Genomic DNA, 144,179 nt, shown 5'->3' on the forward strand with positions numbered 1-144,179 from the left:
CGGCCAGACTTACCATGGCACAGGCATGGCTTAAACCAGAAATCCCCCAGGTAACCGCAGTAATTCATAAAATAAAAGACATACATATGGGTTATGGACAACCTCACAGCACGAGTGAGAGGCAATATAAAAACCTACGAAAAAATCTGGGAATTGTGGATGGCTGGCGACTGGGGGTCGTAAAGTAGACCATACTAGGGCCACCCCGAAGACCAAAAGCCCCAAGCCGATACCACACTAACCTGACACAAAGGGAGCCACCTCCTACACGGCGCTCCGACCTTCACCATGATTGGTTTGATTAGTGTCCCCCTCGAACGAGTGTGGAAAGCATAAGAAAGAAGAAGCAGACAAATATGAAAGAAACTAATTTACCGGCATTTTCCACCTGCACCGTCAGACAACTGTGTTATTCCAAGCTAAAGCTTTTTAATTATAGACAATTGTCCCACAGTTATATACATCCCTTTAACCCCTTAAGAACCAAACTTCTGGAATAAAAGGGAATCATGACATGCCACACGTGTCATGTGTCCTTAAGGGTTAAAGGCCAGCCCAGCAGGTACAAATAACCACTTCCTGGTTTGTTTAGCTCAGTGGAGTTAAACTCAAGAGGCGGACAATTGCCCAGAGCACCTGCCCTGGAAAGACTTCTCATTGAGCTGCACTGGGAAGTCTGTGATTGGACAGCCACAGAACGTCTGGGATTTAGAAGGAGAGAGCTTGCAAAGGCTGCAGAGAAGAGATCTGCAAAATATGCAGGCTGATTTCAGATATATTAACTCCAATTAAAAAAAATGTATAATTACATGCATGCAAGTTTCCAGTGGGGTATATCTACTAAGCAGTGGTTTCTAATATATGTTATGTGGGCTGCGGAGTGTCCTTTTAACTGAGTGGTTAGAAATGTAGGTGCAGGATGCACGTGTCATGAAGAATATCCCCATTAATGCCATGTCTCCTAGCAATGTGCCCCAGCTATGCTCTCACTATCCATCACTCCAGCTGTGCTCTCAATGTCTAAGCCCACCACTACCCTAAACTCTAGGTTTCGATTGCTGTATGTGCAGTATTCAAAGCTCAGAAAAGGTTTAGTTTTTAAAATGTTTTAAAAATATAAAAAAAATGAAATAAAAAGCATTTAACTTCTACATAAATATCATAGCATATAACACACAGCAGGACTACTTCCGCCACACCTCCCATGATCCCTCGCGCGCCGTCCTGTAACCCCTCCCTCTATTACGCCATGGAATGTCTCGCCCACTCCCTGGGGTACGGCGGTTATCGCTGCAAACGTCTTCCTGAAACAACCAATCAGGAGTCGGTGACGTCAGAAGCGACATGGCGAGCTATCAGTACGGGCAGGTATGGGACTGACTGCTAGTGGGCTTCAGGACCGGTCGGGAGGGGGGGTTACCATGATATCAGGGTATAATGTCAATATATGTGTAGTCTGTATTAAGTAATGTGTTTGCGGGGGGAGCCGTGTTTCCATGGCTGTTGGGCTGTGCCATTCATACAGCATTGCTGGGGGGGGGGGAGGTGTAGAGATCCTGTTGGGATAGAATCACACATTGATTTCACTGTCTCTGGGCTGTCACTTTAAGGAATAGAACATTATAATTCTATTCTATTCTCCAGGTTCACCATGAAGATTTGTGTGAGCCCCAGAATTCCATACAGTGCTCTGTTATTCACTAAAGTGAGACATGTAAGCTAAATTCAAAGGGAATTTCACATTTTAAGGTAAAAATAGCTGAACTGGAATAATCCTCTGTTAGATATTCTGTTAGTTCGGCTACTCTGGGCTTTAAATTTGAAATTCACTTTCAATTCTTACTTTGGTAAAATAACCGTGTAAGTCAGTGGCGGACCCAGAAGCTAATCTAGGGAGGGGCACTGGCAGATCATTTAAAGAAACAATCCAGGCACAATAACCACTACAGCTTGCTGTAGTGGTTTTGGTGCCAGGAGTGCCGTGGCGCCCTCCCAGCATAAGTAGTCAAACTGTTTAAAAAAAAAAAAACTATTTTGATAACTTACCCTGGGTCTGCTGGGATAGGGGCAGTAGTGTGTGTGTCGCAGTATGTGTATGGAGGGGCAGTGTATGTATGTGGTAGCAATGTGTATATTGGGAGCAGTGTGTTCGTGTGTAAAGGGTGCAGTGTGTTTGCGTTTGTATTGGGGGCTATGTTTGTATAAGGGAGGTGTATTGGGGGCTGTGTTATTTATATCTCCTGAAACAGGCAGTGAGTGTAAGGGAGAGGGCTGTATGTTTGTTTGTGGTGTAGGGGGTTATAGTTTGTGTGAGTTAGGGGGGCAGATTAAAGATAATTTTTAAAAAATTAATAAATATTTGCTAAATATAGTTAATATCCCCCCTCCCTTCTTACCTTTGTTGAGGGAGGGGGAGACATTGCTTTCTTTCCATCCCTGGTGGCTCTAGTGGTGAGAGTGAACTCTAGCCTGCAGCTTAGGCTAGAGTACACTCTCACGAGAACGGAGCGTTGCTATGGTAACCGCGTCAACGCTCCGTGTTCGCGAGAGAAGAACTCGGCGGAGCTGCAGGTAAGAGCTCCCCCTTGTTCTCTCTCTTTCTCTCCCCCCTCCCCTGCCAGCTGTCCAGCAATGTGCCTGTGGGCCAGGGAGGGAGATCACTGGTCCGTGAAGGCGAACAACAGGGCTGGCGCTTGGGGCAGGGGAGACCCTCGGCCTCACTATTTTCTCGGGGGAAAGGGGGGCAATTGCCCCGTTGCCCCCCCCCCCCTCCACAGAATCTGCCAGTGGCGTAAGTGTGACTTCATCTCTTCTTTCTATTTTATTTTTCATTCAGGGTTATCACAATCTAATGTAGTAGGGATTTTGTAGAGGAGCACTGTAGGGATATGGATAAAAACATGTATTCCAATTGCTATAGGGTTACACTCCCTATGTAGATGTCGTCTACCTCCATCGTTACACTGGTCTTGCTGGGGCTGCCACTGCTTCCTTAGCTGAGTTAATCAAAGTTGGTGATCTTTGACGATCCAATGCTTTCCTATAGGGGAGAATTGGGAAGCTAGATCGCATTCATGGCAAAATGATGTGCCAAGCAAATGCTGTCTATAAGCAACATTTGATTGAGAACTGAGTCTGACCCGGTTATTCAGCAAATGCACCTCTAGTGACTGTCAGAAAGGCAGCCACTGAAGGCATATTTAAAGGGACACTATAGGTACCCAGACCACTTCACCTCATTGAAGTGGTCTGGGTGCAGGGATCCAGGTCCCTTAACCCTGCAAAAGTAATTAATGCAGTTTTTAATTAACTACAATAATTACCTTTTGTGGGTTAACTCCACCTCCAAGAACACCGTACCCATGCGTTCAGGTCACCAGCCCCCTCTGACAGACACTGATGTTCACTGACACACACATACACTCATAGACCGTCACAGAAACGCACACTCCTTGACAGACATGCACACACTCTCTCACACAGTCACAAAGTATTTATTTGATACTCTAATAAATAAATAAACACACACACACAGACAGACACAGAAATTTAAAAAATACATATTTTAAGACACCCTACTGTTTCCTACCTTTTGAGCTCAGAAGGGTATCTTCCCTGGGGTTCAGTGGGATTGAGCAGCAGCAAGTGACATTAAGTTAATGGGTCTGGCGGCAGCTGATGGGATTAGGTTGCCGCTTGCACCAGACTCCCCCCTCCTCCTGTCTCTCCAGCACCGTGCCTATCTCTGTGCGCCGGGAGGAAGTGAACTGTAATTAGCTCCTCTCTGCGCTGAAGCCACGAAAGTGAATGGGTGGGCAGCCGGCTCTGCAGAATGGTACGGGCTGGAGGCTGGCTCTGAGGAATGCGGACGGGCTGGCTCTCGGAGGTGAAGCAGGCGGCAAGCAAGCAGTCTTTACCTGCCTTCCCTGCCAGCTTGCAATTCCCCTGTGGGATTGTGACAGGAACCCAGGCGACAGAACAAAATTCTTAGTCGCAATGGCGACCTGGTAACTGGGATTTGTCGAGCCCTGCATTAAGCTGTGGTTGTTCTGGCTACTATAGTGTCCTTTAAGGTCCCACTGCATTATCTCACTGACAGTTGTCTTTAACAGGATTATTCACTAAAGAGTGTATTCAAACTGAATTTAAAGTTCAATGCCAAAATGTCCAAATTGGAGAAATTCTCTCATTCAGCTATGCTTACAGTTCTTTTTTTTTTTTTTTATTCTTTATTTTTGGTGTGCATGTTACATATAAAGCAATTTACACTTTTGGAGATAACCATAGTACATTAGATGAAGTGAATAGCATAGCCAGCACATTTTTATATCATAGGACAGTAAAAGGATTAAGTACGGAACATCTCAGGGGATGCATTACTTCAGTATTATGAAGCCATCATCGTTATCTAGACACAAGTAGCAGAGGTTAAAAAATCAGCTTTAGTTAACTAGGCATGTGTGTCTGCACTTGGTTATAGAAAGAGAAACTTACATTCAGATATGGCCTCTCACATGTAAGGGAGAGTAACCTAAATATATGTGTAGTAACACATGCTTATCAACAGTCAAAACAAATGGGATGGGATATTTGTACTGCTGGGTATTTAGCAGATAATAATAATGTAAACACACATTGTCCTGCTCTGTGACCAGGATTGTAGCTGAAATAGAGGCAGCAGCAAGCCTTCACCCGATACCACTAGTATGCTTGAACAGACAGTAGATTCCCTGGCTCAGCATGGTGTCTCCTTGTGCCCATACGCAGACCTGCGGCAGAAACAGGTCCTCATACTGAAGGGATATGGGTTGCGGTTTTTCACCCACCCAGGCTGTTGCTCTCCTTTTGCTAAAGACCCGGGCCCTTAGGCGCTCCAGCTGTCTGGGTACCCTCCGTTTATGCTGGTTGGGAGAGGGACACTCCTTCAGGTAGGCCCCTGGCCTTGAGCGTGGCAGGTAAATTGCCGTCGCTTCCTTGCTCTCCAGTTTGGCAGGTAGGGTGCATAAGGGAGACCTGTGCTCCTATGCGTTTCCAGAATTCTTGACAAATCAAGTCGAATTGAGCCTCAAAGTGCTCCCTCCATTGACGGATTCCTGGGCCCTCTTAAAGGTTGCACAAGCTGGTACATGGCCACAATTTTGGATTTGTTGTGCGGTCGGCTCAGCATGGTAGCTCGGCATGTCAGGTGAGTAGGTTTCCTCAGCAAGGACAGGGATGACCCCCCACCTGTCCAGGGGGAGGAGGGGCTCGTGGATCATAGCTTTTCATATCTGTCCCTGTGCCGGAAGATCGCCCACTAGGTCGTCTCTCAGATTAGACCACATGGTCGGACTTCAGTGCTTCTCCATATATTTGTGTGGGACTGGTATCCAGAAGCTCCAACTCGCTTCAGTGATACGTCACAGGCATACAAGGCTGTTAGTATTCGATCTTGGGCAGTAATGTTTGAAGTTTGTTTCCTTTGTGTCAGAGCACTCAAAAGGCATGTCCAGCCATCTTGCCTGCCAGGCCCGGCCACCTACAGTTCGCTTTTTATGTCCTAAAATGTGAAATTCCCTTTTAATCTGCGCTTTAGTGAATAACCCTGTTGGCAATCTTCAGTTGGGAACATGCATTTACTTGTTTTGCTCAGTTATGACTGCTGATGCAATCACTTAGTAATTGTGCTGTTAGGCAAAGCAGTGTGATCTGTGGTGTGATAGTTTGTGACTATAGTTGAGATGGAGGTTTCCATCCCCACTAGGCCAAAATTGCCAAACTAGAAAATGTCCCTGAAATGTTTACAGTTCACTAATTAAGTGCAACAAACCTCGTGGTCAGTTTTGTTTCCCAATAAGTATATCTGAGGGTTTATTCACTTAAATCTGAATGGAAAACTGTAATAAAAAAAATACCTGATTTGGAAAATTCTTTATCTTTGCTATAGTCACAGCTTGGCTGATTTAGCCTAAAATGTGTCATTTGAATGTCAGTTTGCTGTAATTTGAAGTTTAGTGAATTAACACATTCAAAGATAAATAATAACATAAACTGTGCTCTTTACCTTCTAAAATAATGCAAAAAAATAAATATTCCAGAGATCCTTAACCGCTTAATGTAGTGGTTCTGGTGGAATGGACTGTCCCGATTGTATCCTTAACCCCATCCACAAAGGTTCAGACTTTCCTGGAGAAGGGGCAGGTCCAGTCAAATTTTTGACAGGTCAGCCTAGTATGAATGTACACCAGGCTGCCTGCCTATTATTTAAACCAGTCCATTGAGGGGAGCACTGTTACAGCATGCTCGGCAGGGTCCTAGGGCCCTCAACATAGCGCAAGCGCATCTTATGGTACACTCGCGCTATGCACATTGGGGATGCTAGGGAACTATGGTGGAACAGTGGGGCAGCACCCAAGAATCGTGGCAAAAATTTGGATATTTGGGAGTCCTGAACCAAGATGAGTAGTACTGCTCTATAAAAAGGGGAGAGCTAGACACTGTTTTGTGAACTGGGCTGTGCAATGGGATCTGCATGAGTGTTAATGGAGGAATATGCAGAATTCTCCCTTACCATATATGTCTGTTCCTGTCATCCATGTACAAAAGGCTACTGTATATGTGTAATGCTATGTGTACAAGGTAAATAAAATACAATCCTGTTTGTATCTAAACATTTTTTTCGTGTAGAGTTCCTTTGACATTCCAACAAGCCCGGCACTGGTGCGTGTCGGTTTTGTTTTACATGTATCCTGTAGAAACTAGCAAACAGCAATACTAATTTTGCAGGTCTGAACTTGTTTGCATTTGTATTTTACAATCCATTATCTATTATTAGCTAACTCTGTGTATTGACTCTATTTCTCTTTTTCACAGGGATACCCTGGGTCAGCAGGACAATCCGCAGGAGCACCCCAGGGAGGTTATTATTCTGGACAACAGTATGGGGGAGGGGGCCATCCTGGTTATGGTGCCCAAGCACCTGGTGGACCTTATGCAGCTCCATCACCAGGGGGGTCATATGGACAACCTACCCAGGGGGGTGCTGCACCAGGTGGTCCTTATGCTGCTCCATCACCAGGGGGGTCATATGGACAACCTACCCAGGGGGGTGCTGCACCAGGAGTTCCTGGAGGATCCTATGGTGGGCAGGCACCTGGAGGACCTTATGGGATGCCGGGATCCAGCCCTTATGGTGGCCATCAACCTGGGCATTATGGGCAAGGACCTTCCTCCGGTGAGTTTGGAGTAAAGGGGGATAAGTCTTAAAGCTTTCAAGCTCTTTAATTGTGCAAAAATGCTTAGCCCTGGTTACATTAGCATGTTTTAGTTATTGCATATTGGCATTAAGCTCTCAGAATGTTTTATAATGCTCTGTATTGAAATTAGATCTTGATCTATGATCAAGTAAAGTAAATTGATTTTGCTTGTCTTGTAGAAATCACTTCCTACAGTGCTGGATGCTGTATCGTACATTGTAAAATTTATACAGTTTAAATACTCTATAGTTTTATAGAGAAATACTCATACTGACTGTGTTGGAAATTCACTAAAATTCCAACCCAGTCAAGAGATATACTGAGACAAAGTAGGAACTACTTTGTCTCAGTATATTTCGTACGCCTGACACTTTTAGACACTTGGCGGAATTAGCTTTATCTATGGAGAGCCTCACAGGATCCTCCATAGACCTCAATGCTGTACTCTTGCACATGTGCGAGAGTTCAGCAGCAACATCGGCTCCTGGCACAGAAGCACCAGGAACTGAAGTGGCCCGCCGGGAGAAGATGACCGCGTCTACGAGGGACATGTTCAGGTAGGTAGAGCTCACCTTTGCCTGCCCCCTCTGCCATTGGACCCTTAGTGGTGATATCACCGTCAGGGGTCTGTGCAAAATCTGCAAGGCGGAGAAAGTGCCTCTTTAAAATGTGTTTTATATTTTGGTCTGTGGGGGAGAGGTATCTTTTTTGATCTATAAACACTAGCATGGTTCTTTACATATAACATGTTGATAGGTGCATCCTTACAGCATATGCACTAAACATTAGCATGGTTGTATTTACAAAAAAAACTAATGGTAGTGAATTGAAAACTGAACTGCAAAATTGAGTTAATTTGGATAAAATCTTAAACTCCACTACACTGATCAGCCACACCATTAAAACCACCTGCATAATATCATGTAGGCCCCCGACAAATACAACTCTGATGCTATGAGACATGGACTCAACAAGACCTCTGAACAATAATCCTGCTTCTGCTTCACACACCCAGCCTCCACCTGATATTAAAAGAAAATGTGATCCATCAGCCCAGGCAACTTTCTTCCATTAGTCCAGTTCTGACGCTCACATCCCCATTGCAGGTGCTTTTAGCAGTGGACAAGAATGGTCAGAGTGCTCATGACCAGACTTTGGCAAATCAGCCCATACTCTGCAAACTTTATTGCACTGTGTTTTGCGACATCTTTCTGTCATGGCCAAGTTTTTTTTAGCAATTTGTTCTAGCCTTTCGCTCCCCATGTGCATCATTGAGCTTTGGGTGCAAGTAATCCTCATGCCCGTTCACCGGTTGTCCTTCCTTGCACCACTTGTGACAGGTACTAACCACTGCATAGCGGGAACACCCAACAAGGCTTGCCGATTTGGAGATGCTCTTAACCAGTCGTCTAGCCATCACTGTTTGGCCCTTGTCAAAGTCAGTTAGATCTTTTCAGTTGCCCATTTTTCTTGCTTCCACCAAATAAAATTTAAGAACTGACTGTTCACTTGATGCCTATTATATCCCACACCTTGACAGATGCCACTGTAACCATATAATTAATGTTTTTCACTTTACTATCTGTAGAGTCAGTGTTGTGACTGTTAAATGTAAGATTGGCTATATTAATCTTAAAGGACAACTGTCATAAAATATTCACTTTTTTTTTTTTTTTTATTCAATTTTAATGAAGCATATTGATCTTTCTTAATGATGTATACTTTGTATCTGGGTGAGCATCCATTTGGGGTCAGACTCTACTGTTATTTGACCAACTACTGGCCAACCTAACTTGCCTGCTGTTGCAATCCATAAAGTCTGATCCAACATGACTACTCAGCCAGATAAAAAGTAAGTTTTTCTTTCATAAAAAAAAAATCATTGTTTTATTAGACACTTCAGCTCATTGAAATGGTCGTGGTGCTGTGTCCTAGGTTAATTCCACCTCTAGTGGCTGTCCACCACACAGCCATTAGAGTGACTTACGACTTTTAGTCGCTTAAGTGACGTTGGACGTCCTTATGCTCTGCATTAGGACATCCAGCGTCACCTAAAACCACATAGGAAAACATTATACAGTGTTTTCCTATGGGGGAAGTCCTAATGTGAGTGTGAACGTTTTCCTGGCATTGTGGTTTCCCTTTAAATGTTATAAAAGTAAAACAAAATAAAAATGACGTGAAAATTTCAGTGAATCACTACAGTTTTTTCCTATGCTATATCATTTCAGTTAGTTGTGGATCTGTATCAGCCAGTCCAAATGTACTTCCCAACCAACAGATGGCCCCACTTTTCTTACCATGTGGTACAATGGTTAATATATGAATAATGGCCCCTTGCTTAAAGGGAAACTATAGTGCCAGGAAAAACAAACGTGTTTTCCTGGCACTGTAGCTTCACCTTCTGTCAAGGCCCACCCCCATGGTGTAGAAGGGTTTAATAACCCCTTCTTTCACTTGCCTGGGTCCAGTGCCGGTAGATAGCCACTAGAGGAGGACTTAACCCTATAAGGTACCGTATCTTTCCGTGTATAAGACGCCCCCTATTTTTTGAGCCCAAAATTATGAAATCAAAATTTTAAACATCAAATAGAACAACTTTATTTTTAGAGGTAACCTCTGAGGAGAACACCACATTTCTGATTCTCATGCCTCCCCTGTGCTACGGTACTCTGGAAGGTTAATGGCTCTATAGTGCATGCTGGGAGACTACAGCTCCCACAATACAGCAGGTGGTGTGAGGGCATGCTTGGACATTACACTAGTATTCCATCTGTTCCCTGATCCCCATTTCCTCCCCCTAAATATAAATCAGAAAACAAGATCCTACCTGAGGTGGAGCAAACCTTAATATGGCTACTCCTATTATTGTGTGGCGCCATCTGTAGGCCCTGCGCAAGTGTGTGTTTTTAAACCCCTGCAGTGACATTCCGTGTATAAGACGACCCCTAATTTTAGACAAAAAAAATTAGAAAAAACAGTCTTGTACATGGAAAAATAGGTAATTATCGTAACTTATAAAAACTGCAATAATTACTTGCTCTGGGTTGGGATTTGGCACACCCATGCCCTGTGACTATACTAATATGCATCCCACAGATTGGGATATGGCGGACGGGAGCCAGGTGTTCTCCCACTCTGATATTTAACTTGTTAATTCCAGTGTAGGAGCTTGCATTAAATACGCAAAAAATATAATAAACAAATTGCTTTCACTGTGCAATTTGTTTTACATTTATTTTGACTTGTCATTCATCTCTTTTTGTTTTGAATGAATGAACTATTGGACTATTTAAGACTCCATTGAATGCTCGAGATCTGAACAAGAGCAAGCCAATCAGAATTGACAAGGCAATTGTCAGGATCGGGAACATTTAGGGTGCTACCCCTCCAAAAAAAAACCTTGTTTACATGTAATCAAAGTTTCTTTCCATATCACACAGGTAACATTCCTCCAGGTGTTGACCCAGAGGCATACACTTGGTTCCAGACAGTTGATGCAGATCGCAGTGGCAACATCACCTTTAAGGAGCTGAAACAAGCCCTGGTGAACACCAATTGGTCAGCATTTAATGATGAGACCTGCGTCATGATGATAAGTAAGTATGAGGATTTATTTATTTTAATGGTCTAATTTTTTTGTTTTTTGCCAATCTTTATTTTATTTGTGCATGTAGTACTATACAAGCATGAGGTGCTACAACAACAATATCACATAGAACAATAACAGATATTGTAATCAAAGCACTATCATGCCATGCAGTTGAGCTGCACATTTTTCTTTTGTTCATAACAAAGTGAAAAAAAGAGTAGCTAAGCAGTTTTGGAACACTCGCAGCAGGTTTAGTACTGCACCTACGTTGTAGTAGTTAGAATGCAATAAGAGCAAATTAGACTGTAAGGCCTAAGGCACATGGGTCTGAGAACCAGGGGATTCATAAGTGAGCTGTGTTTTCCCAGGGCCAAGAATAATTAAGACTCACAAGCAAAAAGATTATACATGAGCAGAGGCATATGCGCAATTATCGTAAATTAACTTTGAATGCACAATTTCAAAGAGGGTAACCAAGCCTCATTTTTAGGTATAGAAAACATGCACGTTTGGGGTAAAGCATATTTCGCATAGGTAGGCATTTGGCTCGTAAAAAGTAAGGTGCACAAGTAGGTGCAGTGCAAAGAGTAAGATCTAAACATTCGAGTACCGTAAGTACATAGAATCAGCGTGCTATAACAGAAATAGTATAAGAGTTGCCCCTAAGACTAAACTCCCTGGTTTTAGCTGCATTGCAGATTAAGTATTGAAAGCATCAGTAAAAAACATATAGCTCTGTGAACCGGTATCAGCAGATCGTGGCTGGGGATTTTATAATGTGCATGGAAGTGCAGCGTCAGCCTATCCCCCGGACCGGGAGTTTGTGGAGGTCAGTGTAGTAGGCAGCTAGGCAAGGGCTGGGCCGTTATTAAGGCCTATATCGTGGGGCCACAGACTCGGGGGCTGTGACTTGAGGCCGAGTCTTTCCCTGGTGGGAGAAAACTGGAGATCCCAGTGGTATTATTATTATGATTATTTTACTATTCATATAGCGCCAGCAAATTGCGGCGCTGGGTCCTCAGCCACTGTGGTAGATGCAGGTGGATTGTATCCTCTGAAGCCTTCAGCCCAGGCGGGGCAACTGCAAAGGGGCTTGTGGAAGGTTATTGCCCAGAGAGGGCCCGCTCACTCACCTCCTTGAGGAAGAGACCTTGTTCTCTCTCCTGGTTTAGAGCCAGCGACACTGTGATGCTTGCTGACAGCTTTACAAGGAAGTTTTCAAAGAGCTTGTCCACACTGGTAAACAGGCGTTCAAATGCCTCGTGCATGGATGTCAAGTTACACATGTAGCGTTGGAGCATCTGCCATCTTAAGAGAGCCTGCCACACATTGCTGTGCAATTTCAGCAGCTTGTAGTCTGCAGAAATGCACGGGGGGATCGGGATGAACCCTTCTGGTTGAAAGGGGGAGGGAGGGTGATAGTTTGGTACTTCACTCTGTCCGGTTAAGGACTTAGAAAGCGGCTGTCTCTCCACAGAGAGACTGTCTACCCTGGTTGAGGTAGGCCGCAAGCCTTGATGCGGACGTTCTGGCATTGAAGGGGCCATGTTTGGTATCCCCCGATAAACCGGTTCCCCCTTGTCAAGCTGGTCGCCAGTAGCGGCTCCGAAGAACACTCAGTTTTTCAGGTCCAGACAGAGGAGCACAGACAATGCACGTCTGGTCCTCTCGGCTGACAGGCTCTGCCCCCTAATGGTGTATTTTTTTTGTGTTGGTTGTCTGTGTAATAATTTTGCACCTCTTTTTTTTTATTATTTATTTTTTTATATTACATCACCAAATTGTAGGGTGGCATGTTGGTGACCTCTTATTGTGACACCAGTTTTTGTGAAATTTGCCCTATATTTACAATGTGAGTCAATAACAATATTTCCACAAAATAATGCTTAACTCTAACTCTTTCAACTGTATTCAACTCCACAATTATCAATAACATTAAGAGCATCCATTAGTGTGTTTCTTGCTGTGCTTGATTACAAAGTTCTTGGTCAACATTACATGATGACCCCCTATTTATGGCTTTTTACTAACTAATGAAGACCACTACATTGAATTAGTAAGGCTACATGTTCATTATAATAAAAACTATAAAATCCTGTTGTTTAACATAAGGATGGATGTGTACCTCACATGAAACCTTTTATTTATTAATTTTTTCCTTATTGGAAATTCTTTCAAAAGAGATTTTTATTTTTTTTATTTATTTTTAACTTCTAGTTTTTACTTTTTCTTTAATTCTTTCTTTTTCTTGATGCCTGTTGGAAGGCTTTGCCACAACGTAACTAACTTTGTAAATCTTCCTGCAGATATGTTCGATAAGACTGGAACTGGTAGGATGGATGTGTTTGGTTTTTCCGCGTTGTGGAGATTCATTCAGCAATGGAAGTCAATGTTTCAGCAGTATGACCGAGACCAATCGGGCTCCATCAACCACAACGAACTTTATCAAGGTGGGAAGGGTAACAAAAAATAAAATAAAAAAATATATAATTGTTTTATTATTTTATTTATTTTTATCTCATTGCTAAGTATTCTTCAACTAAACTACTCACACTCTGATTCTGCTACTTCTCTCCCAGAATATCCGTAATAGGAAAGGGGCCTAATTAATGGCAGCAGCTGGTCCCCAGGAATATTAGAGGAACACTTCATCTGTGTGAAGTTGTTATGGTGCCTAGAGGCCCCAGGTATTATTTTACTTTAAGGAGTTATACCATTCTTGAACGTTTTAACACCAGAAGCTATCTCCAGTGCTGGATCTCCAGCTTACCAAGTGGCATCCGGCTTCTGATTGGGTTCAAACTTCAGCTGACCGTTGTAGCCAATCAGTAGCTCCATCATTCATAATAAAAAAAAGTTTTAAAACAGTGTTACATTGCATTTTAATATCTCTCTCTCAAGGTAGAGTCAGAGGAGAGACTGCTTCTAGCAACATTGTTACAATTTATACTTAGTGCAACATTTTATTATTGGTTATTCTGTATTTATTTATAATGACATGATCCTGAATTTTGAATAAAAAAAAAAATCACGATCAAGGTGGGGAGATGTAAGATTTTATTGAGAAATGTAGACTGCATGGATCTAATGCTTGCTTATCATTAACTTAGCAAATATCCATCACTTGCTTTTGTGAATGAATTCCCAATTTATATGTATGTTAAATAAAAGTTGGCAGCATGTTTAGATGTACTGCACAGCTGCCATAAACCCAGATAAACCGCATGTGCTGTGTACTGCTCTCCAATAGACCTTTTAGGAAAACTGCTGCAAGTAAGGTAGGTACAGAGGGAAGCCTTGTTAATTAAAAGGGAAAATGGCAAGTATACTATGGAAGTTTGTCTGGTTTGTTTTAAGGATTTAATACCCTAAGCTACTATGCACAGGACAAATGTAAAGTAGCACCATAACCACTACACCTCATTTTAGTGGTTATTTGGCAAAAACTTTGTTGCTGGAAATAAAAATACCTCACCTTCTTAATATTTAAAGATTCAGAAAAAAAATAATGGAATTGTGTGCTTTTTTGTGTAGAGAAAGCTTTTGCTTACTTTTATATATTTTTGTTACAGCTCTTTCGCAGATGGGGTATAACCTCAGCCCTCAGTTTGTTCAGATGCTGATGTCCCGATATGCACAGAGATCTGCCAACCCAACCCTACAACTTGACCGCTTCATACAGGTCTGCATCCAACTGCAGAGCATGACCGAGGCCTTCAGAGAGAAGGATACCAGTAGGTCAGGCACCGCGAGGCTCAGCTATGAAGACTTCCTCACTATGACTACAACACGGCTTATTTAATGTCTGCTGCCAACACCCCATTAATGGCACCACAATGCCCTTGGCATTCTCTACCTAGGATTTCTTTCCCTGTTATAAATGTAACAAACTGCTCATCAGGGCTGTAATGCTCTGTGATGTTTAAACCCAAATGCACAGCTTGTACGTTTTTTCAGGTACTTTTTATTATGCTATGCCGACTGATTTCCTCTGGGCTTCTTCCAGTAACAATGTACTTTGTTCACTGAGGCTATAGAGCAATGAAAATGTCAGTCCGAAGCAGCTATTATTTTGTAAATTGACTGTAAAATAGCAGTTCAAATGCTGTTCACATTTTGCCCACTAGGGGGGAGTAACACTCCAGGACTACAGATTAGCTCTGCACAAAAAACACTTTATAGAAAAGTGCTCACTTGCTAAATAAACTGTTATAGTTTTTGTACAACTTGGCCAAATGTAAAACGTAATGTGCCAAATACTGTTAAGTCGTACATACAGCATATAGTCAATGTTAGATCAGATGTACTTAGGGGGAAAAACTATTTTGTTTTTTTTAATGAGTCACATTTTGATTTCTGTTAATACCATGTAACTTACCACTTGTGATGAATTTAACTTCTAATTGAAATGTGTCGATAAGCTTTGTACTGATTTTTTTAATGGTTTATACTTCCATTTGGTTACAAAGATGTGTCATTCCTTGCACCATGAACTACTTTTTTTTTTTTTTTTTTTTAATCGAAAATTCTGGTACAGTCTATTTCCATTACAAATCTCAATATATTTGCTTCCTTTAGTCACCCATCCATTGAATCTCAAGAAGCCAGACTTGTATGTGTATATATATATATATATATATATATATATATATATATATATATATATATATATATATATATATAGTGCAGTCACACACCACTCAAGATTAACACTGATCTTTTTGGTTTCATTTTTTTCCTCATTTTCCAAATCACGTCCTTACTTTGCCCTTTCTTTAAAAAATAAAATAAAAAATAAGTTATGAAAATGGAAAAGTTGGTACTACTTTTCCTTATGGAGTACCAGCATGTTGACAAAGGGTGGTGCTTTAGTCTAGCGCCACTGCCTCTGTCAATATTGTTATTGGGCCCGTTATTATTCCAGTACCCGCCTTTCTCAAGAACCGCGTCATGTCCTGTTGCAGAACATCATTGTTCTTCAATGCTGACTCTTATGCACTGCCTGCTACGGGCAATGAATGGCATGGGCAGTGAATCCAGTTGCTGCCATCTTAGAAAATGGAGGAAGCAGCAACCTGAAAGAAGACACGGAGGAAGGACCGGTACTCTATGTAACAGTAAGTAAGATCCCCATGTCTGAAATGTCTGGCAGGCATCAGAGACATAGATGCATGGAAATCAGAGGGATCCTTAGGGTGAAAGAACTGCTTTTAAAAAGATCTAAGCTGTGGTCTACATATTTTAATTATCAGGAACTCCTTATTTAATGATGTGAAAGGGGGAACTGATAGAAACTTTAATTTGATTGATATAACCATTTTAAAACACCAATGTGTTAGCTATGTATGCATATATTCTTTTTGTTCTTTAACAATGTATTTTTTATTTGAACCACAAGTACATGACAGATTGGGATTGCATATTGTCTTTTAGCAAGATATCATGATAGATATGTATTGGAATTCAAACCCTGTTGTCTATTGCCATATTTTGAATGGGTCAAGGCTTTGTAAATTGCATATTCAGCAAAACGTAAATATATATGTACATCACAAAGTAAGTCTGTCATATTTTATTTCCCTGATATAAAACATTTCCAGCAACGCACACGTATTCCTAAATAAATGTTTTTCCTGGTTGGAGGTGGTCTCGTAAGAACCATCTGAACATTTTTATTTTATTTATTTTAAAATGATTTTTGACCGATATAAGGAGAAAACTCTCCCCCTCATTAGATAAAGAATAATACACATTTATTGACAGATTAAAGATTTATTCTAAACGTTTCAGTAAAAGGTTAATTCATAAAAGCAATAGCAACTCCAAGTAAGCAGTGCACATCCAGAACAAATCTTTTCACTCACATTGAGCATGCCATTCTTTGTTTGGCACTTTTATTCTGTGGAGGCTGGTGAATGGACTTCTGTCCAGCTACAGTGTAGAAGATTGTCTACCCCTTATTTATTTCATGTGCTACTTGATTCTGTTTGGTATCTTTCTGGGTTGTGATCTCACCCTCTAATATCTGACCTACCTACCTTTCAGGTCCTCTAGCTCTGGGACTGCTCATGGACAGGACCATGCAGGATGTATATGAAGCTAAATTCTGCTTACCGTACTTCAAATTGAAAAAAAGGGGCTTAGTTAGGAGACCATGAGATGAGCTCTCTGACCAAAGCCTTTAAATTATATACAGGAATAGTCAGTGTGTCATTCTCCATGATGTTTGGTGACCTTGTACCATTCTGCCCTGACATACTTGCATCTATTTCTAAATTTATAGGTTGGTTATGGACCGTTTTCTTACCCAGTGGAGTACGGCACATGGGTATGGAGACTTTCTATCAAAACCTATATCCATTGATGTTCTTGATAAGGCCGTGTAATCCACCACTCTTTTGTACTGGATGCATTGAGCATTTGAAATGTGCAGCAATACTTACCTTTATGGGTTTACTCCACCTCTAGTGGCTGTCTACCAGACATCTGTGCTGCACTAGGGTAAGTAACAGAAGGGGTTTATAACTCCTCCTGCACCATGGAGGGGAGGCGCTATAGTGTGTTCCTTTAATGTATATCTGAAGTATCATTATGTACCTCAGTGTACCTGTAGCTAAGAAACCAACTTAAAGGCCATGAAAGACAGCAGCTAAAGTTCATGTAGATTGTGGCATGCTTTCCCCAATCATTCTAACAAATTGGGCTGATATTCGTTTTGGGGGAAAAAGGTTCTATTTGTTTGTTAACTCATGTACTTCAAGTGTCTGTGCCAAACAAAACATATATCCATGTGCATAATACTCGACTGGCAAAGGCAAGATATAGACATGCACGTTTTCAGTGGGGATGAGCTCTTTGTAAAGTATTGATTTGCACTTGCTTTGAGAACTTTCATGTTAGAGGGTTCTGGGAAGAGCGGCGTACAAAGCTGTAGTATGATTACCTATACCTGGTTACATGCCAAGCTGGCTTCTCTGCAGGCATAATGGATTTTTGGATTGAAACATGCTTAATTTACTATTGAACTCTCCTTGCTACATTTATATTGTGCTATACACCGGAAAGCTTTACAGCTTCTTAAAACACTCAAGGATTTGCTATCCAAGGATATAATTCACCCCATATTTACAAATCTTTTCCCATCTAAGCCCGTACCCAGACCCATGTGCTGTCTCTTTTACAGATGGCTTGGTGCAGAGGTAAATGGGGAAAAAAAGATATAAAATAGTGTTTACTGGTGGGTGAAGGTTTTTCATAGGTATAATGTGTATTAAAAAACAACAACTGGCACATTCAAGTCCATATCTACCTTTTATACCATAAAATACTCCATTTAACTCAAATTCTTATTGCACACTGGGTGAATGAGGACCAAATGCAATATTTAGGGCAATATAAGAGATCTGGAACAAAACCATCTGAATATATAGCTCCTAACATCTGATTTTTTAGAGAATAAACCATGATAAGAACCTAGTGCCTCCTGGATGTTAGAGCTGCCCTCTTTTAACTCTCACTGTGCCAGGATGTATTCATTTGAAAATAGCAGCATTTCATTTATACTGGGTTAAAAATTAATGTACAGGAGGGAGTCATATAAACAGGTTTATTTTCTGAACAATTCAATAAATAAGTTACACTCATTTTCACATTTTATATATTTAGATTTATGTCCGCATAGATTTAATGTTTTAATAAAGATTTGAAACCAAAATGATTTCCTTGTTTATGGAAAAGTCGCTGGATTGGTAGTCATTTCTGCCAGGTATTGGGTTATATAAACGTAGTGCGATACAGCAATATTTGTGGTAAACTCTGGTTTATACAAAAAAAATAGGAAGACCTAACATAAGCCATGGAGAAAAACCATAAAGAATGTGAGTAAAAAAAGAGCGTGATTCTCAAGCCATTTCTTCCTAAATGTCAAATAACTTTTTTTGTCTTAACCCATTGTACATAATGGGGCCATTAGTTCACTTTGGTCCTCTGTAGGGATGTTTTCACCCCTCCCTCCCGTAAGTTCTGGCTGGCGGGGAATGTCTGCTTTTGACTAGTTCGCAGGCCTGTTTGCCTAATGTTCATAGCCCCAAACAATACCCCTTTGATCCATGCAGAGCTTATAGGATTATGTGCACTATTATCCCATCTAAATCCCACACACTGAATCTCCAGTGTCAGCACCATAGTGTAAGCTTAACTACACGCAGGACCCCTGCTGCATCCTGCTCACATTGAGGATTTTAATACTGAGCAGCTCAGCGTATCTCTGTTGTCTATAACCTGGTTATTTCCACAAATTACTGTGGCCATAATGATGCTAATCCATCGCATTGCTAAGGTGTAGTGAAGACACAGAAGAGGAGGAACTGCTGATGGGGAATGTGAGAATAGCTAAGGTGTGTATGTGCTAGTGACAATACACAAATAGAGCAATTATTGTTGCCATCACATTTAATCCCATTATAAATGGGAGCTAGTGCACCAGGATCAGTTTATGAAAGCTTTACTAACCCTAAATTTCAGAACATCAGCATTTAATCAGTATGGGAATTGGGCACTTTCCTTGCTGATGCACGCTCAAAGTTGTCTCCTGTAACAGAGTTCTAGATCCCTCGTGTAGGCTAAAATGGAAAAGGTCCTGTGATTAGATTAACAGGAAGAAATAAATACCTACAGAGGTTCACAGGTTTCCTGTAAAGCCACATTTACCCCTTATGTGAAATTCCCCTAAGTACAAGAGGGATACACCTTTGACATCATGATTCAGCTTGCAGTTTTCAGAAATTAAAGTCTGAGGGTCTGAGCTAGGGTCTACACTATCCCTTTGCCCAAATTAGAAAAACAGTGTCCATGGACCCCTTATTTTTTGCGTGAAACGTCTTCCATATCAACTCTTCCCCATACTCCTACTACAAAGGCTTCGATTTCGCATTCATTTTCACCACGGGCAATGCGGAAATATCCTCTCTCTCCCCATTCCGTGCCCCAGGAGTTAGCAGCCAGCTAAAGAGTGAGCGAGAAAGAAAAGAGAAAACATTTTTTATTTTTAGTTTTACTTACCATGTAAGACAGTTGTACTTAGATCTATAAGGCATAGCTAACGTTTGGTACAACGTAGTTACATTAGTCATTAATAACATGCTGCTATGAAAAATAATTGCATTTAACTGTTAACCAGATGAGCAAACAGAGTTAATGCAATCAAATGGAAAATGAAGAGACGAGACCTATCCTTAATGAAAACCAATAACCAATGACGTTAATGTTCACTCTGACTCACCATACAAGATACAGTATCAGGAGTGAAACTACGACCTTCAGTTATCATACAGAACTCTACAGCTAGTGCTAAACCATCCTCCAGGCTTCAAGTTTTAGAATTTCTGCATATGTATAATATTTCTTATGGTTCACTAAAAGGGTAATAATAACAACATTTGAAAGGTAAAACCAATCATCAAGGTTGCTGAAGCCCTTGTACACTGGGGACATGCATGGCATTTCAGTACCAAATTGCTGTGTGTGGTCAATCCAATATACAAACGGTACAGTGAATTAGAACTTGTTTGAGAGGGAACTGGTCTGAGGGCACCCTTTTAGGTTGCTTTATATGTATCTTTCACAGAGTTTTTGCTTGTGTCCCAGAAAAGACAAAATAATGTCCTTAGTGACAAATATACACATATCACAAAAATTGGTCTTACCCAATATTTCTGTATTTGTCCATCTGCCCTTCTTTCCTCTCCCCATCTAGTAAGACCATGTGAAAATAAAGCAAACGATTACTAACAAATAAAGAAATTAACCTATTACATAATTACGAAGTAGGTATCTTACTCTACTGGTGACTATACTGTCAGGTCCCTTTAATATGTTGCACATGATTTGAATACATTTTCATAATTATTTAATTATAAATAACAGCACTGCTGACATCATAAATCGTGTTCTATGGCATGCAGCTAAGTTGCATATGAGCAAAACAACATTGGCTAATTTATAAATGTGTTACTATGGAGCTGTTGACTGCATACTCTGCTTGCAACTGAACAAGCCAAAGGAAACAAACATGCTTAGGATTGTGTTAGTGTAAGTGTTACGGTATTGTAATGCTTAGTGTCTGTAATAAATTTGTTCTTCTGTGTTTTTTCAAAGGGTGATTGAAATAAGTCTTGTATATATAGCTTCTAGGGCTAAAGCTTCACCAGGTTAATAAAGATCTATATAAACCAAAATTTCTAATACGTAATCTGATTTACAGTTTCTTCTGGTTCATTCTTACAGTTACTGATACATAATAAAACAACAAAGAATGTTACAGGATAATGGATGTTCAACAGCAGATGGTATTTGCTGGACTCCTGAATGGAGAATTAGATTCTACATAGCTACAGAACAGCCCGACAAGAAGAACCTTGTGGTCCTTTCTTCACTATTCTATATAGATATGACCATAATGACGTCAGAATATAACCCTAGCCATATAAGGACAAGATCCCCAATTACCACATTCCAGAGTTCTCACAGTAAAGCATAGCAAAGTACCATCTGTTCTTTTTAACCCATTAGACATACATGCCTACTATGAATATAAATAGAAACATAGTAATATTCTACAGTTTGGGTGCTATATGAGTTTAGGTTTAGTGTTAGTGTAGCAAAAGGTTAATGTTTATTGATAGTGTAAAGTAGGGGTTAAAAGGAAGACGTTGCTGTAAGGCCAACAATTGGGCATACATGTCCCAGTGCTGCCTGAGTCTAATGGAAGTTGCAGTCTCTGGAGGCAGCAATTTCAGCTGCTGCCATTAAAATGGTAGCAAATACTGTTCGTGAGTTTTACTTCCACTATTCTCGGGCAGACAAGGACACATATTCTCCCCAAGATTAGTGCCCCCCCAGCCCCCTCCCCAATCTGCAAAGTGGTCAGCAATGCATTATTTCAGTACAGCATTGGAAACCATAATCTGACTATTACAATTACAGGCAGATCATGTATACAGATTATATATACTACATATGTGTCAGTGTATGCTGTTCTTTAACCCCACGTTCACACACATATCTGTATCTATTATTAAACTCAGTACTGCTTTCTATCCCTGTTATTTTATAACATTCACATATCAGTCTCTGTGCACTGCTCTATACTTTAACTACATTATACCTCAGTTTTTTCTACTGCAGATTGTTCTGTGTAATAGAATATATGTCGCTCTTTATCCTACTTATATTACATGCTGTATCCTGCTCTGCATCCCATTATCTTACACTCCCTCCACATTTTATTAATCACTGCACACTGCTCTGTATCCCACAAATATAGCCATATAAGTTCCATTTCTGTCCCTGTCTTGGACCCGAGAAAACGAACAACAAATTCCTGCAGAGAAAGGGTTATTCCTTAAAGGAAATGTTGAAGTCTCCATGGGTGGAGATAGGTAGTGTTCAGCACATTGCTCTTTGTGCCCCACTATCCTCAGGGACCTCCTTAATGCTTCCTGCCTCTCCCTTCCGCTTATTTCAGGGACCTGTGAAGCAGACTCTGCCTATAACCTCCAAGAGTGCGTCTGATGGCTGAATCACAGAGGAGATGAGCAAATGAACAAAAAAAAGAAAAGAAAATGAGACTAGTACAGAGACTGTAATAATGGGCGCCAAGGAGCAGATTGAGTCAGAGAGAGATGGAAAGCATTCCTTGGGAAGAGGAACAAAAGGATATATGGTTGACAAAGATAAGTCAGATAGAAACCCATATATATATATATATATATAGTCAGGAAATAATATCTGCTTTTGCTGCTTTTCTTATGAGTCACGTTTTCACTGTTTTTAAAGTTAAATAAATAATATTTAATATTTTAAATGAACCCTGTCATGATACGTTCACTTTAGTGGATTACTCCAAGTTCCATCACCACTTCAGTGATTTGAGGTGCTTATGCTGTCTGGAGTCTATATGTGCACATTTTCGCTGTGAAACGTTGCATATACCAAGTTTAAACCCTTTGCCGCTGGAGGTGTAACTCCAGGTCTGGCAGCGTTATGGGACATCATCAGCCAGCCCAGGACAAGAGTTCCAGTTTGGCTAATATCAGTCCACATTTCAATTCACAGATACACATTCGATGGCTGGGAGTGGTCAGCTGATGTTCTCAGCCAATGAATGAGCGTCAGGATCGACATTCAATGTCAGTCACTCTATTCTTATGCTACCTAGTTAGAGCTAGCAGCATCAGCTAGGGTGTTACCATAGCAACCACAGCTCATTTGTGGAGAGCAGATGGACTGCTTCTGGGAGGTCTATGCTCTCTCCCTTTTCTGTCATTTCTTTGGCACAACTCTATGACAGGTGAAAGAAAGACCTATTTGTCTTCCAATCTATACAGCAAATCTACCAGCACATTGTTTAGATGAAATGTTATGCTCTCTCAAAATAGTTGTAGGTATTGGGCTAGTAGTGCGAGACTATTAAATATTTCTGTAATGTCAGAAAGCATTGCAGGTGGATAGAATGGCAATTGAAATGTAAAGACTACCTTGTTGGACTTTTATGTAATATCAAATAAAAACATTTAAAAAGTTGCATTGCTAAAACCTCATGGGAGTTCTGCAGGAAGTTGTGTATGTGTGCACAGATTTTAATTCCCAACACAAACACTAGACATCTGTTTCGTTTTAATTTAGCCAACTGAATTATTATCATCATCATCAAAGTCATACAACTGCTTGGAGTGTTCATTTAACATACATTTTACAGTTTTTATAGTCTTTTGATAAACGCAACATTTTATTTTTAGGTGAACATTTAATTCAAATACAAAACGTGTTTTAATTATAAGCTTAAACTTAATCGCGGACAACTTATTTATTTATAATAAAAATGTAACAACACAGGTTCAAAATAAGAAGGGAGAATAAAGGTAAAGGGAAGAGAACGAGAGATAGAAAAAGGAAAAGTCAAGGTTTTTTTTTTAATTTAAGTATTAAACCCATCCCCAAGCTTTACTTACCCGGTGATCTTTACAGAGTGTGTCCCATGACGACGGTATTTCTCTGGTTCATTTGCCATCACTGGCGTGTGCCTATAGATTCCACTCTTATACATAAAGAAATCTTCATGTACCTCCATAATAGCTGAAAAATAAACAGTTAAGTGAATGAATCATGAGGTAACAATGGATATATTATGGAATGGTACTGGAGTCGCACTATGAAGGGCTTGCCTCCCCCAGCATTCACAGCCAATCACTACCCTTGTACATTAGTCAGACTTGCACAACTAATGCAGGACAGTATTTTATCCAAACAGCTTCAGAAGGCTGTGGCTACGTCCTTCAAGGAGAGCCCTGGTTCTTATCAACAATAAACTTAGGTTCGGAGCCACAAACTCAAAGCACCATAATCACTACAATGATAAGAAAGGGGGTCTAGTGCTATACCATCTTCAACTTGTCAACTGAGCATCAAAAGACCAGTAACAGGCCAGCACATTCATCCAACCCTCTGGTAGAGCCCAGACTGTACTGTGTATATGTTTTTATATATTGTGTTTATATCGATTGTGATATCCTAAGTCCACCTTTCTAATGCAATCAGCGTTTCAGAGGGAGGAGCTCAGAATGCAGTAATTGACTGGAGAAAGTTTAGCGAGGTACAGAACACGAGAAAAACAATGACATGGTCAGGTTCATCAAAATTGGTCACTCCAGGCAGCAAAGGTTCCTGAGCGATAGTATGGCTAGAAAGTCAAATACCATATAGACAATGTAGCAGGAACAGATACAAATATAGCACTTGCACATAAGTTTGGGGCACATTATGTCTGAGCAATGAGTCCCCATTTAAGGTGCTTTCAGCATGGGCACCCTGACCAGTCTGCGGTTGCACAGTCCCATATGCAGCAAACTGAAACACACTGTGTCTTCTGAACATCCCACAAAACGTGTCCATAGTGAGTTAGCCATCCTACACAACTAACCTTGCACAGGCCCATTCTCATACAATTCCTTCATTATTTCTTTCTCCTGAAAAACAAAACCAGGAACAAATCTTTATCACTTTGAAACTGCATCAGATTAGGTGGATATGTGTGTGTCAGGTAATAAATTAATAAAATAGACAAATATCTTCAAAATGCACTGAAAAGGAAAACTAACTTCATTTAATATACATCTGTTTTAGAAAATATTCAAATACAATACTGTTGTGTTTGTGTAAAAATGAGGAGGAGGGTGGGAATCTATGTCAACACAACGTCACCCATATTAATCTTGTTTGTGTACAGTTGTGTGCTGCCAGTATTGATACAGTATGGACAGATTGTTTGTTTCCCAATAGAGGTCTGTGCATGTAGCTTCAGTAAAGTAAAATAACACAGATCAAACGTTGGGTAGCACGAAAGTGATAGCATTATAGGCTGATGTCTTATAGGCTTATTAAATACCAACAATATGAACAGTTTTAAAGCATGATAAGAAAATTATTAGTGATAGATTTAATCACTCTCTTACTAAAAAATGCTAATATTCCATGCAGTTGGGGTAATGGCATTTTGTAGCATAAGCACACAAGTCACATTTAAAGGGTGTCACCAAGGATGCAGGAACAGTGGCTATATGCGTATGGTAGTAGTAATGATGATTGCAAACAGGGTTTAGTGTAGAAAAACAATGGCAAAACGGACAGGCTGATTCTCCAAAGTAAGAATTTAAGGTTAATTTCAAGATCAAAATAGCCGAACTAGAAAAATTATCTGTCAGTTATTCTTTCAGTTTGATTACCTTGTTTTTACATTATAAATTCACTCTGAAGTTTCACTTAAGTGGGTAATCCTTTGAATGATGCATAAAACGCATAGCAAACAGTAGATAGAATGTAGGATAAAGTATCACTGACAGTATGTTTAATATGCAAGAATGTGTCCACACACAGAGCTGCAATTGACTCACACTGGAAGCCAGGCGATAGGCTGGTGTGGACTGGTAGATTTCATTAGAATAGGAATGTGGGTTGGGGCAGTGGGAGGTTGCCTGCCTCTTCCCTCGTCCTGCTGAACGGCTGTGCATCATGCAAGGGTTGTGTTGACCATTTGTTGCTGTAGCCGCGAATGGGTAACAGTCATCAGTCACAACTCTAAAGAAACAACAGAACAGATTAATGTTTCTTAATCAAGTAACACATTGTGTTATCAGAAATGTAGATAAATCTAGTATACAGACCAATATTGGTCTTTACCATTTAGATTCTGACAACGAATAGTTATGATTTATCCAACGCCAATTAATCAAATTAATTTCTAGTTTTATACATTGGCAAATGCTGCGAGAAACCTAGGCACATATCTTAAACAATTCCATCTGTATACTTTGTTTATCAGAAATAACACATAACAGGACTGCCTCCAATGTCATATCCAGTTATCCAGCGTCATTACCCTCTTCTCCTTAAATACCACCAAGCTCCATCCACCCGGCCCCCTCTGCAACCATGCTGGTTCCGAGTGTCACAAGAAAGCAGATTCTGAGGAGACAAAGCTGGAGTCATGTGACCCATTGACTGAATGGAGAGTCTATCCGATGCAACCGCTGGGGACATAAAAAAAAAAAAAAAAAAAAGTACATTTTCAGATGATTCACATACTATTAAAATTACTTAGGCCCTGATTTTATATTTTTTAATATACTTTTCAACTAATTTAATATTTTGTAACCTTAGTTGTTATGGTCAGTGGTACACCTGATGGAAAAACTATTCTGGTCATTACCATTATTATCCTATTTGTGCTTGAATTTGTTTACAGGAAAGTTCACTATTACTGTGATCAGAATAGAAACAAGATGACCATAGGCAAAGTCTAGAAAATATTTAAATCTAAGGCCCCATAGTCACCTATTACTTGTGAAGAGGAGGACATGCTATTTACAGAATCACATTTTAAAATATATTAATTTATACGACACGTCTGCACTCATGCTTTTAACAAGAAGACATCTTGCTATTAATTCTTTAGAAGCTGTAAATATTGGTTTGGTAATACTATTATTTGCTTTTAAACAACAAGCAGAATTTATTTTTCATCTTTAATAGGTAATATGTTTTCTAGATTACATGACGGCCACTCGTATGGACAGACCCCTAAATGATGCAAAATTTCTGGTTTGCGGGGGAGAAAAGGTAAGATAGAATTCAACATTATCTTAATGTTTTCAATGCATATAACTCATGTGAAATTCACATCAGTTCTGCGGCAAGGTCTTAAGAGTCGAGCCAGAACTCAGTGGGGGCTGTTTTACATATACAGTTTTGTTTCAGAATTTTCTTTGTGCTAGTTTTCTTAATCTTAATCTTAATTTTTTTTAATAAACGTGTAGAGAAGTAGGAGTATTGTTTAAAATAAATATTCATGTGGTATGTATTTTGAAATATATGTACTTTTAAAAAATTTCACTAATTTACTCTAATTCATGCATATACATTTTCCAGGTCTATTGCCTACAGCCAGAAGTGTTTGTTTATGCACCACCCTTTAACTGCCTGTAGATGGCAGCCTCCAACCTCTCACACCTAGCAGGTAGCTAACAAAGTCTGTGTCAAGTGTATGGTGTACAATATTTACAATATTGAACTCTATTTATTTTTTCATACTTAGCTCTACACAGTAGAATATAATTTCATGTATCATATTACCAAAATAGTGCCTGGTACAAAGGAAGGAAGTTATTTACTCTATAAGTGCATCACCATTGTTTTGTTAGTATTTCTTCTGATAAGAGAAACATGCCGTCTGCCCTTGACTATATCTTGTAACCTTTTCGGTTTTTGCCCTATACAGGCAAACATTCACAGTTGTGTACTATTTTTGCACTGTGTATATATATCTGCTGTACATACATTAAATCTACACATAATTTGAAACACATGTATAGATCATTTTTTATTAATTTTATGTTCATATTTATTTTTACTATTTACTTTTTTTCTAGGATGAACAGAAAAAAAACCCGGTAATATTCTCTTCTACAGTAACTTTGAAGTTTCTGGGCAAAGTGTAATTTTAGGATAAAGTTCTAAAACAGTTTCCATAATGGCTGTTTGCGATACAGAATCCTCATGTTATAAAAAACATTATGAAAATGTGCTTTCTTAACTCCTAAATTTGACTCCAGATCAGCATTCTTCTTCCACGTATTAATTAAAGTTAATTACTGCAAGCATACATATTGTCCTAACAAACCTAACTATGTAAGGCATAGCGCTTAGTAGCCCCGCACTGTCCCCATGGAATCTTTTTTGCTGCTATATATTGTTTTTGTAATTTATTTTGCGTTCACCATGGGAACACACATTATCTGCTACTTAGCCGTGACCCAGATAACAAGTCCATGTTTACATTCTGACTTATGTACTGCCTTGCCTGGGCATATTTAGTGTAACTGCTAACACTGCAAAAAGTAAGACTATTATATTGGTGGTCTATGATTAAGCTCCACTAATCAGCCATGTCACAATGCACAGTTTACACAGAGACAATTATATTGGTGACATTTAAGGCTTTTCACTACAGTGAGAAATGTCAGGAATTCAAAGTGAATTTCAAATTTAAGGTCGAAACTATTCCAAGTCAGCTAATGCTTCCAGTTCAGCTATTTTGGTCTTGAACTCATTTGGACGTCCCAACAATTCTCACCTTACTGAAAAACAGTGTTGTCTTTAGTACCCGGAGTTCCGCAGCTGCCATTCCAGGAAACTATTATATTTGTAAGTATTAGAAATATAATCTCCGTATTGAAATGTATATTGATATTGAGTGTGGGCAACTAAAACTCCCATAATTCTTTGCCAGCAAAACACATAGCAAGTTGACTGGCAATGTTTCATAGTAGCTGTAGATCATTAATAGCTGGAGTCCTGGTGTTTGAATATCTCTGCAGTAGATTGCATGCTGAGCACAATTACATTACTTCTCACTTGTCAGCATGGCTGAATTCCTATGGAAACTTACAGGGACTGCATTCTTATCCTCTTCAGGCAGGACTAGTCACTGATGACATAAGCAGGATGTTTTAAATACACTCTGCCTGTCTATATGTGTGAAATTCATGCACTGAAGGAGTTTATAAAGCAACAAAGGGAAGTGAAATCCCACAGTCTCTTAGAGGCTAACATATATTATATATCCTTATATAGATATTATATATATATGGCACTCAAAGAAAATTGCATTACTTTAGTTAACATGTGTCTCTGTGGGGGTAAATTCTAGCAGAGTTTCTTACTGGGAGTGGCAATCCACGGTGAACCCTAAACTGATTTATGCCATTATCTGTGCTTGATTCATGGAATTCATTGGTGCAGTTCTATCATACGTGTCTTCATTCATGATACTTAGTGATCTAAAGAGCGAAATATGTACCTTCTTTCAATATATACACACACTATATATATATTGAACTATTTGTGCTATGTTGTATCTGGATTCTGATTTGCAGCTTCATAAATGGCAGACAGTGACTTTCTATAATTGGAATGCTTACCTGCGGTGGAGAAAGCCCACGAACCGGCACAGTTGCCTTGATCCAGTGGCTCATGGATCATTCCCGGCCACTTATCTGCAGCATTGAAAAAGACGGGCATGACCTCATTGTTCATGTTTACCTGAAGATGGCAAAGTCCAGGTGTTAAGAATAATAGGAATGGTAGATAGAAGAGAGTTTACGTGAGGTGAACCATAAAACTAGTATTTCAGGATAGCTCAGCTCGGAAGTCGTAATGTACAATTGGCAAAAAGGAAGAAACCAAAAGCCATAAAATATGAAAAAGGTTTTTGCACATTTAACTTGCTAAGGTCTCCTGTCTGAAACATCATTTTATACTACTGACATGTACAGACAGATAGATCGATCGAGGGGGGGGGCGGAGCCTAGCAGCCAAGCAGCCCAGACGTGTTTAGCACAAGCTCCCACGTCTGTAGACTAAAATCGGGGTGCCTTACTTGCCAACCCGCACACACAGATCGCTGTTCCCACAGCTAATAACTAGGAGAGGTAGCTGCACCCAACCGTACCTTTCTTGGGAGTCTGGGATGCTGGATTGCGTCACTGGATGCTTGAGGCCTACACACGGCTGAGCCACGAGGAAGCGGCCGATCCTCGGGCTCATAAGCTGATGCAGAAACCCCAGCAAATCACTCCCACTCCCCCTTTGGACCGGTGGGGGTTATCCCGGTCCCCACAGGAATATGCTAATCGACTGCCACAGCACCTAACTACTAAGCAGAACCGGGGCCTAGCCGCACTCAACAAAATGGCGACGGCACCCTGGCCTACAGAGACCGCAAGCGAGCAAACCGCAACGATCCACAACTCAGTGGACCACCTTATGCAGCGGATAGACAGGCACTTCCAGCGATTCTTGGAAGCCCTGATGAAACGCCGCGCAAACTTACCGGTACGAGCTCGGGTAGAAGAGCGGAGAGGCGGAAGGCGGAAGACCCCCTCGGGCCAAGCTGAACTAAAAACGCCCAAGCCTCCTACTACTGGCCTACCTGGGCCGTAGGCCAATTTGGGAGCGACCCTGAGACATCGCCCACACAGACGAAGGGCCCATCGCCGCAGCCAGCGGTTGACCAGCAAGACCCCCCGTCACTCCCACAGGGAGAGAGACCCGGCCCCTAGAGAAAACCAGGTCCGTGGAATGAAGATGTCGGCCTTCAAACCGGCCTGGGGCTGGAGGGTGGACTCACCTCGCTCCTACCGAGCCGCATACGTTGATCCAAGCCCTGCTTCATTCGACACCGGACGCCAGCGGAGGAACATTGCACAACTGAGCCGCAACTGTGAGAAACCCAGTAAATCCCCTACCTCCATCAGGAACTTTCTGCACGTGGGCATCGGCTGAGCTTGGACTGGTTGCCTGGCGCACACTACTGTAACCCACTACTGTGGTACTGAACCCTTGCAAGAACCAACGGACTGTCTCTTGTATTCTTTTGTACCTCCCCCCCAATGTGATATGCCTCACCTAGTTAGCCCCTCTAACATGCTAGATTGGGGGCAGACTGCGTGCGACACGGATTGGGTGAGAATGTACAAACCTGCTATTGTGAATTTTGTATAGGGCTGCTATACAGATTCTCGTTTATTTAGTTTATTACCCTGCTGATAATGCTGAGACACATAGTAATGTAAGGCTGCCCAGGCTCTAGTGGCTACCATACTTTCTCAACACCCAGCAGAAGGTTAATCACCCGAGCTGTGCCTAATAGTAATCGAATATCGCATTACCTATAAATGTTCCTGTTTTTACACACCTGACTCACTAGACAGGGTTGCTTAAAGATGTTATAACCTCTTGTTATATCAGTGTACACAAGCTATGCTTGGTCAGTCAGTTGTTAAGGCCATCTCCTTACAAATATGCCCCACATGCAAAACGCTAGTTTACTCCTTTAATCTTACTTACATAGTCAGCCAATATGACCGAATGTTACTCTATAATAATTATACATGCCTATCTAACTTGATAACACGATGTTGTTCAAAACATAAAATGAAGCAGACGCTCATGTGAGAATGTATAGATGCTATTGTTTACTGTCTACATGTGCATTTTCACTGATATATTTCTCCTTTTCTTCCTTTCTGTAACGTACTCATAATGCTTCAATAAAACAAAGATTGACAAAAAAAAAAAAAAAGATCGATCGATCGACACAGTGACAGACAGACGACAGGTAGGTGTAGAGAAAGACAGATTCTTAGCAGTATGTATGCTATAAATAACAAACTCATGGACTTTGTACCCGTTAAATTGCTACTTATACTATCTGCAGGTTACGAGGAGAGAAAATGGCCTATATGGGAATTTGCTTCCCCAGACTATTTGGAGAATGTAATGCTATTTAATATATCTCATATACTATTATGTGAGTGTTGCAAAATACTTTTTATATTGGAATAAGTTAAATTGTATCTAAGAATAACCCTGTAAACAGATATTTTTAAACTGTGCCCAAAGCAAAAGAAGTTTTCTAATGCTCTAAATCAGGACATAGTGGTTTTAAACCGCCCACAGTGCTGTTACAATACAGTCCCAGAGAAAGTACTTTGTCTTTGCTTCGGTTTCATTTTGACACATTACCTCCAAAACCAGGACTCTAGTGAGAATTTGAAGGTTCTCATAAAAGGACAAAGTATTTTGATGAGTAAGCAGGTTATGTCCCTTAGGTACAGTATGACCTCGCCCAGCCTAACTCAAGGAATTTTCCAGTCTCTCCGTGTCCTCAGTCAGAGCCCCCCCTCTTTCCTTCCCTAACTCGCTCTTAGTGGAGCAGGATTTCCTTAGTGGAAGTTACATGAAAAAAACCTAATTTATTCTGTATTGTGATTTGCTCTCGTGGTCTGCCAAAAATCACACAGTGTCCCTGGTAGGAGAAAGGGTATTCTGTGCATTCCACTGTTTATATACCATTATTTTTTGTCAGACACTAGTAGTTTATTATGTCAGGCACCTGCCCGGACACTTTCTATGCATTTCCACGTTCGATAGAATATGAGTTAAAAAGCAATTCTGGGGAAACGCTCAAAGGGGAAGATTTATAAAAGTCCAGCTAAGTTCTAAAAATTTAACAATTTCCATCCTGGTTTCCACCGAGTTTGCCTCCTGTGAGAAACACTATCACTGTATATGCAAAACCTACTGTGCATAAATACTTTTTATATACTTGATATTATTATAATGATATTTATAGAGCGCCGTCAAATTCCGCAGCGCTTTACAATGGGTGGACGAACAGACATGTAGTTGTAACCAGACAAGTTGGACACACAGGAACAGAGGGGTTGAGGGCCCAATGAGCTTACATGCTAGAGGGAGTGGGGTAAAATGACACAAAAGGTATAGACGATACTGAGCATATTTTATACCAACAAAGACACACTTAACCCCTTAAGGACACATGACATGTGTGACATGTCATGATTCCCTTTTATTCCAGAAGTTTGGTCCTTAAGGGGTTAAAATCTGCTTCGCATTTTTATGCATTAATTGTTTCTCTTCCGCCTCCCATCATCTACTGTACTACAAAGTCTGTTATTCTTCCACTTTCTTGAATTTAAATCTCTCTCTCTGCAACCTTAGTTAATTGTTACCCCTGTTCTGATCACTCGCCCCACACTCCCCAAATAAAGCTGACATGTACTTACATGTAGCTCATTCATGTTCATGATTGTGGGGGAGGGTTTGTTGGTCCCCAGTCGATATTGTATTCCTTGGTCTAGAGATAAACCCCAGAAGTTGCTATAGTTTGCCGCCGTCCAGCTGTAAGTGCACAAACCACATTGTATTAGAGCAAAAAACAAAGACAACGTTTCTTACTAAATTGACACAATTTCAGAAATGTAGGCCAATATATCCAAACTTGAAAATCTAGCAGGGTTATTCAGCAAGCTCTGAATTTTTATGAATTACATCTGAATGGAATAACTGAGGCAAAAGTAGCTGAATAGCAAAAATTCCCCAACTCAGTCAAAGTCATGTCTCTGCTATATTTTGCCTCAGTCATTCCATTCAGAGTTTAGTGAGTATCCCTTTGAGTGTTAAGTTGAGAACTTTTGGCTTCAAATTTGAAAACCACTTTGAATTCACTATAAAATTCCCTACAATTTACACTTTAGTGAGCAGTTCTAAGTGAAACATGAAAGTGTATGAGGAGCTGACAATGCTGTGGGAAATATACAATTTAATTAAGAGAGCATAACCTGTAACATTATAAATCTAGAGAGCATGTAAAACAAAAGATATGGATTAGATTGCATATGTGTGTGTTGGGCTATCACTCTACCTTTCACACACACTTACCCATAATTCCCTCTGTTCACAGCATTAATGGTCCTTGGGTTAATAAGACAGGCGTTTTCTTCACAATGCCAATTTCCGGCATGTGAACAAGTGCTGGAAAAAAAAAAAAGATATGTAAGTTCACGAGCAAGGCTCTCAATGACCACTCTCAATATGATCTCAGAGGCGATAATCCAGTGATAGAGAAAATGCTCACTGAAAACATTCTAACTTAAATGGATATTTTAAACAACAAAGCCACTACAGTTCAGTGTGTCAAAATTTTTTGAACGGGTTTAGCAAAAAACATGAACTCTCCCCAGCATCCAGAGACCACCCTCCCTGTTGCTGAAGTGATCACAGTTGCTCTGTGTTAGCCCAGCGCATTCAGCCAATCACTGCCATTTAACATTAGTTCAACAGTTCATTTTGTAATGGAAAATGTTAGCTAAATATGGCCTTTCCTTGGGCACACAGGACCCAATTAACTGAAAAGTGGGGAGAAGGGGATAGTCCAGCAAACCACTCAACTTAATGGCTGCTGACATCCCAGGGTCAATGTAGGTTTGGGAATAATTAAGTGGTAATTACTACAGCCCCCTATGTATAAAAATGGTTGATCCAAAAGATCATAATCATATTAAGTCAGTGGACAAAACCTCTGTCCACTTACCAGATTTACCTTTGGTAAAACAGGATTTATAGCATGACCATGTAATTTGTATTGAGGATAACAGTATCATTACAGGTTTTGCTGGGAACTTAATTTCACTTTTAATATGACGTTTTTTTTTTTTTCCTTACAGTAGATTTTCAAATCATTACCCATTTCTTTATTTAGTATTTTTGCTGAGCCGCATGATTTTGGAGGAGGTGCAGATGATGGTGACAGGAAAGGTTTCCTGTATCTGTGCAGAATTCTCTCGGGTCTGATTATTTGCAGGCATGATGGGCCACTATTTTCCCATTATTAATGGGAAACACGGAATGCACAGATATATTCTGACACAACTGCAATGTGCGCATAAACTGCCAGGACAACAATGCTAATACGTCTTCATAGAGTAAGTTATTCACTAAACAGTAAATAGCAATGAAATTAAATCCAAATTGCAAAATTCAGACTAAAATAGCCAAGCTGTGACTATAACCAATTTGGAGGTTTAGAAAATAGTTTTTTAGTTCACTACAATTTGATGTTTAATGAATAAACCAGAGTGTGTTTCTTTATATTTTATATAGAAGTTCTGTACAGGTCATTAGTAGACCTACGGCTAGTAGCAAACCGTCTAAAGCACAATCTACCCAGTTCTTGTTGTAGCAAAGTGCATTATAGTGCAGAAATGGCCCAGAAAAGTAAAATGAGATGTGTATATCAATATTACGTTTTTAACCAATTCGAAATTATTTATCGAAGAGTTCCTCCTGGGGAATTGATTTTATTATTATCTAACTGAATAGTGCTTGATTTATTGACCAAGGAAAAATTTAAAGACTGAGTTGTCCATGCCACTATATATTCATCACAATTCTCAAAAAAGAGAATTTATTGTTGTGTTAGTAACTAAACAATTTAATTGTGAATATGGGAGCGGAGACTTGTGTTGTATGGCAGTTGCACAATTATGTGAAACTTACACCTGAGTTTTTATTTTAATTTATTTTTCAGTTTTGAAACATTACTTTTTTATAATAAATTAAAAAGCAATTAATCTAATATAGTACATTAGAGCGTAAAGCAAGCTTAGCATTATAAGATAATATTCTACTTATCAGTATTGTAATATATAACAGTGTGCAAACTGCATTTCTACACATAGCACACAGCATACATCACACCACAGCAACGGATCACAGTTTTTGACTGCACACAGCACAGAACATTACAGAGTACATTGGGCAGGGATTCTGCACGTAGTAGATAACATTACATTATGGATTTTCTTGTGTACAGTAAATCAAACATTGAGTTTCCATAGAAGACGAGCTGCAGGGATCACGGATTATGAGCTGTTCTTCACTTTTGAGCTTAGAACTTTAGCTTCCTTTTAAGGCACTGAACTGAGAGTCTATGTTTAGCTAAGAATTAGCTTGAGAATTTTTTCATTTTGTGTTTTCTTTCCCATCAATCCATAGAACATGCATAGAAGGTATTAAACATCACAGGACTCTCCCATAACTTTAGTCTATTAAAGGAAAGCCGTTTTTCCTGGCACTGTAGAATCCTACAGTGGCCCCCTCCCTCACGCCCCTGCTCCCATGGTGCTTAAGGGGTTAAACTCCCTTTCAGTCACTTACCTGAATCCAGCGCAGATATCCCTCGGCAGTGGGTCATGGCCCTTTCTCGCATTACGATCTCCCCATAGAAAAGCATTATTCAATGCTTTCCTACGGGGAAAAATATGGCGCTGGAGGTCCTCATGCAGAGCGTGAGGACGTCCAGCATCAGATACCAGACTAAAGGTCCATTTCCAACTAGGAAGTCCCTCTAGTGGCTGTCTGGTAAACAGCCAGTAAAGGTGGTGCTAACCCTGAATATATTTATTTCAGTTTCTCAATAACTGTAATAATTACTATTGCAGGGTTAAGGGACATGGGACATTGCACCCAGACCACTTCTATGAGCTGAAGTGGTCTGGGTGCCTACAGTGTCCCTTTAAGAAATACAAATTCCTGTTCCACCTAACTTACTTTCTATATTCTATAGTTCACAGGATCAATAAAAGTCAAAGCAAGTCCAGCGTTTGTTTACTAAAAGTAGCAGAACATTTAAAAAGGGGCTTTCACATTTTAATAGACCTCGAGGAGAAGCAATGCTTTCTCAGTCAGCCATGCAATTAAATCTGACATTGAATCACTATGGCCTTAGTTCCATATAATTTGATCAAAGACGATTCTCTCGGAGCCTTGTAAGGCCATGTTGGACATGTAAGCGTTTGGATCACTTACTAAATTAGTGCAATTCCCTGATGTGCTGTAGGAAATGCCATAAGAAATGTTTTATTATTTTTGGTAACTTTGTAACAAAATTCCCCTGCTCTATCTATGTCTCTGAGGAAGGTCCTTCCTGAGCTTGACAAATATTTACATTCATCACTTTCTGTCCATTTGCCAAAATTCCTGATCAAGAATGATCTCAGTCTCTTCAGAATGCCAGGGCCATGCCCTAGAAAATGGCTGATACATTCTCGATATACCCAGGAGGCAAGTCTGTGGTGTGAGGAAAGGCAGCAAATACAGCGATATGGACAAACGGCAGTACTTACCACAAATTGCAGTTGTCTTGGTAGGTTGCCCCCTTTGGAAAATGCTGGCCATCTCTAGTACAAGCTGAAAGACGAGATGTAAACATTGAGAGGATCAGTAGGATTCGGAGCACTGGATAATGGCAGGGATATTCTAACGAAGTGCGCAAAAACACTTCTTTGTGGCGCTAGTAACATTTTATTAATAGTGTTTCATAACTGCCCAAAATATAGTTTTAGCTAGTTGGTGAATGCGTGATAATGCCTTTCCTTCAACAAATGTTTTTCTTCACTGTTTTTGACATTATGAAAATTGCATTCATAATATAGCTTTTAGGCTGTTAAAGCAATCATAAAAATAAAATTGACCACAAATCATTGCCATAAATATATTGTAAACACACCTTTGATTTTTACAAGAGTTTCTGGCTGAAGGGTACTATTCAAATAGTTGTAGCCAGTAGAGGGCAGAAAAAGTTTCCTGGCTGAGTTTATGCTTAAACCCTTCTTAAAAATTATTGCAGACTGGAGTGTGTGCCAGAAGATATTATTGTTTATTTTGATCATAAAAGTTTACATGTTTATATATATATATATATAACAGCCATGAAGGTACTCCTGGGCTCATTTAAGTTGTTACGGGGGCAAAAGTGTCCAGGAGCCTATGCGCACCATTTTTCCAATTGTTTAACCTTGAAGATGGTCCTTTGGCACCCAACACTGCTACCACCTGGCTATCTTTCTCAATCCTCAGAATGAGGAAGGTTTTGCTGGGCGGTTGGTGATAGTGTCAACATAAATCCTCAGCCTATCACTGGCTGCCCATTGAGAGAAATAGTACGTACCGTTTACGGTATGTATCTACTATTTGTATGGTGTCTATAAGTGGATGCTATCTGTTTACCCACAATTAATAATAAATAATTTATCATTACGTGACATTGTCATTAAAATAAGTGATTAAACTCACATAAAAAGGCAGACAGATAACGTTTACAAAAAGTGCATCTAAAACGTCGTAAAGTCAGTACCAGTTTTAGGTCTTAAAAATTGTCATCTCATCTCAACTCAAGTATTCTTTATAAATAGCTGTATTATATCAAAAACACTTTCATCTACCAAATCAGGAAACCTTATATATGGTATATGTCTGTGGCATGGATCACAGCATATGTCTTTATATAAATTATAGTAAAAAAAAAATATTTTATAGAGAATTTCTTCCAGTATAGATTGCTCACAAAGAGATAGCATTTTTTTTGTAATTTTTGCAAGGAGAGGGTTACTTATACACACATCACAACAAATAAATAGTAGACTCAAGTGAATATGTACACATTAAAATATGGGTCATATGGGTCACGCTTGCTATTTTCTCGAAATAAACACCCAGCACTACGATAAGCAAAGACTCTTTGACGCAGATTCTCTTTGTCGCTGATTAATTATGGTCCATAAAATGTCTCACAGCTTTGAAAATAAGGCTTGATGATAAAACATGCAAACTGTGAAGATATTTCTCTTTGGGAGAGTTAACCCTGTATAGTGCACTATGTCTTCCCATGAAGGGTCGAGGGTACAGTCTCATTAATCAGTGAGGGAACCATTTGAATAGTACTGCATAAATTGCTGATGCATTAACACACTGTGATTATTATGGCACTGTGCCTTGCTCTACTTACAAAATATGTTACATAGAATAATGTAACAGCTCTCTCTATTGCAGATTGTAGTTCATGTTAGTCCTCAGTTAAAGGACCACTATAGTGCCAGGAAAACATACTCGTTTTACTGGCACTATAGTGCCCTGAGGGTGCCCCCACCCTCAGGGACCCCCTCCCGCCCGGCTTTGGGGAGAGGAAAGGGTTAAAACTTACCTTTATTCCAGCACCGGGCGGGGAGCTCTCCTCCTCCTCTCCGCCTCCGATCCTCCCTTTTGGCTGAATGCGCATGCGCGGCGAGAGCTGCGCGCGCATTCAGCCGGTCGCATAGGAAAGCATTTGCAATGCTTTCCTATGGACGCTTGCGTGCTCTCACTGTGATTTTCACAGTGAGAATCACGCAAGCACCTCTAGCGGCTGTCAGTGAGACAGCCACTAGAGGATTTGAGGGCTGGCTTAACCCATTTATAAACATAGCAGTTTCTCTGAAACTGCTATGTTTATATAAAAAAATGGGTTAACCCTAGCTGGACCAGCCACCCAGACCACTTCATTAAGCTGAAGTAGTCTGGGTGCCTAGAGTGGTCCTTTAACTGTTTTAAAAATATAACGCTCTTTGGAATATTCTACGGGCTATTCACTAAAATGATAATTATCAGGAAATTCAAATTTAAGACAGAAATAGCCAAACTGGAATCATAACTGACTTTTTGCAGTTTGGCCATTTTGGTCCAAAATTTTAAAATTCACTTTGAATTAATTTAGCATTTTCGACAATTCTCACTATAGTGAACACTTTCAGACGATTCTTTAACATTTAGAACATTAATTAATATGTGAATTCTACCAATATCACTTTATTTTGGAGCAATGTATATTTCATAAAATATAATCTATCATTTAGAGTACTTAAACGAACACTATAGGATCAGGAACACAAACATGTATGTAACATGTATAGTTTTAAAACCACCATCTAGCCCCTCTGCTCCCCACTTGCCCCCCTACATTTTGTAAAATCTTACTTTTTTTCAAGTCTGCAGCTGCTGGCTCTGCCACTGATCTGCCTGCTTGGCTGATATCATCAGAAGTGATTATTTGAGCCATTCACAATGCTTTCCCATAGGATTGGCTGAGACTGTCAAGGAGGCAGATCAAGGGCAGAGCCAGCACAAGCTAAACACAGCCCTGGTCAATCAGCATCTCATCACAGAGATCAATTGAATCAATGCATCTCTATGAGGAAAGTTCGGTGTCTGCATGCAGAGGGAGGATACACTGAATGGCAGTGCTGCCCAGGAAGCACCTCTAGTATCCATCTGAGGAGTGGCCAGTGGAGCTATCTCTAGGCTGTAATGTAAACACTACATTTTCTCTGAAAAGGGAATGATTATATCAGCATAACAAATACAATAAGCTGTAGTTGTTCTGGTGACTATAGTGTCCCTTTAAATTTTGTTGGCATAAGCTAAGGCACTTCATGAACACTAACATTATCACTATAATCACCCTCCAAGATAGATCAATTACCTTTAACGACAATGTTTGGTGGGCTGATTCCCAAGCAATATTCCCAGAAGTCTGGACAGCAGTCAGATACAGTTCTGTTGCAGAAAAGGTCACAATAACAAATTGTATCCAAATATGGTACAGTGCAGCCATCATTTCTCTCTGGGCAACAGGCGTTGTGCTTCTCACAGTAGGAGCCACCAGCATCTCTTATTCCACGAGTGTGAAGTCCTGGGGCCAGTTCACGTCGGGTACGGGATTTTTGACATGAAACTCTTTCTGTCATCCATACACAGACCACCAAAACAGTGAGAAGAATAAGCTTCATCTTTGACATAAGATGTAAAATTGGTCCTGCAACAAAAATGATATCTGATGAAATATGGAAACAAGTAATCACGAGAAAAGACTGTCAGGGTTATTAACTAAAGTGAGGATTCAAAGTGGATTTCAAATTTAAGATAAAAATAGCTGAACTGGAAGAATTCTCCCAGTCAGCAATGCTTTCAATGAACTACATTGAAGTGGACAGCGCATTCATTTAAAGGGACACTATAGTCGCCAGAACAACTACAGCTTATTGAATTTGTCCTGGTGAGTAGAATCATTACCTTCAGGCTTTTTGCTGTAAACACTGTCTTTTCAGAGAAAATGCAGTGTTTACATTACAGCCTAGTGATAACTTCACTGGCCACTCCTCAGATAGCTGTTAGAGATCCTTCCTAGGTCATGGCTGCCTAAAATGCATCCAAACATTCAGTATCTCCTCCCTCTGCATGCAGGCACTGAACTTTCCTCATAGAGATTCATTGATTCACTTCATCTCTATGAGGAGATGCTGATTGGCCAGGGCTGTGTTTGAATCATGCTGGCTCTGCCCCTGATCTGCCTCTTTGTCAGCCTCAGCCAATACTATGGGGAAGCATTGTGATTGGATCAGGCCATCACTTTCTTTTTAGGCAAACAGCATGCAGAGTTTCTGGCTTGAATACAGTAAGATTTTGCTATATTTATGGAGGCATGAGGGGCCCAGGGGGGCTAGATAGTGGTTTTAACCCTATAGGGTCAGGAATACATGTTTGTGTTCCTGACCCTATAGTGCTCCTGAATCAGAGGGAATATAGTGTAATATAAGTTTTTCTGAGTCACTATACAGTTGCACTCTAGCGCTGAAAGGGTTACTTACAAGTTGATAAAGTTATAAATTATAAATGTATATTTTTGTTTTGTTTTTTTCTTTTACATTGGTTGAATTAAATCCCACTGAATGAGACTGACAACCTGCCACTGTCGCACTTCTCGTACATAAATTACTGTCCCCTCAGGTTATTTTCAGTTTATGTTTCAAAGAAATGAAACTTTTGACTGACAATTACAGCTAAATAATCTTTCCCAGTGTCTTGTGTTATGTGTACTGTACACAAGGGATATGCCTCTCCAAAGATCACTCTTATCTCTGTAGGGTAAAGACAGAATTAAATCAAGGCTGACGTTATCAATAAAATGTTTAGGAAATAAGATGAAGTTGAGCCAAGTTTTTCTGCATCAGGGTCATAATTTGTGATAAAAATGATATTCTCACAGCATACCTCTTAACATTTTCTAATAGCCGAAAAGGGAAGTATTTGTTAGAAAAGGCATGGCTGGAGTTATGGATTATTTTTTTTTATGATGACCTCTATATAAATGTATGTAACTGGTTATGTAGTTTGAAACAAATCATTTTATTTACACAGTTTTATTTATAGCACATTTTATTGCTGTTTAAACTCACATTACTGTGTGTTTTATTACTGGAATGCTCTAGGCATGATTTTGTGTTACACATCTGTACCCTATTATTGGTTATAATAGGGAATTATAAAAAAAATACCCCTTTCTGTTTCATTAGAGATTTTACCTTGTAGTTAAAAAGTGAATTGTTAACATAGGACTTGACATGACAGTTGAATTTACGCTTTAATTTCCATTGCAGTGGTACTACATACCCGTAATTTAAATGTACATTGAGATTTGGGACAGTGCACAAGTTACTCCTTTGAGGGTTTTTGTTATATGTATTTGGGATGATGAATGCTATCATCACTGATGCCAACCTATTTCTATGTATTTATATTCATTAAACGCCTAATTTTAGCAAATTAAGTCTGATTTGCAAAATTGAGGTAAAAACAGCCCACTGTAATAGCTGAATTGGAGATTTTTTTTCCATGTTAGCTATTAACCTTAAGGACCAAACTTCTGGAATAAAAGGGAATCATGACATGTCACACATGTCATGTGTCCTTAAGGGGTTAAAGCCTTAACTTGGTAATTCAAATTTAATTTGTTAAAATTAAGTAATTTATTCACTAAACGCTGAACTGCAATGCCAAACTTTGGAATTTTTTTTGACATTTGCAATGTATTTATTTTATTGCTGTGAATCTCTGTGATATACTTATACATACTCCACTTTCTGAGATCAGAGCTATCCCTTTAAAAGATGGAACGCTTGTGTGAAGTTGAAACGATGGCAAATCTCTCATTGATGGTGACATTAAATATATATGCTTTACAAAGATATGACATGATAACAGGGTAGTATAATTTAACTATTCAGTTATTAACCCTGTAATTGACATAGAGCATATTTAGCACATTAATTCTCTTTGATGTGGAAAGTAGATTTGGTAGCAGATACATTCTAGCACAGAACATCACAAGGCTATTAATAGATCCCCGTTCATATCATAGCAAAATAAAGACTCAAATATTCTGTTTGCAGCTATGCAAGGGTCAGACTTGTTACTTCTGAGTCAAGAGAAACTCATTGATCATAACATCTGGGAATCCAAAGGTGAACTTGTAGAATTTGAGGAATGATAGGCAGCTTCTGCTGGGCTGTCACTGGCTTCAGGGCATTGGGCACACCGGGTTTTTAAATACCACTAGACTAGGATAATGATTTGAGAAATCCATTTGCATTCATTGTATGGAATGACAGTGAGGAACAGTTTTTCTTAGTAACACTGACAGTGTTACCTTAGGGAGAAGTCGTCTACAATGTATGTGTAAGAAAGTTTATAGTTGTGCTGTGTGGAAGTAGGTGGAATGGACAGTGAGCAATGGAAGGACTTCTTTGCTGGACAAGACTTGGTACATTGTGTTAGAAGCCCGTAGTGGTATATATGTATGGGACATGCGGTATATTAACTTTTTAAAAGGAACACTAGTGTGGAGCTGCTATGCCAACCCGCTGCTTCTCATTGAGAAGCACACGGGTCCTACAGCACATGTACGTTTCTCACAGAGAAACATAGAATCCAATGACCATACACTGCCTTCAGCACTCAAATGAATAAAGGAAAAGTAGCCTTCCAGCTGATGACAGGAAGGGGTCTGATTTCTCTTGAAATAGGGACTTTTATAAAGTAAGACAGAGGGGACATTCTATTAATCCCTAAAGCACTTCAGTTATAGGGCTTTTGCTTGCCACCCTATTCTTAAATTTCAAAATTCGCTCCTTATGCAATTAATTAATTGCAATATAATATATGCTAAATGATTATATAATTTAGCATATATTGTAAATCATTGATTAATAAACAGACAACATTTTATTTTTGTCCTGTGAATTACCTGTTACTATGCATGATTATAGCTTACAAGCCTAAGCAAATGCTGACATTGCAGACTGTTACTTGATCTACTGTCTTTAACTATTCTAAGTCCTTCTAATTTATTGTTTCCCATTGCTCATTAAAATTTAGGGTATAAATTGGCTGCCAAGTCCCCTAATTTATCCAAATTATTATTTATAAAGTGCCCACATATTACATGGGGCTGTAGTATCAATGGACAAATAAACAAGTAAGTACAATATGAGAAGTTAGATGTACAGGAACAGAAGTCATTGAGGGCTTGTCATGGTACCTTGTGTTGCCCAGGCTCTTAAACAGCCTTGGGAGTTCCAGGAAGGGGAGAGGTACCCTTCCCACAGTCCCGCTCATGTCTCCAATGATTCCTACACCGGCCGCTGTAACTCCGCCCCTTTTATGATGAAGCACAAACATGCTGACATCATGACGCCGATGATGTCGCTACCCGCCAAATCGTTCAAATTCGAGCATTTTGGGGGCACGGCTATCAATTAAAGGCATAAGATATAAAAAGGACATTCAGGGTATGGATCATTGCCCTGTTGTTTTTCCTGTTTACAGTTCCCAAGAGTGCATTGTATTTCTGTGGCTACTTTGGTATATTGGCTTCCTCCTGACTATTCTCCGCTCTGTTCTCCCTGACTCGGCTATTGGTTATTCACTTTCCTGATTTTTGGCTTCCCTGACTTGGCTTGCCCCTGACCATTCTCTATTCTATAACGTATAGCCCGGCCATTCAAAGGACTGGTAAACGTTACCTAATATATTATCGTATTCACTGCGTGTTGGGTCACTAGGTATCGTGACAGGGCTCTGTTAAAATCCATTGCGGGGCTAAAACTAAAAATTAAAGACACTTTCTTAATGGACAAACTGACAGCACAGGTCAGAAGGACAACGAAGAAATTTGAAAAGATATGGGGCCCTTGGACCAATAGTACGACTAGGACAGCAGACTGGACTAAAACATAAAAATCAGACCACACAGGGCACTGGAGAAAAGTAGCAGAATGCTCCACCCGAGTCCTTTCACTACGGGTAGGTTCGTAGATGACTGAGATAGATGAGGTCAGGGGGGCAAATACTCTCCTTGTGTAGCCTATCATTGGGTGACTCCCCCTGGCTTTCCCCCCCTTCCACCCTCTCCCTCTCTCCCCCCCGATGTTCACCCTTAATTATCTCATCTCACTTCCTCGAGGATGTTCTCTCTTCTTCTGGTTTTAACCTTTCTTTCTAATTTCTTTCTCTTTCTTACAATTGTACAATCGTGCATAATGGGACTACAAAAGGATAATAATGGAGTTATAGAAGCAAATATGTTTACATATGGTATTCCTAATTGTTTTTATTGCAAGCAACTGCAAATGTTTTATTTACCATAAAAAACCAAGCGGGAAATTGTGAATCACCACCTGGGGAAAATCAGGCAAAACGTACTCCACGATTGCAAATTATGTACTATATACAAACTTGAATGGGCATTCGTGATGATAACGTGAAAAGCTAAAAAGCACAGAGTTTATGCCTATGTCTACATGCCTTGATCTCATTGTATGTGCTATGTATCGGATGACCTGTCTTGGAATAAATAAAGAATTTTAAAAAAAATCCATTGCGGGGAAGCAGTATCTTGCTCACCTTATATTACCTGGCAAAGTTTTGACATTCACTCATGACTTTTAATGTCTATTGCAAGATTATTAATAAACAGGCTGAATAGAAGTGGACCAGGAACAGATGCACCGTATGCTATCCTTTTTTATCTGAAAATGTTCCATTCATAACTACTCTCTGCACTTTATCTTTAAGTCAAAATGTAATGATCCAAGCACAAGAATGTTCACCTAAACCAATTCATTTTAATTTGTACAGTACCCTTTTGCATGGAACCATATGGAACGCCTTAACAAAATCCAATCTGATCACATCCATTGCCACACTCTGATCTATACTATGGCTTAAAAAAACAGGTAGAGTTAAAAAGCAGGTTGAGTTGGACACAAATCAACATTTGTATTTCTTAGATATCTGGTATACATTTTGAAATCCCTTGTTAATTCACTATTGTTTAGTAAATAATGAACTAAGTAGCCCGCCAGAAATGGGAAGGGATGGGGAAAACAGAATGAGACTTTGAAAATAACATACGTACAGAAAATCTGTGATTTATAGCTTTCAGAAGATGCTATAAAAGTAACATGTTAGCCTCTCCCAGGCCACACCTACATTCCCTAATCAATCTAGTGAGTTGTTCCAAGTTTATAGAGACATGCATGGCATTATAACCACTATAGTTCATTGTTGTGCTTCTAGTGGAGAGGCTATGGGTGCTGTCCCCCAGATTTCTGAAAAATTATTTATGAGCAGTTTGGCAAAAACTATGGTTTCTGCGGCCACTTAAAACCGAACTCCTCTGATGTGTCATTTCTTCTGCTTACATTTTACCCATACGATAAACTACAGTAGGTACTGTATCAACAAACCTTTACTTTAAATGGAGCACTATGGCTGGCACAAGGACACCTGAAGTCCAAACCATACCATCCAACTGTCCAGAATCTGACAGGACTGTCCCAAACTGTGGGCCCTGTCCTGACAGCCATAGTTTGCTCCTTGGTGTCTAGTTTCTGGGGAGGGGAAACGAGGGAATTGTCGGAATGTGCAGTGGAGAAATCCTCCATTATATAATTTGTACACTGTACCAGATTATGAGCACTGTGTCAACATGAGGTAGTGATGTGTGTCCAGAAAATTTGGTGAACCTGACAACCATCGGCAAAAGAAAATCTGAGGACAGTCTTTCATAAGAAACCCAAGCACTCGTTACAGAACATATATCAAACCACACAGTTGTTCCACTAATATATTTTTGCATGTTTTTGTTGAAATGCAAATGTTGTAAAATCTATGCGGGGATAAAAAAAAAAAAACAACAAAAAAAACCTCCTCAAACATATTTTGCAAAGACCCTTGAAGGTGACAATCCCTTTTATCATGCAGTGGCATAATAGAGGAGTGGAAAATCGCTGCCATATACTTTACAGAGCATCTTCTTCAGCCTGCTCCAGTTCATGTGGCCGGAGCCATGTCATGTCACTGTACTCAATGCAAAAGAATACCACACTGAGGTCTTTGGAGGATCCCGCATGACCACAGGGGCCTTCATAGATAACGTCACGCAATGGACAAAACAATATCTTATTCCCATAGTGACAGCTGCTAGGATTTGACAAAAGTTAATGGTGAAGCACTGCCTTTTGTCAATTCATGTCAACCTCACTCTAGCCCATAAGACAAAACTTTGTTTTATTATATTTTTGGACTGCATTGGAATTTCACAAAATTATACCTTAATAACATACTCAGCTGTGACAGAGCCAATTAAAATACGCTGTGTTTTATCATCCCCTTTTAACGGTGAAATATATCACATAAGAGGCTTCAACAATATCATTGTGGGGATTGAACCATTCTCATATCCTCCTAGAGTATCTGATGGAGAAAATCCCTCACACCCCCTGCTTTATACACCGTGCTGACACCCTAGTTCCATGCATTCAGCCAAATAGTGCTCTCCAACTGCTGATACCACATATGATAAAATTGAAATACGTCCCAAAGGAAAGCACTCAAGCACTCGCAGTTATGTAAACATGCTTACCACATTTCAGCACTCCATATTCCCTCTGGAAACAGATGCCGAGGTAAGAACTCGTTCGTGCAGGTTTTCCCTACAGCAACTATTAATATTTGTCAGCACCTGGGCAACATGCAACATGTACATTAAGCCGGGTAACCTATCTTACCATGAGGTCAATCCCTGAAGGGTCAGGGTTAAAAAAGTCCTGATATGATATTGGTCATGAAGGGGTTAACAACAGTAACACTTTAAAGGAAACAGATTAGGATAATGGAGGCTTTCTGTTTTTCCTCGTTGTAACCTGGATTGAACCAATTCAACTGACACTTGATACTTCATAGAATGCTAAATGCTAAATACTCAACTTCACACAATGCTAAGGATACACACGTAACTTCATAACGTATTCCTAGAATAATGAGAACATATATTCTTCTTTACACAATGCACAGAGCTCACACCTGGGGGTGAGTTGAGTTGAACTGGCAATGAACTGGAATTATTATTATTATTATTTTATTATTTATATAGCGCCATCAGATTCTGAAGCGCTGTACAATGGGTGGACTAACAGACATCTAATTGGAACCAGACAACTGGACTTACAGGAACAGAGAGGTGGGGGGCCCTGCTCAATGAGCTTACATTCTAGAGGAAGTGGGGTATAGTGACACAAAGGGGAAAAGTAGGGGTATGAAGTAGGTGGCTAGAAAAGTATTCCCTGAGGGCTTAGTAGGTAATTTTGACAGTTGCAGGAGAGGAGTCATGGAGGGTGGGGATAAAAACCTGCTAACAGTTTAATTGATATGCTTTCTTGAAGAAGTGAGTTTTCAATGATTTTTTGAATCGGGTCTCCACTCATTATGGGTCAATAGAAAAATTCTCCACTGCCCCATTTTACAACTATTTTTCCTGACTATTTTGTTTACAATTCACAAGCTAGAGTATAAAACACCAGTTTTAAAATATGCTTGTTACTCACATTATTATAAAATAATGGTGATTATGACCCTACATGGCACACTCATTGATATTTCCTAATATGGATAATGTTCACATCGAGGTGCAAACACTGATCATAGTGTCCTGTCATTAAGAGAAAATTCTTTAGAGTACATGTACATACACGTGGTTATTTACTAAACTGAGAATCCAAAGGGAATTCACAGTGATTTTCCAAATTTAAAGGGATGTAATAGATATCACAGCAACTTTAGCTTAATCAAGCAGTTTTGTTGTATAGATCATGACTCTGCAGTCTCACGGCTCAATTATCTGCCTTTTAGGAGTTGTCACCTATGTTTCTGTTTATGCAGCCCTAGGTACACCTCCCCTGGCTGTGACTCACACAGCCTGCATGAAAAACAAAAATGGTTTGATTTTCAAAGAGTTGTTAACTTAGTTTATACGTTTTTATCCCCTGCGGTGTTAACTTTAATCACCACATAGGCAGCTCCTGCAAGGTTTAGCAGGCTATGAACAGAGCAGGAAATAAGAAATTCTGAATGAAACAGAATTTGCAATAAAGGAAGTATAAACATTAGATCTATCTAATCAGAAAATGTTTATAAAGAACGTTACATGCAGGGAGGTGTGACTAGGGCTCAAAGTGATGTAACTCCTAAATGGCAGAGAATTGAGCAGTGAGGCTGCAGGGGTATGTTCTATACACCAAAACTGCTTCATTAAGCTAAAATTGTTTAGGTGGCTACATTGTCCTTTTAAGATCAAAATAGGTCAACTGGAATTGAAAGTCTATATAAGCTATGCTTTTAGTTCTGCTACTATTTCTTTCAATTTGAAATTCGCTTTGAATTCTCACTTTAGTAAATAACTATGAGTGGGACAAACCAGCTGAGTTGGACAATATTTCCATTTTGGCTGATATTTTCAAATCCCTTGTCAATCTCAAATAATTCCAAACCTGGTGAATAAACTCCTTTGTGGGGTTTCTTTCTTTTGGATTAACTTGCTTCTTAAAGAGGAAATGACTGTGATATCCCCATCTCATAAGTAGAATGCCACTTAACCCCTTAAGGACCAAACTTCTGGAATAAAAGGGAATCATGACATGTCACACATGTCATGTGTCCTTAAGGGGTTAAACATGACAGGAGGAAAGCGGAACAGAAAAAAAATCAACACAATCTTACATGACAAGTAATTTACTAGTGCTACAAAATAAAGATTTAGCATCGCATTTTCCAGGAAGCAACCATCATAATGATTGATGTGTGAATATGTTATGTAGTTAAAAAGAAAAAAAGACAGAGTATGATGGACAGAATGAAAAGGAATTGCATATTTGCACCCTCAGCCATTTAGACAATGTAGTTAAAACCTAATTTAGAAGGTAGACCAGAAAAATAGAAAGGATGCCATGATGTGAAGTTGACAAATACTACTACTGTACAAAAGGTGGAGGTTAGAGACTAGAGAGGAGTAAAGAGGTGGGAAAGAAAAATACATTTATAAAAGAGATAGAGCACCATAACCCCTTGCATACTTCTCAACATTTCTTAACGTTAGGGGTGTGAGTGGAGGTATGGTTAGGGGCGGGGCTGTTCTGAGAAATTCTTAGTAACTTACTACTAATTTATTCAACTAATTACAAGATTAATTCTAATTTAGAGCAAGAACAATTTAACGTATTTACACAGAATGAGTGCTAAACACATTTATTGTAATCTAAGACACATCCTATCACGGTCCACCTTACAGTGGAGGCGCACAATGCTCCCATTGACAAGCTGGCTCAGGAATGCTGGAATAGCCTACCGTTTGACGCCACCAAGATCGCTCAGCGTGTTCCACAATGGGACAGCTCACACTTTATCCTCGGCAGAGGAAGCTCCAGCCCTATTTGGGAAACTGGGACTATCCGCACCTCCTGACAACTCAGCCAACACCCACACATATGATATGACTGATTACCTGGACACGGCTCACGCAAACAACCAAGGGCCGCATCCTCACGTTTTGGTTCAATTATTTTGTTACAAGTTTTTATTCCTGTTTGATACGCTTACCAATGCCTGCCTCACTACCAGAGTTTTCTCGAGTCAGGAAAGACAGGAGGGAGAGTTACAACCCCCAACCCTGCGAGTAAGGGAGCCCATAACCCCCCTCCCTCCCTCACCCCCCGCGCATCCCCCATGGTTAGGGGAACACCAAGAAGAGCCTAACTATTTTCCAAATTCAGTGCGGTCAACGATCGCACACCGCCTAACTCACGCACTACTAGATGCCCACTCAGGCACATATAGGCTCCTAACAATGCTAACACTAAAGCGACACACTATTTACAGGGCAGCTACTCAAAACTACTACACGCTACAGAGCCCACTCCTCACCATCCAGGGTCTTCACGGCCCCAAAGAACACCACAGAGCCCAATCAGATCTCTCCACACCTTAACCCTAAATGTATATAGCGGGTACCAGAGATACAGCTCACAGTCAGCACCAGGAATTATTGCACTAAATAATGTTTTTTCCTGACTCACAGCTCCCATAACGCAACAAAAGCTCAGACAGCTAGAGGTCACCAACCAGCTAAAGCTATGCAATGAATCTGTTAACACGATTGTACTACTGTTTCTTAGATTATTTTATTATTTCCCTTTTAAATTCCTTGCACATTGTCTTACCAAGTGGTATCTGTTTCCTATGGGTTCAGTATTTTTGTCCCAACCCAGTGGCATAATAGCATGTTTTATTTTTTTTCCCTATTTACCGTTACAAGGGGCAACCTTGACCAGCAGCTACACGGGTTGTGACCTAACATTAATGCTCATACCTATCCAACAGGCTTCCCATGTTGATATTTGTTCAAATTGCCTGCACGATTACCTGTTTATCTACAATCCCATGCTAACATATAAATCAGAAGCTGGTTATACCTGTGAAGCATGCTATTATTATCTTATTATATTACTATTCTATTTTAAATACCAAAAATGACAGTGTATATATATATATACGTTTAGTACCACTCATACCTGCTTATCTTCTGCCGAGACCTAAATTACACTGTTTACTTATTTAGAATTGTGCAGTTTTGGGGCGGGGTCTGACCGCCATGCAGACCAGCCGCGTGAAACAACAGCTCCTGCAATCAGGCGAAATTTAAGCAAGTTAAAACTGACCTGGTACTCTCCTGATGACCAGAGAAAGCGGTCCAATACACAAAGGGGCACTGGACCTGAGGAGAGGCTTGCATACCGTGTTTTAGTCCCTCAGAGAGACTCATGTCGTCCGCATAGGATGAGGCCTACTTAGGCGGTGAGCGGGGTGGACGGCCGCCGTCCCGCTATCCCGCCCGACTGTGTCATGCCAGACCCTCACAAGTTCGTGGAGCAGCCCCCCCCCCCCCCCTCGGGCCGGTGGGGGTTATCCCGGTCCATGCCCCGATCCATGCTCCGGTCCATGCTCAGAGGAAGTGCTCCCTCGCCAGCTGCCCGCCCGCCCGCCCAGCAGCCACTGGACCACCAGGAAGAAAGAGACCCCCCCAGCATTCCCAAAGGTAAGGAGGCTGGGGGGGAGGTTAAATAAAAAAAAATGTGTTAATGTGAGTGAGTGTGTGTGTGTGTCTGTTAGTGTGTGTGTGTCTGTTAGTGTGTGTGTGTCTGTTAATGTGTGTGTGTGTCTGACTGTGTGTGTGTTTGCCTGTTAGTGTGAGTGTGTGTGTCTGTTAGTGTATGTGTGTGTGTGTGTGTGTGTCTGTTAGTGTGTGTCTGTTAATGTGTGTGTGTGTCTGTTAGTGTGTGTGTCTCTGAATGTGTGTGTGTTTACCTGTTAGTGTGAGTGTGTCTGTTAGTGAGTGTGTGTGTCTGCTAGTGAGTGAGTGTGTGTCTGTTAGTGTGTGTGTGTGTCTGACTGTGTGTGTGTCTGTTAGTGTGAGTGTGTTTGCCTGTGAGTGTGTGTGTCTGTTAGTGAGTGTGTGTTTCTGTTAGCTAGTGTATGCGTATCTGTCAGTGAATGTGTGTGTGTGTATTTAGAAGGCGAGGCGGGGGGAAGGGTTGGGTGGGGGTGGCGCGGGGGAGGGGGGCGCCTGAGTTTTGTCCTGCCTAGGGCAGCACAAAACCAGGATACACCACTGGGTCCACCAGACCTGGTCACCTTCTCCATGGGAGCTGGAATATTCCTTCATTAAGCAGGATAATGTTTTGCATTTGTTTATTTTATATCATTATTATTACTTCGAACAGTGTATTTAAAAGTGCATGGTAGCTATAACCACTGTGTGCCCTTTCACTTGGGTTTTGTTCGATGTATTCTACTCACAAAACTCTGTCAATCAGCAAGATTGTAAGTAAATCTGGTTGTTTTTTTTTGCGATAGTAAACTAATCAGCAGGCAGTTTAGTTTTCAAATTCACCAATTTCAAAAATAATTTTATGAGCAGTGTCACATGATAGGTGAAGAAAGCAGTTTGAAAAAATCAGGGCATGGAAGCTCATCCAGTAAAAATGTACTCATTCTAAAAGACTCTGATAGGCATCATGGATCAGGCTATTCAGATAAACACGTCTGCAAATCTGGCACTGGCTGATATTTTCTAGAAGGTAGGAAAATATAGACTGGTTGGAACAGGCATGTTCTTATCTACAGGAATATTCAGTTTCTGAGCAAATATTGTAAATCTGGTTCCATCTTCCCAAGGAAATAGATTACAGTATAAAGGTATTTAAAAAATGTTTTATTTTGACCTCTCTGGGTGTCTTAGATAAATATACAGCTCTATTGAAATCAAGCTAGGCAGAACTTATGCATGTTAAATCAGAACAACCAGTGCCCCCGGGCAGTGTTTTTCTAGATTAATAAGCCAATATGCGTGCCTAGTTTTGGGTATTTTCCAGGTTCTTCGTGATAAACATAGGGTATCAGGATTGAGGTTTCCTATAGATAATTGCTATATCTATTCTTGATCAGCCTGTGTAGGTATCACTATTGAACTCTCTAGGAATTATGTGTAACTCAACCGAATCACAAAAAAACACAAACTGGGTTACTCACTAAAACATGAAGATTTCCAATTAATAAATAAATTAATAATAAATGTGTATGGTCAGAAATGCAAAGTGCATTCAAAGTGTATTCCAATCTGAGAACATAATGAACCTAAAAAAAAACATTTCTTTCAAATCAGGCTACACTGGCCTAATATTTTTTAATTAATTTGGTATTTCCAGACAGTCAACAAATACTTTACTAAATGACCATACATTCATTAAAGGGTCACTACACACGCTTGCTGAAGTTCTTCACCTGACAGTCTATAAAAGTGCAGATTTCGTTAAAAATCTTAACTTTTATAATTTAAGGCAGAAACACTAAAGGTTTTCTTCCATATCCGTTAGCTCCCCGGAACTTACGGAAGTGGTTGGCGTGCTGAGCTAAGGTTTCTCAATGACCTATTCTCACGGCTCCAGCACAAAAGCTTCTCGATGAAAAGCCTCTGATTGGAGGATACAGTTTTTAGATTAGATATCTTCTAAAGCCTTTGACTGGCGGTTTTTTTTTGTGTGTGTTTTTTTTGACAATCTTTATTTTGGACTGGAGCGTTTTTTTAGATATACCCCCAGAGGAGAAAAAAAAGCAGAATTAAATGCACGACTAGATTCATTATGGATATATTTACTATATAACTTGTTCACCAATTGAGTATTCCTTTAACCCCTTAAGAACCAAACTTCTGGAATAAAAGGGAATCATGAGATGTCACACGTGTCATGTGTCCTTAAGGGGTTAAACAGTGAAGTAGTAGATGCAAAATTAACACCAAATTAGCTGATTTGGAAGTTTTTTGAAATCCGAAATCCCCTCATTAATTTTTCACAACGTTGGTTTAGTAAATAAACCCCACAGCCTCCTGTCATGTGAACAGTCTAAGCTGAGTACATAACTAGTGCACATGAAAGCTCTATTTGTTTAACATATATGTTACATATTAACGCAGCAGAATAATGCAACCGTTTTTTTTCTGAGACAGAAGCCATTGTCTTGATAAAATGTTAAGATTGATGAAATGCGGTAGTTACTGTACTACTCGATGAACCAAAGGTAAAAGAGGAGAAGGCAGGCAACGCAAACACATTACATAGACAAATATGTGAGTTAGAAATCCACACCTCTTTATGCTGCAATTGATGCTTCCTTCTTAGCTCCCAGTCCATATTTATTATACATTCTGTCCTTTAAACTAGCACACAATTGCAGATACCTCTGTATGTGCAGTCTTTCACGTACAAATTTCACAGACATACAGATCCCTACCACCATGGCCACTTCTAACAACTAAAGTGTTTATAGTGATTGTAATATGCCTTTAAGATCTGGTGTATTGCCTTTATCTCCTTTATCCGGTGGATTGACCAACGAGAAGCCTTTGAATTAAAGGTAAGAGCATCGAGCGTGAGCGCATGCGTCTTTCTTTAGATAGACTTCTCACTGAGATGTAGTACAGGTCATTGAGAACTACTTGCAGGTGCACTCTAGCCCTGCAGGCCCGCCATTTTCATGAGCTCTGTGACGCTAACAGAAGAAAACCACTCCAGTTGTCTGATTGACAGCTGGGAATTTGTTGCTGCACCCACTTATAAAAAACAGTCAGTTTCTTCTGTAATTGGCACTTTTAATAATTGAAAAGAAAAATGACAGCGTCCACACACATAAAATACTTCAGCAAGCTGATTAATATTATTATTATTTTATTATTTATATAGCGCCATCAGATTCCATAGCGCTGTACTATGGGTCTGCTTTATATGCTTGCAATGTTCCTTTAACGAAGTTCTGCTTTATATGTTTGGAATGTTCCTGTAATTGCTCCTTTCTAAAGCAATATTGGCATTTTTTGGTATTTTCTATTAAACAGTAAAGTTTACGTGATCACACCAGATAAGATTCATCAACACACAGCCATTTTTTCATTATCGTATTCAACAACCAAATAGACGTAATAACTGACTAACAACACTTTTCAACAAATTAATGATTAATCCAGAAATTCTCAAAATGCCAAGAGGTAATCTTAGTTGTAAATTGATGGCAATTTCTACCTTCAGAGCCATTGCCAGCAGAAAATGGTTAAAAATGTTTGGATTTAGATCATGTTGAAAAGATATACACAATGCAAACCAAGCAGAAATCACTATCAAAATGAAAAGAAGGCCTGGTTATAGTATTAAATGCATAACTGAAGAAAGGACCACTTTAGTCATTTTACAAATAAAGTATATGTCACGCAGAAATGTTACATATGTAATAAGGGTTACTGTTAAAAGTGGTTAAAGTAGCGTTGTCAAATGTGATTTTTATGAAAAACTCATGGTGACTGTGTGAGAATCTCATTGAAATGTAATATTTGGCATGACAGTGCTAATTTCAGGGTACAGTCCTATCATACCAATTTTACTTTGATGTTTTGACCCACAGTGCCCCAGACACCTTTTCCCAGGAAGCACGGTGCACGAGTGTCATTATTAGGCACACTCACGCTGTGCAGTTTGTGCAGCTCTGAGTGAAGCTGGCCAGTGCGACTGCCAGTCACCAACTGCATGCATGCCTGGCTAATATACTGCTTTCAAGATAAGGCCCACTCCCTCCGTGTCACTAGTGATGTGCATAACACTATTGACTGGTATAACCCTTTCTCTTCTGTCCTACTTTCCCCGGCACACATTACTGTTTCCCATGAGCCGCCAGTTGTGATGAATTTAGGAATCAGACAACTTCCTACGTGATGTCTATGACATTTTGCTGTTTATGCACATGTTTCTCTATCTACATCTTAAACCCGCAGTTTGCGGTCTTTATGTGGATGAGGGTTTACCAGTGAGGACTTCAGGCAGATCAAGCCACAGAGAGATAAAGACTGGACCAAAGAGGATGAAAGCACTGAAGAGAGAACATCTCAGGTAAGTATATCTGCCTTTCCCCTCTCCTTTGGGAATCACTTTGCAAGTGGACATATCATCTTTTGGGGAGGTTTTCGCAAAAAGGGAAAGTGACACTGCTGCTTTAAGAACCACTGGCGTTAATAGTGGATATAGGAATGCTTACGTTAGTAAGTTTTACTAAGCAATTTGTATCAACATAACCACCTCTATACAAAAGCATTTAGTTATGTGTTTTTTATAACAAGATAACAGAAGACAGAAACCAGACATCTGTGGTCTACCTGTTGTTAGCTAAGTGGAATGGCAGCGACTGACAGGAGTATAAATAATAAGAACATATTTGTATATTCTACATACACAACATTCAGCGTGTGACCTGCAATTTAACACTTTACACTTTAACCTAAATCTCCACTCCATTTAATGCATTAAGCTACATAAAAATTCTGCTGGATCTGCTTTTCACCATTTTGATCTGCTAAAAAGTAATAGTACGGTAGATAAAGATGTTTTTTCCCCCCACACGTGCAGCTATATTGACACAGGTGAGCAGACGGTGGTGTTATACAGATTGATATAAAGCATCAGCTCACTTCCTGAACATTCTCCCAAGCAGATTGCAAAACATGTTTTATAGACAGGGTATACGTGCATCTGGAACGCAACCAAATCTCGCAAAAGAGGAAGCCCGTGTACATCAATACTGCATGTCTCCACCTGCCACCTGCTTTATAGGTTTAAACACTGACCCTAGCTTGAGAAATGTAGCAGGACATTTAGTTCTTGGCCAAATTAAATGGGCTGATTGTGAATGATTCATAGTGGTATATGGGTGTAGCATATACATAAATCTAGAAATAAGGTAATGGCTTTTTACAGGTGATATGAGAAGAACGAAATTCACGAATGATAATTTTCATTATCAAACATTAAAGGACCACTATAGGCACCCAGACCACTTCAGCTTAATGAAGTGGTCTGGGTGCCAGGTCCAGCTAGGGTTAACCCATTTTTTTTTTATAAACATAGCAGTTATTATTATTATTATTATTGCCATTTATATAGCGCCAACAGATTCCGTAGCGCTTTACAGTTAGAGAGAAACTGCTATGTTTATAAATGGGTTAATCCAGCCCTCAAATCCTCTAGAGCAGGGGTAGGCAACCTACGGCACTAGTGCCATGCACGGCACTGAAGGCTGCTAGAGCCAAACAGGTTCTGGCCTATCAGGAGTCCCAGTGAAACTTCAGATATCTGCTAATATGAAAAGGTGGTGAAGGACAATCCTCAATTTATGCATTGCAGCACGTAGAGGAAGTGATCTCCGATCACTTAATTCCAGCACTTGTGAATGGGAATCCACACTGTAGTAGAGCAGCCTGCAGCTGCTGTTGCAGCTCCTGTACCTTGACCTGTACCTGGCCAGCCGGGTCCCCACTGGAACCCACCCACACTGCTAAATATACACAGAAATGCACAATAACCCTCCCCTCATACAAATAATACGAACAGCCCACAAACAAACATACACACAATCCGCACAAATGTAACCCACTAACAATCCACATACATGCACACAACCCCACATGCAGCCTCTCGCATGCAATACCCCAAACAGCCAGACACATACACACACTGCCAAACACACAATGTGACATATCCATCCACACACACAATTCCACAAGCAGCCCCCATACACCGCCCACATTCATATGTATCATACACGATACCACAAACTACTTCTGAATATATACAATATAATAGCTCATATACACACAAATACAACGATACAAAGCAATTACAGTATAAATAACACAAGCAGAATACGGCAGCATACACACCTCAATTTAAAAAAATAGGACCGACACACTATGGGACCTCACAATCCCTTATCGGCACAGTGCTGCTAAAAGGTTGCCTACCCCTGCTCTAGAGGCTGTCTCACTGACAGCCTCTAGAGGCGCTTGCGTGATTCTCACTGTGAAAATCACAGTGAGAGCACGCAAGCGTCCATAGGAAAGCATTAATAATGCTTTCCTATGAGACCGGCTGAATGCGCGCGCAGCTCTTGCCGCGCGTGCACATTCAGCCGAATGGGAGGATCGGAGGAGGATAGGAGGAGGAGAGCTCCCCGCCCGGCGCTGGAATAAAGGTAAGTTTTAACCCCTTTCCTCTCCCCAGAGCCCGGTGGGAAGGGGTCCCTGAGGGTGGGGGCACCCTCAGGGCACTATAGTGCCAGGAAAACGAGTATGTTTTCCTGGCACTATAGTGGTCCTTTAAGAACATCTTTCTGTAAGAAGTTGTTGCAGACTGATGTAAGGACGATTGATACAACAAGTGATAGGTCATAGGGTGAAGACAGGCGTAGATAAGGTACAGAAAGTAATATGGGTGCAAGAGGCAGGATGAAAGGGACTGCTAGATGTTTGTTATAATGAGTAATTGGTGTTTAGGCCATTATTCAATGACGTTTAGTACTTGTCATATTGACATATAGCTCTGCTGGTAAGAACCTAACATCAGATATCTGAGCACATGTCAATTTAAAAGAGTCTTTGCTCAGGGCTACCCCACTGAAAGGTTATGGAAAGTACAAAGGTCGGGGATAAAAAAAAATAAACGTATGGATTGGTTGGAGTAAGCGTTAAGTGTGCCATTGTCAGAGGGGATGGGAATAATGCTGCCAAGTGTTAGTGATGCAAATGTGTAGGAATGAAGAAATGGTGAAAAAAGTGAGAGTAATTGAATCCCCAATGCAGTCATAACGGATATGAATAAGAAATATCAGGAGGTTTTGTTTGGAGTCAGGGAGAGGTATTTGTAGAAGGTTTGTTAGAATTAAATGTGTTTTGTTTTCTGTTGTACAGCGCTGCGGAATATGTTGGTGCTATATACATATTTGTAATTGTTAAGTCAGGCAAAGGTACAGGAAGTTCAGGTTAACATGAGTGATGTTGGTAACTGTAAGTGTGTGCAATAGTTGTTTAGTGTCTGTCAGATGCTAGTAAGGGAAGGATGGAAGCCAGGTCAAGTTGGGAGGGAAGTTAAATGTTAGGTGAGTGATAATAAAGGTAACAGGTAACATTAAGAGGTATTTGGTGAGTGTGAGTGATGTGGCAGGAGGTGTTAAGAGGAACTAAAAGAGCTGTTGGTATTAGTGAATTAAACGTTAAATGAAGTCAAGGTGGATTGGAACTAGTAGCTATTTGTAAATGAACTGGCTACTAGTTTATGTTACTAACCAAGGGTAAGGGCAGAAAAAAACTATATTTACTGGTAGGTGAATATCATGAGAGGTGGGAGGGAAGGTAAAGTTATGTAAAGTTAAATATGGTGAGTGAGGGTGATGCAAAGTTGGAAATTTGTAACTAAGGGGAGAAAGAGAACTGGGGGTAACTGGGGAGAAGATCTGCTGGGGTACCAGCAGATCTATGTTATTGAATGTTGTACAGAATATATACTGTATAATAAACTTGCAATACACAAGCAAAATAGCCCCTAATTAATGTGTCCCATTGTGGTCTAACAATTATGGAACTTTTGTAATAGTAAAATAATTGATTATATAGATACTGTATCTCAAATTCAACATATATATGTAGAATGTTAGCTACTTACAGTTACTACTGAAATTAAACAATCACACTTAATATAAATCTTTCCTCTATCTAGCTGCCTGTCGTATACCAAATAGTTTTCTACAGTCAGAGAGTGCAGTCTATTGCTAAAATACAGTCTATTGCTATAGTCATGTAACACACGCTCTCTAGGTAATGTAGTTGCCATACCTGGAGGTTAGTTTCTTGTGTCCTGGGGCAGTCAGTCCTAGAGGTAGGTATGCACTGGTTCAACTTCCAACAATCAGTACACTTGTTGAACACTGGAACTGCGACACTCCTTTATGTATAGAGAGCATTGGGAAACAACCAGGCACTCCCACTGTCTATTAAAGCCCAGCCCTTCCACTCTGTCAGCCAGTGCCCTGCTTCTACTAATGTACTAACTGTACTATAACTGTGAATGGAAAGTTAAAAAAAAAGTGAAAATAACTTAATTGCTTGAGCATGTGTGGATATCTGTTGGAGATGTCACACTTTGTTTAGGGGTTATTGCCTAAACAATGGATAACTGCAAAAAATTGAAAACATGAGGCTGAAAAGTTTGCACAAGAAATAGCCAAATTGTTAAGACTATTCACTTAACTAGGAGCTGATGGAGACTGACCAAGGAGTTTAACATTTTAGGCAAAAATAAGTAAGTTGGAAAAAATGATGACTAGAGGTGTTTTTTTCAGTCCAGGTTCAGCCAAACATATTTGGTGATATTGGATGTGTCATTTGGCTAAATTTCACAGTATTTACTAAAAGCAGTATTACAGTTTAATTAGACCAGATTACTCCAACTTGTTCTAACTTAGACACAAATTGCAAGAAGAAGTGACCTCACTAATCCTTCATAACTAGAATGAGGTCCATGAGTAGCTCAATGGCCAAAATGCAGTCAGTAGTTGGTTAATACAGTGAACTGGATCAATGTCTCCTGTCTGCCCAAGCTTGTATCCTAGAATGTTGTCTTATTTTCCCCAGCAACAATATGTATCCTGTTCCAGGATGCCTAGTCTCTATGGCATGAGTGAACTATGATAAAATTACCAGATTTTACTAATTACATGACGTAAAGTCATGATTTTATAAAGGACACGGAGGCGAGTATTAGGCTTATCTCTTTCTTTTATTCCTCAGCAGCAAAGAAAGCTAAGGTGTTTATTTGTAGAAAAAAGAAACATGCATAACTACCCTCACAGGGTTAACATTACATCATTATCTCCTAACCAATAGGAACAGTCCTTGTCTGATATCCTTTCTTGTAACCTCCTCCTCTTCCTCTTTCCTGATGGTGCTGAAGCTAAAATTTTTCACCATTATCGATTAACCATAAACTCATTATAAACCGAACACAAGAAGGTTGGCAACTTGACATTGAATCCTTCCATAAGAAAACAAGGGATCTTCCGGAACTGATCCTCTTAAACTGCGAGATCAATCGCCGTCAACAATGGGTATTTGCAGATTTCAGGCTGGAAAGGACAAAGAAAACAATGGTAAAACGTGTCCTTGCCCACTATTTTCGTTTTTAAGACTCTATAGAAAAAACTTGGGTTGTTTATGTAATCAGTTATATGTAAACATGCTATCGTTACTTGTTTGATATATTTACCAAGAATCAATTATATAAATGAGAACTTCTTCTACTAAAGTACCTATTACGTACCTGGGTTGGGATACCATTTTGTATGTATCTGATCCGGGTGGGCTAATACTCGCCTCCGTGTCCTTTATAAAATCATGACTTTACGTCATGTAATTAGTAAAATCTGGTAATTTTACTAAAGGACACAGAGGCTCTTATTAGGCTAGTTCAAAGCTGTGAGATAACTATACTCGACACATGTTCCGTAGGTCGAAAGTAATATTCCTTAAACGTCGATTCACGAGACCAATCTGCTGTTCTCAAGAGGTCCTCTAATCTACAACCCAAATTGAAAACCTTTGACGCCATGGCTCCTCTAGTAGAGTGTGCGCCATACACAGTGGTATCTATGTGTACCAAAGCCATTATCCATTTCACCCAGCGGGCGAGCGTCACCGTGGATACAGGTTGGTGAGGTTGTCTGATAGCCAAAAACAATTCTGGGTGTGTCGGGTTCCTGAATCCCAAGGTTCATTTCTCGTATTCTCGTAAACAGTTCACTGGACAGAGTTTATTGTTATGTGGGAACGAAGGGTATGAAACTGATGTAATTGACGACTTTGTTCGCCTGGAGATGTTGAATGAGACTCCTGTGGGGGTAAAGCAGCGTGCATCAACATCCAGTGCTCTAACATCGGACACTCTCTTGCACGAGATCAGGCAAAGGAGCATGGTCAGTTTCGCTGACAGTTGTTTAAGCGTGAGTGCTTCGTTTTGTGGCCAAGATTCCAGCAGTTTCAGGACTGCATTGACATCCCACAGTGATGTGTATCGGGGTTGTGGTGGACGAGCAAACCGAATTCTCCGTAGAAGAAGGCATACTAGTAGTTGTTGACCCATCGGGGTTCCATCTATTCCTCGATGTCCTGCCGAAATCGCCGATCTGTAGACATTAATAGTTCGGTAGTCTAAGCCTTGATTATACAGGTTGGTAAGGAAGCGTAACAGGTAATTTACAGGAGCACGTACGGGATCCACCTGTTGTTCCATGCACCAACTACTCCATCCGTTCCAGGCATAGAGGTAGGAGCGTCTAGTTCCAGGCACCCAAGCTCCTGCCAGTAATTCGATAGTTTCTTGTGGAACATCTGGTCCGATCCAGGGTCCCCTGAAAGGAGCCACGCTAAGAGTTTGAATTGCCCCTGGGCCAGCAGGGGGTGTGGGTTGCCCTCTGGGTCTGATAAAAGGAATAAGGCATCTGGAAGCAATCTCGGGAGGTCTATGGACATCTCCATGAGTGTTGGGAACCACGGTTGAGCTGTCCAAAACGGTGTTAATAGGACCAGTGACACTTGGATACGTCTGAGGTGTACCAGTGTTCGAGCTATGAGGGAAAATGGAGGAAAGGCATACAATCGGTTGTTCGGCCATCGTTGGAGAAAAGCATCCGCTGCCACTGTGTCTGGGTCTGGTCTCCAGCTGAAGAATGTTGTTAGATGGGAGTTCAACCGAGATGCGAATAGGTCGATTTGCATCGGGCCCCAGAGCGTCTGAAGTCGTAAGAACACGCTGCGGTCCAGTCGCCAGTCGCTGGCGTCGTGCAGATGTCTGGAATGCCATTCCGCTATTACGTTGGACATGCCTGAGATGTACTCCGCTTGGACTGTAATATTGCGATCCAGACAGTGTTGCCAGAACTCCTTGGCCAGGTCTGCCAAAATCTTTGATTTCATGCCACCGAGGTGGTTGATGTAGCGGACCGCTGAAATGTTGTCCATTCGTAGGACAATGGAGCAATTGGTTTCGCCCCCGAGGAAGCTCTTCAGGGCGAATGATCCCGACATTAGTTCTAAACCGTTGATGTGTAAGTGTTTCTCTGAGCAGGACCAAATTCCTTCGGTGGAGGTAGGCCCGCAACGCGCTCCCCAACCGTGCGTGCTCGCATCGGACTCGATGATGAAATCCGGGGCAGTCCCGAAGATTGCCCTGCCGTTCCATGCCTCCATATGTTGCAGCCACCATGTGAGTTCTTGCTTGGCTGCGTAGTCGAGTGGCACAGAATTGGAGTATGAGTGTAGTTGTGTGGCTTTTAGTCGTTGCCGGGCCCTGTAGTGTAGTGGCCCGGGGAAGATTGCCTGAGGCTGAGAGGAGTCCGATTATTCTGGCTAGTTGCCCTGAGTGTAGTTGTGTTGCTTTTAGTCGTTGCAGGGCCCTGTAGTGTAGTGGCCCGGGGAAGATTGCCTGAGGCTGAGAGGAGTCCGATTATTCTGGCTAGTTGTCGCAGTGTTAACACTGGTCTTGTGAGCGTTCTGCGGATCTCCTTTTTGATGCGTTTGACTTTCTCTGTCGGTAGGCTGAGTGTCCCGGTAATTGCGTCTATGTGGAATCCAAGGAATTCTATGTTTTGGGACGGGGTAAGTACCGATTTTTCCCAATTGATGAGAAATCCTAATTTTTGTAGTAATGTCAGTGCCCATGATAGGTGTTGTCAAAGTTGGCGAAGCTCTTGTGCCATGATCAGCATATCGTCCAGATAAATGATCATTTGTATTCCTCTGCTGCGTAGCAAGGCGACCACCGGCTTCAGCAGTTTGGTGAAGCACCAAGGGGCCGATGAGAGTCCAAAGGGAAGGCATCGGAATCTTCACGTTGCCTTTTCCCATTGGAATTGGAGCAGGTGGTGACATTCTTCCGCAATAGGGATCGTGAGATAGGCATCTTGTAGGTCCAGTTTGACCATCCAGTCCCCTAATCTGAGTAGGTCTCGCAGGCAGTGGATACCCTCCATTTTGAAATGGTGGTACCGTACAAATGCGTTTTGTGGCCGCAAGTTGATGACTGGGCGGACTCCGCCGCCCTTCTTGGGTACCAGGAATAGGTTGCTCATGAACCCAGGGGAGGGTGAAGGGACCTGATATATGGCGCCTTTTTCTTGTAGGGTGAGAATCTCTTTGCGCACTAAGCTCTTGTCTCGTGCGGAGAATGCTATTCGTGTGGCCTGATGGTTTGGACAGGGGTTTGTACAAACTCTATGTGATACCCCACAACAGTATTGAGGACCCATATGTCTGCGGTCAGTTGTTGCCAGGTCTCTATAAAGCGTAACAGTCTGCCCCCCACAGTCGGCATACCCAGGGAGGGGAAAGGCAGTACACTAACCATAAGGTCGTCGGCTGTACGAGTTGCCATGGTCTGGCCCTGATCGGAAAGAAGGGTGAGGGTGCTCTAGTCTCTGGAGGCTGAAATCTAGCCGTGGCGGGACCTCTGTATCCCCGGTATCTGCCGGCCCCACCAAAAACTCTGGGCGAGAACACTCGTTTTATGTTCGTCTGTGCCTTGTCTAGGGCCATAAATGTGCTCATGTAAGTTCCCAGTTCCTTAACAAAACTGTCTTCGAACAGGAGACCCTTGGCTTGCGGTCCCGGTTCGGTGAGGGCCATGTTAACGAGCTTGGGCTTGATTTTTATCAATATAGTTTTGCGCCTTTCGGTGGCTAGCGCAGCATTTGCGTTGCCGATGAGGCATGTAGATCTCTGGGCCCAGCCTCTAATGGCTAATAAATCAAGAGGTGTCCCCTCATTTAAGGCCGCCTCGACCAATTCAAAAATCTTGGCACTAGGGCCTAGTGTATCCAGCACTTTATTCTGGCAATGGCATAGGGAGTAATCAAGTCCCTTTTTCACTTTCCAGCCAGATTTACCTAGGAATTGTGCTATTTTGGGATCTATGTCTGGCGTGGCGCAGGCCATATCAGGCACTGTTGGGCATGGGCATTCCGCCCGCAGTTTTTGCCTGGTTGCTTTATCCAAGGGCTTACGGATCCTGGCCGCTATGTACCGTGCCACATGATCGGTCGGGTACCATTCAGCCGACCTAGGGTTCTATAGTGTATCAGGGTCGAACAGAGGTTCGCCCTTGGGGTCCAGGATAGCGGATGTATCCGCGGTATCATACAAGGGGTTGGTTGTTTTGCGTGATGGACTATGGCCCGGGGAGGAACCCTCCCATTCATTTGAGTCGACTTCGTCGGACTCGCTCGAAACCTCCTCAGCATCCGAATCAGAGTCGGAAGAGTCCGCGCCGTTTCCATGTCCGCGCCGCTTTTGCCCAGCGGGTGGCTCGTTTTCGTTGGGGCCCCACGACCTCAGGTCTGACAGAACGTACCCTGTCCGTCAGTTCGTTTTTGGAGGCATGCTTTCCCACGTTGTGGGTTTTGCTCGTGGCCTTAAGGCCCTCTCTGCGTAAAGGACCCTCATCTGCGGCCCTGGCGTGAGTTATCTTGGGGTTGGATGCCTTAATGGTGTTCGAAATGGAGTGTGATATGTTGTCAGACATAACCCCCATTGCGGTATAAATAGCCTGGGTGACTGATTTTTTTTTTTTTTTTTATTTAAATTTTTTATTTTTGTAGTGCATAGACATAACACAAGCAGGCAAGAGGTACCCCAAAGGCATTCCTCCAGCTTTTTTCCCACGCGAAACAAGCGGGGCATAAGAGTAACATGCACAATTTTATATTTTTAAAACAGGTCTAGGCATACTTTAAATTACGGTCCAACAGTACAAGTAGTTGTAGCATTGTGTTACACGCTGGGCTATACAAGCCTAAAAATTGCCTAATGTAATTGCGTTTACAAGTATATTAAATGTTACGTCACATCTATGGCATTGCAGTTTTAAGGATGGTTAACGGTAACATTTGTATTTTGTTAGCTACTGTGCGAGTCTGCAGTTTAATAAAGAATTAAGATGAACCTGACAGGTAACCAGTGGTTTACGGTATGCAATTATATGACATTACTAAACAGGCATGGCACTGAGTAGGCTTGGCTTCGACATGTCTAGCGTTAAAATAAAAATTTGGTCAGATGTATATATCAAAAGCTTTGTACGAATCAAAATAAAAATAAAATTGAACTCTACTTTAACCTTCTACAGTGTAGCTAATGAACTGTACGTTGCATTAGAGGCTAAATTGGCTATCGAGTTAATTATAAGTCTATCGAGTTAATTATAAAAGGTTAGGTGTTGCACTGGGGTTTCAGTCCTGTATTGCGCGGCTAGCGGCCGCAGCGGTGGGCCTGTTTGCCGTCATCCGATGCCACTATTATGTTTCAGTAGGTAGTCTTTAGAGCTTGCCGACCCATTGTCTCCTCTCACCCTGGTGCTGGTCCCACACAAGCGTTGGTTCTTAATCTGGGCCAATGCTGTCAGGTGCGGTGTGGGAAGGTTCTGATATCTCTGCTGGTTAAGACCTTGCTGACGGTCGTCTGTACTGGCCTGGTATGCTAAGGATCTCTCTTCCGTAGCGTGTGCCGGTATTCGGACTCTGTTGCTGCGGGCCTTGTGGGTGCCAGTCGTTCGTTGTCTCCCTGGTGTGGATCGTACGTCCGGGTGCTGTCCCGGCTGTGTGTTGCCGCGATGCATCGGGGGCGGGGGACCCCTTCTGCCCCGGGGTTGCATGAGGGCTGGTGCGTGTAGGCCACGAGCCTGGAGACCGGTGTGGTCCAGGCTCGACCCTTTCGGGGTGTTGCAGGGAGTTTTGCCTGGTTGCTTGGGTCTTCGCTTTGCTTTTCCCCCCTTGTGTGGCCGGCACCTCTGGGGCTTGCCCCTTGTTGCTCTCAGCCCGGGAGGGCTTGTAACGTGAGTGTCGGGAGCTTGGGTGTTTGCGCTGCCCTGAAGTGGACCCTCACACACCCTTCCGCCATCGGCTCTGGTAGTAGTATGGGAGATTCGGTGTGGCTTTCCCGCCCGCAGGCGTGCTTCCAGCATGACCCAGAAGCGGTCAAAGATAATAGTAATGGGGTCTTTTGCCTGTTCGCCTGTGTGTGAGGCACCAGATTGTTTTCGGAGCTTGTCAGGTGGCATTGGCTGATAATGCTCCGCCATCTTGGGTGTTCCTGTCGCCGCGTGTCTTCGAGAGGTCTTTGTACCTGTCGCTTGGTGCTGGGTTCGGGACTCTCCCTTTAACGGGGACCGGGATATCCCCCGCCGGTCCATAGGGGGGGGGGGGTGCATGTTCCACGCTCTGGTGTTGCTTTCAGCATCTGGCGGGAAGGCGGCCGTCCTACCCCCGTGCTGTTGCTAGGCCTCATACCGTTGCCGCGGTTCCCGGACGAGACTGGTGTCGAGTTTGGTATCGGCACCTACAGGAGAGCTTCCTCTAGCCGGTAGGCTGATTTGCGGCAGAATTTCAGCGGGTTTTCTCGGGTTTTTCGTCGAGTTTGGGTCAGCTCGTCGGGAGCTCCTGTAAAGTGCGTCCGGTCAGGATGCTTGTCCGGCTCCGCCCCCGACTGATTTTGACATATTGGCGTCTAGGAGCGAGTGGAACTCTTCTGAGTCCAGGTGCTCCAGAGGGGTCACCACGTCCCCTTGCAGGGTTAAGGGTTCAGACACCGTGGGTCTGTGGTGGGCTTTGGCATCCCCCTTATCACTGGGGCCAGGGGCAGAGTATTCGCTAGGGGTCTGCATCTTGGGGCAGCTAAGTGTGAGTGACACAGTAGCTAAAAGGCAGGTAGGTAACCTTCTGCAGTAGCAGTTAATAAGGCAGGTAGTTAACTTTCTGCAGTAGCAGTTTAGAGGCTAATAAAAAGGCAGGAGACAAGGCAACAGAACAGAGACAAAAGATTGCACTGTTAGCTTACCGAGTGTTCCCTCAGGAATGGCCTCTGGGAGCACTGGCAAGCTGACAGACAAGCTATTAGACCAATCAGCTTGCGCCTTCCTAATGGGCTGTGCGAGCTGATGTGGAAAAACGAGCGGCAAATATTGTATCGCCGCCCCTTTAAGATGGAAGCTGTTATGTGCGGCTCACTCGCTCGCGAGGGGTTGCGGCGGGGGAGCCCTCTGAAGAGAAATCCGGGCTCTTCCTAGAGAGTTCCCCGCGTTGTGCGATCAAGGGGGGGTAATAAACTACCTGGTAGATTTCGTGGTACCGGTACACCCGCCAGGGGGAGGCGGGGTACCGGCGGTAAATCACGGGAAAAGGCTTCCCGACGGAGGGAAACCCTCAGGGAGGGTTAAAACAAAAACGCCCAAGGCGTTTTAGTGCAAACAGTAAGCAGTAAAACAGTAATTCAATCCAAACATACACAGATATTAATCACAATGTTGTAAGGGAAAGCAAAGGTGTACTTAGCTGAGGCAGCAGCAAAGAAAGAGGAAGAGGAGGAGGTTACAAGAAAGGATATCAGACAAGGACTGTTCCTATTGGTTAGGAGATAATGATGTAATGTTAACCCTGTGAGGGTAGTTATGCATGTATTTTTTTTCTACAAATAAACACCTTAGCTTTCTTTGCTGCTGAGGAATAAAAGAAAGAGATAAGCCTAATAAGAGCCTCCGTGTCCTTTAATAAAATCTGAAGCTTTCAATATCAGGACAATTATGTCTTGTTGTTTCTCCACAGTAATGGCACTCCCACAGGCTTTGCCCCCCATCTGTTGGCTGCTGATTTATATTTAAATACAATTTCTGCTCCAGTATCTTTCCAAGCTCCATTTCACTCATAGCAACTAAACAAGCAGCTAAACTCACGGAGTTGAGCATTAGCTGATCTTCATGCCTGTTGCAGTTGCCTCCTTCTACTTATGGGATACTGCCCATCGTGTTGGATTCAAGCCATGATCCTGAAAATTCCTTTATATAACTGTGCATTTATCTTCCTTAAGCCCAATTTAACTTCCATGCCGGCTGCAACTAAGAAACTTCTATTTCTACTTTCTAATTTTAGATTTTAACAGTGTCCTTGACAGGTCCTCCTCCTCCCGACAAGCTGACGCTACAGCAAACAAGGGTCTGTTCACTCTGATACACTCCCTGTGCTTGGTAAATGTCTGGCAGGTTCACAACCTACAGGTTAGACAATACATATACACCTCTCACATAACTTAGCCTAATGGATTGACTACTTTCTCCTTGTCTGTAATCTCCTGTCCTCAGTGGTGTTGTGTGATCCAATCATAATTTCAGATCCTGCACTGATCCTCCTAAGTTTGTCCTTGGATCCTCCCATCCCCTTCTATAGACACTGGAGGTTTCCACGGACTTTTCTTCTTCTGTTTCCTTTGTAGGAATAATCGTTCTTCTGAGTTCTTTTTAGGAATAATCTTGTCCTCTTAGATGACCCGTTATTATTCTGGAAGACCTCAAAGGTCAATGTGATAGGTCATATTATTTCCTATATCTCTAAATATAAAAAGGAATGGCTGGACAAGTTTAATACCCTAGACAACTTTGTTTCCCAATCTCATCAGGCATATTTGGCAACACCCATGAGATTGGAGAAATTGACTAATTCTGTTCTAATTGTATGTAAAACAATTATTAGATATATATTTGATGGAATTTGCTTTACGCCAGCTCGATTACTCAAAAAATTATTATTCCTGGCTAATCATGGCAGCATCACTTATGGGTAGCTCCTCCCTTAGCAGTCACAGGACAGGAATTAATTCGATTAATTAATTAGACTGATAGGTATAAAGAGTCCCTCCTCCCCTTACACCACAGTCTTTTTTCCTGTCCTTAGCAAGTTCTACAGGACTTTTAACTTTTTATTTTATGGCCACCTTCCTGCGTTTGTCGTGGGTTCGTTCCAAATGAAGTTCAGCCTCTCTTCATTTGAAGGACCCAGTAAACAGCCTGCATGAGCAGGACTAACTGGGTCAGGTTCAGAGTAAGTACTGAACTGCTGCGTGGGATGTATGAGTGTTCTGAGGGAGACACTGTTCTAAAACTTCCTGGGGTTGGTTACCCTTAAAAATTTCCCCTTGTTTCTGGAAGTGCCCCTAGTAATTGGGGTCAAAATCCCCCCCCTTACCTTGTTGGCAGTGATTGGGGATCCATACTGTACTCGTGATGGAGTGCTTTGGGCTCTATTGGATGTTGTTTCCTGCCTGCATGCCCTGTATTGCCCCTGGGGGCTTGCTGGGAGTTGCTGTCCTTGTGGGGGTTGTTTTCGGCCGGATTTGCTGGTTTGCCGCGGTGTGCGTTCCAGCCGCGGAATTGCCGAACCCGGAAGTGCCTCGCGCCGGCCGCGAGGCTTGGAACGCATGGCGTGCGTTCCAGCGCTCTGCGCATGCGCGGACCGGGCGCAGAGGTATTTAAACAGAGGAATACTGACACTTACCTGTCAGCTGTTCGGAACTTCTGATTTGCGGTCTGAATTTTCGCCTGTTCTCCTTCTTGCTGTATCCTGGCTGCCTGGAGTGTGTTTTCTGCCGTTATGAGGTAGGATTGCCTGTTTTTTTTTCATGTTTTTTTGCTGGAGGCTTTGGGTTTGCTTACCAGTTTGCCTTTCTTTGGCTTATTAGGAATGTGTTTCTGATTTTGCCTTTGTTCCTTTCATAGTATGGATTCTCCCTCTGCCTCTGCTAGATCCCTCTCTAGAAAACATAGGTGAGCCATTTATTTTGTTCAGGGGGGGGTTGTTAAAAGAGTGCCATACTAAGCCTGTAATATATGTTATATATGGCTTTCTTTCAGCCCCAGCAAACAGTTGGATTCTCCAGCAAGAAAATCCAGGGACAAGACCAACAGATGCGTCAATTGTTCATCTCCAGCTCCACCTGGAAGGAACCTCTGCAGGGAATGCTTGTCGGAAGCGGCTAATGTCCCCAGTAAGACTTCACCGCAGGACGACCTTAAGCTTTGGATTTCCCGTGCAATTGCTGAGGGCTTTAAGTCTACCACGGGATGTGGTGGCCCTTCTAAGAGACGCAGAGCGGAACCTCAGTCTTCCAGCTCTGGGGAGGATCCTGACCTGTGGGAGGTCTCTGATGAGGGGGAGGAGGAGGCTGACTATGCCTCCAGGTCTCTGGACTCTAAATCTATAGATCGACTTATTACCCTCCTCAGAGACACTCTTAGCCTCACGGAAGAAAAATCTGAATTGAGAGAGGCTGACAGGTTTTTTGAGGACTTGAAACCTAATAGACCAACGTTCCCAGTGCATTCCTCTATAAGGGACATGATCCTTCAGGAATGGAATAAACCGGAGAGGAAGTCCACCTTGAAAAACAAATTCACAAGGACTTATCCTTATTCTGTCACGGACTGCTGCCTTTGGAATTCGGTTCCCAAGGTTGATGCCGCAGTGATCCATATGGCTAAAAAGACCACGCTTCCTATAGACTCCATGGCATACTTAAGAGAACCTATGGAAAAGCGTATGGATGGTGACCTAATTAAAGCCTATCTGGCGCTAGGCTCCGCCCTTCATCCGGCAGTGGCGCTGACCACTCTCTCCAGGGCCTTAAGAGTTTGGCTCGCTAATTTGGAGGAAGATATTGGTCAGGGTGTCCGTAGAGAACATCTCCTGGAAAGTCTCAAGGATTTGAGCCTTGCTACTGAATTTTGCTCTGAAGCCTCCCTGGACATCACTCGCATGATTGCCAAAGGTATGGCCCTATCTGTGGCCTCCAGAAGGGCCTTATGGCTTCATTCCTGGGGGGCGGACTATGCCTCCAAAGCGTCCTTGTGTGGTCTCCCGTTCCAGGGGGACCTCCTGTTTGGTAAGATCCTGGAGGATGCCATTCAGAAAGCAGCTGATGGGAAAAAAGCGTTTCTTCCACAAGTCAGCAGAAAGAGTTTTTCCTCCTCCTGGAAAACCAGGCGATTTAAAGATCGGTCCTTTCGGGACAGTAGAAGCTACAAGCCCGGAAGGGAGTATTCCAGGAACTCTTCGTGGAAGTCCTTCTCTCACTCCTCTTCCAATAAGGCTTCCAGAGGTAGAGGTGCCAGAACCTCCGGGAAGACCTTCTGAAGGTCCTCGGGCCCATCCGGGTACGGTGGGTGGAAGACTGCAGTTCTTTTACCCGGTATGGGCCGCAAATGTCACAGACGAGTGGGTCACCTCTATCATAAAAGAAGGCTACAGGATAGAATTTTCCTCTCGTCCACATGCTGCCCATTTCAGAAAATCAAAAGTATCAGGTGTCAAACGAAGGGCCATGAGGACTTGCATTTCCACTCTGCTGGAACAGAGGGTGTTGGAGGAGGTCCCTACTCACGAAAGGTTCCAGGGGATGTATTCCACTGTGTTTTTGGCCCCAAAGCCCCAGGGAAAGTGGCGTCTCATCCTGAACCTGAAAGGAGTGAACGCCTTTCTAGACGTAAGGACATTCAAAATGGAATCCTTACAGACTATCCTAAAGTGCGTAAAACCAGGAGATTGGATGACCTCCATAGACTTAAAAGACGCCTACTACCAAATCCCTGTAAACGGCAATCACATGCAGTTCCTTCGGTTCTGGGCTTTAGGAAGACATTTCCAGTTCCGAGGGCTTCCGTTTGGTCTCAGCTTAGCGCCAAGGACTTTCTCGAAGGTCCTTGTCTCTTTAATTGCCGTCATAAGGATGAGAGGTATCGAGATATTCCATTACCTGGACGACATACTCATCATAGGGCCTTCACAAAGAATAGTGGAGCATCATACATTTATGGCAATGAACATCCTGCAAGATCACGGGTGGCTTCTCAACATAGAAAAAAGCTCCCTGATTCCATCTCAGACCATCGTGTTCCTCGGAGCGGTGATAAATACCATTTCTGCCCGTGTGTTTTTGTCTCCAGAGAGGGTCATGAAGATACAAGACAAAGTCAAGAAGCTCCAGGTTCTCGAAAGGGCCTCGGCAAGGGAAGTCATGAGTTTCCTGGGTTCTTTAACATCTACGATAGGTTTGGTGAAGTGGGCCCGATGGAAGTTTCGCCCTGTACAGAGTTGTTTCCTTCTCCAGTTCGACAGAGAAAAAGCGGATTGGGATCAGAAAATATCTCTGCCACTGCCAGTAAGAAGAGAGTTGAACTGGTGGAAGAACGGGAAGAACCTAGCGAGGGGTTTTCCCTTGGAAGAGCCTCCGTGGACCGTTATTACGACGGATGCCAGTTCTTCTGGTTGGGGTGCCCACCTCGATTCCTCATGGACTCAGGGGTGGTGGACTCGAGAAGAAAGTCGGCTCCACTCGAACCTAAGAGAACTACGAGCTATTTCCAAGGCCATTCGGGTGTTCCTTCCAAAGATCAGGAATTCCTGGGTGTTGATCAAGACGGACAACCGAGCGGTGGCCTCATATGTGAACAACCAGGGAGGCACAAGGAGCAAGCAGCTCTTAAAAGAGCTAGCTCCTCTAATGGTAATGGCCATGACCTATCTCCAGGGACTGAAGGCTATCTATCTCCCAGGCTCGGAGAACGTAGCGGCGGATTTTCTCAGCAGAACAGAAATTCTCCCAGGAGAATGGAAACTTCACCAGTCAGTTTTTGCTTGGATCACCCATCGGTGGGGCATGCCCCAGATCGACCTGATGGCCTCGTTCAGGAATCGCCAGGTGGAGAATTACTACTCCCTCCACCCAGAGAGTCAGGCACTGGGCCAGGATGCTCTATCTCTTCCTTGGTCGTTCGATCTGGGGTATGCGTTCCCTCCCCTACCCATGATACCCAGGTTCCTGAGAAAAGTTTGGGCAGAAGGGAAGAAGGTTATTGCCGTTATCCCGATTTGGCCTCGAAGGCCGTGGTTTCCCCTACTGTCAACGTTGAGCCAGGAACAGCCTCGGCCCCTGCCTGTTCTGAAGGATCTGCTAACGCAGGGTCCAATATCCCATCCTCATCCGGAACGCCTCAAATTGGGGGTGTGGGTCTTGAAAAAGAAAGACTTCAACAATTAGGCCTTTCAGAAGCAGTGGTCAATACCCTCTTACACTCAAGGAAGGCTTCTACGTCCTCATGCTACCATAGAATCTGGGATGTGTTTCAGGAATGGGCTTCGGCCAAGCGAGTTGACTTCATACGCCCTCGCAACACTGAAATCTTGGAGTTCCTGCAAGAAGGTCTGGATAAGGGTCTTAGCATCAGCACTCTTAAAGTTCAGTCTTCGGCCCTGTCAGCTTTGTGCAACACCTCTTGGTCATCAGACCCATTGATCTCCAGGTTCTTCAAGGCAGCTTTCAAGTTGAGACCGCCTTCGAGATCCACTACCCCTCCTTGGGACCTTCCGCTTGTTCTCGACTACCTGACTGAGGATCTATTCGTCCCTCTTGAGAATTTGGATGCTGTCCTCCTAACTTACAAAACATTGTTCTTAGTAGCAATTACTTCCGCTAGGAGAATTTCAGAGATCAAGGCCTTCTCCACCCTGCCTTCTTGTCTCCAATTCTACCACAATAGGGTGTGCCTGAAACCTAATCCAGCATTTCTGCCTAAAGTGGTCTCTCGTTTCCATCTATCTCAAGAGGTGGTCCTGCCATCCTTCTACCCCAATCCTTCTTCTCCAGAGGAGATCAAGTGGCATTGTTTGGATGTTATGAGCTGCCTGTCTGTGTACCTTGAACGTTCTGCTCCTTACAGGAAAACTCACCAGCTTTTCGTTTTGCCTTCAGGGGCCAGGAGAGGTGAGGCAGCCTCTCTATCTACGTTGAAGCGTTGGATTGCTCTTGTAATCAGAAAGGCTTATCTCAATAAAGATCGCTCTCCTCCACTGAAGATAAAGGCTCATTCAACCAGAGCATTGTCAACTTCATGGGCTAATTGGGCAGAGGTTCCATACGATGACATTTGCAAGGCAGCCACCTGGTCTTCCCCGATGACGTTCATGAAACACTACAAACTTGATGTGGATGCTCCTTCCACCTCATTTGGGAAGAGTGTCTTGTCTACGGTTTCTTTGTCCCGTTGATATTAAATCCAGTCATAGCATAATGATTTGTTCTGTGTGTTTTATCATAATTTTATTCCCACCCTAATTTTTGTGAGCTTGGGTATTACCCATAAGTGATGCTGCCATGATTAGCCAGGAATAGAGAAAATTTATGCCAAACTTACCGTAATTTTCTTTTCCTGGCTATTTCTCATGGCAGCATCAGGGTTCCCGCCCATTTTTTATTTTTCAGCTTTATAATTGGACTGTGGTGTAAGGGGAGGAGGGACTCTTTATACCTATCAGTCTAATTAATTAATCGAATTAATTCCTGTCCTGTGACTGCTAAGGGAGGAGCTACCCATAAGTGATGCTGCCATGAGAAATAGCCAGGAAAAGAAAATTACGGTAAGTTTGGCATAAATTTTCTCTATTATAGATGGGAAAATAAGATGAGAACATTATTGCTGCACCCAGGTCTGGCTAGATATCCTTATTCTGACATCACACACCCATGGGAATAAAACAGCAAAACAACCTATGATCTGTGAAAAATGAACCAAATTTTTTGACATAGGCATAGAAACTCTTAGAGAGGCAAACCTTACTAGGCTTTCTAATGATCAAAGAGAAATACTTAATGCCCCCATCACAGAGCCAAAAGTTAAACATAACATCTACACATTGGCTGCTGGAAAGATTGCTGAGATAGACAGTGTTGGTGCAGACTGTTACAAGCTATTAAAGGAACTGCTTGTTCCTTCTTTGACAGCATTTATTAATAAAATCTATATTGACAAAATTCCTTTCGTAGTGCAGTAGTAGGTATTAGTAGGGCAATGGCAGCTATAGTGGTTGCTAAAGTGTGCCCGGTTCACAAGGGATCTATGTGGTGAGTTCCTTAATTTCATCAAGTATGATAGTCCAATTACTTGTGTAACCACCATTGTGTTTAAAATAGTTAAAATGGGGGGGGCGGGGCCCGACAGGCAAGATGGCCAGACGTGCCTCGTGTTGAGCCTTAATTTATATAGAGAGCCCAGAATATTGTTCACTGGAGAACAGAGCAGGTAACAATCTGACTTATCAACTAACTCCTCAGATCTTTACTCGGATCGCAGTAATTCCCTGACTACTCACCTTGTCAGGCTCTGAACCCTATTGAGAGAGCGGTATTGAGGGCTGAGGGAAGCGGCCAATCCCCTGGCCTGAAGACTGCACCTCATTCAGCTTGTGGCAGCCCCATTACCCCTCCCCCTTCTGGACCGGTGGGGAATATTCTGGTGCAGTTAGCATCTCTGCTGACTTTGAGCCGAATACAACACAACCAGTGACCGCGTGGTGGAGCCAAGATGGCCGCCACGCTCAGAAAACTGCCTGCACAAGCAGACTCTGCAGGCCAGACATGGAGAGAGCAGTTTGAGGCGAAGTTTGATGCCATCTGCAGGGCGTCCTGGCACCGCATACAAAGCAATGCAAGAATCTCTGCTACGATGGCTGCCTCGCTACAGCAAACTACTGACCTGGCTCACAGCCCCTCTACTGTGCTGGAGGCCCATCAAGTACTCCACCCTCCGACTACACCGGTGACCAACAAAGCCGCTCCTTAGCCTCGTTCCACCTCTGGGTCGGGGGCCCGTCTGGAGAACCGACCCGGCACCGTCCATATACCCTTGGAGACAACCAAGTCGTGGGGACCCAGTGGGCTCAAAATTTTGCATCCTGGAGATGGTGGATTTCTGGACGCATGGCACCAACCTCACCTCAGGCCCAAATACAAAGTTACGGGGACACCCAACTGGAGGACCTGCCACATCTTATGCAGTTTGCTATCCTGATGAGTCTGTACAGTATACTGGTGGTGGGGAGGTATAGCAAAGAACTGATAACTCGACTATGGCCTATATGTGGCATTGGGTGACCTATTGGGGTAACATTTTGACAAACAGAGTGATACCTACCTGCCTGCTATGCAGAGGGCTGCGCTCCCACTCTGTGTCTCGTGCTCTAATTAGCCTCAGGGTCTTTAATTACCATACCGTTTGTTTAACCCCAGTGGTATTCTATTCTAGTCTCACATTATGCTTTTTAATTCTAAGTAGCTACAGCCTTATTTTGCTTTATCCAAAGGCATAATAGTCTTGCATGTTTCATACTCTTTATAATTGAGCATCCGCATGTCTAATGTCTAGCTAATTTCGTTGGTGTACTAACTTAGACATAATTGCTTGATTGACTTGTGTTTAGACATATCCTGCCAGCGCTAATGTAATTCTTGCCATAGCAGCGATTGCCAGGAAAACTATTCTGCACCATTGGATTCCAAGTACCTGCAGACCAATTACCCTTTTCTAGTCCAAATTGCAATATGCTTTGCACGTGGATTGATTGGAAACATGTAATCATAACAAACGGCAGACCAAAAAAATGTAAGACCTGGCAGCCATTGATTAACTCCCTAGACCTCAAAATTAAACAAACTATTCATAATACTTTTTAATATACCAATTGGTGCTTACACCAAGCTTTATTGAATAAACATCCAATAACTCTTGTTTCGATCCCAGATTCCAATCCCAGCTTGAACCACTAATACCCATCAAGGGCACTCCCTTCATACTCTTGGGGATTTTTCGCTGGTATTCTCATACTCTCTCACTCTACTTCATAGACTGACGCGTGGGCTAGGGTATTAACGAGAGGTATTATGTCTAATCCTATAGCTTTAGGCTCGTGGTTCTAAATTGGATTAACGTTATTCATAGATTCTTAATCAATCCTTTTACTATGGGTTTTTAGAGTGCAAGAAGTTTGATTTCCTGCAGTTTTTATTGTATGGTATCATTTGGAACCTACAACATGATATGCTGTTATTTTTCGTGCCTTCTTGCTTGGAATGCTCCCTTCTTTTGCACGGTCTACCCAATGGAAATTGATAATAACATATGTTTAAAACATGAAATATGGCCAGTTGCAATTCAGGTAATCCAGGGACGGCCAGGACATATATGTCCTGGTTATGCACGAGATTTGTTAGTGAGATTAAATGTGCATTACTGCATGTTCATTAGAAGATGAAGCACTGGCATGATCCTGGTGCCCTGACCCATTGTGTATGCTGAAATCTACCCAGCAGATTGAGCTACTGGGTAAATGTGAGAATGCAGGGTAATCCCAGGACTCATTGCTTTGTGGACAGAACTCCACAATGTAAGATTGTTGGCAAGACTGTTGGTCTGTTGGCATCTATGCATTATGGGGGATAATATCACATTGATGCCATGCATGCAACACAGCATTCTAGAACATGAACTAGAAATGTCCTGCCGAATGGCATGCATTATTTATGAAGTAACCCAGCATTTATGTTGGGAGAAACTATACACTTACAAGTAGTAAGTTACCACTCTGAATTCATCCTGTGAACTATGGTAAGAAATGGCACGTAGATTTTTGATCACTATTTTTATGTCTGTTTATCAAACAGTAAGCATTATGAATGAGATGGGTGCACTGAGATAATATCAGAATATAGTGTCCATCACACACAAAAAAAAAGATTAAAATTATTGGTTATTTTAGTGCATAATTAAAAGTCCAATGCAGTGAGGGGCTACAATATAGACTGTGAAAAAAAAGAAAAAGAAACAACTTATAAATTTCGGCCCATATTCCTCTCATTCATAGGACATGGACAGTACTACGTAATATGTATACTCCCTTGTACAAATAAACAATTTTGTTTGTGCTAATTTTGGTTTGTTTTGGTCTGAATGGATTTACACCCTAGGCACACCAGCCACACAGATTAAAGATTCCCTCCTAAATGATGCATCAGAAAATTTCATGAAAGTTTATGAAGATTTTAAACATTCTGGATTTAATAGGGTTAAATAGCTTATGTATTAAACTTGTATTGTTTTATTTTTACTTTCTCTTTGGAAAATAAATATCATCCTATATATTACCAATATATAATTGTAGTAATATTGATCAAGTTAATCTTCTAATTTACCTTCTATAAGTAACCTCTGAATTGGTATTACGGAATGCTAGCTAAGCTTCACTGAAGGACTCTGGGTAGAACGTATGAACTAATCCTTGTATAAGATAATGTTTTGTTTTACAAAGCATTAAAGCTGATTGGCATGAGCTAAATTCTAAAAAGCAGATTGTTTGCTGGGGACCATTTTATGAATCTTCTACCATTTTGTAAATCTGCATTCCTCCAGCTTTATAATACTAGAGTTCACTGACTCAATTCAAAGAGGGGATATTGGGAGTCATGTACATATGCTGATGCAAAGACAGCCTAAAAGAGAGCATGGCACTTTTTTTGCACCAAACTATTCCCCACTGCACCTCTTACTTCATTTCTTTCCAGTTTCATTATGTTTTTTTTGTTGTTGTTTTTTTACAAATATGTCATTTTGAATCTATGAATAAAAGGTGCAATAGTGAACGTTTTTTTCTGAGAAATCTTTCTGCCACTGGTAGACTGGCAATTTTCTGAGACAGGTAAGCAGATTTCATGGTCTTCCTTTTGATTGAGGAATTTGAAAAATAATTTTTTTTTTTTTTTTTTGTCTTGTTTTGTGAATATATTCAATGGTAAAATGATGCAGGGGAAAACATACCAAATAATCTGAAAGATGAATAAAAAGTGGCAAAAATTAAGAATATTTTGAAGTATAAACAAGTACTTCTTTTTTTTTTTTTTTTTTTTTAAATCTTTATTTTTGCTGTGCAGATAAGAAAAATTACAAACTGGCTCCAGGTACCCCAACGGCAATCCTTGAGCTGCTTGGCATGTATAACAAATAGGGTAGTTGCTAGACGTTGCACATTTTTTGTGATTTAGGTACAAGATAAGGTTACACGCAGATGGTATAATTAGTTTAGCTAGGAATACGTTTAAACTATTAACCCCTTAAGTCCGGAGGGCGTACTATTACGTCCTTTTAAAAGCGGCTCTAAACGCCGCCGGACGTAATAGTACGCCCTCCGTTTTTTAGTAACTTACCCGGTCGCTGGCGGTCCCACGCCGGCAATCGCGGTTCGGGGGACTCCCAGGGAGCCCCCCGCGGCACGTCCGCCCTCCAGGAGCCCTCCCGGCCATGTGAGAGTGAGGTCCTTGCGAGGACCTCACAATCACATGGCCGGTATAGCTGCCTGCTGCATTGCCAGCAGGGGGACCAACTGTAATGACAGTTGGTCCCCCTGCTGGCTGAAAATAAAATAAAAAATGTTTAAAACAGTGTAAAAAAAAATAAATTATATACTTAGATCATATATATATATTATATATATATGATCTAAGTATATATATACACATATACACACATACACATACACCGTCTAGGTGTATTTTAATATTAATATATATATAATTATATAGATATATTAATATCAAATTACACGTAGACTGATACTGATTAAATATATATATAATTATTGTTATATATATATTTATAAATAATATAAAAAAAATTAATATGTAAATACGTAAAAAAATTTAATAAAAAAAATAATTAAAAATAAAATATTAAAAAATATATAGATGTGTTTTATTTCGTTCTAACTGTATTCTGATATTAATATATATATATTTATATCAAAATACACTTATAACGAAATAATATATATATCTATATACATAAATATATACGTATATATCACTATATATACCTATATATAAATAAAAATATTAAAAAAAATATATATATATATACGTATATATACACATATGTATATATATACATATATTAATTCTACACATATATTTATGTAATAATTTTACATAATTAGGTATCCTAATTAATTACAATTAGCGGGACCTGCCTGACCACCCATGCCGAAAGTATAGGGAATTTAATTTGCTAGCACTATATTTAACCCTATAACTTTCCAAGACACCATAAAACCTGTACATGGGGGGTACTGTTTTACTCGGGAGACTTCGCTGAACACAAATATTAGTGTTTCAAAACAGTAAAATGTATTACAACCATGATATCGCCAGTAAAAGTGACGTTTTTTGCATTTTTCACGCACAAACAGCACTTACAGGGACGATATTATTGCTGCAATACTTTTTACTGTTTTGAAACACAAATATTTGTGTTCAGCGAAGTCTCCTGAGTACAACAGTACCCCTCATGTACAGGTTTTATGGTGTTTTCAAAAATTACAGCGTCAAATATAAGGCTTGTGTTTAATTTTTTTCACATTAAAATTCGCCAGATTGCTTACGTTGCCTTTGTGACCCTATGGTAGCCCAAGAATGAAAATTACCCCTATGATGGCATACCATTTGCAATAGTAGACAACCAAAGGTATTGCAAATGGGGTATGTCCAGTATTTTTTAGTAGCCACTTAGTCACAAACACTGGCCAAAATTGGCGTTTTTTGCATTTTTCACACACAAACAAATACAAACGCTAACTTTGGCCAGTGTTTGTGACCAAATGGCTACTAAAAAAGACTGGACATCGCTTATTTGCAATACCTTGGGTCGTCTACTATTGCAAATGGTATGCCATTATGGGTGTAAATTTATTTCCTGGGCTACTATACAGTCTCAAAGGCAACGTAACCAATCTGGCGAATTTCAATTTCAAATGTAACACGCTATATTTGACCCTGTAACTTCCCAAAACACCATAAAACCTGTACATAGGGGGTACTGTTTTACACGTGAGACTTTGCTGAATACAAATATGTGTATTTTATTGCAGTAAAAGCAAACCGTATTATGACATTGACAGTTAAAATGTCATGAAGAACGAAAAAAATAAAAAAAAATCTTATTTTCTCCCATTTTTTTCATATTAAATTATGTTTCATAGCTAAATATTTGATATTAAATGAAAGCCCTGTTTCCCCTGAATAAAATGATATATAATAAGGGGGGGTGCATTTAATATGAAAGAGGTGAATTACGGTTGGACAGACATATAGCGCAAATGCCAGGTTTTGTTTACGTTTTGTTTCGTTCACAACTTGTACATTTGGCTGCGGTGTTAAGGGGTTAATGCTTACAGTATGCTTACAGAATATGCTTAAGTGAAATTTCTGAGTTTAGCTAGGAATACGTTTAAACATGAGAGATATCATTAGCTAGCATTAATGCTTACAGTATGCTTACAGAATATGCTTAAGTGAAATTTCTGAGTTTAGCTAGGAATACGTTTAAACATGAGAGATATCATTAGCTAGCATTAATGCTTACAGTATGCTTACAGAATATGCTTAAGTTAAATTTCTGAGTTTAGCTAGGAATACGTTTAAACATGACATGCGCATAGTCAACCTTTTGGGCATATGTTCCAAGACATTACCTTACACCTCCCCAATAAGACACGGACACAGATTTAAAGTGGAGAAAAACTTTGCCACGGCTTTATTAAATATAATAAATATATAAATAATAATTTGGGTCATTGCCAAACATTCCCAAGATCACATAATCTGTACTTTACCCCAATTATTAACAGTACTAGACCCACCGGCAATGACCCCTAACATATAATACAATAGCACATAACCATACATAATTGACATAACCAACATGGCCACAACATGCCTCATACCAATTGATTTTCGTAGTAGGGGCATACCGAGACACCCCTACCCCACCAGGTTGAGAACCACCTCCGGGTTCCAACCTCCAAATTTAGATAGTAGGGGCATACCGCCGACACCCCTACCCCACCAGGCTGAGAACCACCTACGGGTTCCAACCTACCAATTTTTCTTGCAGGGGCATACCGAGACACCCCCTACACCACCAGGTTGAGAACCACCTACGGGCTCCAACCTACCAAATACCAAATTCAACCATGTAAACATTGTTAACCAACCAAGCTTCCAGCTAGCAAAACTACCTAGCCTCCAATATCTTCCGCCAATGTCTTCACCAACCCCCGTCACCGTGGCCCAACGGGAGAAACAAAACCAAAACCAAAATAAAGGGAGGGAGGGTGGGACAACAACAGGTAAGTGTGATTACTTAAAATGGCTCCTGATCTAAGATGCTGGTTATTAATATCTGGCATCCTGTTAATGGCCACACCCCTTGTGACCACCTGACCATAACTCCCCTTTCCACATATGCCCGCCTCCTAGCTCTGTCAAGGCCCACTCCCCTTAGCTGCGCTGTTCCATGGGCTACATGACATGCGCATAGTCGACCTTTTGGGCATATGTTCCAAGACATTACCTTACACCTCCCCAATAAGACACGGACACAGATTTAAAGTGGAGAAAAACTTTGCCACGGCTTTATTAAATATAATAAATATATAAATAATAATTTGGGTCATTGCCAAACATTCCCAAGATCACATAATCTGTACTTTACCCCAATTATTAACAGTACTAGACCCACCGGCAATGACCCCTAACATATAATACAATAGCACATAACCATACATAATTGACATAACCAACATGGCCACAACATGCCTCATACCAATTGATTTTCGTAGTAGGGGCATACCGAGACACCCCTACCCCACCAGGTTGAGAACCACCTCCGGGTTCCAACCTCCAAATTTAGATAGTAGGGGCATACCGCCGACACCCCTACCCCACCAGGCTGAGAACCACCTACGGGTTCCAACCTACCAATTTTTCTTGCAGGGGCATACCGAGACACCCCCTACACCACCAGGTTGAGAACCACCTACGGGCTCCAACCTACCAAATACCAAATTCAACCATGTAAACATTGTTAACCAACCAAGCTTCCAGCTAGCAAAACTACCTAGCCTCCAATATCTTCCGCCACAGCTCAGGGCTTGACCCCTCAAGCCATCTGAGCGCCCCCCCCCCCCCCCCCCCAGCAGAAACAACGCACGCTGCAGGCCTTCTTGAACCAAAATTAAGAAACTCATTAACGACATCGGAAAGGTGCACCCCATCATACCTATAATAACCATGGAGCCTCGCTTCCAGAACTATATGTCGCACAACCACTCCCCCTATACATCTCACGAAAATGGACAACCGCTTATTAACTTGTCCCCTGCCCCCAGACACTGCCATGCAATCCCTAGTGTGACGCCCAAGGAACCGGGGCACCCATTCCGACCAAATCGAGATTACACCTGGTACCCGAGCCCTCAATCCGTCTAAATCCTGTTACCTACGGTGCACTAGCTCTCACTGGGGTACCCCCCCAAAATCATTACCAACTGCATAACGCAGCAGAAAATCTTGCAACTGCCCTGCACCTAAACGCCTCCAAAGTTCTGAGCAGACTTCTGTCCAACAAAATCCCTATAGCCAAACCACAATAACTTGACCACGCGCTGTGGAAAGCCCAGCTGTCCTCCTTGGGGTCGAACTGCAGCTCTCTTGCGCGCCCAATGGATGAATGAGTTGCCCACCAACCAGGCGACCGAACCTTCGGAGGAAAAGAAACAGGTTAACCACATGTAACCACAACCCGTAAGCGTAACTGTACCATTTACATGCAACATTGTTTTTTCATTTCATTTCATTTTTTCCTTTTTCTTTTTTTTATTACGGTCTAACCTTACATATGACCGGAACCTGACGGACTCCCACCGTCCAATCCGCTTAACCGACTCGTCACCAAGGCCCAACCTGGCTGCTTCTGCAGCAGCCCCAATTCTGAGCGAATGTGTACCAAACTGCAGAGGACCCAACCCCTACTGAAAACCCTGAAAACTGGTACTCCGGTAATGACGACCCCTCCTCATGAGTGAGAAGGGAGCCCGTCCCCCTTGGGCGGGCCCGCACATATGCAGTTGCACAGGCAACCGGACACACTGACGACCCCGGAAACTCATAAGGTGTGACCAAGCCCCCAAACAAAACATGTTTTTTTTTTGTTTTTTTCGAGTGCCTCAAACTCGCGACAATCCTGCCGCACATCACATCCTCCACCTGGATTCTTCCACTGCCCGCTCGACAACCACTCACTAAATCACTTACCCGGAACGCCCCAAAGAACGCTAACGCAAGCGCAAGCGAGATTAAAAGTACTTCATGGCGAGAGTAACAGGGGCCCGGGAGCACCCCTACCAGCTGCCTCAGAATCCCTATCGACACCGGCCTCCTGGGATCAGGCGTCCTCCGACAGCTTGGCGGATAAGGAAACTCTTATTAATATCCTGCCTGCCACTCAACTGAAACAGAAAAGCCAAGGCAGCCATGTGCCTATCCACCATGAGATGAGAGGCCCCAGCAGCAAACAACCTGCGCAAATACCACACTAGTGTATCCGCCCGTACCTCAGCAGAATGGTGGCCACCCACGCATCCGCACACCTCCTCCCACTCCCTCCTGACCTTAACATACGCCTTCCAAATACTCGGCTAACGATTCCTTGATTAGGCGTCCAAACAGGAGGTCCCTAGCTGCCACATGTCGTCTGGACAGACCAGACCCTCCAACTGAGCCCCCGGCGCCGCCGCACAGAATTTCTTCCAGCAACGAGGCGGCGCGTCAGCGACAACATTCAAGAAACCGGGCCCATGACGTGCCCTAAAAACTATGTTAAAATTGCATGCAAAACAACCCAAAATGCCGCAACAAGCGAATAACCGGAGTAGACGAGGCCAACAAATGAGTAACCACGGACACGACCGCCATGTCGTCTGAAAGAAAGCGCACTTTAGTATCCCGTAACCTAGGACCCCTAGTGCAAACGCAACTACCAAGGGAGACGATACCAAAATTCCAGATTACGAATTATAGGGTCCGCCTTCCACTCTTCCAGCCACGGTTCCGCACCCAAGTGTCCCGCAAAATACGCTCCAAACCCCTCACACCCCGAGGCGTCTGTAAAAAAGTACCAATTCCTTAGCTTGACCCGTGGGCTCCCGGAAGAGACCCTGCCAATAAAGTCCCTAAGGAACACCTCCCGCACAGCCAAATCCTCCCACATCGGGATCGTAACCCAAATAAATGATGAGAGGAACTAACCCCACATGTCGCCTTTGCTAACAACCTATTGAAAAACCCGCCCCACTGGCACAATGCTACAAGCAAATTCTAACGCCCGAGCGATGATTGCATCGGTCTCGACGTCACCTTACGCGCTGCCCTAGCCTCCCGGACAGCCTGACGTAATGCCACCAATTTATCTACCGGCAATTGACATTCCCCTGCCATCCAATCTATTTCCAAACCCAAGAAACTGAGACATGAGATCGGTCCCACTGTTTGTCAGCCGCTAAAGGGACCCCAAACACTTGGGCGACCCATTCCAGAGACACGGAGGAGTCATCCAGATAATGAACTATAAACTTGCTACTGACTCCACCTTAACTATCCCTACCAAGAAAGTCTTAAACTTCTCAAAATACACACATGAGATGGAACGTCCCATGGGCAAACAAAGGTCAATGAAGAGCTCCCCGTCAACCCAACAACCCAAAAGGTAACAGACAGACAGCCGATTCCCCAGCAGCTTTCGCCACTACCGCCCCCCGCTCTGCATGCCAAACCAACTCGACAGCCGTGTCGAATAATGTAGAAGACACCGAGCGTAAACCCTCGTCAATGTCGTCGTTGACTGACGACCCTATTGGGTACGAAGGTGATGTATGAGCCGGAACTTCCCCGGCTCCTTCTTCGGCACTACCCCCAAAAGAGGGGGGGGGGAACCCAAAGACTCCCCAAGGGCGGGACGGTGAAGGGGGGGGGTCCCGCCAACCTACCTCGCACTACCTCTGGAAATTCCACCACCGATTTCTCTTCATGCAACAGACATTACAGACGGCGATCCAGAAAAAAGGGGGGGAACAAAACCGAGTGGGAAACCCTCCCGCAGCTGCTTGTCGTAGCGCCCCCAGGCTAGACCCCCATACTTTCTATGAGCCTCCCAATTACGTCTAAATAACAAAAGAGCTGTGAGCACTTCCCTGGACACTTCTTGCCAATCACGCCGGCCCAAATGCAGAACGCTCGCAACCAATTGCCAAAGGACTTCAGGATCATCCTATACTTATCTCTCCCCCTCCTTGTTAGCGTCCTTGTCCTTCAAATCAAATGCACTTCCCCAATGGGAGAAGCACAAAATTTCAAGGAACTCACCCTTCCAAATCCTTCCCTTCAAGTCCAATGTTTTAATTTGCAACCAAGCGGCCCCGCGAAGGATATGTGTACATCCTGCTGTGCAGCATCAGGGTTGCTACCCGCCAGTTCCGCGCGTTCTTTCCGCCCTCCGTACACATCGATATTGATGCCCCAGCCGTGACTACCAACTTACCTGCTTCTGACTGCGCTAACTTAACCCCTAAACCCCCGGGCTTGGTTCCCAGACACGCCCAAAAATTAAATCCCTGGCTGATCCTGCCCAGAGCCCCAACTATCTAAAAATGACCTCAAACCCTGTAAAATTGCCCGACTTATCTGTATTAGCAGATTCACCAGTCGCTCCTTTGGTCGAGAGCGTGGGGGGATCCATCGAGATTCCGCCGTCCAAGGACCAGGAGTACTTGCCAATCATCCGGTCCCTGTGTCCTAGGCCCTCTCATGGCCCGTGGAAGGATGCTCCAGTGATCTGTAAGGAGAAGAAGAAGACCTGGGTAGGGCGTCTTGTGTGTCACCATAACCCTCCGGTCCAGTCGCTGCCCTTGTAGCCCCCTGCCTACCAACTGCCCCCCCCGCCGTCACCAGCCTGACCCGTACCGGGGCCAACCACCAGGGCTACCCTTGGCATGGCAACCGAAGGGGCAATGGTGTCAGAGGTCGACTCACCCGGGCGATGAACTCCTGCTGTCCTAATTCCGCCACCGCCAACAGCACTTCCAGCGCTCCCAAGTCCTGCTGCCAAGCCTGCCGCACTGATCCTCCCTTCCTTGTAGATCCCCGTCTGCACTGGCCATTTGCCCGAACTCCTGTCTCCATCCACCACCTCTCCTGCTGTACCTCCCCGTTCGGCAAACGAACGGTCAGCAGTGTGGCTACCTCCACGTTCACCTCCCGAACGTTCGGCAGTTTCAGCCCCTCCGCTACTTCCCCTACCTCCACGCTCACTTCCCGAACGTTCAGCAGTGTCAGATTCAGTTCCCGAACCAGCAGCCTGCAACTCCTACCTCACTCGACGCCGTGTTTGTACGGCCGCCCAGCGACACCTCCCGCGACCTCATTCCACTTGCGGCCTTCCTGCCCGCCGCCTCCAGAAGGGTTCCGTGGATGCCGGGAGCCTGTAACCCTGCTGAGGCTCAACCTCTGAAAGGGAGGGGGTGCCTTGTCCTCCTGACCGGCCTCTGTCCCAGGGAGATCCCAGAGCCGGGCGGCAAGGCCTCACCAAGGCGGTCTCTCAGCAGGGCCGGACTGGGAATAAAAAGCAGCCCTGGGTGCCACAGCTCACTGAGCCCACCTTGCTCCTTGATCTGTGCTTGCTCAGCTCTTGGCTGAGAAGCAGCCTGCCTGCAGCTCTGTCTGGCCCCCTGCTCACTCCTCTCCCTGCCTGCAGCTCTGTCTGCCCCCCTGCTTGCTCCTCTCCCTGCCTGCAGCTCTGTCTGCCCCCCTGCTTGCTCCTCTCCCTGCCTGTAGTTCTGTCTAGCCCCCTGCTCACTCCTCTCCCTGCCTGCAGCTCTGACTGGCCCCCTGCTCACTCCTCTCCCTGCCTGCAGCTCTGTCTGGCCCCCTGCTCAGCCCTCACCCTGCCTGCAGCTCTCCTTGGCCCCCTGCTCACTCCTCTCCCTGCCTGCAGCTCTGTCTGGCCCCTGCTCACTCCTCACCTTGCCTGCAGCTCTGTCTGGCCCCACTCCTCCCCCATCCTGCAGCTCTGTCTGGCCACACTCTTCTCCCTGCCTGTCAGCACAACAACAGGTAAGTGTGATTACTTAAAATGGCTCCTGATCTAAGATGCTGGTTATTAATATCTGGCATCCTGTTAATGGCCACACCCCTTGTGACCACCTGACCATAACTCCCCTTTCCACATTTGCCCGCCTCCTAGCTCTGTCAAGGCCCACTCCCCTTAGCTGCGCTGTTCCATGGGCTACATGAGAGATATCTTTAGCTAGCATTAATGCTTACAGTATGCTTACAGAATATGCTTAAGTGAAATTTCTGAGTTTAGCTAGGAATACGTTTAAACATGAGAGATATCATTAGCTAGCATTAATGCTTACAGTATGCTTACAGAATATGCTTAAGTTAAATTTCTGAGTTTAGCTAGGAATACGTTTAAACATGAGAGATATCATTAGCTAGCATTAATGCTTACAGTATGCTTACAGAATATGCTTAAGTTAAATTTCTGAGTTTAGCTAGGAATACGTTTAAACATGAGAGATATCTTTAGCTAGCATTAATGCTTACAGTATGCTTACAGAATATGCTTAAGTTAAATTTCGGAAATGTCCCAGGAGGCTCTCAGATCAAGTCCTTGAAGCAGGGAGACCGCCATGACAGAACTATAAAACAAAATTAAGACTTGGGTCATCCTGATGTGATGTGTGTTTGAGAGGGGCACATACTGTTAAGAGGAAGTCTGAGTTCAATCTGAGAGGCAGGTTAAAAGACCTCACTGGGTATTGGTAGGAAAGTCCAACTGCTCCCCATCGGCAAGTTGTCAGGCAAGTCAGGTCTCCTGGGCTTGTGATCTTTCCTCCCTCCGCCTTGAGTGGAGGTGTATCTGAGTCCCGCTATAAGGGTGGGTCCGGCGCATGCCACGCTGCCAGCCCTGGGCTCCGAATGAGCCAACCATTTGTGCCCACGGTTCCGGTTCCATAGGTGGCCGGTAACGGAATTCCTGGTCAGTGTGGTCAGTCCAGGTGCTGGGTTGTGGTTTGAGGAGTGACCTCTGGGGCTCAAGGCCCAGGAAGGCTGTCGTGGGGTCAGTCCCAGTCCTATGGTGCGGAAACTAGGCAGTACAGACCTGTTTCGCGTTGTTGCCTGTGGTGAGGGGTGGTGGTGAGTGCCGCCGTGCCTAGTATAGGCCTTAAGGTCGCCATGTTGTAGGGGGCATGTGAGAAGCCGTCAGGCTGGAGTCCTCTTTTAAGGTACCGTCTCTTGCTTAGCCGGCTTGAAGGTGGGTGCTTTGAAGGGGGGGCTGACGTGTGTCGCTTCTTCAGCGCCTCGTTGCGGGTTTTGGCGGGTACCTTGTAGTGGTTACAGGCTCTGCGCCATCACCTCTGGGCTCCGCCATCTTGAATGCCGTGTCGGATCAGGGTGGTCCTGAAGCGGCGTCCCGGCTGGTCGGGGCTCGAGGGTGAGGACCGGGATCACCCCCCCGGTCCAGAGGGGGGGGAACGGGGCCCTTTCCTCACGGGTCTGGCCCTTGGTTGGGTACCGATGGACGGGATAGTGGAGCAGCGGCCGTCTGCTCCACTCACCGCCGGCGAAGGCCTCGATTGCGCCAGTGAGGGTTCACCCCCCAGGGGACTGGAGCCCTTTTGGCCAGCCTCACCCTGGGTCTGGTACTCTCCACCCGATTGGGGTTGCCGCTGTCGGTCGGTTTTGAATGCCAAAAGTCCAGTTTCATGCTTATTTTCCTTATTGTTTCAGGAGCTGGTCTGACATGCGACCGTCACTGTATTTTGACTCCAGTTTTAGTTGTATTGTGTTTTATAATGAATATAATGTTATATATTGGCCTTATAGCGCATGTTTCTTACTGAGTGTTGAATAGTAATGCCCTGCGGCTAAATATGTGTGTCCTGCTGTACTCTTTTGTGCATTCTGGTTATAATTGTTCATAATTGCATAATTATACATGGAGTAATAACAGCAATAAAGCTGTAACTTTTTTTTCCATAAACAGAAGTAAATACCCCTTCCAGCAGTGTATTACAGTAGTGTGTAGCAGTGAAGTGAAGGGGTTAATATGCCCTCTCTGAGGCCCCTGGAAAATAATTAAAAAAAAGAAAATCATTGTCAGCTAGATTTCTTTTTTCTAAAATCAGGAACCTGTTCACAGCACTCTGACTTTCAAGGAAATTACAAAATCAATTTCTATCAGCAGTCACGGGATTGTACCCTTTCTGAATGCTGCGCTACCCACATTTGGAGTGACTCAGTGACAGTGAGAAGGTCAATACTATGTGCCCTCTGCCTGCATGGACTGATTCATGCTTACACAAGTCATAGACAGCGTCAACAAGTGACAATATTCAGTTATTCAGTTATTAAGAAGGTCATTTGTGCAATGCCCTTTCCATCTTTTCATGTTACTTCCCACATTTACCTGCCTAGCACAGCAGCACATGACACTCACATTACACATTTTATTCATACACATACAGTATATTTATACAGTCATTTGCTTGTCTCAGCATTTCCCCCAATAAACATAGTGATGGGAATTATGTTATGTAATAACTCTGCTAATAGCTGCTCAACACTAATCCATTCTGCTCATTTTCATGTCTGAAGAATACTCTGAAAGGGTTAATGCTGTCTTGGACTCAATTCCCTCAATTCTGTATCTCTCGGTCACCACATCAATTGACGGGAGAAACTTGCTCAGCAAATAACAGACACACGAAAGGTGCATGACAAGTTCTCAATTTGTATTACTGTGAATCGGGCATTTATACAATTGTATTTACATGTGTCATGAGATATGCCATTCAGAATATAAGATTGATTACTTCCTTAAATATCACATGTTAAATAGATAGATAAGACCTTCTTTGAATATGTCTGGATCCGAGGCCAGACATCCTGAGTATTTAGCATTGTCTTACATCCTATAGAATTGTAAGTCTGTCACACTCAATCATATTAGATCATCCTATACAATTGTATACTAAGCATAGTATCACATTGTCAGACATCCTAAAAGGAAAAATGTCATTGTCCAAGTTTTGCCACACTCAGCATATCTATGACGTACATTAAATTTTAGCATACAAAGCAAAAAGTAGTTTAACAAGTCAGCAATAATGATAATACATCTTATAAAATGATATGAGAAATTAACTAATATTTCTTACATTTCCCCTCTTTGAGCAAAAATAAAATTTGCTCATGTTATTGATAAAAATCTTACCAGGACAGAGAAACCTCCACATGGTATTTTCAGGGGTGCTAGTCACTCCCTGCGGGACTTTAATTAATTTCTTCACCTCGATTCCCATGTGGTAATTCCTAAGGCCCAGTTTTAAAGATGGGTTGATACCCTCCAGTGGCAGAGAGGAGAATTTCCAATTGTTTCTGTTCTGAATTAATTTCTGTATTCTCTTCCTCAATGTACAAATAAGGTGGCAGTTATAAAAATTCATACACAATAAAATCAGAACTACAATAACAAGCGGATAGAAGAATGATTTCATTATCTGGGATCCAGTATGGGACCAACCAGTGAAAGCGTCATACCATTGATGGGCTAAATCATTCTGAATTTGTGAACTCACCTTAAGGAGTTCTCCTTTTAAGATATGTGTGGCTACCTGTGTATGTAGGTGCCCACCAGGTTAAATTTCTGGCAAAGAGATCATAAACTGGTACTGGTAATGTGTTAAATTGACAAGCTAATTTAACATCCTTTGATGATGCATGATATAATGTAAAATAGCAAAAGCATGAAAAATATGAAACATCTGTGTGGTTAAGCATTCTTCTAATCTTCTCTAATTTAAGAATCATTAGTGTGTTTTCTAATGCCAATCCTTGTTGTTGCATCCATAAATACCTGATGGCACAAATACTCCAATTACTTAGACCTGTAGTGAATTTCATAGTTGCAACAGTTAAATTATCTAAATAATTATACATAGATTTATCTAAATCCAATCCTGTAACCTGTGATTTAACAACAGTTGGAGCCCAGTTTGCAGTAGCATGGAAACCAGTCCCTATATGCATGCTGGCTGTGTTTAACTTATTCTTGAGGGTCTCCATATCTATAACTATTTAGTATACCCATAGTGGTTCCAGCACCTCCTAACAGTGTGTCATACCATTCCCTTTTCTGCCTTTTGTTTGCTGTGTTACATAATGTTACAACATTTGTCCCCTTCTCCAATTAATGGTACCAGTTATATAATCATTATTAAAAGTAATACGGCCTGTCTGTTTATATTGATATGCAACCTTATTAATTTTCTTATAATATATATATATATCCCAAAACCTGTTTTTCTTCTTACCATCAGAACTTCTATTAAATAATGTGACACAGATCTTGGTGTAATTAGCAACCTTAACTATGCACATTTCTGCGTTATAAAATCTAACAATATTCCGTGAACCTTCAAACAAACATAATGCATCCGTTTCATTAGCTATGGACACATTCCATATGGGTAACTGGTACTTATAAGGGTTACTATTTGTCCAATTCATCCAAATGCGTTCAGTGAATGAATGATTGCATATTACATGCTGATAGAAAGGTGGTGGAGAAAGGTTCTTGAGGGAGCGTGTGTGACGAAAGCTAGATGAGGGGCTAAGGCCTAATTGGGCTGGGGGTATTGAAGAATTGTTCATCATGTCAAAGTCCTTTTCTCCAGAAACAAACAGGTTTCAAACTTGCCATTGACTTGTACTCATAATGGTATTCAAGGAACAATATCAGAGGGAGTATAACAACTCCAAAAAGCATAGCGAAAAACATAATCTTGGTCTCAGGTACGTATGATCCTCTCAATCTACGATACGGTGTAAAAGCCATGATGCTTCGCTAAAGGGAACTTCTTCTGTTTCCGAGCGAGGAGTGGTGTTGTCTTCCTTGGTTCCCCTCTTTGGACACAGCTTCACTCGGGATGCGTGAATCCAGATGTCATCGGAATCTGTGAGGACAGCGGTTCTGGATACAGCAATCACAGTAGCAGGTGGTCCAAAAGGGTATCCTCCTTTGCTGGTTCTGTTCAGCTGACGGATATACACCTTGTCACCGGGCTGGTATGGATGAGTAGGTTCCTGTGAAGGTAAGGGAAAACTACGAAGACACTTTGTCATACATACCATTCAGTTTTATCAACAATTCCTGTACATATTCTTGTATTAGCTGTAAATCCCCAGACATTATAACAAGCGGTTCCCTGGCCCAGGGTGTGGGAAAAGGTCATCCCATCAAAAATCTCAAAGGGAGATAATTTAGTCACCTTGTGGGGATTCATTCTTATATCAGCTAAAATAGCTGGTAGATATCTAGTCCAATTTACCCATGTTCCTGGGTAAATTCTGGGCTTTTCCTTAATAGTCCTATTCATCCTTTCAACTACCCCTGTACTCTGTGGATGATAAGGTATATGAAACTTCCAGGTAACTTGCAAGAATTTAGCAAGTTCCTTGGTAACCTTACTGGCAAAAACCGAGCCATTATGAGAGCCAATACTGCAGAGAGCCGCCATACCTGGGAATAATTTCAGCAACAATAATCTTCACTACAGTCCTAGCATCTTCCCTAGATGTCACAAAGGCCATCATGCCATCTACTAAACTGATCAACTATGACCAGTAAGTATTCTTACCAATTTTGGATACATGAATAAAATCAATCTGTAAGTGTGTAAAAAGAGCAGCTGGAGGGGGCAAATGTCCGTGCTGTGATTTGTGTGGAATATTAGGATGTGTTCTCATACATGGTTCACACTATCTTACAAAAGACTGTTTGCTTCAATTATGCCTATTCTCCCCTCTTTAGAGAACAGATCATTCTGATCTTTCTCTAAACCTTGTTTAATCCAAACATTATGGCTGCAACTTCCTTTTGCCACTTTGTCAGCCAAGGCATTTCCTCTGGAAATGTCATCACTAATTATGAGGCTTAGATGGTATAGACAGAGTCAGAAGCAGAAATGAGAATAGCATGCAAAACAAACAAGACCAGAATTAACAAGACTATAGACAATAGACAGATTCTGGGTATTAAGAAAAAGAATCTCATAACCACTTAAGCGCTGGGCTGTCATGTGTTGTGTAGTGAGATTTGTTATCAGCTGAGTGACCTGGTGACTGGCATGAAGTTTTGTAGGATGCCCTAGTGTGATAGTAGTAGCAGTTTCAACAGCCATTGCACATGCTGTCAATGCTCTGAGACAACCGGCATACCCTGTGCTCAAGCTACTTTGGAAAAGAATGCTATGGGACGCATACCGCCTCCTTGCTCTTATGCACAGACCGCGGCCATGGTTTTACAGTTTGTCCTGAGCATACAAATAAAATGATTTACAATAGACAGGTAGTCCTAAAGCCGGGGCTTGTACAATAGCAACCTTGAGGGCAATATATGCAGCTATCATGTCTGGTGACCAACAGACATTTTCAGGGCTGTCAGAACGTACAGCCTGCCTTAGGATTGAGTCATAATGGGAGCATTCAAGGATCCATTGGCAGCAGTAATTAATCATGCCGAGGAAGGTGAGCAACTCCTTCCGAGTAGTGGGTGTAGGAATCCTCTGAATGACCTCAATACGTTTTGGACTCAATTGTCTGGTGCCTGAAGCCAGAACAAAACCTAAGTATTCAACCTTTGATTTACACAATTGCATTTTGTGTTTAACAACCTTGTGACCCACAGTTGCTGACAGTATCCACAGTGCTTGCCTCATAGCTAGGGCTACATAATAAAAATCATCAAAATATTGCAAAAGGACGGAACCAAGACCGGGGTCCATGTTTTTTAGAGTATGTTGGAGTACCAACGAATAAACAGCTGGGGAATCCACATAGCCTTGGGTAAGCGTGTCCAGGTAAACTGACAGCCTTCAAAAATTAAAATAAAAACCATAAGTAGCTGTGTCTCTTGATCAATAGGTATAGAAAAAATGCATTACTTAAATCAATAACAGTGAATCAAGTGGCATCATGTGAAATGGCTGTAATGAGGGATGTCACATCAGGGACAATGGGTGCAATGGGCACAATTAAACCATTCAGGGCTCTAAAGTCCTGAACTAAGCGATATGCTGGCCAGTGGTGTTGGGAGTGGGTCTGGTGTTATTCTTATCTACCGGGCATATTTTGAGAATTGTGGGGTTGTTGGGGTATCTGGGGTTTCCTGGGGTGTGGACACTCATTTCTCCAGTGGCCATACTGGCCACAGTTAAAACAAGTGTTCCTGTCTATTCCTCCTTGGTTACCCCTGCCACTATAACCCTGATTTCCCTGTCTCCATCCCCTTGCCCCTCTTTGACCACCCCATCCACGGGCGTTATGTGCTCCATCCCATGTTCGCTCTCAGCCTGTGTAGGTGGACAGTGTTGCAATCCCTGAGCATAATAAGCAACCTTACTTCCTAAAAACCTTCTTAAGTCAAAACAACCTGCATTTTCCTTTTCTATATCCTTGGTAAGAAAATCTTAGCCACCCAAATTGGCCCAGTCTGAAATCAATTATTTCACAAGCAAAGAATACTGTGGCAACATATTACCAAGGCATGACTGTATTTTAAGGAGATCCATATCATCTCCAGACATTAAACCTGCCTCATCCTTCCAACACAAATCATATTACCAATCTCTTCCTTCGCATCTTGCTTATATGCCAAAACAGTGAATATAGACTGCTTATTCTTCCATAATCTCAACATTTCAACTTCCACCTCATTCTACATTTTAGCACATCCTGCTGAAGTACTAAGCTCATAAACAACAATTAATTTAACAGTATCTTTGTAGAAACACATAATCGGTACCCAGCAGATATGCCAATACAGAAATCACATTTATGGGCACGCAACTACACACTCTGTCTCCCTCCTAGGAAACACGGATAGACACAATATAAAAGCAATCTTAAACTAACATCTCAAAATCTCCAATCCCATATAGCTATATCAGACCACAACTCCAACTATCCTCAGCCAAAACGCTAGTATTCAACAGCTAGTAAAACAGTTATTTGCTAGGTTATTTAGCTGGCATTCTTATCAGTATCACTAGACTGTAACAAACTGATTCACATATAATTTTAAAACAATACAGCAACATATAAATTAAACCACTTTCCAGTTAAACTTCACACTTCACACATTATCACAATCACCATTTACACAGAATAAACCGTTAACAGCTGTAATCACAACATATTTTTATGGTATACCAATATTAGATTAGATTCATTTTAGGGATTCTTATGTATACATTTTCTTAATTAACTTCATTACTTTACTCTACTATAGTATTGTATATAAAGAAAGGATCCATTTATATAGCGCGCTCATAACTCAACTATTTGTATAAAACTTCCATTAACTAATCTGAGATGCTTCTGCATCAACTTACATCTTATAGAAATTGAACAAACATCTGGATCAGATTACACAGACATGGTTTCACCAGAATCTTTCAGAACTCTCAGAGACTTAAAAAAAAATTATTCTATACCATGTTTAAAAGGCATGGCAAACCTTAGACCGGTCAGTCTCCAAGAGCCTTAGTACAACAGGTAGAAACCTTTGTCAATGATCTCTGATCCAGGCTATATACCACAATTTAAAATAACACATAATGTGAGACATAGAAGACACAAGCAGTAGTTATTGTACTGGATCATCTAAGGCATCTGTAGCAATAAAAAGGTTAACTTACAGCACAAAATAAAGCATGTGTTGGACCGCTGAAAATTTAAAATGTTACTCTGTTATTTTCAAACAAAAATCATATTTAGTATGGATCCTTTGCAACAAACACACAGGGCAGGGAAGATGTGCTGATTGGTGTTCTATACAATTAATCCCATATGGGGAATTAACTTTCAAATACTAATGAAGTGTCTCTTTTTTTTTTTTTCTCGGTATAAAATATACTGAGCTCATTATTTAAACAATTTAACACATTTACACTTATCCCACTCTCATAGAAAGTGTAGTGGGCTTATGGTATTTTAAAGCAACAATCATACCAGGCACACAGATCCCATGTGAAATAACTTACAATAAAACTTATACTTCTATGCGACAGAAAGAATAAAGCAAAAAGATTTAAGTAGGTCTATCAAGTACAACCTGTGAGTCATTTCTTTTCTAATACACAGTACTGCTATCTTGCAAAAAGATAAGTCCTGCGCTCACTCCCATCACTACTGGGCAGCAGCAAGGACTACAACACACATCAGCCCCAATATATCATAAAAACCAAAGAAAAACAAGTTACCTGCGTTCTCTCCTTAATCCCTATGTATTTTAAAAACCTCCATTTGTTTAAAAGTACTGCTATCTTATATATACACATATATATATATACACACATCTATACATATATACACACATATATACATACATACATATATACATACACACACATATACATGTACACATATTGGTCACTCAGGACCTGAACTCACATTTCCCATACTCAGAGTGGGGACACTACTAACTTACCAAAGTGTGTCCCCAATATAGACAAACAATCACCCACAAAGAACACTTAAGACAAACAAAGGTGACCGGGAGAAAGAGAAGTTTGGGTTATACTTATAGATCTATAAACCGTGCTCCTCAGAACACCTATAGTCTTAATAAACCGGAGACCTCTTATGGTCTCAAAAACCTGTATCTACCTGAGATACCCTGTATCTATCTTAGATACTAACCTGGGTTACCAAAACCCTATATATTTAGACCAAATGTCTAATAAACCGGAGACCTCTTATAGTCTCAATATAAACTGGAGACCTCTCATGGTCTCAATATAACTAGAGTCCTTACACCTTTCCTACTGGATACAGTCTTACTAAACCAAAGGGAATCATAGACAATCAGTGTCAATTAAGACACAAAAAGGCTACTTACCCAATGGTTTTGCTGTTTGCTGATCCCACTTCTAGACACCAAGCTGAAAGGGTTAATGCTGTCTTGGACTCAATTCCCTCAATTCTGTATCTCTCGGTCACCACATCAATTGACGGGAGAAACTTGCTCAGCAAATAACAGACACACGAAAGGTGCATGACAAGTTCTCAATTTGTATTACTGTGAATCGGGCATTTATACAATTGTATTTACATGTGTCATGAGATATGCCATTCAGAATATAAGATTGATTACTTCCTTAAATATCACATGTTAAATAGATAGATAAGACCTTCTTTGAATATGTCTGGATCCGAGGCCAGACATCCTGAGTATTTAGCATTGTCTTACATCCTATAGAATTGTAAGTCTGTCACACTCAATCATATTAGATCATCCTATACAATTGTATACTAAGCATAGTATCACATTGTCAGACATCCTAAAAGGAAAAATGTCATTGTCCAAGTTTTGCCACACTCAGCATATCTATGACGTACATTAAATTTTAGCATACAAAGCAAAAAGTAGTTTAACAAGTCAGCAATAATGATAATACATCTTATAAAATGATATGAGAAATTAACTAATATTTCTTACATACTCATGTACTTATTTGATATACTCTGTATTGTGTGCATGACATGTTCAGAGGTTGCTAATATTTGAAAAAACAAACAAAAATTCTAAGACTATTCATAAATATTATTTTTTATTAATAATCATTTATATATCTAAAAAAAGTAAAAAGAGCCCAATTTTGGGGTATATGTGCCATGGTCTTGCCTTCTACCGGCTACATGTAAACAAGATAGTTACTAGGGAAGCAGCTGCCACTGACCATTCCTCGGCAGCAAACACAAAATAACAATACAGCACTCAAAAGAACTTAAAGCAATAAAGATGATGTTGATAAAGCATCCAGTAGTGATGTGAAACGTGTTTAGCTCCCAGTTTCATTTAGTTTTTTTGTTTTTGTTTTTTTGCCCTTGTACTTAGCAGGGGCGGATTATTTAAAGAAACAATCAAGGCATAATAACCACTACAGTTTGACCCCAGGTAGGTTTACCTGGGGTCTGCCGGGATAGGGGCAGTAGTGAGTATGTGTGTGAGGGGTGCAGTGTGTGTGTGTATGAGGGTCGCAGTATGCGGGGAGGTATATGTGTGAGAGGGGTCCAGTGTATGTATGGGGGAGCAATGTGTATATTGGGAGCAGTGTGTTTGTGTGTGAGGAGTGCAGTGTGTGTATGGAGGGGCAGTGTGTGTATTGGGGGCTTTGTGTTTGTGTGTGGTGCAGTGTGTAAGGGTTATAGTTTGTGTGAGGGGTTATGGGGGGCAGAATAGTTTTTTTTTTTTTTAATTATTAAATAATTATTAAATACATATAGTTAATATTCCCCTCTGCCTGTGAGATAATTGGATCAGATACTGTATTAACGCAATTATCTCCAGGCAGAAAAAACATATATTTTACAAAACCCTAAAAGTACCCCAAAACACAACATATCCCAACAACAGATCCCCATTTTACATCCCCTGATAGCCCTGATCTGGGTGAACAGCGTCTCAAAAAATCACCAGGATCAGTTCAGGGCTTCAGGTAATTCCTGGAAGTCTTATTTTTGACCCACTGTGCACATGGTCCCATGAGTTCCAGAGAATTAGGGCTAACGGTCGGTCTCTCTGTCTGGAGTACAAAAGTACATACTTCACATGAACAGAGCCTTTTAAAGTGCATTGGGCAAGGTATATTGCAGGGACCATAGTCCTTTTTTGATGCCCAGAGCAGAAATGTGTTACTTGCAATTCCTATCACTGCTTCTTAATATGGTGGGCATACCCTTCTTATGGGATTTCAGCTAGTCCCCAAATTGTGTTGGCCTAAAATCTCCATGTGGCATATACAAGTACAGGTATCTGTTAGTTAGTTACATGTAGCTAAGATACTGTCATCAATGTACTGAGCATGTGCTGGATTTGAAAAACCACATTCCATTCTCCTAGTGCCACACTGCCTACCCATATAAGGTAATGCTGTAAATACTGTTTGTTGATTGGTGTAAGGGTACAGATGGGGGATGAATAGCTTATAAAAAGCCTCTACTCGATGTGCTCAGGGCTCAGACATTTTGAACATGAGTTCAGCTGAGACCTGATCGGTGAGAATAAAGACCTTTGCTTCCTGAACTGACCTGTGTCCGGACTCTCTTTTTTTATTTCATTAAGTTCTTTTGAGTGCGCTATTGCTATTTTGTGAAACAGGAGGATCAGCAAAAATTTTATATATATATATATATTATACCCTCTCCTCTCAACTAGACATCATGGCACCTTGTACATTTAAACACTGCAGGTGCCCCCAACAACAACCCTGGCACACCAAGCTCACTCGATACCTCCAAAAATGCTGCAGAACTGCTGAACGCTGTTGGAGAAAGTCTCACTGTGCATCTGACTTTCTCCACTATAAATTTATGCTGAGCTCATACAGCTTGGCTCTTTCCTCTGCAAAAGTTAATTACTTCAATACCCTCATAACCACACTCTCCCGCGAACCCAAACGACTATTTCACACATTTTACTCTCTTCTTCGCCCTGCTGTTCCTCCTACTAACTTGACCGCCTCAGACTTTGCAACTCACTTCACTGACAAGATCTCTACAATCAGAGAAGAGATCTCTCATCTTTCTTCTTCCCTTTACAATACTTCCCCTAATTTCACTCCCTCTGCTGTTCTATGTTCATTCGCACACGCTACATTGGAAGAGGTTTCTGCTCTGCTCTAGTCCTCCCGCCCCACCACCTGCTCGCTAGATCCAATTCCCTCGCATCTCATCCGTACTGTCTTCTTCTCTTTCTCCGCCTCTCACTAAAATTCTCAATCTCTCTCTCTCCTCTGGTATATTTCCATCGCCCTTCAAACATGCAACTGTAACCCCAATTCTAAAGAAGCCCAATCTTGACCCTAACTCCCCATCCAACTATCATCCTATCTCGCTACTGCCTTTTGCATCCAAGATCCTTGAAAGAATTGTGTATGCGAGATTGACAGACTTCCTTGAGTCCAACTCTCTGCTAGACCCGCTTCAGTCTGGTTTCCGTGCTAAGCACTCTGTGGAAACGGCACTGACCAAAGTATCTAATGATCTACTCGCTGCAAAATCTCCTGGTCACTACTCTATCCTAATTCTCCTTGACCTGTCTGCAGCTTTTGACACTGTTGATCATCAACAACAGCTTCTTCTCATCCTCCGCAATATTGGTCTACAAGATATTGCTCTCTCCTGGTGCTCCTCCTACCTCTCCCAGCGCTCTTTCAGTGTTTCTTTCTCTGGTTCTTCTCCCCAACTCCTCTCTGTTGGTGTTCCCCAAGGTTCAGTCCTTGGTCCCCTACTGTTCTCCATCTTTACTGCCTCCCTTGGTAAACTCATTAGCTCCTTTGGCTTCCAATATCGTTTCTATGCAGATGACACGTGTGGCGAAACCGACCTCACCATTGGGCACTGGAAAAGACTAATTGCCAGCCTCCTGCCATCTGACTATGGACCCTGGGATGTATTGCCCTTTAAAGACATTATTTGGGCTTATTGGATTTTGAAACACTTTTTCTACCCCTTTGAATACCCCGTTTTCTGTCTATTGTTCTCCAGCAGGGCGTTGTCCCAGGGACATTTCCAGACCAGACCAAACTTGTTGCTATGGTTTAACCCCATGGCGATTTGACTGTGTTTGTGGATCTATCCCCTGTGGTTTGGGCACAGAGACCACGGTCCCATCTGCTCCGGTGTGGGGCTTATCATCTCCCCTTGGTGGGCTAGGCTGCCGCTGGGGAGGGGGAACGAGGATCTCCCCTCCCGGTAGAGTACTCTGCCGCTGGGGAGCAGGACCAATGGTCTGTACTCCCTGTAGCTTGAGCACAGAGACCTCGGTCCCATCTGCACCAGTGGGGAGATTAGTGGGGAGCCCCTTGTTGGGCTACGCTGCCGCTGGGGAGAGGGGGTAACAAGCTTCTCTCCCTTACACACTTTCAGCCGCTGGGGAAAGGGGGTAACAGGCTCCTCTCCCTGACACTCTCTCTGCTGGTGGAGAGGGGGACTGACTGTCTCCCCTTTCAATATATTGTCCCGCTGCTGGGGAGCGAGACCAACTGTCTCTGCTCCCTGCAGGACACACTGCCGCTGGGGAGGAAGGACGGCACCTTTGGCTCCCTGTGACTCACTGGACTGTTGGGGAAAGGGACCAACTGTCTCCTCTCTTAAAGACACACTCTGCCGCTGGGGAGGAAGGACGACACCTTCAGCTCCCTGTGACACATACTGCTGCTGGGGAGGAAGGCTCCCTGGGACTCACTGGACTGCTGGGGAGAGGGCCTAACTTTCTCCTCTCCTAAAGACACACTCTGCCGCTGGGGAGGAAGGACGGCACCTTCAGCTCCCTGTTATACATACTGCCGCTCGAGATCTGGGCCGACCGCCCAGCATCCCTGTAGGGCCGGTAGAGAGACCGCAGTCCCATCTCCACCTGCCATCTGTGGGTCTTCCCAGGACCAGTCTGTGAGGTCCCTCAACATTTGCGAGTAAGAACCACTTGCTTCCGCACCCGGTAACTCCGGCTGCTGCTGGGGATCTGGGCTGTCTGCCCAGCATCCCGTTGGGCCCGGTGGAGAGACCTCGGTCCCATCTCCACCTGCCTGTTGTGGTTCCTCACAGGACCAGTCTATGAGGACCCCTACTTCGGGTTCCTCTGGCTGCCTCAGGGGAAGACGGCTAACCTCCTCGGATGCAGCCTCTACTCGGCTGCTGTAACACTGCTTCCGCTGAGTATACTCTCTTTCGCCAGCCGGAATTCTCGCTCCATCCTTGTGTTTCGCTTGGCCGTGACCTGGTTCCAGATCGCCTGGCATATCTTCATGGGTCTCTTATTGGGGGAATCTGCTACAAGAGATTGCTAACTCCCTTGCTAAATCACTACTAAGCTCTTGTAAGAGCTTGTTCCTGCCTCGCTCTATGGAGGAGTCTACGTTGGTTATGGTGTCTGCTGCAGTGCTTGGAGTCCTCAGGGAGCGCTAGGAGCATCCTTCAACAGAGGTACCCAGTCGGGGTGCCAGGTGATCCGTCGGGGTGCCAGGTGATCCGTTACAACACGCAAATCTACCTGTCCTCTCCTGATTTTCTCCCCGTCTCTCTTGACTAGTGTCTCTTACTGCCTCTCTGCTATTTCTAACTGGATGGCTACCCACTTCCTTAAACTAAACTTGACCAAAACTGAGATTCTAGTCTTTCCTTCCTGTTGTTGTTACTCCTGTGTCTGTCTCCCTCCAAGTCAACGGTGCTACCATCAGCTCCACCATGCAGGCTCGCTGCCTAGGTGTTCTCTTTGACTCCGACCTCTCCTTCAAGCCTCATGTTCAATCTATCGCCAAATCCTGTAATTTCCATCTCAAAAACATTGTGCGCATCCGCCCCTACTTAATGCCAGATGCGACTAAGATATTGGTCCATTCCACTGTCCTTTCTCGCCTTGACTACTGTAATCCGCTTCTCAGTTGTCTTACGTGCTCCCAACTTGCGCCGTTACAGTCCATAATGAATGCGGCAGCGAGGCTCATCTTCCCGTCCGCCCGCACCTCCCATGCCTCACCCTTCTGTCAGTCCCGACATTGGCTTCCTATAAAATATAGAGCTCAATTTAAAATTCTGGTTCTTGCTTTCAAATCGCTAATGCTGCTCCCACCTATCTATCCTCCCTTATACACAAGTATGTCCCGTCTAGGCCCTTACGATCTGCTGAAGACTTACGTCTATCTTCTGTCCGTACTCCCACCTCTGATGCTCGCCTTCAAGATTTCTCGAGGGCTGCACCGTTCCTGTGGAACTCGCTTTCCCACTCCGTTAGATGCTCACCCAGTCTCCACTCCTTCAAAAAATCGTTAAAAACCCACTTCTTCATAATATCGTATCAATTAAACTGTTAATAGCTCCTGACTGATTCCTCTTCTGCAACTGTCACTAGTCTAATACTATCCTTACCTTTTTGTGTCATTTTACCCCACTCCCTCTAGCATGTAAGCTCATTGAGCAGGGCCCTCAACCCCTCTGTTCCTGTGTGGCCAACTTATCTGGTTACAACTACATGTCTGTTCGTCCACCCATTGTAAAGCGCTGCGGAATTTGATGGCACTATATTAATAGCATAATAATAATAATAATAATAATAATAATATATTAATATATAAATATGGATTTTTGTGAACTGCTCCTTATTATTCCCTCTGTTGGTCACTTCTCACTTGATCTGTGAATAAAGGTAATATTAAGTGCCTGTCAGCTAAACCATCAATGATCTTTTTTTTCCCATCAATCATCTCTTTTTTGGTGCCATGGGTGGAAATTATAATTACGAATCCATTATGAACATGCTCGGACATTGTGTAGTTCGTGATTCGGCTACATTATGGCTCGGAGTTCAGGAATTCGGCCGATCACCCAATTGCTCATCAATTGCAGTTCAGAATGAAACAGATCTCCAAGTCTACAGCCTACAGAGAGGCATGTCAGAGGCACAGTTTCACAGTTGAACAACATCCAAAACAAGACAGTTCTGTCCAAAAAAGTGCATGAATGACCACAACTCTGGCCAAAATTCAGGACTGTTAGATCAAACAAAAGACAGTTGGAAGGTATGGCGGTGCCCTTACCTGCTGAGTTACATTGGACCTTAGTCTTCTTAGTAACTTAATGTAATTGTTATTTTGTGCCCCTAGGTAATTTCATTGTCAAAATATTTGGATTCCCTTCTGATCATTTACTGTGTCTTTATATTTCTAAAAATGATGGTTTATAAATATGTATATTGCAATCTATGAATGCTGTGCTTCTTTCCTTTGAACTTCCACATGAACAGGAAATAAAAAAAAAACATGTATGAAGAATTTTATATAATGTACTGTATATGAACTACAGCAAACCTTGAAAGTCATGCAGTTAGGTGCACATTAGTGTTTAGTAAATCAATCCAACTGTATTAATCAGTTTAGCCTCTTGTGAAGAGACTTGGGGGGTGTAGTCAAATGTTCTGAAGGTTAGGTCAGTCAAAGAGTAAGCAGAGTCAGAAGAACCACCAGAAGTCAAACCACTTCTAATCACTGGGGGGTATGACAGGAGCCAATCACTTGGGGGGGGGGGGGGGGGGGGGGGGGGAGTGGGGCCTACACTGGGTTTAAATAGGGTATATGTTTCACATTTCCAAATCCCTCGCACATTGGTAGAGCATTGCAAGGCTGCAGAGTGCACTCAGGAACTTAGCATCACTGACCCTACCTCATCACACCCACAGTCCTCCTCACTACTTCCAGACAAACTGGTGGATATTCCCTGTCGTGGACCCCCATGTGACAGCAAAGTCCATGAAGGCACTAGACAGGTGCAAAGGGGTGATGAGCATGATACTGCTGAGTGTTGACCTAAAGGACAACGTGGGCATCCTGGACAGGCGCGTCCCGCTGGGAACTGTGACACTGGCATTCAGTGACACTGGGAGTTATATATAAAAAGGGTTTTATCCTTGCAGTGGTTTTGTGTGCTGTGCATGCACAATTTTATAATGTATAAAACTGTTACTCTACCCTTAATACCTTCATGCTAATTTTTTTTACACCTTTTCGGAACTTTTCTGCAATGCTACATAATAATCAATTTTTCTTTTTTTTTATTTGTCTGTTGGATTTTTTGCTCCATTTTTCTTGATTTAAAATGTTCACAATGAACTCTCACTTTAGTGAATAACCCTGTTAGTGAATAACCTTGTGTATAGTTAGTGAATAACCCTGTGTATAGTCTGTAAGGAACATTAGCTGAATTTAGATAAAATTCTAAACTACATAAATAAAAACAACTGGAAGAGATTGAACTGGATTTTACTGGAGATAACTTAAAGGACCACCTCAGGCACCCAGACCACTTCAGCTCAATGAAGTGATCTGGGTGCCAGGTCCCTCTAGTTTTAACCCTGCAGCTGTAAACATAGCAGTTTCAGAGAAACTGCTGTTTACATTGAGGGTTAAGACAGCCTCTAGTGGCTGTCTCACTGACAGCCACTAGAGGCAGCTTCCGCGATTCTCACTGTGAAAATCACAGTGAGAAGACGCTGACGTGCATAGGAAAGCATTGAGTAATGCTTTCCTATGGGCGGTTTGAATGCGTGCGCAGCTCTTGCCGCGCATGCGCATTCGGCGCTGGAAAGTCCCCAGCAGGAAAGGTCACCAGCACCGAGGGAGCCCAGCACTGAAGAAAGGTAAGTGGCTGAAGGTGTTTTAACCCCCTTCAGCCCAGGGTGAGGTGGGCCATGAGGGTGGGGGGGGGGGGGGGGGACATAAGGACTACATAGTGCCATGAAAACTAGTTTGTTTTCCTGGCACTATAGTGGTCCTTTAAGGAATGTAGTTGTTTGCTTATACTCAGCTTTAATCATTAACTAAGTTTATCTAAGGAAGACTTTGAAGAAGATTTTAGATACATGGGAAGAAAAGAAAAAAACATTTTTTAGTAGCCACTTAGTCACAAACATTGGCCAAAAGTATCGCTAGCAACCTGGATTGTTGGTGCCACGGCAGAAGTATGCATATTGGTGCCACAACAGAAGTATGTAGTGTGCCTGGGCCTTCTTGCCTTACCCATGGTGTCAGGTACTCTCTTACTGGCAGGCAGCCAATGGAGAAATACAGGACAGCACACAGAGATTATGTCAGCATCATAACACTGCATGACCTCATGCACCTCTGGCGGTCCGCCGTTACTGCTGCAAATCCAACACCAATGGGTAAGTTAAGGTGTGCTTAGGGGGCTTAATAGAAGTGGGATGCAAATGGGAAAAGGAGGGAAGAGAGGAAGTGAAGAACTGGAGAAGGGGAGAGAAAAGTGGAACACTAGAAGGGGGTAGAGAAGAGGAGAACATTTGAAGGAAAGGGATATGTGCAGAGGGGAACAATTGAGGCATGAAGGGAGAAGAGGGAAACAAATCAAGGAAGAGGGGAATGCAAGAAGTGGAGGTAAAGGGAGTATGGGGAGAGAGGCACAAATAGGGCAAAGGGAAGAGGAACACATGTGATGGAGACGAATGAATACAATGTGTTTGAGAAATACAAAGGAGTAAATGGCGATTAGAAACACAATGCACAAACACACATGCATACATGCAGTCTAAACCTTTACACAAATAAATCCCTGCATGCACACACTGGTGCTCTACAAAAATACATCAATAACGTCACACTCTAGCACATCTGTCATTCCTCCGACACCTGTCACTGTCATTCACATGCACACACCAACACTCCATACAAAAATGCTCCTACATTCACATAAATAGCCATACGTTGCCATTCAGCCACCAAACTATCCACTCAGATAGCCCCACCTCACCCCCAGTCATACACAGTCACCCTGTGACATTCATACACTTGACCACATACCATGTCACCGTCTACCACCTAACCTGCACATACTGGTATTCAAAACAACCAACTTAGTCATGTTCACTATCCAATCATACTCCAAACTAGCCACATTCGTCAATCTTATCTCAATACCAAGCTTCATATATATGACAGGCCAGGGAGCATTGAGGACACTGACCTTGGTGCAGTAGTGAGTGTAAAATGTGCCCCAACTATGCTTCCTATTGACATCTGGTGTGAGAGCAAACCTATTCAACCTTTCTTTAAGGAACTTTAAGCATCATCTCAAATTTAATTACATTCTGATCCCTGGTGTTTTGCTTCTCCATCGCACTTCTATTTCTCTACCATATAATTAATCTTTTACTATTCAACTGATGAATAATGCTAGAAGCTTAATTCCCAGTGGGGATTATGAAAGGCAAAGCATAAAGTTAAGTTACCTATTTATCATACACTTTATAGTATTTCTTACACTACTGTTGTGACAGAGTAGTGTATGTGATACACTATATGAATTAAAAATGCATAATTCATAAACATGAAAAGAAAGAAAAAATATTTTTGAAAAGCAATTTATGTAGGCAAGAAAAATTAGTAAAAGGAGAAATTAAAAAATAAAACTTTGTATATACATATGAATTATTTTAATTCATAAGCAAAAAAAAACACTAACAACTGAGTAAAAGACAAGAAATAGGAAATTTGATAGTAAAAAGGTTATATACAGAGAAATAAATTAAAATAAGTAAAAGAAAATCTTCCATAGTAAAGCTCTAAATATTCTTAGAACATTAAAGGACCACTATAGTGCCAGGAAAACATACTCGTTTTCCTGGCACTATAGTGTCCTGAGGGTGCCCCACCCTCAGGGTCCCCCTCCCGCCGGGCTCTAGGGGGAGGAAGGGGTTAAACTTACCTCTTTCTCCAGCGCCAGGCGGGGGTCTCTCCTCCTCCATATCAACGTCATCGGCTGAATGCGCATTCTCAATGCTTTCCTATGGACGCTGGCATCTTCTCACTGTGAAAATCACAGTGAGAAGCACGGAAGCGTCTCTAGCGGCTGTCAATGAGACAGCCACTAGAGGCTGGATTAACCCTATTTTAAACATAGCAGTTTCTCTGAAACTGCTATGTTTATAGAAAAAAGGGTTAAACCTAGCTGGACCTGGCACCCAGACCACTTCATTAAGCTGAAGTGGTCTGGGTGCCTATAGTGGTCCTTTAAGAAAGTATAGCTTATATGGAGATGAACAAATCAAATTGTCAGTGATTTGCAGGCATAATGGAAGAAGTGGGTCTTTGTCTTCATAAAATAAAGTGTTATACAGTGGTTACAATTAAAGCAATGTTCACTTTGCAGTGTAATATTAATGATCTAGATATCATTAGAAGTTATTTGTGAATATGGAAATCATAGATGTACCATGCCACTCTGGAATGCTAAATAGTTTCAATAATTAACGCTTGGTTTATGTTAAACTGTTAAAAAAAACAAAAAACTTTGTGTGAGATAACCCAGTGTCCGAATCATTCCATAGAGCAAAATATTAAATGTAAATGATCAGTAATGCCTTTATATAGTTCTTTTTTGGCAGAAGTTCAAGTATGTATATAAAACGCATCAAATGGACATAACCATTTTAAAGGCGTTGTTCCATAAAGATGCAAAAATACTTCAGGAAGATATGGTTATTATCACAAACTATGAACAAGCAAATGACAATTTTAGCAAATAAATGGTTAGTTAGCACCTACGAGATCTTTTAAAGTTATGACATCATTAATATATACCACTGACACTTGATTGTTACAATATATTACTGTTACTTGGTTCTGGGGGGGGGCCAGGGGGGGGGGAGTGACTGCATTTGTCTGCACTAGACTGAAATAATAATTTAAAAAATCTCCTTTAACATCACCCACACTTAACTTTAGCTTCAACAGCTGCCACCACCAAGGCAATTACCTTGGTGCCTACATCTCCCCAGGCAAATAAGATCAAAAACCCATAATACAACCTATGCAATAAAAAACACTATTAAATAGGTCTGTTCAAGTAATAATAATCACATAATCAAATATAGTAGCATTGCATACATTAAAACTAGATAATAAACAAATGATTTACACCAGGAAACAGATATAGGACGGAGAAATTAACAGAAAATCTTAGTCACTCACTTTGCTACTACAGTTATTGTATCTTCTGTTCCTGGCCGGGCTACAAGAAGGAAATTGGCAATTTACTCAAACTGGATCTTGTCTCCTAGTAAGCACATGGCTCATTTACATATCACTATATTGTTTTTATATTCTTTGTGCCCAACTCGAATTTCAGGACAGAGGGTTGGCGTGACTCACCTTTTGTCCGATTGAGACATGAATTTATTTAAAAGCATTTATTAAAAGAAGTAATTATTTTTTGCTGTACACCTGGCACAGAAATAATTTGTACATCTGTGGAATGGTCACAATTTAACCGTTCCAAAGACATCTTACAAGACCCGTCGGCGACTCAGACTTTCCCAAATCCCTCAAAGTGCTTAACGTTCACTAGTCTGGTTTGGACTTCTTTTGTAGGGAATACCCACAGCATTCTGAGTATACAGGTGATACTCGAAAAATTAGAATATCGTGCAAAAGTTCATTTATTTCAGTAATGCAACGTAAAAGGGGAAACTAATATATGAGATAGACGCATTACATGCAAAGCAAGATAGTTCAAGCCGTGATTTGTCATAAGTGCGATGATTATGTCTTACAGCTCATGAAAACCCCAAATCCACAATCTCAGTAAATTAGAATATTACATGCAATCAATAAAACAAGGAATGTACATAGAACAATATCGGACCTCTGAAAAGTATAAGCATGCATATGAACTCTGTACTTGGTTTGGGCCCCTTTTGCAGCAATTACTGCCTCAATGCGGCGTGGCATGGATGCTATCAGCCTGTGGCACTGCTGAGGTGTTATGGAAGACCAGGATGCTTCAATAGCGGCTTTCAGCTCTTCTGCATTGTTTGGTCTCATGTCTCTCATCTTTCTCTTGGCAATTCCCCATAGATTCTCTATGGGGTACAGGTCAGGCGAGTTTGCTGGCCAATCAAGCACAGTAATCCCACGGTCATTGAATCAGGCTTTGGTGCTTTTGGCAGTGTGGGCACTGGAAAATGAAGTCAGCATCCCCATAAAGCTTGTCTGCGGAAGGAAGCATGAAGTGTTTCAAAATCTCCTGGTAGACGGCTGCGTTGACCCTGGACTTAATGAAGCATAGTGCATCAACACCAGCAGATGACATGGCTCCCCAAATCAACACAGACTGTGGAAACTTCACACTGGACTTCAAGCATCTTGCAGTGTGTGCCTCTCCATTCTTCCTCCAGACTCTGGGTCCTTGGTTTCCAAATGAGAAAAGAAGACTTCGGACCACTAAGTAACAGACCAGGTCTGTTTTTCTTGAGCCCAGGTAAGATGTTTCTGATGTTGTTTGTTGTTCAGAAGCGTCTTGACAAGAGGAATACGACATATGAAGCCCATGCCCAGGATCCGTCTGTGTGTGTTGGCTCTTGATGCACTGACTCCAGCCTCAGTCCACTCCTTGTGAAAGTCCCCAACACATTTGAATGGCCTTTTCCTGACATTCCTCTCCAGGCTGTGGTCATCCCAGCTGCTTGTGCACCTTTTTCTTCCACACTTTTCCCTTCCACATAACTTTCTATTAATGTGCTTTGATACAGCACTTTGGAAACAAAAAAACTTCCTTCGCAATTACCTTTTGAGGCTTTCCCTCCTTATGGAGGGTGTCAATTATGGTTTTCTGAACAACTGTCAGGTCAGCAGTCTTCCCCATGATTGTGATTCCTACTGAACCCGACTGACAGACCATTTAAAGGCTCAGAAACCTTTTTGCAGGTGTTATGGCTTACTTAGCTGATTAGTATGGGACACTGTGAGCATAGAATATTGCACCTTTTCACAATATTCTAATTTACTGAGATTGTGGATTTGGGGTTTTCATGAGCGGTAAGCCATAATCATCGCACTTATGACAAATCACGGCTTGAACTATCTTGCTTTGCATGTAATGCGTCTATCTCATATATTAGTTTCCCATTTTATGTTGCTTTACTGAAATAAATTAACTTTTGCACGATATTCTAATTTTTCGAGTATCACCTGTATATAACATGAGGCATGATTATTCATCTCAGGACTATTGCTACTGTTTTTTGGATATGACTCTTAGTAGAAAGTTGTCACCAGACTGCTAATTGTCGGTAAGCATATTAGAAGGGCCCAAGACAAAATTTACCAAAATGCTTGCTGTTAGAAAGACTGGGGAAAAGGTGCTCGTGAATATCCTTTAGGTGCAAAGTTTTTCCATCTGGCCAGAGGGTCACAGCTGGATGTCTTACCTCAAAGTAAAGCATGTAATTTGCAGTTCTTTCCTACAGCACATTCCTATAACAACCAACTGAACCCTGACACTGCTGTAATCTGCCATGGCACATTCCCTATATCAGGGCAGCCAAATTAACCCTTCCAGTGCTGTCATCTGTCATCCCACCCCTTAAGGTAACAATTTGTTATACACAGCACATGTATTAACAGTATTTCTACAATGCAATAATGAATCATGCTCAATGGACATGATAACCACAACTTAATTTTGTATATCTGTAATGAGTTTAGCAGTATATGCTATATTAAAGTCTTTTTAAATATACGTAACCTTGGGTATCATTCTTTTATGTCTACCAATATTTTGCAACGTGCTTCATTGTAGGAATCTTTTCTGACTATATGGTGATATATAGCACTACTGAGATAGTAAACAATTCTTTATCAATGGGGATCAGCGGACCATTGACCCAGATTTTCCTCATGGCAGACGAAGCTCTGAATGGCGGGATCCCTATGGAAGTCCATTGTCCATCTAGATATTCTCCTGATGGCTCAAGATCTGGACCTTCTCCGGAGAGATTCTGATGGTTTGCTTACTGCAGGGTCGTATTTGTCATCAACACGTAGAAGTCAGCACTAACTCAGTTAGTTCAATTTATGGGCTTTACCGTGGATTCATTACAGGTGGTTCTAAAATTCCCACCCTCCAAGATTGCAATGATCAGGAAGGATATCTGTTATATGCTCTCCTCCATTCAGACTATTTTTCTGGTTCCCCTCACTATTTTGCCATGCAGCTCTTGAAGGCTCACCATTTGCGGAAACCATCTTCTTACCACCAAACCATTTCTCTCACCAAAGAAGTTCATACCAAATGGTTGCATCCCATGGAGGCATGGAATGGCAAGGCTATATTTGTATCACGTCTGGACTTTGTTCTGGAATTGGATGCCCGCTCTCTGGGCTAGGATGTGACAGCGTGGCAACAGGAGGCCTTCAGAATTCAGACAAACTCAATCTGCACATCAACTGCCTGGAATTGATTGCAGACTCCTTCGCTATTTGCAGCTTCATGAAAGACAGGAGTCACTTTTCTCTGGTATCCAAATGGACATGACGGGAGTCTGCTACATAAATCACATGAAAAGCTCTTGTTCAAAGATCCTATCACAATTTCACACAGGGCCCTTATCTGTACTGCCTGGTTAAAGATATCTTCGACAGGGCAGAATATTTCCCAATATAGGCAGGAGCGTATGCGTTTCCTCCTTTCTCCATGATTCCAAAGACTCTCCAGCTTCTGAAACGTCAGTGTGTGACAATTCTTCTGATAATAGAACAGGTTCCTATTGCTTCTGGAATTGTCTTGTGACCTTCCCCTCCTCCTCCTCCAGTCATCATCGCTTCATCTGGATCCGGAAGGGAATCAGCATCCATTGATTCTACAAGATCTCCTTCTGGTGGCTTCAAACTTTTCTGGGGATTTTGGAATGTGTCAGGTCCATCATGAACAACTTAAGACCTACTCTGGGACTCCTGGGCTCTGTGCACTAGGAAATCTTACCTGCAGTCCTGGAGAACTTGGAATAGCTGTTGTCTGGAAAGACAAAAATATTTCTTTACGGCCCTTGTGGTGGCCATTTTGAATTTCCTACCTTACCTTTTCTCCCAGGGCAAATCCTACTGGACGATTAACATCTTTCATTCTGCTTTCTCAGCAGCGCATGTCTTCCTTCAGGGCTCTAGTCTGGCTAGGGACTCCACAGTTTGCCGCCTTCTCTGAGGGATTCCCTTGGCTAGACCTCTTTAATCTCATCATACTTCCTTTTAGGATGTTTCATAGATCTGCGTTTTCTGGAAGATTAGCCAATCAATGATCAGTTGTTGTTGCATCAGTAAATTGGCTCTTCTTCTCTATTTGGTTTTGTGCCTTGAATATCGGATATTTGGGCTTTTGATGTCGATTATTTTTCTTACTGCTCCTGTCTTTAAAGGATCACTATAGTGTCAAGAAAACAAAGCGGTTTTCCTGACACTATAGTGCCCTGAGGAGGCCTCCACCCTCAGGGTCCCCCTTCCTTGGCGCTTCAGCAGCTTACCTTATTCCAGCGCCGGGCTCCCATGCCGATGTCAGCTCCCTCTGCCGACGTCAACGGAGCTGAATGCGCATGCGCGGCAAGTGCCGCGCGTGCATTCAAGCTGTCAATAGGAAAGCATTTCTCAATGCTTTCCTATGGACGCTCTGTGCGATGGAGGCATATAATGCCTCCAGCATCGCAGATGCGCCTCTAGTGGCTGTCCGGAAGACAGTCACTAGAGGCTGGCTTAACCCTAAATGTAAACATAGCAGTTTCTCTGAAACTACTATGTTTGCATCTGAAGGGTTAAAACCTGAGGGACATTGCACCCAGACCACTTCATTGAGCTGAAGTGGTCTGGGTGACTATAGTGTTCCTTTAATGACATTTAGATTGTTTGTTCACCAAGTCTAGAATAATCTCCAATTATATTGGTTATGGGATTTTTTTTAGAATTATGTTGTTTATGGAATTTTAGTTTAGATTTATGTTGTTTATGGGACTTTTTTTTAGTACATACAATGTTGCTATACATTTTTATGCTTTTCCTAATAGGAATTTACATTCTTATATTTTTGGTTGTAAGTATTTCACAAAAAGAAGTGTGCTTATCTTTTCTTTTGTGATTTGCTTGATGTGTTAATTTGGGATACTAAACATGCTTTTGTGCTGCATGGGATGTGATTTATTAATCATTGGTTTCACTGTTTAGAACACTTTGTGTTATTTATCACATAATTTTTGCATTATACATTCACTATTATCTCTTGATTATTAATGAGTTTCAGAACTTTATTAAGAGATCTCGAATTTGCAAAGAGTATTAACTTTCCAGAAATATTTTGCCAGAAGACTTTATTTTTTTAACAAGTAGTCAAGTGTATCCTTGTGAACTTGTGCTTGGTAAGTCCTTACCCCATATACAATTGATCCTCCTTAGTGATAGAGACCAAGTCACTCTATTGTGGACCATAATGCTGTTAGATCAGGACCTGTAGCTAATAGTCCTTTATGAAGCTTACACACCATAAGAATATAGTGCACTAATACAGTACATAATTACTTAGTACACCGCATGCACATTTATAAGATATTACACATTAGCACTTTTTTCATACTGGGGAAAAACAATGGGGGTGGGGATGGGGTGTTGAGGGGGGAATGAACATCATTGAGCATCTTAAAACCTCTGTTTAATCATAATGTATAATGCGATCTGGGACAAAATGCTATTTCTAGAACAATTGCAAGCATTCAATTTCTACTTGTCTGTATATATATATGCTTCTACATATGGTTTTAAGCAAGTGTTGCCCTCTAAGACATTTTATATTTATCTTATTTCCTATAATGGAACATTATGCTGCTAGTTCACCTTGCACTAATGTGATGAATACCACCCATGCTGCTATAGTACACATATCTAATACTAATAAGATTATCACCATATATACTGTCTATGCCTGTTAATACCAAGTTAATTCTTATATGTTATTCTTTTACTAACTTTATATATGGCTATTTATTGCTATCCAGCATTTTTACATGCATACTAATTTGTCTGCTGATATTATATATACCTAAGCTAGCTTTTTCTATATATATATCATTTATGCCTGTTAATACCAAGTTAATTTTTATATGTTACCCTTGTATTAATTTTAAATTTGGCTATCTGTTGCCATGCATCCTCTTGCCGACATTACATATTCCTAAGCTAGCTATTTCTATTTAAAAACCCATTTCGGGTTCTCTAACTACATCTCCCAAGCTCCTCAGCGGCGATCACATGACTCCTGCATCACACTGGTCTTTGTGTGATGCGGACCATGTGACGCGCGCAAGCCCCGCCCAGGATGCTCATTGGATCTGAACTGACACATGGCCAGCGGACTACATCTCCCACAACCCCACGCACTAGAGTGTAAATACAATCTAATATTATACAAGCTATATAGCTTCGTTTTCCATTTTTCTTCTGCCTATTATGTCTGGCACACACCAAACTTTTAGAATATACCTATTCTTAATAGTATTATAAGCTGTATCCTTCATATGTATTATGCCTAACTGTGATTGGCTAATGTTAATTGATGCTATGTTTGGCGCCGTTTTTAAAGTAACAGTGCACCTATATATATTTTATTCTTGCCAGGTTTTAAATGTTATTCCATTTTGATAAAACCCTTGAGGTGAAACGCGTTAATGGATTTTATTGTATACTTTTAATAATAAATTACGTTTGGCTTTATCTCTGTGCCATTCATATTTTTATTATATATATTTTTATCACTCCAATTTTATATTATCCTTTCCTGGCATTTTATATATCCTAAGGTGGGGATTATACCACCCACGCCATATCTCAAGTGCAGTGTCATCTGCACTGTATACTGTGAGTATATTTATTTTTTTTGTATATACCACATCTTATCTTCAGAGAGCACTATCTGTTATATATTTTTCTCCCTTCTCCTGAGAATTGGACAGCACCAGTGGATCAGAATTTCCTGATATCCTACTAGCAGGGATTATACTGCAGAACGCCCATTCCACCTGAGCTGGTTATAGCTCATACAAATGTGAGTTTATTACATCTTTATTCTTCATTTTCCACGTACCCCACAATCTGCACCATTGGTCCTTTTCCCTTTTATATTTTACATATCACGGGAGGATCCAAAGCATCATAAGAAGAGAGAACACCAGCGCAACATAGACATTTATCCTCCTTTTTATATTGACTTTTATATATATTTATATATATCCTTTTTATATTTTTATTTGGACTTATTTTATTGTATCTCTTGGCGCAGCCTTTTCTCCCCTTTTTTTCTGTACATCCTTATCCCAGAGGGTTAGAGGGTGACCCTCTGTAAGGTTGCTGCCTCCTTTGTATATTATTAGCGCTAACCTACTCTACACTTTTTCAAATATATAAATAGAAGACTTTTAATTATTGTTGTTTTGCCATGCATTGCTATCTCCTCTTGGTCTCGGTTGCCAATTAACTGCTGCAACAAAGATTGATTAATTTTCAGATTAATTTGTGATTTCATTATATTGGAATTCCCACTTTCCCCAGATAATAAATCATAAGAACTAAAGGTGGGCACAATGAAGAGGACAGTAAATATATTCCATAAAAGAGACAGTCCAGAGTCTTGGTTATGGTGTGCATCCACAGATGACCTTACCTGGCTTTGTACAGGACAACTCTCATTTATATGTAGTTGTACGCAAATTATAATTTTACTTGAAATATTACATGTTGGCGCTTGTTAATCAAACCATAAAACACAATCTTTATTGTTTTTGGAAGCTATGCATAGTGCAAAGGGTACTGTGTCAATAAAGAAAATAACTTGTTTCTGAGCCAGAATCTAGACATGAAACGTGCACTTACTTACTCTGTGAAATTAGATTTTATCACATGACAGGAGGCTTCATTTTGCTTAAAGGACTACTATATTCACCCAGACCACTTCAGCTCAATGAAGTGGTCTGGGTGCCAGGTCCCTCTAGTTTAAACCCTGCAGCCAGGGCCGGCGCCACCTGTAAGGCGACCTTGGCAGCCGCCTAGGGCGCAACTTATCAGGGCGCGCCGGATCCCTGTCCCCGCTGCGCCTCCTCATGCTGCGCCGCCTGAGCGCTTTAACAAGCCCCAGGCGGCGCAGCACTGCTGCATGGAGGGCGGACGGGTTTCAGTGACCGGCAGGAGGGAAGCGCAGAGCGCTCCCTCCTGCCGGTCTCTCCATGTAGCGTGGCCGGGCGGCGCGGAACCCGGGACAGAAACCTCTGTTTCCTGTACCCGGCCGCCAGCGGACTGAAGGGAAGCGCTCACTAAGTGAGCACTTCCTGTCAGTCCGCCGGCGGCCGGGTACAGGAAACAGAGGTTCCTGTCCCGGGTTCCGCGCCGCCCGGCCACGCTACATGGGCAGGAGGGGAGGGTAAGGACCACTATGGGAGGGGGGGATAACGGACCACTAGGGGAGGGGGGGGGAATAACGGACCACTAGGGGAGGGGGGGGATAACGGACCACTAGGGGGGGATAAGGACCACTGGGGGTGGGTAAGGACCACTGGGGGGGGTAAGGACCACGAGGGGGGGTAAGGACCACTGGGGGGGGTAAGGACCACGAGGGGGGGTAAGGACCACGAGGGGGGGTAAGGACCACGAGGGGGGTAAGGACCACGAGGGGGGGTAAGGACCACTAGGGGAGGGAGGGGGGATATGGACCACTAGGGGAGGGAGGGAGAGGGGGGATAAGGACCACTGGGGGTGGGTAAGGAACAGGGGGGGTAAGGACCAGGGGGGGGTAAGCACCAGGGGGGGGAGGGGGGTAAGGACCATGATGGGGGAAAAGGACCACTAGGGGAGGGAAGGGAGGATAAGGATCACTGGGGGTGGGTAAGGACCAGTGGGGGTAAGGACCACTGGGGGGGGCGTGTAAGGACCACTAGGGGAGGGGTGAGTCAGGACCACTGGGGGAGGGGGGTGAAGGAACACAGGGGGAACGGGGTGGGAAGGTAAGGACCACTGAGGGAGGAGGAGGGGAGGTCCACTAGGTGTTTGGGAGAGGGAGGACCACTAAGGGGGGGGGGAAGGACCACCAAAGGAGGGAGGACTACTAAGGAGAGGGAAGGAGGGTAAGGACCACTAAGGGGGGGGGGAGATTACCACTAAGGGGGTGGTGGGAGTAGGGGAAGGTCTACTAAGGGGTTTGGGAGAGGGAGGACCACTAAGGGGGGGAGAGGAGAGTAAGAAGACCACCAAGGGGGGACTGCAGAGGGACAGGGGGCCAAGGGAGAGCACTAAGTGACACACACACACACAGAAACATACAATGCATTCCTACTCACACACAATACATCCCGTACGTTCTCTTACATAATTAATGCACCCCTTACAGACACACACTGCATTCAATTACATACACAGAAACAAACCTTGCACCCCTTACACACACACACACACACACACACACACACACACAGAAACATACAATGCATTCCTTACACGCAAACACACACTACATCCCATATAAACACACTACATCCCTTACACAAATTGCACACATAAAAAATCCCCAACTCATGGATGGACCATGTAGGTGGATTTATGGGTGGGCATTGTAGGCGTATGCCCCCTGGGGCCCGGACCTTGAGCTGTGTAAGGGGCCCTAAAAAATGGAGCTGCTTCCTGTTCGTTAATTGTTGTGAGCACTGTTAAAAACAGTCTCCAGAGAGCCTCTTCTACACCAGACCTGTGGAGCCAGACTGAGACCATCATCAGCCTTTTGTCCTCATCTGGTGGTAAGTAGGCAATCCAATATATTATTTGTGGCACTAATCTCTAATTTACCTCACATTAAATGGATACTATAGTCACCAGAAGCACTACAGCATAATGTAGTGGTTCTGGTGTCTATAGGCTTTGCCTGTAGGCATTTTAATGTAAACACACTGTCTTTTCAGATAAAAGACACTTTGTGAAGACTGTCGTTGGCCCATATGGCAGAGCATATGGGCGGGGCATTGTGATGTCACATGGTGGGCAGGACATATGGGGGGGGCGGCAAAATTTTTTTTTGCCTAGGGCGGCAAAAGTCCTTGCACCGGCCCTGCCTGCAGCTAAAAACATAGCAGTTTCAGAGAAACTGCTATGTTTCACTGAGGGTTAATCCAGCCTCTAGTGGCTGTCTCACTGACAGCCGCTAGAGGCGCCTCGGCAATTCTCACTGTGAAAATCACAGTGAGAGGACGCTGGGCGTCCATAGGAAAGCATTGATTAATGCTTTCCTATGGGCTGTTTAAATGCGCGTGCAGCTCTTGCCGCGCATGCGCATTCAGATCTGACATCGGCAGGGGGAGGAGAGGTCACCAGCGCGGAGGGAGCCCGGCGCTGGAGAAAGGTAAGTAGCTGAAGGGGTTTTAACCCCTTCAGCCCAGCGGGAGAGGGGCCTGAGAGTTGGGGGACCTAATGACTGCGAATGCATGCAAATGTCTCTTTATGTACGGAGTGAAGAAAAGCGGTGCTACTCCGCCTTGATGCCAAGCTATCAGACCTTGGATCCAAAGAACTGGGCCCTCTGGTCAAAGGCCTATTATTTGGAGAGCCCTTTATAAAAGAACTCCACAAACATGTGAATCTCTACACTACACTTAATAAAGCCCAGTTGTCCATAAAGAGGGTCTTCCGCCAATACCCTTCCTGGGTTTTTAACAGGGCTGGCCGTCAAAGGGGTCAAACCGCCATCCGTTTCTGGCACTCCGGCAACAGAAGATCCCACTCTCCTTCCTTCTTCCCGAGCTACCAACCATGGGGCTTCTACAGCCAGAGATCGGAAATAAAAATGGGGGAGGACCTATTGCCCCCCCAGCCCCCACCCATGAGCGGCGGGTGGGGGCCCTAAATGAAAATGTTAACCCCCCCAGGTGACTAGGCGTCCCAAACCCCCTAGTCACCCCCCCACCCAGAAAAAAATGAATAAACACCTACCTACCCCCCTCACCCTAAATAGTGAGGGGGGAACCATAAAACTAAATCCCTGTAAATAAAAGATAACTTACCATTTGATGTCTTCTTTTTTCTAAAATCTTCTGTTTTCAGCCCCAAAAAAGGCCAAATAAAATGTATTATACCGATCGGACTTTGAAAATAAAATAAAAAACCAGACGCCAAAAAAATAATCCATCTTCACCCTTGGAGGGCACGGTGCAGACTGAGCTCCACAGGATGGGGAAAGGCTTATAAAGCCTTCCCACGCCCTGCAATTAGGCTCATAGTGCTCTGATTGGTTGGTTTGAGCCAACCAATCAGAGTGCTCTGACAGGTAAATGAAGAGACTGACAGGAAAGTCTCTAAATTTACCTGTCACAGCACTCTGATTGGTTGGCTTGAAATCCAACCAATCACAGTGCTCTGTGTCATTTTACACAGCGTGGGAAAGTTCTTTGGAATTTTCCCATGCTGTGTAATTTGACTCATAATTCTCTGATTACACTGCAGGGTTAATCCAGACTCCAGTGGCTGTCTCCCTGACAGCAACTAAAGGCCGCTGGCTGCGCATGCACATTCGGCTTCACTTGGTAGCTGACGTCGGCGGGGGGAGGAGGGGTCACCAGCACCGAGGGAGCCCAGCGCACAGATACAATCACTGACAAACATGCAGGCCACCTTAGGGCACACCGGCCCTGGGGGCGCAAAATCAGGCTGACCGGAAGGAGGGAAGCGCACTGCGCTCCCCTCCAACCGACGACCTATTGTAGCGTGGCCGAGCGCCCGGTTCTGCAGGCGCACGAGGGAGCACTCTCCCATGTGTGCTTCCTCTTCAGCTCCCTCACGCGCCGCATACTGACGTCATCTTCCGGCTCCGGTATCAGTATGCGGCGCGTGAGGGAGCTGAAGAGGAAGCACACATGGGAGAGTGCTCCCTCGCGCGTGCCCGCCCGCCAGCCAGCCAGCCAGCCTGCCTACCCGCCCAGGAGCCCAGCAGCACCACTGGACCCCAGGGAATCCCTTCAGCACTCCAAAAAGGTAAGGAGGCTGGGGGATTAAATTAAAAAAAAAAACATGTGTTAGTGTGTCTGCTAGTGAGTGTCAGTGTGTGTGTCTGCTACTGAGTGTCAGTGTGTGTGTCTGCTAGTGAGTGTGTCTGCTAGTGAGTGTCATTGTGTGTGTCTGCTAGTGAGTGTCAGTGTGTGTGTCTGCTAGTGAGTGTCAGTGTGTGTGTCTGCTAGTGAGTGTCAATGAGTGTCTGCTAGTGAGTGTCAGTGTGTGTGTCTGCTAGTGAGTGTCACTGAGTGTGTCTGCTAGTGAGTGTCACTGAGTGTGTCTGCTAGTGAGTGTCACTGAGTGTGTCTGCTAGTGAGTGTCACTGAGTGTGTCTGCTAGTGAGTGTCACTGAGTGTGTCTGCTAGTGTCAGTGAGTGTGTCTGCTAGTGTCAGTGAGTGTGTCTGCTAGTGAGTGTCAGTGTGTGTGTCTGCTAGTGAGTGTCAGTGTGTGTCTGCTAGTGAGTGTCAGTGTGTGTCTGCTAGTGAGTGTCAGTGTGTGTCTGCTAGTGTGTCAGTGAGTGTGTCTGCTAGTGAGTGGCAGTGAGTGTGTTACTGTGTGTCTCTTACTGAGTGTGTTTGTGTGTGTATTAGTGAGTCTGTTTGATGTCTGTTAGTGAGTGTGTGTTTGTCAGTGAGAGTGTATGTTTTGTAAGTGAGTGTGTATGTCTGTCTGTCGCTGAATGTGTGTCTGTTAGCTGGTGTGTATGCATCTGTTCGTGAGAGTGTGTGTGTGTCTTCAGCACTTACCTTTCTCTAGCGCCGGACTCCCGTGGCGCTGGGGATCCCTCCGCCTCTCAGCTCCGAATGCTCTTGCCGCGCACGCATTCAAACCGCCCATAGGAAAGCATTACTCAATGCTTTCCTATGGACGTTCAGTGTTTTAGAATAGCGGAAGCTCCTCTAGCGGCTGTCAGTGAGACAGCCACTAGAGGCTGGATTAACCCTCGGTGAAACATAGCAGTTTCTCTGAAACTGCTATGTTTTCAGCTGCAGGGTTAAAACTAGAGGGACCTGACACCCAGACCACTTCATTGAGCTGATGTGATCTGGGTGTCTGTAGTGGTCCTTTAAGTGTGTGTGCATCTGCATGCACTGGCGTACATACCGCGGTCGCAGGGGTCACAGCCCTGCAACCCCTGCGACCAGGTGCCCGCCGCCATGTGTTGCGGGCACGGATCAATTTGCACGGATCACTGCACCTACCCTGGTGTCTGCCGCAGGCTGTGTGGAGGGGGCGAGGATATGAATGACATCATATCCCTGCTCCCTGTGTACCACACAGCGCGGCTGGCGCCCTGTGATGGGGCTGGGCTGCAAGACAGGACTCCAAGGAGCGAGACAGCATGCATCCAGGGGACAAGATTGAACTGATGTAAGTATGTAATTGTGTATGTCTCTGTATGTATGTATGTAGGTCTCTGTATGCCTGTATGTCTTTGTATGTATGTTTCTGTATACCTGTATGTCTCTGTATGCCTGTATGTCTCTGTACAAAATGTATGTGTCTGTATGTTTCTGTATGCCTGTATGTCTCTGTATGTACAAATGTATGTGTCCGTATGCCTGTATGTCTCTGTATGTACAAATGTATGTGTCTGTATGCCTGTATGTCTTTGTACGTATGTGTCTGTATGCCTGTATGTCTCTGTATACCTGTATATATGTATGTGTCTGTATGACGGTATGCCTCTGTATGTATGTCTTTATATGCCTGCATGTCTCTGTATGCATGTATGTCTCTGTCTGTGTCTGTATGTCTCTGTATGATTATTTCTGTGTTTGTATGAACCTTATTTTAAACGAGGGTGGAGGGCACCAAAATGCATCTTCGCCTGTGTAACTAAAAATCCTAGCACCGGTCCTGGGTACATACACGGACCCACATGCAGATACACAGATACACACAGATATTGACACATATACAGATACAGTGACACACATACAGCTACACATACACACAGAATGATGCACACATGCAGATACGTAGACACATATACAGATACACACTGACACACATGCAGATACAAAGACATGCATACACATATTCAAACAGACAGAGTCACACTGATACACATACAAACATATACACATATAGACTTAGGGAGTTATCTAATATCTACTAGACATTTGAATGACCAGAATGCTAAACTGCTGAAAGATGAAAAGAAAAACACTTTTTAAAATGTAATTCTTTCATTCGTTTAGTAGATAATTTGATCTAAAACAAAATACGGTACATTTGATTTGTTACAGAATGTTCAGTTTCATATCCTTTTATTCAGAAATATTGGATTCTTCCAAACAGCCGAATCTGCCGCTAGTCATCTGAAATTTGATTTGGAACAAAGTATATTAGACATATCTATTGTAACCTAAGGAACACTCTTAGCTCCATAATCCATGTAGTGCGCTGTAGTGAGTATGGGTGCCAGAAGTACCCCTGTGATCCCCAGGTATTCTATTTGCCATAAGTCAGTCCTTCTGCAGAATAGTGATGCCACATCCACTAATACTTTGTCACAGCTGTTATGTGCCTGAGCTGTCAATACATTTTAGTCATGAAACTCTGTAATTAACTTATGGATCTTAGTTAATAGACACCTTGCACTGCCAGCGCTACCTGTCCTTGACCCTTCTGTGCACTGCTTGTTAGTAAACGTATTACACAACTTCCGTAATGAGAATCCTCTTCATTTATTTATCTATGGAATTCTAGGGCACACACTGTGCTGACAAAGTCACTGCATAGAGATTTCACAGTTCACTTATTTTCAAATATTTCCAAAGAATGCCAATGCAAAACAGAGGAAGCCAATGCAAAACTTGCTATGTTAATGATTTATTTTCATACTTTGCATGTTTTCTCTCAGGTAATGTAACTAATAAATAATGAAGATTTAAAGGGGCACGCTAAGCACCATAAACAGTACAGCTCATGGTTGAGTTGTTTGACAAAAATAGGACTGTCCCTGGCACTTGTGTTTGTATGTAGTGTTGGTGTTTGAATGCAAGCATTCATTTGTGTGTTGTGTGGTATTTGAATGCAGTGATGTGGTTATATATAATGGTTTGTATGTAGTGTTGACGTTGAAATGCATGAGTGTATTTGTGTGTAGTGTTGGCGAGATTTTGAGATGTCTGCACATATACACATACACACATACACACTTGCAGATACATATACACACACGCAAAAACACTGTGCTCTGCATGCTGGCATCTGACAACACATTTGCATATAATTCACATTAGCCACCCAGATTTCTTGTTGTGGGCTGGCTGACACCTCTTAACTTCGATCTTTGTTTAGCAGATAACTCCCCTATGTGGGCTTGCAATATTTAAGGACACCAAATAAGGGAACTATCTGCTAAACAGCACCTTCATTTGGTATCTGTAAAATGGAAATCTCGCATACAGGCACCAATTCAGGAAATTATCTACTAAACAGCTAAAAGATCAAAATTTAAAAAGCCCTTTTCTTATTTTCAGTTGTTTAGTAGATAAATCCCTTATTTGTTATCCTTATATTAGATTGCAATATTTAAGGACACCAAATAAGGGAGCTATCTACTAAACACATACACAGAGATACACATAATAACAGATATACACAAACACAATCACAGACCCACACACATACAATCACAGACACACAATCACACACCCACACACACAAACATTACATACATACACACATTTAATAAATAAGAGGTCCACCCAGCCTCCCTACCTTGCTCTAGAAGGGCTAGAGTGGATCCTCAGTCCCTGGTGGTCAGTGGTTGCAGCTGGGATCTCTGTGCTCTTCCTGCACAGGTCCCTCGCACGCCTTGTAATGACGCAGAGGCCGCGATGACACCATATCCCAGCTGCCGTCTCACTGCAGGGCGAAGACCGTCAAACACAGTCAGATACATAGAGTCCCACACACAGTCACAGGCAGACAGTCACACATACACACACACAGTCACAGACAGTCACACACACACGCACGCAATTACAGGCAGATAGTCACACAGGCAAACAGTCACACAGTCACACACACACACACACAATCCCAGGCAGACAGTCAAACACACACACACACACAATCACCGTCAGACAGTCACACATACACACACAGTCACAGACAGTCCTGCTGTGTTGGAATTGGGGAAGCAGGGACTCCTTCCTGCTTCCCCTCTGTGTGATCTGAGAGAGGCTGCATTTAGCCCCGCCCCCGCATCCAGCTTGGCTCCGCCCCACGGATGTTCTAGCTCCGCCCCCAACTTTCTGTGCAGCCAGGTCTTCTGCTCCCAGTCCCAGCCCCTGCGTGTGAGCTGTGTCGGCTGCCCGGTGCCCCTGCTGCTATGGCACCTGGTGCAGCCACACAGCTCACAGAATAGAAAGCCTGGCCAGCCCTGGTGGCACCCCCACCTGATGGCACCGCCACCCCCACCCCCCTCTTAGTACGCCACTGCACACATCACCCTCAAACACATCACCCTTAAACACAGCACTCTCACACACAGCACTTTCACAGATATCACTCTCACACACATCACCCTCACACACAACACATTGGTGATGACAAAACACACCCTCTCTGCCCCGCTACCTCCTTCTTAGTGGGCCACTGTGATAAAAAAAATGTCTGTGCCAAATTTTTTTCCCAGTCCGGCCCTGCCTAGAGCCCTACTCCATGCAGCTGATAATGATAAATTAGACATTATCAAGAGTGAATTTATCCAGTCAATAATTGATAATAATAGATTAATAGCTGGTTTGAAAGGATGGTGCACATAAACTTATAGCACCATAACCACTAGAATGAGCTATACTTATTATGGTGCCTAAAGTGCCCCTTTTATACAGGCATGTTGTGTGTGTATGCTGAGAGATAGCTGGGTTGTAGTTCTAGATTCATTTTATCTGGAAATTAAAGGAACACTCCACACACCATAACCACAAAAGTAGTTTTACTTCCTACCTGGTGTCCCTCAGGTGCTGCTTCCTGCTTCTTCAACAGCCTATAGGAGAGCCAGAAACTCTCTGTCTGTGATAAAACTGGTGGTGTAAGGCTTAACTCAGAAGAGCTAATTCTAGAAATGGTTCTAAAACCGTTCAATTACTTACAATGGGAGAGTAACAGAGCATTAATGGCACCATACACATTACATCACAGTGTAGTGGCTGTGGTGTTTGGGGTGCTCCTTTAATTAACCCCTTAAGGACACATGAGATGTGTGACATGTCATGATTCCCTTTTATTCCAGAAGTTTGGTCCTTAAGGGGTTAAGCCGTTCTGTGCACTTGACTATGGAGGCTTTTCCACTAATATGTGAATCGTGGAACACTTACAAAAGAATTGCAATTGATAGACCAAACTGGAAAAACAGCAGAGGTGAAGAATTATTACAATTATTTTTCAATATGCACCACAACTCCCTATTTGGTGAATAACCCCATGAGACTCCGTTGAAGTTTAGACACAGTGATGGTTCTTTCTCTCCCTCATAAAGGCCACGCTGAACATTCCCACAGAATTTGCTGACTGTGCAGTAGGAGACAAGCAAACATGTAAAGAGATGGTGGCAGGTGGGGGCAACACAGTGCAACCATGTATGTAGTGCCAAAAAGCCCCCACCACTCCACTATTAACATTTTTTGTACAACTACCTAATTAATTCTTGTGTGCTAATTATTTTAACCTTTTCATAATAGCTGTTTCCAAATCTATATGCTTCTTGCATTGTAAAGATGCATGTATACGTGATTCAAGTATTGTTCCACCCAGGACTATTAATAAGACCCTTCTCTTTCAACTTTGCTGTCAATGGAGTTTGACATCTCTGCACACTTATGGGTCATGTTGGAAAGGAAACCCTAAGACATTAATAATGCAGGGCGAACCATGTCACATGTCAATAGGACATTATCATAGTGAGGGCTAAGTGTATGTAAACTGAGTTTGGTTTTATTGTTTTTATTGGTACTTTTTATTCACACTTACTTTTTAGCACATTAATTGGAGCAGATGTTACACATTACACTTTTAGACTGAGAACGCTTGGATCAGGATTTCTCTTTATATTCTAGATTTCATTCTGATGTGCAGGGGCTCCTATGAAATATTGTATTACTTTAAACAAAGTCTCCCATGATACTGCTAGAAAATAAACTAAATGGGGAGGAGGAATTTGGTATAGGATGACACTGTGACTGTCTTCTATTTTGAGAGAAGGGTGGGGGTCATACCTGTTACCACAGGCTACTTTAGTACCTTCTTTCTCCTGGCAGCTATTTAATCATTCCATTTATATTCACACCATGCATTACATCACATCTCCCCCACTATACCTAACCAGAGCTATGACCTGCACGTAGGCAATGAGCAGCTGATAATATTTCTATGACTCAGTGTAGTATCCCAGAGTCTACAGGGATTAGGGAGGAAGTGACAGGAGGATCTAGGTGCACCCACTGACAGAGCAGCAGTTTTTCTGACATGCTCTGCTGGGGAAGTCATCCAGCTGTGCGGAGCTGCCGCTTGAGTGGTGGGCGGAGATATGACGTCACTTCCGAGCCTCGTTCTCTTTTATTTCGAACAGCAATAGAGCCGCGGAAATACTGTATGCTGCTTGGTCAAGCACTCAGGTATGAATGGGGGAGCAGGGGGCAGTGGAGTGGAGAGACATATGGGACGATGGTTGATTGAAGTAGTTTGAGGGATGTTGAGTTGATAGAGAGACATGCAAGAAACATGTGGGGGAATGAAGGTGATTGGTGATAGAAAAACTCAGAGAGCTGTAGAATCATGGTAAATAGAGGGGAACATGTGGGGAAATGAAGAGACACGTGAGGGATGGAGGGACACATGAGGGGGCTAGGGCAAGTGTTTTTGAGTTGATAGGGCAGAAGATTAACTAGGCAGGTAAAGCAAATGGTTAATGGAGGGAAAAGCACAAGTAGGGGAGGGATGAGACGATGTGACATAACGGCAATAGAGATGACAAAAGAAGAGACTCTAGAAGGGATGAGCAGTATAGAAGATGTATAGAATGTCAGGACACCTAGGACTATAATCTCCTATGTTAAAGGAAGACTTCAAGCACCATAACCATTACTGCCTGACTCAATGTTTATGATGCCAGACGTGCCCTGACGCCACCCCACAATAAATAGTCCAACCATTTTAGTATGATTTGGCAACTTGCTTGGGTATCACAAAGTAGGGACTGACCAATATAAATTTTCCAGTACCAATTCTGAATCACAGAAAGGGGTGATCTGGGGTCAAGACGTGGTGCTTCGTTGGCTGCTGGCTAGAGTTTCCGAATGCAGAAGACAGCATGTGGCAACTGGGAGAGATGAGCAAGTCATTGGTGATATAGATAAATATCGATTATTCTTAAAATGCTGAATATCGAATCTAATAATCAACAGAACCTATACTTAAATCTATAAGTAGTAGCAGTGTGTTAACTATGGGTACTACTCCCCCTGGTCGTTGAGCACATAAGCTCTTCTTCTACCTCTTGAAACACGTTTCGCTGTGTATTAACAGCTTCCTTAATTAAAGTGATCATATATAAATGGAACCAAGTGCCATCTCTTAGTTTAAAGAACTCATTGATTCGAATGAGTTATTCCCATTACCCTCAATCCGGTACAATCTCTGTAGAGTCTTGTATATATATATTTTCGATGCATAATGAGGAAGTGAAATTCCTTTATTATGTCTTCCAAAACAGTGTTGTGGAATACCAAAGGTGGAGGACCCAGAGAGCATACCAGACTTGTTTCAGGAGTTATTTTACTCCATTTTAGGCCATGACTTTCCTCAGCACATCAGACTTGTGCAGGCACACCACTCTCTATGGCAGAGGCTTTCCAGGGTTCTCCACCCAGAAACATTATAGCTTGCCTCTCGGACCTCTCACTCATGGAGCATCTTCTGTGCCAGACCAGCAGAGATTTGTGTACTTTGGATACTTGCCTGATAATCAATTTATACAGTAATGCTGTATTTAGCCTTTTCTGTTAAAATGTTTTTGTCTCTATGTCCGCTTGCAACTTTGTAATTCCTTTTAAGGACAGAATAATGAAGTTTTTTGAACTTGTGCTGTACTGCCTTGCCTTCTCATTGATACGGCTTGATAGAGAGTGCCTGGGTGTAGTTGCCTTGAGCACGGCATTCAATCTAGGAGGGGCAGATTGATACCTAATGACATTGCAATCACTGATAGGCTGAGTGATGTCATTAGTGCGCAGGGTTTCCCCTTTAAAATACGAAAGGGTGCAAGGCGCTGCTGACAATATTTTCAGTTTCCAAATACTTAGTTTTACAATTAGTCTCACAATTTCGGGTGATATGAGGGGATTGCTTTAAGGGCTAAGAGGAGTTCTGTGTATGGATTACTCTAGAAAAGATCAGCACTACCATGAAGCAGTGTACTAGGCACTAGTGTGCCATAGAAAGTTTATATTTAGGACAGCTAAATAATCTCCCTTTGTCCCCTGCCCTGCTTACTGTACTTATCCTCCCACCATACCTCACTTACTTGCTAATATAGACGTGGATCATCTGCGGAACATAAGTAGCCTTAGCTACTGAAATTTCATGTATAGCTAGATAATTAATTATATCATCACATCTAGAAGGCTTTAGACATTTGTACTTTGTTACTGAAATTTCTTCTCTAGCCAGATAATTCTGTATAGACCATAATGTTTTATTCTTGGGTGTTTGGTCCCTGGAGTTTCATCCTTAACTTGATACGCCAACATATATTTAATCTGATTTGGTGTCTTAGTATTAATAATTTTGCATTATATATTGCTCCTTTAGTGAGGGATAAAAGACCTGTCCGTAACTGAATACTGTGTTCCTTGTTTATTGACGCAAAATTAACCATTTCGATAGCTAGTTTACATTGTTCCAGTTCCATTGTTCCACTTTCCCTAATGGTTGAATATTGCTGGTTTGAGAGCTTCAATCAGATTCAGCCGTTTTCTATAGTGAGAGAGATTTATTCTCCTTCCTATGTTTTTTCTTTTTTTGGATCACAATATTCAATATTTTTGTATATTCATACAATATAGTGTTTACATTAAAACCTAGGGACACCTCCACTGGCCACTCAGATGGCTACTAGAGGTGCTCCCTTGCGCAGTGCTGCTCAGTGTGCAGCACTAACATTCAGTGTCGGCACCCTCTGCATGGAGACACTGAACTTTCCTCATAGAGATGCATTGTTTCAATTCATCTCTATGAGGAGATGCTTAGTGGCCAGGGCGGTGTTTGGCTCCGCCCCCCGGCCAGTGACAAACGCTCCTTACTCTGGACGTTTGCCACAAACTCCTGGAGTAGTGTAGAAGCTAGCCTCCTGCCCACCGACTATAAGCCATATACATACTGTCAATCTCACTATTTTCCCTTCTGTTCTCAAGACATCCTGGTTCATTTTTATAGTTTCCCGAACAGAAACACTTTCCCTGCGTTCGGTAGATAAATCTACCGAATACCGACCACCGCCCTGGCTCATTTTCTACAAAGAAACCACAGACTTAAGTGCTCTCTCTGTGTGGCCGCCGTTCATATAACCAAATGCCACGTGCCGGAGAAAATGGTGGCTATCTTGTCGCACAAATGCAGGCAGCGGGACTTGGTTATCGAGTGTCTGGAACTCTAATTCGGACCTTGTGAATACTGGTAAAATCATACGACCGCCTGCTTCTTTCCACGACAAGTCAGGAGAGCACTGTTCGGTAGGTTTGTTCGCACAAACAAGGCGAACAAACACTACCTATGAGCCAGGGGAACCGTTTGACAGTTTGTTCGTATGGAACTCCCGAAAGTGACTGACTGCTACCACTGAATCCTGGGAATCTCTGGAACTGATTTGGGCAAACGCCTTGGGTGCGGTTGGTCAAAACTTTACCCTGGTGGTGATTCGGCTGTATTTGTGGGATCTGAGCGCTATTTGGACAACTTGGGCGCTCAGATCCAGGCTATCTGGGGATATAGTATTTGTGGGGGTTCCTATATGTCTTATATGTAATTTTAATAGTTTATGTATGTTATGTTTTTATGCTTAGTCATTCTGACTCAGAAATTCACAGGCGTGTTGTAGGAGTGTTCTGGGCGTGTTTTACTGTATCCTTGCTGTAGATATAAGTGGGCCATCTGGCCATAATAAAGTCAGTCTTCTTGTAACCCTTCATCAAGTCTAGACTGATGTTTGGGTAGCTCAGATCACTGCTTCACTTGGGATTAGGAGAAATACAGCGGATATACTTAGGCGGAGAATAGGCGATCCATTACAGCCTCCTTGTCTGAGATCATCAGAATTGACAATCTCAGCCAATCCAATGCTTTCCTATGGGAAAGCATTGTGATTGGTTGAGATGATTACTTCTGCCAAGGAGGCAGATCAGGGGCAGAGCCAGCATCAGCAGACTGGAATATAGGTACGATTTTACTATATTTACAGGGGAATGGGGCCAGCGGGGCTAGCATGTGATTTTAACAGTATAGGGCCACATTTTATATTTATGTGACCAATAATTTCTTTTCGCCTTAACTTTAAATTATCTTTTAGTGTTGTCACTGGACAATCATGACTGAGACAAAAATAAAAAGAGTAGTTATTGTGACTGTTAATGCTTTTTCTACTACAATTAGACTTTTTAGAATATTTTGATAAAAACTGGTGTTTGTCAACTCTTGCAAACTCTTCTTTATTATTTTATACAGATGTTTAAACTGAAATTGGACAAATACTTGCAAAAAACATAACATTCAGGGATATCATTTCTAATTAGTGGGGTAATAGCTTCTTGATCCAAGAAGACATCTGACTGCTATTTTGGGGTCAAGAAGGAATTTTTCCCTAGTTTGTTGCAAAATTGGAAGCGCTTCAGACTAGGTTTTTTGCATTCTTTTGGTTCAACAGCAAAAACATATGTGATGAAGGCTGAACTTGATGGACGCAAGTCTCTTTTCAGCTATGTAAATATGTATCTATGTAATTTTGATATACTGTCTTTGGGTCCAAGGTAGGAAATCTGGATTTTTTTCCGTGAAAACACAGTGTATATATTTACCCCTAAGGACACCTCTAATGGCTGTCAATCAGACAGCCTCTAAAGGTGCTTCATTGCAGGGACAATGTTTGGCATCCTCACCTGCATAAAGATGCCAAACATTCCCTGTAGAGATGCATTAGTACAATAACTCTATATAAGGAGATGCTGCAAGATGAATTGTAATTTGATCTTTGTTTTCCATTTACATTGGGGGCCCTTGATTTAAATTCATATTTATAATGCTAGTTTCACTTTAAGCTGCTTAACTCTTCTAGTACTTATTACAATTCTATATTTTGTTTTACTTGTTGAACGCTAATCCTCTCTATATGTAAAAGAAAGATTTCAATGTTACAAGTCAATGCATTTGTTTAAAATGTTGGTGTGTTGTTGAGTCTGAACAAAGAAGGGGGTTAACTTGTCTACAAGGAAAAAAAGCAATATGTAGCTGATCTTCCCCTAGAAGTAGAGAAAACTCCTTCGGGCAAAAGTATTTAATGATTTAATGAAATAAATTTTAGCAGATTATGAAAAATAAGCCTTACACTAAAAGAAAAAACTTAAAGTGCTTAATGCGTTTCATGTAAACTTATTTTTGTTAATGCACTTGCAGCAGCACCTTGGACTCTTGGAAATCATCACTCCTGACGATCTACTAGCCAATCCAATCTTCTTATAGAAAAGCATTGGGAGGTAGGGCACATTCGTAGCACTCACACTGTGCTGCACTGCAAACGCTTCTCTTTGAGCCTCTTCGCCTTGTGCTTTGTGCTGGGGCACAGAGCAATCAGGAAGAGCTCTCTCTGTTTTTTCTTGAATGGACACTTTTATAAAGCCTGAAAGAGTAAACAATCTGTTAACCCCTAGAGCACTTCAAGACTCTGAATTGCTTTAGAGATTTGGCATGTTCCTGTAAAACATCATTAGGTATAAGCTCTTTGGTTATAGCTAAATTACTGTGGAATCTCCCACTATACCGTTAGAGTGCTACATCCCAAGCCCTGTGTTTACCTATGCTCTAATCCGCAGCCTAATTATTTTAAAAAACACACAGTTCTGGTAAAGGTAAACCAATACCAGGATCCAGGGCGCCACAGTCACTATGTGTACCAGCTTGTCTCAAATGGACTTATTAATCCGAGACAATTATAGCCTGAAGACAAAGTCTGTATAATAAAAGGATAACAATTTAATATTCAATCAAAAAGTGACATAAGATACAAAAAAACAAACAATAAAACAGCCTAAATGGCTAAAAGACTAATTATTTTAGCATTGCTTTCTGCTGCATTTTCCAAGTATTTACACAATTGCTCCCTATACCCAGGCCTGTGACGTCACGGCGTGCTTTGCTCTTTGACTCCAGAGCTCTGTCGTCCTCTGCTTTTCCAGTAATGGAAACTCACAGTACACAACAATCTCCTGAAACAAAGACTTCCCTTGTGTATGAGGGGACACATGAGAGGAAAATGTTTGTCACACATAACTTCACATGCTGTCACACAAATAGCTAATTATTCATAAATTTATATATATAGCTTGAAGTACATTTTACAGATGAATGTAGGACAAAACTATTCCTGGAAAATACAACTGTGTTAGACTCAGGATAAGGGGTTTATTCGCCAAACAGTGAATTGTGGTGGTTTATTTACTTAACAGTAGATTTTTGCAAAATGAAAACCAAACTGCAAACTCTAGGCGAGAATTACTGATTTCAAAAGGATATCCAACTCGGCTATTGTCACAGCTTGACTTTTTTATCCTGAATTTTAAAATTCAGTTTTCAGTTGACTGCAGTTCAGTATTTAATTACTAAACCATAACATTCCCTAAATAATCATTATGGCTGAATTGAAGATTGTTGCTCTTAGTTACTATGGTCTCAATTGTTTACATTCACTGTTTAAAACCACTTGTAGGAAAATGCACAAAATAAATTAGGAACAATCTAATCATTGTTTGATTTTTAATTGGTGCTGTATTTTAAATTTATCTATTTACAGAAATGTTATTTTAAGTAAATGGACACTCCAGACCCATGAAGCACTTCAGAGCGCTGTAGTATTTATGGTGCTTGGAGTATACCTGTACGTGTGAATTGTTGGGTCAAGATTCAAAGTAGATTTCGTGTTTAGGCCAAAATAGACACAACATAGCCAACTATTTTGTTAGTTTGTTTACGATTCCATATGAGGAAATGCAGAAACCTTACAGAGAAGATTAATAAAGGAATGGAAATAATGTAAACGTATTTCAAATATTTCTTTGTATATACGTTTTTCATTTAAGTAGCATTTAAAATTTATAAGGATCACTCCAAGCACCATGACCACTTCAGTGATTTCAAGTGGACATGGTGCCTGGAAATCTGTATGTGCATCGTTTCACTATGAGATATTAACCTTTTAGCTGCTGGAGGTAAAACTCTATCTCTGGCAGCATCATTAGTTAGTGCCAGTTCCACCTAATATCAATTCTGTGAAAATTTGGTATCTGATGCCAGCATAGATAGCATGCTGGTGCCTGATAACCAATGGAGGCATGCCTCACTCAGTGCCCCCTCTATTTTCCCTCTCAACCCGCCCTCCCTAATAGCCCTTCCCCTCAGCCAAGGAAGAGGGACTTCAGTGGATAGTGCAGATGGAGAATTTTGCCAGTTTTTTGGGGTTTGTTTTTTCGTGTTTGAGGTGTGACAACCACAGTAAGGGATTTACATCCATAGCCAGTGTTTCATGAAGCACAGTTTTTTTGTTGGAGTAACCGTTTAAGAATGCAATTTGCATCGCTGATACAGAAATAAAACCCATTGCTCCCCCCCCCCCCCTTCTCATGGCTTCCCCCCCTTCTCATGGCTCCCCCCCCCCCCTCCATCCCTCTTGCTGTTCCTCCCCACCCCTACTACGTTTCTCTCTTTCACCTCTGTTAAAATAAACAAAAATGGAGCCAGAAAATAGCAAACACTGAAAACTTAACATTATAGCAAGTGGTAACATAAACTGGTCTCAATGTTTGATACAACCTAGACAAAGCTCACAAAAGTAGCAAATGCACGACAAAGGGAATTGATCATAGCACAGAACCACCGATAGTACATAACACATACAATACCTTCTCTTACCACTTATGTATTAGCTATTACTAGGTTAAAACAGATGTTGTAAAGCGCTACGGAATCTGTTGGCGCTATATAAATGGCAATAATAATAATAATAATGTTAAGGATGTGAAGAAATAGCTACTGCGAAATATGTAGCAATAGCAATTTGCCACCTGAGTTTCCAATTAAACCTGACTTTGCAAATTCCTGGAATGTCTTTCCACCAGAGGTGGTTATACAGCGGTTCTTCCAGCTCCATAGCATAACTTATTTATACTTGCACTTTTGTTCCTGCAAACTGCTTCCTTACTGTATACTACTGGATATTTCTTTAGTTACATGGTAGCTTCAATGTCCTGATTTGAGATATTTGTGATGTTAAGAATATAATTTCTTTGCTGACCTCCCAACATTTCCTTTTTCTTTGCAACTGACATCATCCTGTTATGTTCCCAAAGGACATGCAGATCGTGGCTGAGCCTTAGCAGAGAGAGTGACTGCATGCTTGCTCACCACTGTGAGAGCCAGTGCATTGATGGAAATGCTAGATAGAAACATAGAAATATATAATATACATATATTGTCACAATTTGGCCTTTATTCAGTGTGAAACAATAACGTTTTTGCATAATAGGTACACAAACAGCGAGCCGACAGAAGAGCTGTGCAGACGTGTGTTAGTGGAAATGATATATATCAAACTTGGTGACAATTAAATGGATCTCCCGAGACCACAAATACTTGCACCCCCCTGAAGACACGATGGGGAGCATGAATAAAAAACATCAATGCCCAGAAGCGACTCGGGCACAAGATATTAGGCTCACCTTCAAGAGGCCTACAAAGATGGCACCCAGCTGAGTCAGAGGCCTCCGAGGACTGCCTGGAAGAAGAGAGATCACTTGCCTCTCCTGAGCCCGGGAAAGCATATCAGTTCTTAGAAACTGACAAGGACTCATTCCCATCGACGAAAGAGGACATAAAAAGGCTATTAATAGAACTCTGACACATCTGGAAGGAAGACCTTCAGGAAGTACAGACAGAGATGGGTGTGAAACACCAAAAAGTCAAAGCAGTGGAAAAGACGGAGGAAGCCAGAGATGGGGTGATCCATGAAAATAAAAACAAGATAACAGAACTTACCTCACAGGTACAACAGTTAAGCAGACTAGTAGCTACTACAAAAAACTGGACATACCCCATTTTGAAATTGGTAAATCTTATGTTTGACCCTGTAACTTTAAAAAAGCACCATGAAACCTGTACTTGAGGGGTACTGTTGTACTCATGAGACATTACTCTACACCAGTGGTAGTCAACCTTTTTTTACCTACCGCCCACTAATGCATCTTTTTGGTTGAAAAAATGTGCTTACCGCCCACCAGTTTTCGCGCAAATGCAGAATATTTTTTAGAAAGGAGGCTGTTTTACAAAAAATAAATGTACGTACATTTATCTTTTTATTTCTACTTAATGCAGGTTTATAAGGTTTTTAACTTTATAAAGTTTAATGAGAAAACAATAAAGTAAATTTAAATTACCTTTACTAGTGATTAAGGAGATCCTTGAGGTTGATGCTGCGAGACTAAATATTTGATATCTGGTTCGATTTTCGTAAGGAACAAACGAAGGTCTCTTTCAGTGATATTCAGACGACTTCTCTGTTTGCGCATAATATGATTTCTCATTTGTGCGTCAGCTCATCTCCTCTCCCTCCTCAATTCCCCTCCCCACCTTTTTTTTTTCCCTTTTTTCTATTTTTTAACCTTCCTTGTAGCAATGCCCAGTAGGAAGGCTGAGCTAGGTAGCCCACTTACTATATAGTCCACTATAACAGACAGACACACATACGACACACACGACACATACGACACACACGACACATACATACACACATACACAAGACACACACGACACACACGACACATACAGGAACACAGACAGACACACACACACAAGACACATACATACAGACACACACACATACCAACAGACAGTCACACATACATACACATACACACACAAGACACACATATATACAGACACACAAAGACACACACACACACAATTATATTTAAGTCACCCTCCTGTTTCCTACCTTTTAGATTCAGGAGGGTGACTTTCCCTGGGGTCCAGTGGTGGCTCAGGTGGATGGGAGTCAGAGTTCCCACTCTGACTCCCTGGTCTTCCTCCCGCGCGGCTCTCAGGGTTAGCTGGGAGGAGTGATGTGCAGTCACTTCCTCCCAGCTCTGCAATGTCATCACAGGGGGCCCGGTCGCGCTGTTAAAGCGCCCAGCGCTGACCGGGCCCCCTCACAATCCACATCCATCGGGTGGCCCTGACAGCATGGGCCACCCGATGGACCCCTCCATATGCGGCCCCGGCAGTTTGCCGCGCGGGCCGGGGCCGCAAATTGTCGCAGGGGTACCGCCGGCTCGCACCAGCCCGCCCGGTCGTCAAAACCTGGAAATCCCTACCGCCCACCTGTGGGCTAGTGGGCGGTAGGGACCAGGTTGACGACCCATGCTCTACACAAATATGAGTGTTTTAGAGCAGTAAAATGTATTACACTGATAATATCATCAGTGAAAGGGCAGTTTATTTGTAAAAAATGCAAACAAATATAAACGCTAATTTTGGCCAGAGTTTGTGACTAAGTGGCTACTAATGGTATGCTATGATGGGGTTAATTTTCATTCCTGGGCTGCCAAACGGTCTCAAAGGCAACACAGGCCCAGCAAACCAATCTGGCAAATTTTTACGTGCAAACATGGAAAAGGGGAAAGCCCTTCATTTGACCTGTTTTTCCTGAACAAAATTATATGTAATAAGTGTTGGTGCACTTAATATGAAAGAGGTGAATGATGGTTGAACCACATATAGCGCAAATTTCATGTTTTGTTTACGTTTTGTTTTGATCACAACTTGTACAACTGACTCCGTCCTTAAGGGGTTACAATGTGAGTGGATATAGCACCAAGGCCATTGCATTGAGATGATGTGGTCTGGCTCCATGTAGTGTTCTAAATAAGGCTGATCACAGTGTCCATGTTTTGTGAATATATTAATATCGGTGTGTAAGAAGACTTTTGGGACATTTCCATATTTAGTCTAAGCAAAAAGAAACGTGTACTTACTGAAATGACCATTAAAATATACAAAATATTTAATCTTATTCCAAGAAACTGTTTTTACAGCAGATCAATAAATGTGATAACTGATTGTGACAAGTACTTTCTATCCGATGCTAAATGTCAAGGACGTCCATTATCATTTTCTTTCTCATATCTAGCGGCCTTGACCTTTGCTACTTCCTACATACTGCACTCTTCCTGAAGCACCACGGTCTTGTGCTTTTCAAAACGCAATATCTTGCTCTGTGGTACACATACTGTATATTATAGAGAAATCATATGGTAACCTGTATTTTATATATAAAATCTATAAATGGAGATAAAAATATATGGAGTATAAGCAAGAAGAGGAATAAAATGGGGAGAGAAGAAAGAGAGAAGAAAGAATCATATTTTTACCATTAAGAGTAGTGCTGTCATTCTTAAACCAGGGCTTGACAAATTTGCTTTGAATCTAGGAGCCAGCTAAAAAAAGTTAGCAGTCAGGTTTTTTATTTATTACTAATAAAACTATATTTTCAATGGCAACAATAACAAATACATTCCTACATTAAAATGCAGGAAGCTCCCACAATTAAAACCCTCGCACACCAAGCTGGTCCGATACCTCCACAAATATTTCAGAACTGCTGAATGCTGCTGGAGAAATTCTCACTCTGCATCTTACTTCCTCCACTATAAATTTATGCTGCGCTCCTACAGTCTGGCTCTTTCCTCTGCAAAAGAAAACAACTTCAATATGCTCATAACCACACTCTGCCATGAAAGCCTATTTCATGCTTTAAAGGGACACTATAGTCACCTGAACAACTTCAGCTTAATGAGGTTGTTCAGGTGAGTGCTACAGCTACCCGGAGCCTTTTTCTTGTAAGCACTGTATTTTCTGAGAAAATGCAGTGTTTACATTGGAAGCTTGGAACACCTCTTGTTGCAGTCAATCAGACGGCCACCAGAGGGACTTCCGAGTTCAGAGGCCCTAAAAAGGCCTCTCGTCCGATGCATTCTGGGTGAATGCATCAGACGGGCTATCAGCACACAAAGCACTGTGAACGCGCTTTGTGTGCTGATAGCCTGTCAGCACTGCTGTGGGCGTGGCTTCAGCTGACAGCTTCAGCTTCAGCTGACAGCTGAAGCCCGAACCCACAGGGACGCTTACGGTCCACAATAGTGGTTGAAGGGGGGGGGGGGAGACCTACTCTCCTCCCCCCCCCCCGTCCCCCACCGCTGTGCGGCGGGTGGGGGCCCTAAAATTATCAATAAGGGGGGGACCTATTGTCCCCCCCGGCCCCCACCCCTGTGCGGCGGGTGGGGGCCCTAAAATTATCAATAAGGGGGGGGACCTACTGTCCCCCCCCGGCCCCCACCCCTGTGCGGCGGGTGGGGGCCCTAAAATTATCAATAAGGGGGGGGACCTACTGTCCCCCCCCGGCCCCCACCCCTGTGCGGCGGGTGGGGGCCCTAAAATTATCAATAAGGGGGGGAACTATTGTCCCCCCCGGCCCCCACCCCTGAGCGGTGGGTGGGGGCCCTAAAATTATCGATAAGGGGGGGGAACTACTGTCCCCCCCCCCGGCCCCCACCCCTGTGCGGCGGGTGGGGGCCCTAAAATTATCAATAAGGGGGGACCTACTGTCCCCCCGGCCCCCACCCCTGAGCGGTGGGTGGGGGCCCTAAATACAAAGGGGGGGGGGGACCCTAGTTAACCCTCCCCCCCCCCAAAAAAAAAATTATCTCCCTACCTACCCCCCTCACCCTAAAAATAATGAGGGGGGGAACATTAACTAAAAACCTGTAAAAAAAAAAAAAAGAGAGATAAAAAAAAACTTACCATTCGATGTTTTCTTTCTTCTAAAATCTTCTTTCTTCAGCCCAAAAAAGGCCAAATAAAAATCCATAATAACCGACGCAATTAAAAAAAAAAAAAAAAAACGAGTGCAAAAAAAATAATCCGTCTTCACCCATGGAGGGCTCCGCGCAGACTGAGCTCCGCAGGGTGGGGAAGGCTTATAAAGCCTTGCCCCGCCCTGCAATTAGGCTAAGAACACTCTGATTGGTGGGTTTAAACCAATCAGAGTGCTCTTTGTCATTTTACAAGCGTGGGAAAGTTCTTTGGAATATTCCCACGCTTGTAAAATGACACAGAGCACTGTGATTGGATGGATTTCAAGCCATCCAATCACAGTGCTCTGTGTCATTTTACAAGCGTGGGAAAATTCCAAAGAACTTTCCCACGCTTGTAAAATGACACAGAGCACTGTGATTGGATGGCTTGAAATCCATCCAATCACAGTGCTCTGTGTCATTTTACAAGCGTGGGAAAATTCCAAAGAACTTTCCCACGCTTGTAAAATGACACAGAGCACTGTGATTGGATGGCTTGAAATCCATCCAATCACAGTGCTCTGTGTCATTTTACAAGCGTGGGAAAATTCCAAAGAACTTTCCCACGCTTGTAAAATGACAAAGAGCACTCTTATTGGCTTAAACCCACCAATCAGAGTGTTCTTAGCATAATTGCAGGGCGGGGCAAGGCTTTATAAGCCTTCCCCCGCCCTGCGGAGCTCAGTCTGCGCGGAGCCCTCCATGGGTGAAGATGGATTATTTTTTTTGCGCTCGTTTTTTTTTTTTTTTTTATTGCGTCGGTTATTATGGATTTTTATTTGGCCTTTTTTGGGGCTGAAGAAAGAAGATTTTAGAAGAAAGAAAACATCGAATGGTAAGTTGATTTTATCTCATTTTTTCTTTTTTACAGGTTTTTAGTCAATGGTCCCCCCTCATTATTTTTAGGGTGAGGGGGGTAGGTAGGGAGATATTTTTTTTGGGGGGGGGGGAGGGTTAACTAGGGTCCCCCCCCCTTTGTATTTAGGGCCCCCACCCACCGCTCAGGGGTGGGGGCCGGGGGGACAATAGGTCCCCCCCTTATTGATAATTTTAGGGCCCCCACCCGCCGCTCAGTGGTGGGGGCCGGGGGGGGGCAGTAGGTTCCCCCCCCCTTATTGATAATTTTAGGGCCCCCACCCGCCGCTCAGGGGTGGGGGCCGGGGGGGGGGACAGTAAGTCCCTCCCCTCATTGATAATTTTAGGGCCCCCACCCGCCGCACAGGGGTGGGGGCCGGGGGGGACAGTAGGTCCCCCCCTTATTGATAATTGTAGGGCCCCCACCCGCCGCTCAGGGGTGGGGGCCGGGGGGGGACAGTAGGTCCCCCCCTCATTGATAATTTTAGGGCCCCCACCCGCCGCTCAGGGGTGGGGGCCGGGGGGGCAGTAAGTCCCCCCCCTCATTGATAATTTTAGGGCCCCCACCCGCCGCACAGGGGTGGGGGCCGGGGGGGACAGTAGGTCCCCCCCTTATTGATAATTGTAGGGCCCCCACCCGCCACTCAGGGGTGGGGGCCGGGGTGGGACAGTAGGTCCCCCCCTCATTGATAATTTTAGGGCCCCCACCCGCCGCACAGGGGTGGGGGCCGGGGGGGGGACAGTAGGTCCCCCCCTTATTGATAATTTTAGGGCCCCCACCCGCCGCTCAGGGGTGGGGGCTGGGGGGGGGACAGTAGGTCCCCCCCCCTTATTGATAATTTTAGGGCCCCCACCCGCCGCTCAGGGGTGGGGGCCGGGGGGGGACAGTAAGTCCCCCCCCTCATTGATAATTTTAGGGCCCCCACCCGCCGCACAGGGGTGGGGGCCGGGGGGGACAGTAGGTCCCCCCCTTATTGATAATTGTAGGGCCCCCACCCGCCGCTCAGGGGTGGGGGCCGGGGGGGACAGTAGGTCCCCCCCTCATTGATAATTTTAGGGCCCCCACCCGCCGCTCAGGGGTGGGGGCCGGGGGGGGCAGTAAGTCCCCCCCCCATTGATAATTTTAGGGCCCCCACCCGCCGCACAGGGGTGGGGGCCGGGGGGGACAGTAGGTCCCCCCCTTATTGATAATTGTAGGGCCCCCACCCGCCGCTCAGGGGTGGGGGCCGGGGGGGACAGTAGGTCCCCCCCTCATTGATAATTTTAGGGCCCCCACCCGCCGCACAGGGGTGGGGGCCGGGGGGGGACAGTAGGTCCCCCCCTTATTGATAATTTTAGGGGCCCCACCCGCCGCTCAGGGGTGGGGGCCGGGGGGGGCAGTAGGTCCCCCCCCTCATTGATAATTTTACGGCCCCCACCCGCCGCACAGGGGTGGGGGCCGTAAAATTATTATAATTGATATTGATAATTTTAGAAACCTACTGTCCCCCCCCTTATTGATAATTTTAGAAAGCGAGCTGAGCTGTCAGTCAGACAGCTCAGCTCGCGAACGCGCATTCCGCGCACATGCGCGGTAAAGCGCTCAGGTTCTTCATAGGGCGGCATTCAATGCCGCTCTATGAAGAACGCGATTGGTGCAGCGCGAAGCCGTCCCATTGGGCCCCGCGATTTCGTCATTTTGATGAAAAAGGGGGCGCGGCCGAGCGGGGAGCTCGGCGCTGGAACGGAGGTAAGTTTTTAATATAAAAACACCGATTTTTTTTTTTTAATGAATGAAAGTTCATATAAAAGCAAGAAGGAAGGCTGGGGGACCTGTCTTTCTTGCTTTTATATGGTGACTATAGAGTCCCTTTAAACTCTCTTCTTCGTCCTGTTGCGCC

General features: G+C 42.6%; 2 protein-coding genes across 3 annotated transcripts; one reads left to right on the forward strand and one right to left on the reverse strand.

Moving 5' to 3' along the window:
- Nucleotides 1–1,274: 1,274 nt before the first annotated feature.
- PEF1 (penta-EF-hand domain containing 1) lies at nucleotides 1,275–15,448 on the forward strand. 2 transcript variants are annotated; one of them, XM_063444547.1, is made up of 6 exons: nucleotides 1,275–1,368; nucleotides 6,853–7,006; nucleotides 7,076–7,213; nucleotides 10,679–10,834; nucleotides 13,134–13,277; nucleotides 14,400–15,448. In XM_063444547.1, the coding sequence occupies exons 1-6, from the start codon at nucleotides 1,345–1,347 to the stop codon at nucleotides 14,627–14,629; spliced, it is 846 nt and encodes a 281-aa protein (XP_063300617.1). In that variant the 5' UTR covers nucleotides 1,275–1,344; the 3' UTR covers nucleotides 14,630–15,448. The 2 variants fall into 2 exon arrangements, with proteins under 2 accessions (XP_063300617.1, XP_063300616.1); XM_063444546.1 differs by having other exon boundaries at nucleotides 6,853–7,213.
- A 2,970-nt stretch (nucleotides 15,449–18,418) lies between these two features.
- On the reverse strand, nucleotides 18,419–60,170 carry TINAGL1 (tubulointerstitial nephritis antigen like 1). Its single transcript, XM_063456348.1, has 12 exons — nucleotides 60,050–60,170; nucleotides 40,100–40,432; nucleotides 36,930–36,993; nucleotides 33,685–33,777; nucleotides 33,030–33,144; nucleotides 29,361–29,481; nucleotides 26,261–26,411; nucleotides 25,776–25,959; nucleotides 24,806–24,851; nucleotides 23,838–23,961; nucleotides 20,532–20,577; nucleotides 18,419–19,830 (listed from the first exon to the last, which is right to left on the reverse strand). Exons 2-12 carry the CDS (start codon nucleotides 40,413–40,415, stop codon nucleotides 19,687–19,689), a joined length of 1,404 nt encoding a protein of 467 aa, XP_063312418.1. The 5' UTR covers nucleotides 40,416–40,432; nucleotides 60,050–60,170; the 3' UTR covers nucleotides 18,419–19,686.
- Between the last annotated feature and the right edge of the window lie 84,009 nt (nucleotides 60,171–144,179).

The sequence above is a fragment of the Pelobates fuscus genome, chromosome 1, assembly GCF_036172605.1.
Source record: "Pelobates fuscus isolate aPelFus1 chromosome 1, aPelFus1.pri, whole genome shotgun sequence".
In the NCBI taxonomy this organism is placed as follows: domain Eukaryota; kingdom Metazoa; phylum Chordata; class Amphibia; order Anura; family Pelobatidae; genus Pelobates; species Pelobates fuscus.

What these genes read in the sequence shown, in the direction of transcription:
- PEF1 (XM_063444546.1), top strand. Translation starts at nt 1,345, where the DNA reads ATGGCGAGCTATCAGTACGGGCAG. An exon ending in CGAGCTATCAGTACGGGCAG is followed by an intron (nt 1,369 to 6,852) that starts GTATGGGACTGA and finishes TCTTTTTCACAG; the next exon opens with GGATACCCTGGGTCAGCAGG. An exon ending in TGGGCAAGGACCTTCCTCCG is followed by an intron (nt 7,214 to 10,678) that starts GTGAGTTTGGAG and finishes CATATCACACAG; the next exon opens with GTAACATTCCTCCAGGTGTT.
- TINAGL1 (XM_063456348.1), bottom strand. Translation starts at nt 40,415, where the DNA reads ATGTCAAAGATGAAGCTTATTCTTCTCACTGTTTTGGTGGTCTGTGTA. An exon ending in GTGGGCTTTCTCCACCGCAG is followed by an intron (nt 26,412 to 29,360) that starts GTAAGCATTCCA and finishes TTATGTCCCCAG; the next exon opens with CGGTTGCATCGGATAGACTC. An exon ending in CACTCTGTAAAGATCACCGG is followed by an intron (nt 20,578 to 23,837) that starts GTAAGTAAAGCT and finishes TGGTCTTACTAG; the next exon opens with ATGGGGAGAGGAAAGAAGGG.